The sequence below is a fragment of the Nomascus leucogenys genome, chromosome 3, assembly GCF_006542625.1.
Source record: "Nomascus leucogenys isolate Asia chromosome 3, Asia_NLE_v1, whole genome shotgun sequence".
Lineage (NCBI taxonomy): Eukaryota > Metazoa > Chordata > Mammalia > Primates > Hylobatidae > Nomascus > Nomascus leucogenys.
The window spans coordinates 21,212,556-21,356,734 of NC_044383.1; the positions used below are offsets into that span (position 1 = coordinate 21,212,556).

At 43.8% G+C, this 144,179-nt stretch overlaps 2 protein-coding genes across 2 annotated transcripts; one reads left to right on the forward strand and one right to left on the reverse strand.

The window, feature by feature from the left end:
• Positions 1 to 2,681: 2,681 nt before the first annotated feature.
• LOC100605363 (guanylate cyclase 2G-like) lies at positions 2,682 to 49,475 on the forward strand. Its single transcript, XM_004087604.2, is given in 23 exon segments — positions 2,682 to 3,065; positions 5,085 to 5,417; positions 9,122 to 9,307; positions 11,309 to 11,402; positions 11,405 to 11,452; positions 14,220 to 14,355; positions 15,749 to 15,870; positions 16,593 to 16,741; positions 18,312 to 18,449; positions 20,922 to 21,032; positions 21,743 to 21,851; positions 22,368 to 22,435; positions 30,119 to 30,287; positions 32,933 to 33,088; positions 39,532 to 39,709; positions 42,132 to 42,272; positions 43,143 to 43,314; positions 43,316 to 43,336; positions 45,172 to 45,346; positions 46,415 to 46,513; positions 48,354 to 48,400; positions 48,402 to 48,446; positions 49,371 to 49,475. Coding segments are annotated over 23 exon segments (3,186 nt in total).
• Positions 49,476 to 53,446: 3,971 nt separating this feature from the next.
• TECTB (tectorin beta) lies at positions 53,447 to 75,262 on the reverse strand. The gene is made up of 11 exons (XM_030802308.1): positions 75,166 to 75,262; positions 74,855 to 75,017; positions 73,944 to 74,134; positions 72,165 to 72,307; positions 71,987 to 72,059; positions 64,565 to 64,668; positions 64,345 to 64,428; positions 60,186 to 60,348; positions 58,860 to 58,932; positions 56,350 to 56,382; positions 53,447 to 55,213 (listed from the first exon to the last, which is right to left on the reverse strand). Exons 2-11 carry the CDS (start codon positions 74,928 to 74,930, stop codon positions 55,164 to 55,166), a joined length of 990 nt encoding a protein of 329 aa, XP_030658168.1. The 5' UTR covers positions 74,931 to 75,017; positions 75,166 to 75,262; the 3' UTR covers positions 53,447 to 55,163.
• Between the last annotated feature and the right edge of the window lie 68,917 nt (positions 75,263 to 144,179).

The window sequence follows — 144,179 nt, forward strand, 5'->3', positions numbered from 1 at the left end:
TATAGATATATATCTATATAAATTTATATATAGATATCTATATATAAATTTATATATACTATATTTATCTATATATAAATTTATATATAGATACATATTTATATATGTTTGCAGTTCACACCCTGACAGGTCACAGCCACGTTTACTTGCTCTTATTTCTGGAATAGTGAGTACACAGTGTGCTCTGCCTTCAGGAATGTTCCCATTAGGAACCTGTAAGCCCGAACTGAAGAGAAATTTGCTGTCATCACCCAGCAGGGCCCCCAGGAATATATATATATATATAAATATACATATAATAATATAAATATATAATTATATATAGAAATATATGTTATATAAATATAAATATATATATTTATATATATAATATTATTTTTAGTGATTGCATGCCACTCAGTCATATGAATTCACTACATGTTATTTATCCTGGTCTGTCTGTTGGACAATGAAGCTTGTGTCTGAATTTTGACTGTTAGAAATAACACTCTGTTTAAATCTGATCATATGATTTTATTTGTAATAAATCCCCCAAATATAGAATTTTGAGTCCAATATGCACACACTCTAAGGTTTGGTGCATATTGAAGAACTGCTATTAATGAACATTCCTACCAGCCAGTGTATGTCTGTTTCTTAAACTCACAACAACACTGAACATCATCGGTATTTTCTTCTGGTTTTGACCATGCTCACTTGTAAGCATTTATGAATACAAAATACTTATACTTGTTATGATTAACATTAATTTGCATGTCTAGAGGCCTAATACTGTGCTGGATGTTAGGATCCAAAAAGGACACACACAGTCACCTGGCTCAAAGATTCTCAGGACAAAGGCAATCTGTAAACACAAAGAATCAGAAATTACCCAGTGTGGGAATACAAATCAAAGAGAGTATACATATGGAAGGTGGGGGAGGGAACAAAAAGTACATAGATAACATATTGTTTCCAGTGTCCTAGTTTTGAGATCACGACATGTGCAATGACACAGCTGTTAACAGAATTCCATTATTGATTCCTAATAAATGTTAGGCGCCATTCTAAGTAATCATGCAATCTCACAGTATCTTTATAACATCCTTCCAGGAGGAGTGTTACTCTGCTCATTTTGACATTCAGGAAACTGAGGCACAGATTTAACTGACTTGTCCAACATCATGTACGCTAGTAAGCATCTGAGCCAAAAAAGATTCATGGCACTTTGCTTATGGTTCCACGAGTTTTTGGACTCAGATGATTTTGCAAATTGACTCCAAGCTATCCTAGCAGAGGACAGAGAGAAACTGCAGGTCAGTGAAGAAACAGTTATGATGAATTTGGTTTGGAGAAAAGCAACTCCCCTAATCCATGGGTTTAGAAATGGCCCTCTGAGATAGGCCAAAGCTAAGGCTCCTTAATTCCATCCTGGGGGCTTGCTACTCAAGGAAGATAAGTAGAGAATAGCTATTGGCTATTCTTTCCCTTTTCTCACTTCAGACTGCCAGGGGTTCTCATACTTTAGTGTACTTACGGATATATGAGGATCTGTTAAACATGGATTCCCAGAGCAACCTCAAAACATTCTGGTTCAGAGGGTCTGGAGTGAAGCCCTGGAATCTTCATTTCTAACCATCAGGAAAGACTGATGTAGGTGGTCCTTAGATCAAGCCTTGAGACTCATAGCAAGTCAACTGTGCTCACATAATCCTGAGATGAACGTAAGATGCCAGCCCCTTCCCTGCCAGAGTAATCAGAAAGCAAGCCCACAGTAGGTGGGAATTCAACCCTTTATATTCATGTGGATTTTCCTGGCTAATAGCTAGGCCATCTTACTTGGGAGTAGCAATGGCTTCCCAAGGGTCCTGTCATCCCTGTGATATTTCAGACAATTGAGAGCTGCCCCCAGCTCCTTGCCCTGACTGTGTAGAGGGAGGGTTAGTATTTCATGCATCAATAACCAATCTCAAGCGCCCTGAAGGCCTGGGTGAGGGATACAGACTGTGCCAACCTTTCAGTAAACCTTATAGCCATAAGCTTAGTTATTTCATAAAAATTTCCTAGAAGATGGAATCAGCAAATGATAATTATTATCACTATTACTGCAATCATCATCATCATCAACACCATTGTCAAATCTAACACTGATGGACTGGCTCTCTTTGCCCAGGTATTTTGCCAAGGGCTAGTCTTGTATGATCTGTTTTAATCTTTACCATATCACTTTGGGGAAGACCTCATTACAGTTTTATCCCTGTTTTACAGAGCAGGAGATTAAGGCATAGAAAGGGGAAGTAATATGTTCTAGGTCACTCAACTAACATGTGATGGAGTCAGAATTCCAGCCTGGGCCATCTGACTCCATTTGAGTCATATCAGTGGTTCTTATTTTACTGTGGAGAGGGACAGAGGGGTCATGTGACTTGCCCAGGAATGTGAAGTTTGTCAGAGATGTCACTGGATCAATCACCATGGCCCTGCTGACTAGCCGCCTTGGCCTCCTTCTGCAAGACTGCTGCTTCTAGATGGTATTAAGACAGACTCTGAGAAGGGAGAGTTTTGGTTAATTAATGGCACTGAATAGAAAGCAAGCTGTGATCCTCAGAGAACTCTACACTGTCATATAAGTTCCAGGCATGAGTAATCAGGAGGCTGAGCCTCTCACAGTTCTGCAGTGACACAGGTGTTACATGCCATCCATGGCTCTCAAACCATGTCTTGAGGCCCCAGTTGAGTCTGGGCTCTGTTCAGGAATTGAATGCCATGCTGACTGCCCAACACTAGTTCTGATGCTCTTTGCCAGTGTGCTGGTGACTTGCCTTGGGGCTGCTAAACTCACTGTAGGCTTCCAGGCCCCCTGGAACATCTCCCATCCATTCAGCATGCAAAGACTGGGTGCAGGCCTCCAGATTGCCATGGACAAGGTCAACTCAGAGGTAGTGGACCTTGGAAATTTCAGCTGGGAGTTCACTTAAACCAACTCAGCCTGCAGCACCAAGGAGTCTCTTGCTATTTTCAACAACCAGGTCCAGAGAGAACAGATTTCTGCCCTGTTTGGACCAGCATGCCCAGAAGCAGCTGAGGTAGAGTATATATAGCCTCTGGAAACTTTAAGTTTTCATTGGAAGGGGTGGCCTTCAAGATGATGGTACAGATTTGAGTAATCTCCTGACAAGGATCACGTTATTATAACAATAACTGTGTAGATCTTGAATATCATTTTTGAGATGCAATTAGACAATGTAATTAGAAGAGTTAACATTCTCTTTAAAGAAAGCCTTTCTTTCTTTCTTTTTTTGAGATGGAGTATTGCTCTGTTGTCCAGGCTGGAGTGCAGTGGCATGATCTTGGCTCACTGCAGCCTCTGCCTCCCAAGTTTAAGCGATTCTCCCACCTCAGCCTCCCGAGTAGCTGGGATTACAGGAGTGTCCCACCATGCTTTTAGTAGAGACAGGATTTCACTATGTTGTCCAGGCTGGTCTCGAACTCCTGACCTCAGGTGATCCACCAGTCTCGGCCTCCTCAAGTGCTGGGATTACAGGCGTTAGCCACCACATCTGGCCAGAAAGCCTTTCAAATCAATAATTGTTTATTCACCTAACCTCTTCCTCCTCTTGTTGATTGTCTGAACTTGATGCTATTGTGTATAGACTCTTATAGTTCACTCTCATGTTCCTAAGCTACAAGGCTTAGGAAAATTAAGAAGAAACAAATGCAGCCGGGCACAGTGGCTCACGCCCGTAATCCCAGCACTTTGGGAGGCCGAGGCAGACAGATCACGAGATGAGGAGATCGAGACCATCGTGGCTAACACGGTGAAACTCCGTCTCTACTAAAAAAAAAAAAAAAAATACAAAAAATTAGCCAGGTGTGGTGGCGGGCGCCTGTAGTCCTAGCTACTCGGGAGGCTGAGGCAAAAGAATGGCGTGAACCCGGAGGCAGAGCATGCAGTGAGCCGAGATTGCACCACTGCACTCCAGCCTGGGTGACAGAGCAAGACTTCGTCTCAAAAAAAAAAAAAAAAAAAAAAGAAGAAGAAGAAGAAGAAGAAACAAATGCTTGGTTTTAAATAGAAAACTATCAGTTGTTTGAGTAGGCTTTTCTTTGGTGTGTATAATAAATTAATCAGTGATAATGCAAGTAAATGAGAAAGAATCAAGTATGGCAGCCTACCTTACCTACAGCAAGAAAATGAGAGGGAAATGAATGACTTGTATTTATTTGGTTGTTGGGATGAACTTTGTTGGTGTCCTTGGGTATCATGTCACCTGAAAAGTGTTGATGCAAAAGGTGAACAGGAAGGAGCAGCACAGGTCTTACTCTCAACAATATTGCAGAACTATCATTAGTTAGAGCTGCAGAATTAAGTTTACATTTAAATTTGACCTATTCTCTCCTGGAATTCCCCATCTGACACATTTCTATCTGTTCAAGGGCTACCTAAGAGTTAATATCAAATGTCATGGAGCCTTTATCCTTTCACCTCTGCCCTCCATATCCCTAATTCCCCAATCAAAAGTAATTGTTTACTTCTCTAAATGCCTATATATTATCTATACATCTTAAAGAATATATTTAACTTTAAAGCAATTTTTTATATACCTTGTTTCCTGTAATAAACCATGAGCTCCTTCAAGAGCAAGGTCTCCAAAGTTTTTTGTATGTGATAGGCCCCTAATTAAAATGAATGAAAAATGAATAAAGGAGAAATTAAGAAAGAGAGAATGAGTAGCTGTGAGTGTGGGCCGTGGAACCATATTACCTGATTTCCAACCATGCTCCACTATTTGCTAGCTATGTAACTTACATCTCTAGCTTCCTGTTTTATCTTAAAAAGGGGGTAATGATACCTAGAAATGTTGTGAAAGTTGAAATGACACATGTAAGCTCTTAGAGTGCTCGGCACATAGTAAGTGCTCAATTAATGCTCGCTTTCGTTATCTTTGTTCTCTGAGGCCGACGTTGTCATCAACATTACAAAAGCGAGAGCCCAGTATGACCCATAGACTCACAGAATCTGAGGTTTATGCAGATGTCTTACACTGGGGTTTGCGTGTACATAAACTCAATTATACAAAGACATCCTTTGGGTTATTTTCAAGGTTATCAGTTTGCTGGCCTCTGAGTGGAACATCCCCATGTTTGACTTTGTTGGACAAACCACAAAACTGTGTGACACCTGTGTGAAACTTGTGCCACCCAAGCAGGACACTGGTGATGTGCTCCAGAAAAGTCTCCAGTACCTGGGCTGGAAACACTTTGGGATGTTTGGAGGCTACTATGGGGCTTCCTCCTGGGATGGAGTGGATGAATTGTGGAGGGTTGTAGAGAATGAACTCAAATCCCATTTTATCATCACTGCCAGCAGGAGATACACCAACAATAGTCTAGTCCTTCTTCAAGTGCATCTTTGCAGGATATCATCAATTGCCAGGGTTAAATAGAAAAGTCTTCTGTTGCTTTTATTTGGAGAGAAAAATGGGACAAGCAGATTTGAAAAAAAAAAAAAAACCCAAAACACTCTTCACTTTTCTATGAGTGTAAAAGCAGATGGAAACAAGGTACAAAATTAATAATATATAAAAGCAATTTCCTTTATTGCTTGACATCACTAACAAAATATTGTTTTTTTTTTTTTGGTGTAAAGTAAAACCCCACATGCTACAGTGTTATGATACACAGAGCAAGTTCTAGAAGCATCTTCCAGGTGGGCTGGGTCCTGGACTTCACTATTTGTTTACAGCATGGGCTCTGCAGACTGACAGACCTAGGTTTGAATCCAGTCTCTGACATTTTAGCTGTGTCCTCCTTGGGTAAGTACCTTAACCTCTCTGTGTCTCAAGTATCTTTTTTATAAAATGGAGACAACCATCCCACCTATGTCACAGAAAGGGGAGGATTAAATAAGGTTATGCTTGTAAAGTGCTTAGCACCATGTCTGGACAAGTAGTTGGTCAATACATGACAGCAATTACTTTTGTGGTGATGCCTATAAGGCTCAACTTTGTAGCATGAATTAGCAACTGACTCCTTTCTATTCCTCAAATAAACTGAACTCTCTCCAGCCTTGAGACTTTAGGGTTTTCCACTCCCTTGGCCTAAGGTGTCACCTGCACCCACTCCACCCTGTGATGCTAATACGGGACTCTAAGGCACAAGTGGTTCTCACTTGTTTTTTCTTCCACAGCTACCTCCCGGTGTCCCTGTTGAATCTCTAACAAAGAGCTTGAAAGACCAACATACCGGTCCATTTTACAGAGAGCTAATTGGTCCATTTTGACAGGGTGCTGATTGGTGCGTTTACAAACCTTGAGCTGGGATTACAGGCATGCACCCCACCCTTCCCACTCCTATAAAAGACAAAAAAAATTGACCAGAGTGGTTCAGCTCAGAGTGTTAATTAATTGATTTAGAGATGGAGTCTCCCTCTGTTGCCCCCACGATCTCAGCTCACTGTAACCTCCACCTCCCAGGTTCAAGCAATTCTCCCACCTCAGGCTCTCAAGTAGCTGGGATTCACATGCTCAGACGTGTCTGGAGTTTCTTCCTTCTGGTGGGTTTGTGGTCTCACTGACTTCAGGAGTGAAGCTGCAGACCCTCACAATGAGTGTTACAGTTCTTAAAGGTAGTGTGTCTGGAATTCTTTGTTCTTTCAGACAGGTTTTAGGTCTCGCTGGCTTCTGGAGTGAAGTTACAGACCTTCGCAGTGAGTGTTACAGCTCTTACAGGTGGCGCAACTAGAACTGTTCATCACTCCCAGTGAGTCCGTGGTCTCGGCAACTTCAGAATGAAACTGCAAACCCTCGCGGTGAGTGTTACACCTCATAAAAACGACACGGACCCAGCAAGCAACAGCAAAATGTAGCGCAAACAGCAAAACAACAAAGCCTCAACCGCACATAAAGGAAACCAAGTGGTTACCGCTGTTAGCTCGGGCAGCCTGCTTTTATTCCCTTATCTGACCCTACCCACATCCTGCTGATTGGTCCATTTTACAGAGAGCGGATTGGTGCATTTTACAGAGAGAGAATTGGTCCATTTTGACAGGGTGCTGATTGGTGCGTTTACAAACTTTGAGCTAGACACAGAGTGCTGATTGGTGCATTTACAATCCTTTAGCTAGACATAAAATTTCTCCAAGTCCCCACTATATTAGCTAGACACAGAGCACTGATTGGTGCATTTGCAAACCTTGAGCTAGACACAGAGTACTGATTGGTGCATTTACAATCCTTTAGCTAGACATAAAACTTCTCCAAGTGCCCACCCAACTCAGGAGCCCAGCTGACTTCGCCTAGTGGATCACGCCTGCAGAGCTGCCCGCCAGTCCCGAGCCACGTACCCGCTCTCCTCTGCCCTTGGGTGGTCGATGGGTGGCACCCTTGGGGGAGGGGGGAGCTGGGGCTGGGGCGGCACGGGAGCCCACCTGTTGGGGGTGGGGGGATTCAGGCATGGCGGCTGCAGGTCCCGAGCTGTTCCCCGTGGGGAGGCAGCTGAGGCACTGTGAGAATTCGAGCGGGGCACGGACGGGCCAGCAGTGCTGGGGGACCTGGTGAACCCTCCATAGCTGCTGGCCCGGGTGCTAAGCCTCTCACTGCCCGAGGCTGGCGGCGCCGGCAGGAGCTCCGAGTGCGGGGCCCACCCCCACCCAGAACTCGCGCTGGCCGAGGAGCACGGCTAGCAGTCCCGGTTCTCGCCTGCGACTCTCCCTCCACACCTGCCCCCCAGCAGAGGGAGCTGGCTCCGGCCCCGGCCAGCACAGAGACGGGCTCCCACAGTGCAGCGGCGGGCTGAAGGGCTCCTCAAGTGCCGCCAGAGTGGACGCTGAGGCGGAGAAGGCGCCAAGAGCCAGTGAGGGCTGCTAGCACGTTGTCACCTCTCACTTTTATCATCCTTATTTTAAAGAAGAGGAAACAGGTTCAGAGAGGTGCCAAAACTTGCCCAAGGCCATCCAACTGGTATGAGGGAGAGCCAGCATTCAAACCCAGGTGGTCTGGGCTCCTTTTCTACCTCTCATCAAGTGCACTGACGCATGGAAATAATGCACGTAGTATCTGCCTCACAGGGCTATTGTGTCTGTGCTTGTAAGCATCTTACACAACAGGCATCTACAAAAGCCACTTGCCTTTTCCTATGGACACGGTGCATTATTTTTCTAGCAGTTTTATCTTTCTAAAATAAGCTTTTAAAAAATATCACAAGAAGCTGAAATAGGACAGAAGAAAATAAAGGGAGATATATAGTAATGTCCCAGATTTTTCCTTCTTTATCATGAAGTCTTTCAGATCCACAAAAGCATCTCAGATTTTTTTGGGTGGTGAGCTGGAATCCTAAAGGCATGCCAGACTTTCTAGAACACTCTCTTACCTTAGATTTCCACTGTGACCACCTCCCTTTCTCTTCCCTGTTCCCCTCATCTCTGCCTTCAGGCAGATGAGAGGAGAGGATGGACCACATTCAGTTTTGGCAGGGAAACTTTTCAGCTCCCCTGTTGGCTTTCTCCAACACCTTGATCATCCAGTTCCAACTGGTGTGTAGTGGCAGAAAGAAGGTAGAACTAAGAATACACCAATGTCTATACAATTGAATTCATGCTGCTTCATGAAAGACTAACATAAATCTATTTTATGAAAGTATTCCCAGTATAGGTTTAGGTGGAAAAAAATCAAGCTGCAGAACATTATGGTATGATATCATATATATATGTGTGTGAGTGTGTGATGTCATATATATGTATACATACATACACATATATATAATGAGTGGGTATATACTATTCATAATAGTAATATAGATTATAATGGCATTAAAACATTTAATGCCACAAACAAAAAAATAAAAATAAAGCAAGAATCTGTAGTCTCAAGCTTTTTAAGTTTTTGCAATCATTGTTAGTAGGTAACCTTTCTGCATCTTAGCAGCTGTATGCACCAGATACATTTTTACTTTTTATTTGTGGCTTTCCTTCCACTGCTTATATGCCAGCTAGAGAACGTGGACCTTGTATTGCAGGCCTTCTGGAATCACTGTGTTTCCAGGAATTAGAATGTAGTGGTTCAAATTAAATACTGCGTTACACGCAGTGCCCTTGCCAAGGCATTTCCTACCGAATGACAGCATTTATTTCATTACTTTTTAGGACCGTTTTTGGAAGGAAGTACTGACAAGTCAGAAAATGATGCACCTCCCAAAGGTGTATGGGTCAGTGCTTCTCATCGCCCTCAGCTACTACAGAAAAGGCCGTGGAGACAAAGGCTTTTGGAAACAAGTCTACCAAACACTGAGGAGGCCGCCCTTCCGCAGCACCATGTCTTGGGAGGAGCAGGTCTGATGCCGGGTCTTCCAGCTCAGGCTCCCTCGTCCCCTTCTTTGATCATGTTTGTGTTTGGCTTTTGCATTTCTCCCTCTTATTTCTCCTCATCTCTCCCTACCCGCCTTACACACATGCAGGTGCACACACACATGCACTTCCCCATCTTCCATGCCCAAAATAAACAGCAGTTTGATGCTCTCTTGTGAATTTATACCTCAGAGGTTACTCGGTGAAAGGCGTTTGGAGCAGAGTCCTATGCCCCCATCCTACTGCTGCTATTTGCTAACTGTAGGACCTTGTAGTGAATTGCTTAACCTCCCTACACCTCGGTCTCTTCGTCTGTGAAGTGGGACTGATAATGGCATCTATCTCCTAGGCTGTGGTGTTGTGTATTTAGTAACATTGTCCCCTATGGAAGAAGCAAAGCATATATCTTCTTCTTTTGAGGGAAGGTCTCGCTGTGTCACCCAGGCTAGAGTGCAGTGGTGCAATCATGCTCACTACATCCTCGACTTCCTGGGCTCAAGCCATCCTCCCACTTAAGCCTCCTAAGTAGCTGGCAATACAGACACATGCCATCATGTCTTGATAATTAAAAAAAAATTTTTTTGTAGAGATGTGATTTCCCTGTGTTGCCGAGGCAGCTCTTGAACTCTTGGGCTCAAGCAATCCTTCTGACTTGGCCTCCCAAAGTGCTAGAATGACAAGTGTGAGCCACTGTGCCTGGCCCAGAACAGATATTAATGGGTACCCAGACCATGTCAATTTCCTTCCCCAGGAGCATGCCAGGACCTAGACCTAGGATGGAGTGGTCAGAGATGTGGAGCTAGGACAGGTCAGGGCCAGCAGACGGGCTGGAAAAGGGAGGAGATGGTCAGGAGAGAGAGGGTCCGCCTGTGGTAATCCCAGTATATGTGTGATGAGGCAGTGTCTGGCTTTCACAGAGAATTTTTTGAAGAGAGACCTTTGTCCAGAGCTGGAGCTACTTCCAGTGTGGGGCCAAGCTGAAGCCCTAAGTTGACCACGGGCCACTGACAACAAGGAGTTTGATTAGAAATGAGGGGGCCGATATAAGACAAGATAACCAATTAAAGAATATTTGAGTAACAATCTACTAAGTGTCAGCTTTGTACCTAGTACTGTTGGGAGAACAGTGCCTGGCACTTAGTAGGCACTTGTATTTTCCTTGACTGCCTAATAGAAAACATCACGTCCTGAAGACCTAGTAAGGGTCAGGGACTGCAGTGGGTAGTTTACCTATTATGCCTCATTTAACTATTGTCACATTCAACCCAACAGCGGTTTTATCCCCATTTTTTTTTTTTTTTTTTTGAGATGGAGTCTTGCTCTGTCGCCTAGGCTGGAGTGCAGTGGTGCAATCTCAGCTCACAGCAACCTCCACCTCCCAGGTTCAAGTGATTTTCCTGCCTCAGCCTCCTGAGTAGCTGAGATTACAGGCACCTGCCACCACGCCCGGCTAATTTTTGTATTTTTAGTAAAGATGGGGGTTCACTATGTTGGCCAGGCTGGTCTCGAACTCCTGACCTCGTGATCCGCCCGCCTTGGCCTCCCAAAGTGCTGGGATTACAGGCGTGAGCCAACGCGCCCGACCTATCCTCATTTTATAAATGAGTGAGCTGAGATTCAGAGAGGCTATGGAACTTACCCCGGGACTCACAGCCAGAAGGGAGCTGAGCTGGTCTAGTTCCAACATGTACTCCCTTTCCCTGGAACCATGCTCCCTCCCACCTGTGGCCTGAAGAGCGTCCCTGAAGGATCAGAAGATCTAATTGGGAAACGCAGCATTCAGAAAGAAAATGAAGACTGCGACGTCTGGGTTTTACAGCGCAGGCGCAGGCATGTGCTGGGCCCTCTGCTCTGTGGGATGGGGGAAGAAAGTGCTGTGTGCCACTGTCAGGCGAATGGAACAGAGATTCCTCCTAACTTAGTGCTGGATGGTGACTCAAGAGGCCATGAACCTCTTGAGACCCTGCTTTGCTTGTCTTATTGAAGGTGAGTCCTTACTCTGCCTACCTTCACGACGCCGTCCTGTTCTATGCTGAGACCGTGAAGCAGGTGGTAAAGGCTGGAGGCGACTTCCAGGACGGTGGCAGCTGGTCAGCGCTCTGAAGGGTTCCAGTCGGACCACAGTGCAGGGTAGGTGGCTTACTGCTGGGGGGTGTTCTACACTCAGACCTGCGTCTCCAGTCGGTGGGGGCTTTGAGATCTTGGGCATGTAATTAAAGGCCTCTTTCAGGGCCTGCCTCACTCTGAACTCCAGAATTCATCTTTCTTGTGGGGATTCCAGTCTTCCTTCTGTAAGCGTAGTTGAGGTTAACACCTCCCAGCTCCCACAGTTCACTCATCCTTCTGGCCAGAGCCTGCCCAGACCAGGAGAGGAGGCTGCTGGGCACCTTATCCCCTTTCCCCCAGGGAATTCTCCCCCGCAGTTCCATTCAAACTGAGTCCATCATGAATAAAATTCAGAACTGTGAGACCTGTCTCCAGGGGTCACTTCCCATCTGCAGCCTCTGTGATGGGGGCCCTGGCACCACAGACTTCTAAAGATGGGTTGTAGTCTCATTCTTGCTTTCCTGGTGGGGATGAGTATAGGCTGGGGAGTGAACTGCTTTCAAATCACACTCAGCTGACCAACTGCTTTGATCTTTCTTGTTCTAGTTTTCTCACTTGTAAGATAGGGATAACACCTGCTACCACATGCAGAAATAATAATAACTGGCATTTAGGGAGGGTTTACTTTACACTAGGCCAAGTGCTAAGAGCTTCTATTACCTAATTGAATCCTCACACAGCCCATAAGGCAGGTACTATTTCTATCTATATTATTCAGGTGAGTAAACCGAGGTTACAGAGGTTATGTACCTTGTCTAAGGTCACAAAGTTATTAGATGGTGGAGCCAGGATTCAAAATCAAGCCTGCCTTCTCCAGGGCTCATGTTCTTTGCTATCCTGTAACACAGGAGTAATGAGAATATGACATGCACCTGGCACGTAGTATGTGCTCATTAAATAGTAGGTTCTTTTTTTTTTTCTTTTGAGACAGGGTCTTGCTCTGTCACCCAGGTTGGTCTTAAACTCCTGGGCTCAAGGGATCCTCCCACCTCGGTGTCTCAAAGTGCCGGGATCATAGGTGTGAGCCACTGTGCCTAGCCAAATGGTCACTATTTTTATCCTTGCTTTGGCTTATCACTCAGTAAATTATTACCTAAAATTTGTCTGAAAATTTCAAGACAGCAGCCAAAGCCTGCTCTTTGGAGTTTTCATAGAAGCAGGTCACATTTACCCTATTAATGCCTTTTGCAAGTGGAAATATTCACCAACTTCTCTCTCTTCTTTCCTTTCAGACTCTAAAGCATTTGCTTAAAAAAGAGAGAGGTCACAAGGGGGGATCCTTCTTTCTGCTCTCAGTTTAATCCCATCTGCGAGATCAATTAATTCCTCTCTCCTGTGGTTTTAGAAATTCTTCATGCTGGAATGAGGGGAGGTTGTGAAGAGCAGTGAGACCCTTTAAGAGCCTGAGTCATCCCACTTTGGTTCTGGGGCCTGTGGGCCCCATTCAGGGACTCATGACCAAAGGGCCCTCCTCACCCCTTCCAAACTGGCTTCTGTTCCCTTATGGGCTACAGGACTAGCCTTGGCAGAACTGGAGTATTTGTCTCTGGTTCATGTGTTCATTTCTGCCACATGGTGGCAACCACTCCATTGGCCAGTGCCAAAGGGCTTTTGCACCATTCCAGAAGGAAGGCCTCTTCTAGGAGGTTGAGTTAGGGAGCAGAATCCCCCAACCCCACTGGCTTTGGCTCAGTGAAAGTAATGCACACTGAAAGCAGTGGCCTTGGTTGTCGCAGGAGCTCTGGCCTTTCCCGTGCAAACCTCGGGCTCAATACCCACATTCAGGATGCCCACGGATATGTATGCAGAAAGGCAGTGTGGCATGCTGGAAAGAACATGGCACTTGGGGCCTGATAGGCCTGGGTTTGTGTACCAGCTGTGCCTCTTCCTGGCCCTGGCAGGAAGACTTGAGGAGTTCATGCCTCCAAGTTTTGCTTGTTGGGAGCAGATGATGGTGCCCCTTCTGAAGGGTTAATTAGGATTAGACATGGGAAGTCAACACCACCTGCAGTGCCCAGCACTTATTAGGTGCTTTATCAGTGGTAATTTTGTGTCCTGTCCCCTGTGGGACAAAATCAGCAATAAGTCCTTTGTCAGAGCCTATGTACTACTTTGGGGTGTGAAGGAGATGTGCTTCAAGTGAAGCTGTGCTTCCAAGATGCGTTCCTTCAGGAGTGGAGTTAAGCACATCCTAAGAAATAACAACAGAGCAGCAGGCCCTGTAAAGCCTCTGCACCAAGCCTCTGCAAAGGGCCTGCAAGGCCTCTGCACCCAGACCAGGAGGGAAGGGGCCGCCATGAGAACAGAGATTGCAAACTTGTGCCCCAGGGCCTGGCAGCATGGAGGCGTGGGGTGGGTGGGGTCAGGGGAGGAAGATGGGAGGAACTGGAGGAAGCAGCTGTCCCTCGGCCCCAGACAACTGCTGACATGTTGTCACATCTGATTGTTCAAAGGAAGCATAAATCTGAGGTTTTAAGTGAAATTAACTGGAAACAAACTTTTTTTTTTTAAGTGCTGGATGAGCTTCCCCAGTGTGGGCCTGAGAAAATACAACTGCCTGCCCTATGTGGCCCTTTAGCCCTAACAGGATGCCATCTCTGAACTATCTTCTTCCCTTTGCTGGTCCCCATTGACCCTGTCTCAGATTCACTGAAATGGCAGAAACCCTGTGTCTGGTTTTTAATGGCTGTTGGGGAAGGGGATTCTGTTGATTTGAGTTGGGGCAGGCTGGCATTTTGAGCCACGTGTTGCTCTCCCTCTCCTGACCTTGTGCAATCTCTTCTGTTTCTAGGAATCACCGGCCCTGTGTTTGTGGATGCCCAGGGAGAAAGGCACATGGATTACTCTGTCTGTGCCCTACAGAAGTCTGAAAATGGGCCGCTTTTTCTTCCTTTTCTTCATTATGACAGTTATCAGAAAGTAATCAGGTACTGGCAGGAAATTTCTGCAAGTGTAGATTGTGCTATGGAAAGAGACATAGGAAGAGGAGGGCCCCGGGAAGGCCAGTTTGGGATCCAGTCCCTAGAATCCCCCAAGTAGCCTGGTGCTCTTAGAATTCATGAAGATAGACTTTGGGCCTTTAAGGTGATTTTATTCCCTTGACTGAGGATATGGCTTGACCATTTCAGATTTCAGTGTAGAACAGAGTACCCACTAACTGCACCTCCACCAGGGCCCTGTTCTCCTCTGCTGCTCCAACCAGTGGTCCCATGGTCTAGGGGAGAGGCCCTGGGCCCAGAGAGGGTGGTAGAGCACAGCGTCCCTGAAGGGATGTGTTTGCGGTCCCCGAAATGGCTCACCTAGACAGCCTGACTCCCAGACACATTTGGACACCAGCAACCAGAACACCATCCTGGGTTCCCAGAACCCAGGAATCCCTGGGGAGAAAAAAAAAAACACACACACACACACACACTTTGTTTTTGTTCTTTCAGCTACAAATCAATGAGAAAACTAAAAGGAAACCTAAAATGTAATTCAGTTTCCACTCACCCCCACTGCCACTACTTCCAATCCAGATTCAACTTGAGGCTTTTTAAATTTTTAGACAGTCTTGCTCTGTTGCCCAGGCTGGAGTAGAGTGGCACAATCTGGGCTCACTCCAACCACTGCCTCCCAAGTTCAAGTGATTCTCGTGCCTCAGCCTCCTGAGTAGCTGGTATTACAGGTGCGTGCTGCTGCGCTCAGCTAATTTTTGTATTTTTAGTAGAGACAGGGTTTCACCATGTTGGCCAGGCTGGTCTTGAACTCCTCACCTCAGGTGATCCACCCACCTCAGCCTCCCAAAGTGCTGGGATTACAGGCGTGAGCTACCACACCCAGCCAACTTGAGGCTTTTTTCTCCCCTTCTCTTACGGAATTTTAATGGATCAAAATGGGCCAGAAAACAAAGTAACCATGGCAAACCAGGTCTTTAGTATTGTCAGAACAGGCACACTCCACGTAGGAGGAGATGTTGTGTTCTGTGAAATGTCAAGCTGCTATATAACAAGATTTGTCTACGTCAAACACAGGTGAAAGTCCCAGCAACATTGACTTGGCATGTCATCTTTTAAACCAAAAGAGACATGGTTTAAGTCAAAAGATTGAGGAAGCTATTTCAACAGCAAAAAGATACTGCCTTCCTTGAATGAGATTACCTGAAGGCTGGATTTGAAGAGCGTAGGAGAGTTGGGCAAACTGGACAGAAGTTTGAATTGAGAGACCAAGGCCCGAGTTTTGCAAATAACATGCATTTTTCCATTGTCTCTGCTGTACATGAGGTAGAGAGTCAAATAGAATAAATTGAGCTGACACTGACCTTTACTTTTTTTTTTAAAGACCCACAGGGAATTTCTCCAATATGACCTGGCCCCATGGCTCCCTTCCTGAAGACAGACCTGGCTGTGGATTTTATAATGAGCTCTGTGAAACTGAGCCTGCTTTTAGGGGTAAGTATGGCTGTTTGGTGAAGGTAGCAGGGAAAGACTTTCTATAGTAGGGTCTCTGTATGGCAGGCAGCACTATTGACATTTTGGGCCAGATAATTTTTGTGTATGGTGAGGCTGGCATTTCAAGTCATGCATCCCTGTATATTGTAAGATGTTTAGCAGCATCCCTGGCCTCTACCCACAGATGCCTGTAGCAGCCTTCTAGTTGGAGCAATGAGAAATGTCTCCAGACATGGCCAAATATCCCCTAGGAGGCAACATCACCTTCTTCCCCTGTGGAGAATCACTGCTCTAAGGGAAACTGGCTCCTGAGATTTAAGTCTCAGAAAGTTCACCTCTAGGGAGGTTACAAGAGTCTGGGCAGGGGAGTGTGCCCCAGTGGTTAGAAGCCCAGCCTTGGAATTAGATGGATCATGCCTAGAGAACCACCCTAAGGAGAACACACAGTAAATGTTTTGTAAACACTGCTGGTGGAGTTAGAAGTCATCATTATCATGTCTCTGCAGTGGAACTTTCTATACAAAGGGGGCGGTGAATGCAGTTCCAATGGAAACTAGAGTGGTAGTCAGGGAAGAATTCCTGGAAGAGACAAGTCAGAGTAGACTTTGTGGGTTCTACCCCAGACCTTCCAGAGGACAGCCTTTGAGGAGCCTGCTTGGCCGGGCCCAGCTGGGCAGGGATGTACTTGCTACTGCTCTTGGGCAAGGCCTGGGTAATATGCCTCTACCCTCCAGGCGTGACTGCTGTGCTTCTCACAATGATGATCCTCATTCCTGTCTTGGGAGCTGCCATCATAGGTCTGATTTTAAGGATGCAGAGGCAAAACAAAGACATCTGGTGGCAAATCAATTTTGATGATATCACCATTCTTCCCCAGAACAAGGTGAGGCCATATGTGACCCAGACGTCCCCTTTCCTGGTCACTGCTGGAGATGTGTGGAAGGGACCTCATCTAGGAGCTTATAAGAGCAAGAGGCTAATTTATTAAGTGAGCAGGTCATGAAGAGTCTGCAGGCCTGAGTTCTGGTTCTAGGCCTCCCACTTGCTTGCTGAATCGGAGAATGTCATTTTACCTCCCCAAGACTCAGTTTCTAAATACTTACAAATGATTGACAGTCTCTAAAGTTCCCTTTGCTCTGTTACTCTGTGGGTGAGAACTGTAGATGCTGTTCAGATATTAAAGCTGTCTCCTGGGGAGGATTTCGTTATTTTATTTTTTGTTTTGTAATTTTTTTGAGATGGAGTTTCACTCTTGTTGCCCAGGCTGGAGTGCAATGGCATGATCTCAGCTCACTCCAATCTCTGCCTCCCGAGTTCAAGCGATTCTCCTGCCTCAGCCTCCCGAGTAGCTGGTATTACAGGTGCCTGCCACCATGCCCAGCTAAGTTTTTGTATTTTTTTTTAGTAGAGATGGGGTTTCACCATATTGCTCAGGCTGGTCTCGAACTCCTGACCTCAGGTGATCCACCCGCCTCAGCCTCCCAAAGTGCTGGGATTACAGGCATGAGCCATCGCGCCCGGCTGGATTTAGTTATTTTCAAAACCACATTCACTCCTTTAATCAATTGATGACTAATACAATAATGTTTATTTGTTTGACAAGGACTTGACCATTAACTACAGGCCAAGCATCATACAAGGTATGGGGATATCCCACAAATGAGATGCCTCCAGAGGGAGGCAAGTGTCAGAGAGGTGTTTCCACGGTGAGATGGAAGCCTTGCAGATGGAGGGACTGAAGGTCTCAGCATCTGGAAGGCTTTGGAGAGGAGGTGACATTTAAAAAGAGTGAGTTTGCAAGTGGTGAAAAAGAGTGAAGTCATACAGGATATAACGAGATGTGGCATGGTCAGGGCTGGGAAGCTTGGCTGGTACCAAGTCAGGGAGGCTTCAACATGCTAAGAGCAGGTGACTGCGATTCATTAGTAACTCATCTCCAAACATCCCCGGGGATTCAGAGACTTACTCTTCCCTCTTCCACCAAAGCAGCTCTGCTTCGATCTACCTCATTTCTACATTAGGGTTCCAGATAAGATTCTCCTTGAAAACAAGATTCCTATGCTTTGAAGGTGTTTTCTAGGTGTTGGGAGGCACTGAGGGTGTTAAACAGAGACAACCTGGTTAGATGTTCTTTAAGAAAATGGCTCTAACCCCAGGCCACACATCTAATTAAGTGCCACAGCCAGAACTTGAGTCTGGGCAGTCTGACCTCAGAGCCTTCCCTCTTAACCTACACCTCCATGGTGGTACAGATGCCATAGAGGGCATGGATGATGGGATGACGCTGTCCTAGAGTGATGCATGTAGCAGGTCAGAAAGATCAGAGTTCAAATCCTGACTCTCTTATTATTAACTGTCTGACCTTGGCACTCAGCTTCCTCATCTATAAAATGCATTCCTTTTTGTACTTGGCCTTGCTACTGAGAGTGACCAAATCACTTCCTGTTTTACAGCCATCCCACAGAGGCACACCTGTGTCAAGAAGCATCAACAGTAACTCATCTAGTGTGATGATTTCTGTGGACCTCAGCTCTTTTGTCAAGAGCCAGCAGGGGGAAGAGCTCTTCTATGCCCCAGTAGGGCTTTATCAGGTATTTCTGAGGCCAGGTGGCTGCCTGTAGATCTTAGTGTATCTCTGTTTTGTTCTCTGCATCGTTGCTGCCAGGCGGGGCATTCTGAATAGAAGAACATTCTCCAAGCTAAAGCCAAGGTGGTCTTGTGACTCCAGACTAGTGCTTCCCAAACCTTAATGTGCAGACCGATCACCTGGGACTCTTATTAAAATGCAGATTCTGGGTCAGTAGGTCTGATGTGGCACCTGAGATTCTGCATTTTAAAGACTCTCCCGGCTGGGCGTGGTGGCTCACGCCTGTAATCCCAGAACTTTGGGAGGCCGAGGCGGGCGGATCACAAGGTCAGGAGATCGAGACCATCCTGGCTAACACGGTGAAACCCCATCTGTACTAAAAATACAAAAAATTAGCCAGGCTTGGTGGCAGGCGCCTGTAGTCCCAGCTACTCGGGAGGCTGAGGCAGGAGAATGGTGTGAACCCAGGAGGCGGAGCTTGCAGTGAGCCAAGATTGCGCCACTACACTCCAGCCTGGGCGAAAGAGCAAGACTCTGTATGAAAAAAAAAAAAAAAACTTCTAGGTGATTCCCAAGCTGGCTTCTAGATTAGACTTAGCTTCGTCCAAAATAACCTTCTGTGATGATGGAAATGTCGCAGATCTGCACTGTCCAATATGGTGGCCACTAGCCTCCTGTGACTACTGAACATTAGTGTGCCTGGGCAGCTGAATTTTAAATTTTATTTAATTTTAATTAATTTAAATTTAAATAGCCTTATGTGACTGGTGGCTCCCTTAAAGGACAGTGCAGTCCTAGAGTGTGGATTATTCCATCCTTGCTACTTTGGCGTGGATGAATCAGTCGTGGGGCCTGGTGCTTCTGCGGTGTAGACAGTGACTGCTGCTGCAGCTTAGAACATAATTTCCACTTGTCCTTTCTCACCTTCCCTCCCACAGCCAGACCATGATCGCTGTCTGCACTTAGCAATCCTTCCAAAATTCAAGTCCCCTTGGGGTAAGAGTATGTACGAAATTGTATTTATTGTTTAAAATGGGGGTCCCAGAGAGTAAGGACAGAAAGCTCCGAGCAAGGGAAGAATTGTTCATTGCTCTAAATTGGGGTTAGAAAAGACTAGAGCCAAATTATCCCCTATGCAATGAAACTTGATTTTTTAAATGTTTGCTTACTTGAGTTCTCAAACTATAAAAACCTCCTGGGATATTACCAAATACCTTAGGGACCACCATCCATACAAAACTCTACGTGGTGGTCACCCGGCCAACGCATAGCATATCGCTGTTTGATTGATCTTCCAAAAATATGTCTCCTCTCCTCTCTGTGAAGCACCATCACTGGATTCCCCACCTCTGTTGCCTGCATGATAGTATCAAACCTCTTTAATAAAGGACTTAAGCCTCTTGACTCCCTAGTCCCTATCTATTTTTCTAATCTTTTTTTTCCCCTGGCTTAAATTCTGTGCTCATCCAATTGGTCTTGCCTATTTTGCCACGTACGTTTCACCTTCTGACAATGCCACTCCCCTTCCACCCAACCCATGTGGAATCTTCTTATCCTTCAAGGTTCAGCTTAAGCATCACCCCTTCTAAGAATCCTTTTCTTCATTCCACAGGCATTCCTTCCTCCGTGGCCCTCCCATCACAGGCCTGAGTCCTTTGCCATTGCCCCCATACGAAACGTGAAAGATCTTGGGTTGATATTTACCTTCTCTTGTGGCTCACCTTCTCTTGGGTCCAGATTCTATGCCTTCTTCTATCCAGCTCTTACCACATTATGATATGTTTTTGTGGTGACTGATTAAGTGACTCTCTAAAAGCAGACTCCGTAGGCAATACAAATAAAATATGCCATTTACTGAAAATTTGATATATGCCAGGCCTTGAGTTACCAGTGGTATTTTAACTGATTTCATGCTCAGAAAACCTTATGAGATTGGTGTTTTTTTTAAAAAAACTTATTTTAGGTTTGGTGTTATTTTTAATCCCATTTTACAGATGAGAAAATAAAGGCTTGGAGAAGTTAAGAACAACTCAAAGTTGTTAAGGCAGTAAGTGGTAGCACTGGGCTTAGAATCAGGCAACTGACTCCAAACCTGCGCTGATCACCGTAACTCACTGTGTCCTCTGAATGATAATGGGACATTATTATATAATAGAAAGTGTATAGTCTTGGAGTCAGACTTTCAAGTTCTCGCTGTACTACCTACAAATATGCAACTTGGGCAAGTTATGTAACCTCAACAATCCCATCTGGAAATGGGCCAATCATACCTACCTTACAGGGCTGTGATGCCAGTTAAAGGAGATCTTACGTGTTAAGCAGCTAGCTCAGTGCCTGGCCATGCCCAGGGCCACCGAAGGGGTTGATTTGGGCAGTGAGGATCTTAATGATTGGCTCCTAGGTGCATTTCTTTCCAGTCTTCTTGCTCCCCTCCCTAGCCCTAAGTGGAGCTTTTTCTGGTTCATTCTGAGTTAAGAACATTCCACTTTTTCTTTGATTCTGGGGAAACCATGTGGCCATCTGCTACGTTGGTGACCAAGCAGAAGCCTGGGTTAGGAAGCTGACTGTGCTACAGGACATACGGCTGGTGAGGCCCCCTGCCCAGGGTCAGTGGAGAGACAAAGCAGTGGTGCTCTCTACCACTCCTCTGCCAGCTCCCTGGTCCCAAAGGAGCAGAGATGAGAGGCTGCTTCCCTTAACGTGACCCATCTCTCCCTCCCCTTGACAGCCCAGGCTTTGAATCTCAGACCCCTAGCCTCTCCCAGGCACCTGAAGCCTGGGATCACTCCTACCTCTGTTTTTTCCCCATCATTCTTCCTGGCCTTGATTCTGGCCCTTCATCCTCTGTGTCTGTGATGGCTGCTTGCCTACCTACCAGCCTTGAACCTGGTACTTGGAGGGAGTCAGTTTCATGGGCCTGACTTCCTGCTCCTTCTCTGTGATCTGTTGTGGGCCCCACACTGGCATTGACAGCCATAAGCATGGAAGCAGGGCTGAGTCCATTTACTGTAACGTGGTTGAGTTAATCCCCATGGCTGAGGTTAGACTTTGATCATTCCTCTGATTTATTTGCTGGAGACAGACTTCCTGGGTTTACCTCCCAGCTCTGCCATTTATAGGCGTTACTTTACCTTATCTTTCAGTGGCAGTTCCCTCATTTGTAAAATGGGATCTGTAACAGTTCTTATCTAACAAGGTCTTATAAGAATTGACTGAAAATACGCAAAGCACATAGCATGCTCCTGGACATAGAGACACACTCTATACATGAGTTACTGTAACCACAGTTATTTCCAGATGGGTGAATTAAGGCACGAAAACATTGTTCCCTTCTTTGGTATTTGCACCGAACCACCTAACACCTGCATTGTCACCCAGTATTGCAAAAAAGGAAGTCTTAAGGTAAGCAAAACAGTAAAATGCTCCTTAGGTTTGATTAGTGATAGATAATAAAGAAGTTTCTCAGTGCCTTCTGCTGTTCATCCAAGGCCAGTTCCTGTCTGTTCTAATTGCAAGACCTGAATTATCTTGTCAGGCTACCTTCTGGGAACCAAATTAGCCAAATGTCTGCTTCTTTTGTTCTGGGCGAAAACTGAGCTTGGTTTCTTCTCTTAAGATGTTATGGCTACTCTTGAACTGTGTTTCTGGACCCATCCTATTACGGTATGTGACGACAGCTTTCTGTCAGGAGCAAGGAAGTGTTTGCAAAACTCGAGACTACATGCATTCTCAATATTGAGTCAGGTTATGGTATTTCCTGGGAAGAGTTCCAGTTGTTAGGTTTAATGTTTTCTGCCCCACATTGCGTTAGTTCTGGCCCAAAAATAAGCTATATTAGAGTCAAATCTGCTTAATCGTTAAAGCTCACTGTGCTTCAGGTTGAGTCACTAGGAATCTTTTGAATAACTGTGTTTTTCAGGAGTTTTGAGAAACTCGGATCATGAAATGGATTGGATATTCAAACTCTCATTTGCATATGACGTAGTCAATGTAAGTATAACACAAACTTACCAAAGAATGAATATGATAGTGTTTTTGAGTTGCTCTGTCTTGAATTAAACTGTAATTTTTCTTGAAAATGTTGGACCTCTTCAGATCTCCTCTTCAGAGTGATTCCAGCTCTAAAATCTATCACTTCTATCTGATTTTTTCTTTTCTTCTACTCTGATTGCAGATAAATATATAGAGAGGAAAGTATTTTATGCTAAAGTTGGAATGGATGCTAAGTTTACCCAATCAGAAAAGAGCAGAGTATTTACATTGTAGGGTAGAACTTTCTATCTCAAAGAGTATCTCATCACTAGATTGTAAATTGGACTGGAGGAGGTGATTCCTGATATTCTTCCCTGCTCTTCAGCCCCTGATTTCTTTCCCTAGGAAATGGGGATGCCACATTAACCACAAAGCTGCTGACCTAAGAGGTGGACCAGAGATGCTGATCTGAGGAGGTAGAATCTTTGCTTTGGCACAGGGGACTATGGTGGCTGCAAAGAAGGGAATAATAGTAACACTAAAATATATAGAGTGCCTACTTTGGGCCAGGCACTTTCCAGTACTTTGTATATATTAATTTATTGAATTTTCACAAAAATATAAGGTAGATCTATTGTTACTTTTATTTTACAGATTAAAAAAACACAAAGCACAGAAAGTTCCTATGACCTTCCTGAAGTCTCATAGCTATGAAATAGTGGAGTTAGGATTCAAACCCAGGCATTTTCAAGTCCTATACCCTTAACCACTGTACTATACTGCCTCTCAGTAGGAAGCACTAGAGCTTGCTTTTGTGTTTTACCACAGGGAGAAGTCAGTCTCACAACTAGAAGCCAATTAGGGGCTGGGGAGGGGTAATTCAGAGGGAGTTGGAGAGAGACCAATTCCTGCCTGTTGCCAGGAATGCAATGGAAATGCTGAGAAATGGCAGCTGGATCCAAAGCCCAAGGTGACACTGTCTTGAAGGGCCATGCCTTAGGTATGCAGCTGGTGATGAGGGATGGAGAGGGCAGGAGAGGGAGGAGATTCGCTGTGGGGCGAGCCATGTCAGTATGGACCAGCCTCCTGTGGCTGCTCTCTCCCACCTGCGCTAAATCCAGCTGTTCTTTCTTAAGCTTGCTGCCTATACTTTTACCACCAGAAGGGACAAAGCCAGTGACCTGGGAGTCAGTACGGTGAGGAAACCTCTCAGTCATGGGCAGCACGATGAAGGATGGTGGTCAATTGCTAGTCAATAGTCCAACCATCAATCAACCAACAGACTCCTGTGGGGAAGACTCACCTGGGTGTTGAGAGGGCAAAAAGGATGAAACACAAGCTGTGCCCTCCTGGATTAATGGGCCACTGACTTATTGAGTGATTTTGCCAGGCCACTTCCCCTCTCTAGACCTTGACCTCCACGTAGGTAGAATGAATGAGACTGGCCCAATTGAAGTCTAAGGGCTTTCCTTCAACAAGGATTTTATTGCTTTTTGTTTCTAGGGAGCTGAGTCCTATATATCTGTGAGACTTTGATTTCCTAGGCTTTAGCAGGAAGCCAGCAGATTGTTATAAAGCAAGGTCGATAAACAGAAGCGTCACTGTGATTGGGTCTTCATGGGCAGCCCTGGACCGCCACTGTTATTATTTCATCAAAATTTTATTGAGCATCTGTTAAGAGTCTATCCTACTCTGGTCACTTTTGTAGGAAGAAAGGACTTGTTTCCAGCTTTGAATGGCTTAAAATCTAGGGGAAAAAAATAGTCTGGAGATGTACATATAAAATTCTTTAAGTGGCAGTGGTTGTAAACTGGGAGGATGTGACGTGGCATCTTTTCTTACCCTGGGATCTTCTCTCCTTCCCTTCACCCACGTATCCCTTCTCTTCCCACCGAGCACAGAGAAGTATTCTGGACTCCAATTGTCTGCCTCCTGCCCCCATCAAAACAGCCAACATCATTTATATTGGAAGCGAAGAGTAAGCTAGTAAGTAAGTTCTCACCAAGCCGTCAATGACTAACAGATTTGACCTTTTTAGTGTAGGCATCAGATTTCAAGAAGCATTAACCCAAAGGTTTCTCTGGAAAAACGCTATGTCGGGTGGGCATGGCACTTTGAAGGGGAAGAGCTCCCTGGTGGTCATCACCTACTCTAGCTCACTGAGTCTACCCTCTACTCTGTGCCAGGAAAACAGAGGACAGCTTGGCATTTTGCTTTGGAAGGATCATTACCTTCTGAAATGGAGTGTGCACATTCTGGGATCATGTAGGGCCACTACTGATGACAAAATAGGCTAGATCAAGGCACAGGTAGGCCCTTTGAGGTTAATTACTCTGCCAATGTTCTTTGAAAGGGGACTGCGAGTAACAGAAAATGTACTGTACTCTTAGAACCTTGCCATGGGTCTGGGCATTGGGCCAAGCTCCGTGGGGGCGATTTTACTTTGGAAACAAGTCTCTCTATGTCTGTTTGATCAGCACCTCCTCTATATCAGGTATCAAAGAGACTCTGAGATGCCATAGACATTTCAAGGCAACAAACATACATTGATCAAGCACCTAATTTGGATCAGACCCGATTCTGGGCGTAGGAGGCACAGATGAATGAGCCTCATTGTCCTGTCCCCAAAAAGTTCAACCCAGTTGGGCAAGCCTGGGAAAGAGTTTGGAGAGTATAATATTCTTCTTGAGTTACAAATAGGCCCTCATGTCTAAGTAAGAGAAGTCTTGATGGATTAAGAGGATGAAGGACAGTTCAGCATAGAAGTTGTCATTGAAGTTTGAACCCTGACTGCCACTTATTCGCCAGGTGACCTTAACAACCCTGGGCCTCAGTTTTCCTGTGTGTAAAGATAACATCAGTACCTGACTCATAGGGTTGTGTGAGGACTAATGTATGCAAAATGCTTAGTGCCCTGCCTTCCCTGTAACAGGCGTCCAGTAAATGTTGATTGTTAGTAGTAGCAGTAGTATTATCACGATCATAGATAATTCTATTACTGGTACTAAAAGAAGTACATGTTCTTGTTTTAATTTCCCCAACACTCCTATGGGGCAAGTCTGCACTGTCCAAATATGATAGCCACCAGCCACATGTGGATAATGAGCACTGCGATTGTAGCTAGTTCAATTTGAGATGTGCTATAAAGCTTATACTGGATTTTGTAGACTTAGCAAAAAAAAAATATAAAATATCTTGCTAATATATTTATGTTGATTACTTGCTGAAATAAGATTTTTCAATACATTGGGTTAAATAAAACATTAAAAAATACATTTCACCTGTTTGGTTTATAACATGGCTGCTAAAAATGTAAAAATACACATGTGGCTTGTATTATGTTTCTGTTGAACAGTGATCTCAATAATTAACAATTAACTCCATTATTAATTCATTTTTAACTCCAATAGTAGTAATATTGGAGTTACATGTTCTCCATTTCCAAGAGGGAAAAAGTGAGGCTTAGTGAGGTGAAGTCACCTGCCCAGCTGGTAAGACGCAGATTGGGATTTGTAGCCAGTCTGTCTCCAAAGGCTGTGTTTGCTCTTCCATGCGATGCTTCCTCCCTGTTAAGTACCAGAGAGTACAGATATGGGGCCCAGAGGTAGGAGCGCTGTCTGCCACCCAGGAATTTCCAGTAGGGCAAGAAATGTAGCTAACAGACAGATGATTGAACTGATACTGGTGGGCTAGGGGAGGTCCCCAAATGCTGGTGGGACCTCGACCCCAGCCAGTGTGCAAGCTCTTAACACCATTGTGAGAAGGAATTCAAGGATAAATCAGAAAATAGTGAAAGTATGGAGATTTACTGCAAAGTGAAAAGTACACACTCAGGAAAGGGGAGTGCGGGCAGACTCGAGAGAGAGAGTCACGCAATGGAATTTGGGGCTTCTACCTTCATGAGTTTCTTCAACCAAGGCGTAGAACATTCATGAGGATTCCTGGAAAAAGGTGGAGATTTCTGGGAACTGTGGTGCTACCCATTTTTACATCAAATATGGCTATTCCTGGAACTGCTGTGGCACTGGTGGGTGTGTGACCTAGTACGTTAATGAGCTTATAATAAGGTCCCAGGTGAAACTTAGGTCAAATCCAGCACCATGTTGGATCCAGTTGGTCTTAGCCGGCTTGGCCCACACCCTGTTCTTTTCAGGGTCTTATCAGCCCTGAAAATAATGGCTTATGCAGCTATTTCAATTCCTTTTTGCTAGTCGTGTGTAACTGCCTGGAATTTTCTGTTCTCCTGCAGCCACCCTGTGTTATTCCTATCTCAGAGCTGCCCAAAGTGCATAAAATCTGGCATGTAAATAATAAATCCTTTCGCAGCTCTATTTGCTCTCTGATAATATGCATAAAAATCATACATTTCTATCAAGATAGAAAATAAAGACATGCATGCCATCTCTTGGAGAGGAATGCACACCCAGGATTCCAAGCGCCCCTCAGCATGTCATTTTCACCCTAATGGAAAGAGCTCTGCTAAAATCCTAGAATGTAAAATCATTGACTTTAAAATATCTCATACTTGGGGTAGGCCTGGCACTAGCAAAGGCAGGAGGAAAGCGGAAAAAAACCTTGTGTGTATCAGGGACAGTCCTGTTGAATGGAGAGGTCTCCTGCTGGAATCAGAGAACTCTGGATCAGACACAGGTCTCACCTGATTTCAAGCTTGGACCTTAGCCTATTGGAGCCTCCCTGGGGAAGTCCCAGAGGCAGCCCCAGCCAGGCCCCTCCAGGTCCAGTTGAGTGGGCGGCAATTTCAAAGTGTGATTCAACGTTACCATCTAAAAACAAATAAGGCACTTTGATAAAGGAACATGGGGTAAGGGGTGGAGAGTGACTGGGGCAGGGGTGAGGGCATATATCCATTCTCCTGGATCTTTTCTGTATTATCTCATATTTCTTTTTTGTTGTTGTTATTTATTTTTTGAGATGGAGCCTCACTTTATTGCCCAGGCTGGAGTGCAGTGGCGGGATCTAGGCTCACTGCAACCTCTGCCTTCCGAGTTCAAGCGATTCTCGTGCCTCAGCCTCCAGAGTAGCTGGAATTACAGGCACCCACCACCACGTCCAGCTAATTTTTATATTTTTAGTAGAGACAGGGTTTCACCATGTTGGCCAGGCTGGTCTTGAACTCCTGACCTTGAGTGATCCACCTGCCTCGGCCTCCCAGAATGCTGGGATTATAGGCATGAGCCACTGCGCCCAGCCCCTATCCCAATTTTTTTTTTTTTTTTTTTTTGAGACAAAGTTTCACTCTGTAGCCCAGACTTGAGTGCAATGGCACGATCTCAGCTCGCTGTAACCTCCACCTCCTGGGTTCAAGCAATTCTCCTGCCTCAGCCTCCTGAGTAGCCGGGATTACAGGTGTGCGCCACCATGCCAGGCTAATTTTTGTATTTTTAGTAGAGACAGGGTTTCACCATGTTGGTCAGGCTGGTCTTGAACTCCTGACCTCTTGATCCGCCCACCTCAGCCTCCCAGAGTGCTGGGATTACAGGCATGAGCCACCGTGCCTGGCCCTTATCCCATATTTCTAATGCAATATTGGCCTCAGGGCTCTGGCTCAGGTGGGATAGTGACTTGGCCTGTCAGCACTGCTGGAGGAAGAGGTGCACCCCTGTGCTGGTGAAGCTGGTTGTTGTCTAGGGTAAATACCCGAGGTTCGTGGTATCACGCCAAGGAAATCAAGTACTCGGACACCCAAGAAGTGGGTTTAGGAGCACAGTTTTAATAGGCAAAAGAAAGAGAAAGGAGAATAGCTCCCTCTCCTATGAGAGAGAGGGGGCCCACAGCGAAGGGCACCAGATTTTTATAGACTGGCTTGAGGAGGCAGTGTCTGGTTAACATAGGGCCCAAAGATTGGTTGGACCAGGTGTGACGTTTACATAGCCAGCGATGAAGCTGGCTTCCCCACCTTTATCTTCTATTATGCAAATGGAGTCTTTGCCCGCCTGGCGCCATGTTGCCTGCTCCTTACTGTACGCGTGGTTTACAAAGAAAAGGGACGATGGAGCCCCTATCTGAACATGCCTAGTCCCTAGGTAGCCCCTTTCCTATTAGCACAACTGCAGGTATTCACCCATGCAAGCTTCTAGCCTGCCTTTCTATGTCTGCAGCTTGATTTTACAGGCTGCTCTTTGTTAGAAAAGAAAATGATTTGGGGGCTGTCACGCGTGTCCGTATAGAAGACCACCTAAACAGGCTTTGTGTGAGCAACAAGGCTGTTTATTCACTTGGATGCAAGTGGGCTGAGTCCAAAAAGAGAGTCAGTGAAGGGAGACAGGAGAGGGGCAGCTTTATAGGACTGGGGTAGGCAGTGGAAAGTTACAGTTAGAGGTGGTTATCTGTTGTTTGTTAGCGGGGGAGGGAGTCACAAGGTGTATGGTGGGGAGATCATAAGACTCATTGTCCAGAAGAAGAATGTCACAGGGTCGATTGATCAGTTGGGGCAGGGTAGGAACAAGTCATAATGGTAGAATGTCGTAAGGTGGGTTAATTAGTTAAGGCAGGAACTGGCTGTTTCACTTCTTTGTGGTGTTCCAGCTACTGCAGACTTCTTGGCTCCTGCAGGCCATCTGGACATACATGTGCAGGTCACAGGGGTTACAATGGCTGAGCTTTGGCTCAGAGGCCTGACAGGGGCTGCTTTTCATTTAAAGGAAAACCTTACCGAGGACTCCCATACACTCACTAAGTGTCTAAATAATTTCTTTATTAACTCTTTTTTTTTTTTTTTTTTTTTTTTGAGATGGAGTCTCGCTTTGTCACCCAGGCTGGAGTGCAGTGGCACAATCTTGGCTCACTGCAAACTCTGCCTCCCGAGTTCAAGTGATTCTCCTGCCTCGGCCTCTCGAGTAGCTAGGATTACAGGCGCGGACACCATGCCTGGCTAATTTTTGTATTTTTAGTAGAGATGGGGTTTCCATATTGGTCAGGCTGGTCTTGAACTCCTGACCTTGTGATCCACCCGCCTCGGCCTCCCAAACTGCTGAGATTCCAGGCATGAGTCATCGTGCCCAGCCTCTTTCTCTAACTCTTATATCACTGGTGCCCAAGCGGCCCAAGACCCTGTCCCTGGGTTCACTCCTCTGTTCAGGATGTTCCCCCCACCCCATTCCTCTCTGGGACCTCCTCATAGCCCCTCCCACACATGACTTCACTGCCCCTTCTCTGTTAGGTTGTGTCATTGTGTAATTACACATTGGGGTTGTGTCATTGTGCAGGGGGAGTATGTGCTTTGACCCTCCTTCCTCCCTCTTTCCTCCTCCCCCTTTTTATCTCCCATCACCCAGGGCACAGGAAACAGGAAAATCTAGTGGTTTAGAAGAAGCTGGGCTTCTAACCCAACTGGGTTTATATCCCAGCTCTGGTCCTGACTTCTTGAGAGCGATTTAACACTCCAAATTTACTCATCCTAGCTTGATCACTAGGATATATTTATTTTAAGCTGGCCTGGCCTTGGCTTCACACTAAGGAGCTGGAAATAGTTTTCTCCATTTTGGGTGTCCCAGCCCCAGTTGACTCCAGAGACAAGGGGCTATGCTGGTGGCTCCTGAACAAATGAACACAGAGATGGCCGCATCCCCTGCCCCAGGCCTGTCTGTCTGTGTTTCTGTCCATCTGTCTCTCTGCCTCAGTTCCTTCCAGCAGTGTTATCAGCACCTGGTCTGCCTCATTTCCTCATTTTCACCCTTGCAGGGCATGCTGTTCCTCCACAGGAGCCCCCTGGGCTCCCACGGCAACCTGAAACCTTCCAACTGCCTGGTGGATGGTCAGCTGCAGGTGAAGCTGTCGCAGTTCGGGCTGTGGGAACTCAAGCATGGCCGAAAATACAGAACATATGATGAGACAGTGACCGACCACTCGGGTAACCTTTGGTAGATCTTGCACCCATTAGCTATTGGCAGCATTGTCAGAGGTTCCTGGCTCCATCTTTGCTTCCTGATGCTCATCTGTACAGGTATTCACAGGTGAGCCTTCCTCTGGAGCTGATGATATGTGGCTGTTCTGTTCAACTGAGGAGAACGAGGAAAAAAAAAAAAAAGTCTCTGCAGGTGGCATGAGTTTGTGGGGTGATGTCTGGGTTTGGAGACTGGTTCTCATCCTAGCTCAGTTGGGCCACCTGGAGCAACCATTGCCCCTCTCTTTAGTTCCCTTTGTTCCTTCCCACATTCATCCTATGTTCTCAGCTTAGACCATAAGATCTGCCAGATATTTTAGAGATAATCGAGTTCCATAGTTCTCTCTCTTCTAGGTGCCTGGTCCCTCTACCCCCAACCAACTATCAACTGAATCAGAATATCTGAAGATGGGGTCTTTGCATCTGAATTGTTTTTTAAATGCTCCCAAGTAATTCTGCTGTGCATCTGAAGACAAAACCACTGCTTCAAGTCCACTTTTCCCTTCCGTATGTGCCAAGTGGGGTTTGATGACTCTTCCTACCTGTGCAGTTAATTGAATGCCTTGGATTCTTACCTCTGCATGTATCCTGGGCTCTCCTGAGACTGATGTTCTCAGCCCTGATCCCCTTTTTGCTGGAGCAGCATGTCACCAGCAGCTTTTTTTGTGTCAATTTGGGAGGTTTCTATAACATATGATAGGATGATGTCTTACAGAAAGACGGGGGGGGTGGGAATGGTGGCTTATGCCTGAAATCCCAGCACTTTGGAGGCTAAGGTACGAGGATTGCTTCAGTCCAGGAGTTTGAGACCAGCCTGGGCAACATAGTGAGATGCCCCCCGCAACACCATCTACACTTAAGAAAAATTAGCTGGTGTGGTGACATGTGAGGCTGAGGTAGGAGGATCACTTGAGCCTGGGAGGACAAGGCTGCAGTGAGCTGTGATTGCGCCACTGCACTCCAGCCTTTAGAGACCCTGTCAAAAAAAAAAAAAAAGGGAGAGAGATTTTGTTTTTATTATTAATTAATTAATTAATGTTGAGACAGAGTCTCACTCTGTTGCCCAGGCTGGAGTGCAGTGGCGTACTCTTGGCTCATTGCAACCTCCACCTCCTGGGTTCAAGCGATTCTCATGCCTCAGCCTCCCCGATGTAGCTGGGGATTACAGGCACGCACCACCACGCCTGACTAATTTCTGTAATTTTAATAGAGACGGGGTTTCGTCGTGTTGGCCAGGCCAGTCTTGAATTCCCGACTTCAAGTGATTTGCTCTCCTCGGCCTCCCAAAGTGCTGGGATTACAGGCGTGAGCCACCGTGCCCGGCCAAGACCTGCTAGCAGCTGTCCTTGTTCCCCTTCCGCATCCTCTAATGTATATCTTTTCTTTTAATGACTATGACCTATAATGACATAAGCCTATAGACTTCACTGCAAAAAAAGGAGGTGTGTAAAATATCTAGAATAGACCGATAAATCTATAGAGACAGAATGCAGGTTGGTGGTGATTACCAGGGGTTGGGGGTCGGGATAACAGGGAGAAACTGCTTCATGAGTAAGGAGTTTACTTTGGAGTGATGGGAATGTTTCAGAGCTAGACAGAGGTGGTGGCTGCACAACATGGTGAATGTGCTAAATGCCACTGAATTGTTCATTTAACATGGTTAATTTTTTTTTTTTTTTTTGAGATGGAATCTGGATCTGTTACCCAGGGTGGAGGGCAGTAGTACAACCTCGACTCACTGCAACCTCTGCCTGCTGGGTTCTAGTGATTCTCCTGCCTCAGCCCCCCGAGTAGCTGGGATTACAGATGTGTTCCACCATGCCCGGCTAATTTTTGTATTTTTATTTATTTTTATTATTTATTTATTTGAGACAGAGTTTCGCTCTTGTTGCCCAGGCTAGAGTTCAATGGTGTGATCTTGGCTCACCACAACCTCTGCCTCCTGGGTTCAAGCGATTCTCCTGCCTCAACCTCCCCAGGTGCTGGGATTACTGGCATGCACCACCACGCCTGGCTAATTTTGTATTTTTAGGAGAGATGGAGTTTCTCCATGTTGGTCAGGCTGGGCTTGAACTCCTGACCTCAGGCGATCCACCTGCCTTGGCCACCCAAAGTACTGGGATAATAGATGTGAGCCACCATGCCCAGCAATTTTTGTATTTTTAATAGAGGAGTTTCACCATGTTGGCCAGGCTGGTCTGGAACTCCTGACCTCAATTTATCCTCCCACCTCGGCTTCCCAAAGTGCTGGGATTACAGGCGTGAACTGCGCCTGGCCTAAAATGGTTAATTTTATGTTCTATGAATCATACCACAGTTGTTTTTAAAAATAAAGGCAATACAGAGAAGGAACATGAACATGAAAACCAGCTGTAATTTTAGTCTTAAGTAAACCACCGTTAACATGTTAGCGCACATCCTTCCTGCTAATTTTCTCTATATTCACACACACGGACCCCTATTTGCTCTTCAAATAAGACACCATTGGGGCTGATGGCTCAGGGCTGGCTGGATGCCTTCTTTTCTCCTGTGCCCCCAAGGATGAAGAGGTGGCTTTTCCTGTTTTGCCTGGCAGCACCCTCACTCCATGCAGACATCCCATTGCTTTGCAGAGCTCTACTGGACTGCCCCAGAGCTGCTGCGGCTCCCGGAGGTGCCCTGGTCGGGTACCCCGCAAGGAGATGTTTACAGCTTCGCCATTCTGATGAGGGAGCTGATCTACCATTGGGATCACGGGCCCTTTGATGACCTCCATGAGGCACCGGATGGTAAAGCAGGACAGCCTGCTTGGGAGGTTTTGGTCGTGTGGGCTAGCTTTGAAATGCTGGTTTTTTAAATTAATTGTTTTATTAACATACAATTTATTCCATTATTTTTATTGAAAAATTCATGCTCTTTCCCAGCAAGCAGACTCAGAAAAAAATTAATGAAAAATAAAAATTCATATTCTTTTTTTAAATTAGAAAATGAATTGCATTTTGGTTACCAAAAAAATCAAGGGACCCCAAATTATATAACTTATTTTGTTACAGCAGCCAGAGGGATCCTATTAGAAAATGAGGCAGATTATGTCATTTCTCTATCAGAAGCCTCCCCTGGCTTCCCATCTGGGGAGTGAAAACTGAGTCCTCCTCATGGCCTGTAGACCACCGAGGGCCTCGAAACCGTGTAACCTCTGCGGCCTTCTGGATTAGTTTCCTGGGGGGCCATAACAGTGACCACAAGCTTGGTGGCTTGAAACACCGATGTTTATTCTCTGGCAGTTCTAGAGGCCAGATGTCTAAAGTCAAGGTGTTGTCAAGCCTCTGTTCCCTCCAGAAGCTCTAGGGGAAGGTTCCATTCTCTGCCTCTTCCAGCTGCTGGTGGCTGCCCCAGCATTCCTGGGTTTGTGGCCACATGGCCTCAACCTCTGGCTCCGTCTTCACATTGCCTCCTCCTCTGTGTACTTATCCTGGCTGTGCCACTTATGAGGACATTTGTCATTGGATTTGGGGCCCACCCCTATAATCCAAGATGACCTCCTCAACCTGAGATCCTTAACTTAATTCTATTTGCATATTTGGTTTATATCCCCTTTCCCAAATAAGGAAACATTTGTAGATTCTGGGGATTAGGATTTGGACATTTCCCTTTAGGAACCATGATTCAGCCCACTGCACCTTGCTACTGTCATCTCTTTTTTTGTTTGTTTGTTTGTTTTTTGTTGTTTTTTTTTTTGAGACGGAGTCTCGCTCTGTCGCCCAGGCTGGAGTGCAGTGGCGCAATCTCGGCTCACTGCAAGCTCCGCCTCCGGAGTTCACGCCATTCTCCTGCCTCAGCCTCTCCCAGTAGCTGGGACTACAGGTGCCCGCCACTACGCCCGGCTAATTTTTTGTATTTTCAGTAGAGACGGGGTTTCACCATGGTCTCGATCTCCTGACCTCGTGATCCGCCCGCCTCGGCCTCCTTTCAGTCACACTGGCCACCTTCTTGCGTCTCCAATATAGACAAATCCATAGAGACAGAATGCAGGTTGGTGGTGGTTACCAGGGGCTGGGGGTCGGGAGAATAGGGAGAAACTGCTTCATGAGCAAGGGGTTTACTTTGGGGTTGTAGAAATGTTTCTACCACTCTAGACACATTTCTACCCCAGACCCTTTGTGTGTACTGTTCCCTCTGCCCGGATACCTCTCACCTCATATTCCTATGTACAAATTTGCCCCATTCTTTCTTAAGGGCTACAGAATTTTTCTCTGTGAGAATATGCCATAAATGGTACCTTGATAGACATTTTGGAAATTGCTACAATGAGCAGCTCTGTATCTTTGCACACATGGCGAATGTTTCTTCAGGCTAGATTTCTAGCCATGAAATTGAGGAAATAAATATATTTTAACTATATTCAAAATCCATGATAAATGCTGTTCAATTGTCCACTTACAAAGGATATTTTCGGGCTTTTTTTTTTTTTTGCTGGGTTGTCTCTTAATGGCTGATGTAATATGTAGCAGCTCAGGCTGCTTGGAGAGAGGATACCAGTGTGTGTGTGTATGCACCTAAGTGTGAGTTTCTAAGTAAACTCAGCCCACTTTCTCTCTTGATTTTTTTTTTCTTGCTTTGCCTACCATTGCTAGCCTATCCTCAGTGTCCTATCTCAAGCCTCAGCTTTAGATCATTATCTATTACCGGGAGACTTTCTGAGTCAGGAGCCCATTGTGAGGATATGCAATTGCTTTTAGACCAGATTCCAGTTTCTAATTTCTGGCTAAATAAAGCAGAGGTGAGATTAATCCAAAAAGGGCAACTCAAAATCCAAGTGCATCTGACTTTGGCATCAAGCACACACACAAATATTCCCAGACAGCGCAGGTGGGAGCCCACCCACAGTCCCTCAGCCCCATTACCGCCTAAGTTTTGCCAGTTGAGATCTGTAAGGGAAGATACTGTGGACAATCAGTGTATTTCCCCTTCATTGTTGAGCTCACAAAATTAACTGAGGGCTGGCTACATGGGACTATGTATCCACAGGACTGCAACCAGGAAGAGTACAGTGTATACCTAATTTATGGGCAAACAATTCTTCAATTAACTTCTGACACTTTCCTACAAACAAAGCTTGTACTGGGAACTGAGTAGCTATTGATTCTCTGGGCATGCAAGACCCATGGTTCTCAAACTTTGGTGGGCATCAGAATCACCGGGAGGCAGTTAAAACACAACATTGTTGGGTTCCACTCTTGGGGTTTCTGACTCAGTAGGTCTGGGGTGAGGCCTGAGAATGTGCATTTCCATTACCCTCCCGGGTGATGCTGATAAAGCCACAGCTTGGAAGCACTGGCCTTGGTCCTTGTGGTCCTTGGACCAGCAGCATCAGCATCAGCTGGAAACGTGTCAGAAATGCACATTTTCAGGCCCCACTCCTGACCTGCTTCATTGGAAACTGTGGAGGAATTGGTCCAGAAATCTGTGTTTCAGCAAGCTCCCCAGCGATTCTGATGCATGTTGCCAAAGCAAATGAGCAACAGTGCTAACATGTCTAGTAGACGGTTAAAGATTATGGGATGGAAACAGCTGGTTAGAAGTTACTAGGTAATTCACACATGTTCTCTGAAGTGCAGACCCATGGGTCCGAATTTGCTCTCGAAGTCCTATATCATTTTTCTGATTCTTTCATGCATTTCTTAGAGCTAAACACAGAAAGCAGAAGATGCCATAGTAATTCAGTCACTGCTTTTGAAGCCATTGCTGTCTCATGCCTCAAATTGTACTTCGTTTGGGAAATGAAACACAATTTTCCAGAGTACTTTTTTTTGAAATGGAATCTCTCTGTCACCCAGGCTGGAGTGTGATGGCGTGATCTCGGCTCACTGCAGCCTCTACCTCCTGGGTTCAAGCAATTCTGCCTTGGCCTCCTGAGTAGCTAGGACTACAGGCATCCACCACCATGCCTGGCTAATTTGTGTATTTTTAGTAGAGACAGGGTTTCGCCATGTTGGCCAGGCTGGTCTCGAACTCTTGACCTCAAGTGATCCGCCCACCTTGGGCTCCTAAAGTACTGGGATTACAGGCGTGAGCCACCGTGCCCAGCTCCTAGAGTGCTTTTTAATGCACATACTTTCAGAATACTTTTAGGCATTAAACACGTACACTTAAACAAGATGACATTTTATGCACAGTTTTGTAACCTGTATTTTTTTATTACATTAAACTAACAGCTATATATTATTCAGATTTCCTAGTTCTTACCTAATGTCCTTTTTCTGTCTCTGAACCCCATCCAGGGTACCGCATTATATTTGGTTGTCATGTCTCCTTAAGCTACTCTGGGAAAATTTCTCAGACTTTATTTTCAATGACCTTGACACTTTTGAGGAGTACTGGTCAGATCCTTTGTAGAAGTTCTTTCATGTGGAATTTGTCTGAGTTGTTTTTCTTTTCTCATGGTTTTGCGTATATGTGTTTTGAAGGATGACTGCACAAGTAAGTTGTCCTTTTCATTGATTATTGCTGTTGATGTTGACCTTGATCACTTGGCTGGGGAGGTGTTTGTCAATTTCTCCACCATAAAGTTACTCTGATTTCTCCCTTCCATACTTAGTCTAGGGAGAGAAATCTCTATGTGAAACCCACACTTATGAGTGAGGAGTTAGGCTGGGCGCGGTGGCTCATGCCTGTAATCCCCACATTGTGGGAGGCCAAGGAGGGCGGATCACTTGAGCCCAGGAGTTTGAGACCAACCTGGGAACACAGGGAGATCCAGTCTTTACAAAAATACAAAAATTACCTAGACGTGGTAGCGTCCCAGCTACTCTGGAAGCTGAGGTGCGAGGATTGCTTGAGCGTGGGAGGTGGAGTAAAGATCCTGCCACTGCACTCCAGCCTGGGCAACAGAGACCCTGTCTCAAAAAAAAAAAAAAAAAAAAAAAGAAAAAAAAAGGGTGGGGAGTTAGGTTCCACCTCTTTGAGGAGGGAATACTTGGAATTCTTCTCCGTGGGAGATTTGTATACTCTGCCCGTTCATTTATTTCTTCAAGTACTTATGTCAGTATGGACTCATGGATATTTATTTTATACTTTCAGTTATAACTGAATATCACTTTATTTATTTTGTGGCTTAAATTGTTCCAGTTTTGGCCATTCAGTTTCAGGTGGCTTCTGTGTCTCTTTGACGTGTAGCCATCGCTGTGGTGTTTTGTCTTGTTTCTGCGTATTTCCTTACTTTCTGGTAAGACAAGAAAGTCTCATTTTGCATATCCCTGCGCCACTGCTAGAAGCAACCAATTCTCTCCAATAAGCCCTGGCTGCTTTTGTTGGAGAAAGGTATTAGAAAGTTAGAGCTGACACTAGATACGCTCATTGCTGCCGGAGTGTTGTTGCTTATGGGCCCTCTCAGTGGACAGAGTAAGGAAATGCGTGTGTGTACTAACCCGTATGTATACATATCTCTATAACTACACATGCACCCATACACATATGTCTGCATCTACATTAAGCTAAACATGAGTTCCCATTGACGTCTCCAAATCTAACTCATCACCATCATGGTTTATTGCAGTCTTCCCCATTACTTTTCTGTAAATTCCAGCATTGAGATCCTGGCTCCCACCATCCGCCATCCATGTAGTTTGTTCAATCCCTGTGTGTGTGTTCAGTGATTTTAGACTTGTTAATCTGCATCCCCATGAGAAACAGTTTTACCAACTAGAGTACGATGATTATGAATAGTTCCTTTTGTCTTTAGTCTTAAAGTTTCTAGTCATTTCACAAACGATGTAGGTCAGCATTCTTTCTCACTCATCCCATTCAGTAAGGTTATGCCATATATTTGTAACACTGTTAGATTCTTTTATCACTGTTTGCATTCTATCTTGGGGTTGCCTAATTTCCCAATTGGTATTTTTTAAAGTTTGCTTTCCTTATGGCTTACTTTTGTGCTATAAAGCTCTATGGGTTTTGACAAATACATAGTGTCATCTATCCACCACTATAGTATCCTACAGAAAAGTTTCCTCATCCTAAATTTATCCCCTGCACTTTACCTAGTCAACGCTCTCTGCTCCCCAAACTCTTGGAAAACACTGATCTGTTTTCTGTCTCTAAAATTTTATCTTTTCTAGATAATGTATATTTCCTTAATTTCTGGGAAAACAAGAAAGTCTCATTTTGCGTTATCTCCTGCGCCAGTGCTAGATGCAGTCAATTCTCCAAGAAGCCATGACTTCTTTTGTTGGAGAAAGGTATTAGAAAGTAAGCAGATAACGAGGTCAAGAGATTGAGACCATCCTGACCAACATGGTAAAACCCCGTCTCTATTAAATGTACAAAAATTAGCTGGGCGTGGTGGCGCATGCCTGTAGTCCCAGCTACTGGGGAACCTTAGGCAGGAGAATCGCTTGAACCCGGGAGGTGGAGGTTGCAGTGAGCGGAGAACACGCCACTGCACTCCAGCCTGGGCAATAGGGCCAGTGTCTATCTCAAAAAAAAAAAAAAAAAAAAGGAAGGGAGGGAGGGAAAAGAAAGAAAGAAATGACGCTAGATATGGCCACTGCTGGCGTGTTGTTGCTTCTGGGGTGCCATGTAAATAGAATCATACAGTACACAGCCTTTTCTGACTGGTTTCTCTTAGTAATAATGCGTGTAAGACTTATCCATGTTGTTGCACGCACAATATTTTTATTCCAAAACATGTATACATTGTTCTCAAAATATTATTTTCTTGACAACATCTGGTTAAGCAGAATGTTTAATAAATGTCAGTAGGAGCCAATGAAGAAGTGGGAAAAATTAGGTTTACAAAATCGGACAGAGAGGCAGGACATGATGGTAACATTATGTGTTAAAATAGCATTTTTGCAACATATTACAGAAAATTTAACAAAATTGCGTGAAGCGCGCTTTGGAGGTTTCCAACACGAAATGCCTGTACATTCCTGAAATCATGTAGAGATATGCTTCTCCTCAAGCAAAGTTCTATTTTAAAAAATCTTGATTTGAAAACAAATTAATTAGGAGGGTGTTTGTTTATATGTTTTTCATTAGAATTGTTCATTTTCCAGGCAGATTCTCAGAGTATTCCTATTAAAATATCCAGATTACTTTGGAATTCTAATCTGTTCTATTTATTTAAAAACTCAGTTTACAAATATAAGAGCACAATTACTATTGAAAATGAAGTGTAGTAAGTGGCACAAAGCTCTGATGTTTGGCTATCTAAACCCAACATGAATTTCAGAAATCATCAACCGAATCAAAGACCCCGCAGCAGCTGTCCCACTGCGACCCTCTGTGCCTGAGGAGAAGGGCGATGAGAAGATCGTGGCCATGGTGAGGGCGTGTTGGGATGAATCTCTGGAGAAAAGATGCAGTTTCTCTTCCATCAAGAAAACTTTACGAGAGGCCAGTCCCAGAGGGTGAGTTAGATGTGCAACAGATATTTGCTCTTACTCAGTTAACCATTAGGATTGTAGAGCTGCCGGGCATGGTGGCTCATGCATGTAATCCCACTGCTTTAGGAGGCTAAGGCAGGAGGATCCCTTGAGGCCAGGAGCTCAAGACCAGCCTGGGCAACATGGTGAGATTCTGTATCTATAAAAATTAAAGTAAAAAATTAGCCAGGTGTGGTGGTGTGAGCCTATAGTTTGAGTTTCTTAGGGGGCTGAGAATTGCTTGAGCCCTGGAGGTCAAGGCTGCAGTGAGATATGATTGTGCCACTGCACTCCAGCCTGGGTGACAGAATAAGACCCTGTTTCTAAAAAACAACAACAAAAAATTAAATCTATATGGCTGTGATTGGTTCTATGTGACTCATTCCCTTCCTCCCTCCCTCCCTTCCTTCCTCCCTTCCTTCCTTCCTTTCTTCCTTTTTTCCTTTCTTCCTTCCTCATACGCTCACTCAGTGCTTACCATACACAAAGCACTGTACTACATGCTGGTTACAGTGGAGTGAGAAATTCTCCCTTTATTTCATAAATCCCACAAAAATGGATCAGATATTAATAATTCTACTGCCTTCTTTGTCTATCTCAGATGTCACTAATCAATTAACGCCATTATTTCCAGGGAGTTTTGACATGGTTTCAGAGTCTTTTTCAAATCAGCATTTCAAGGGTTAGGCTAATCAATTTGGACTGGACTGTGGAATAAAAATTACTCACCACCTGTAGAGTAGGTTATGACTTCAATTATGCATGCCTCTCCAACAACTTTCTCAACAGTAGCTTCCTTTACACTAGATAATTGTACCATCTTTTAGTACATGAATTTAGGAAGACATGCCCATGTTAGAGGTAGCTTGAGTTGGTAGAAAGAGCCCCAGGCTAGGAGTCAGGTGTCTACTCTTAATTTGAACCTTCAGCTATGCATTCTTAAAAATAAAACATTTTTTGGGGTCAGGGTCTCTCTCTGTTGCACAGGCTGGAGTGCAGTGGCATGATCTCGGCTCACTGCAATCTCTGCCTCCCGGCTTCAAGTGATTCTCATGCCTCAGCCTCCTGAGTAGCTAGGACTGCAGGTATGTGCCACCATGCCTGGCTAATTTTTGTATTTTTAGTAGAGACAGGCTTTCGCTATGTTGGCCAGGCTGGTCTCAGACTCCTGACCTCAGGTGATCTGCCTGCCCTGGGCTCCCAAAGTGCTGGGATCACAGGCATGAGCCACTGCATCTGGTCTCAGCTATGCATTCTTAACACAATAGCCCCGTGTTCTGCATTTCCAAGCTCATAATAGTTTTTACATTTTAAAAATTATTTTTAAATTATTTTAAAAATTAACAGATGAGGCTGGGTGTGGTGGCTCAAGCCTATAATCCCAGCACTTTGGGAGGCCGTGGCGGGTGGGTCACCTGAGGTCAGGAGATTGAGACCAGGCTGACCAACATGGTGAAACCCCGTCTCTACTAAAAATACAAAAATTAGCTGGGCGTGATGGCACACACCTATAACTCCAGCTACTCAGGAGGCTGAGACAGGAGAATCGCTTGAACCTGGGAGGTGGAGGTTGCTGTGAGCTGAGATCACAGCACTGTACTTTCAGCCTGGGTGACAGAGCAAGACTCTGTCTCAAAAATATAAAATAAAATAAAATAAAAATTAACAAATGAAACATCATTTATATTTATGGTATACCATGTGATGTTTCGGGATACGTATACTGTGTGGAATGATTAAATCAAGGTAATTAACCTAAAGGTACATCTTAAGTAAGCTTAAGATACATCCCCATATTTTTTACTTAGAAAATATGGACCTCAATGTTATGACAAACCTATTTTCCTATATGAGTCTAGGTCTCCTCATCTGAAGATGAGGAATTTAAATGAGATCTCTGAAGACCCTTCGAAAACAAAGGACTAATAGAATCTAGAAATGTCCCTTACATTAGATCGTCTGAAAAGAAAGGAATGACCCATCCTGAAATCTGCATTCTCAATGTCTGTTGGGAGGTGGGGAACGGGCCATTGAAGGCCACTATTTGTTGAGTGCCTGTGGCCCTAGACGTGGCCCTAGACACTTTATGCATGTTACCTCCCTACATTCTCAGAACAACAACATGATCGTATGTACATGAGGTACACGTGATTATCTTCATTTTCCAAATGAGTAAAGCGAGGCTTGGAGAAATGAAGGAGGCAGCTTAGACGGCTGATGAAAGGCAGGCTCTGTCCTGTCACACGGCTGCAATGCCATTGTCACTTCCCCGATGTCCATTGGCAACCCTTAACTAGGACACCTGAAAGGTGAGAAATATTTTCCTGGAATGCGTAGTTGGAAGCTCTGTTCCACTGAGGCCCTAAGGGTCTTGGGAGAAAACATCAATGTCTGGTTTCTTTTAAAGCCATGTGCGCATACTGGCCAGTATGATGAGCAAGCTAGAAGTGTATGCCAATCACCTGGAGGAAGTGGTGCAAGAGAGGACCAGCCAGCTGACTGCAGAGAAGAGGAAGGTGGAGAAGCTTCTGTCCACCATAGTGCCCAGGTATTTGGAAACACTGGGGCCTTGACGAAGCTGCGGCATAGCCATCTAGCAGCCGCACATAGGGGGGATTATTTCCATGATTATTTTTCTAAGAGAATGTCAGGTTCTTCTAAAAGGGGTCAGGCATTTTTTTTTTTTTTTTTTTTTTTTTTTTTTTTTTGTGCGGTTTGGTACACCTGTAAATGGAGATAGAGGCAAACTCTCCTGAATCCATAGAAATAGAGGCTGTAGTCGGTCTTTTACGTGGAGGGTGGTGGATGCAGCAACAGGAGAGTAGCCACTAGATGGCGCCCTCGTTTCACGAGTCTCACTAATTGCTACTGCACCTGTATTTGCAGGTCCAAAACCTCCACACAGTTTAATATGTACCTGTGGCTTCACATTCAAATATTGCTCCATTTTTGGTTCTGTTTCTATGTGTTCACTCTCTCAACACTTGGCAGAAGTATTTGCCATTAAAATTCTTGTGTCTAGACCAAAGAAGCGGGGGCAGGGATTTTTAATGAGATTGGTTGACTGAAATGAAATTGATTTGTGGATTGGTGAATGATTATATTTCCTTCCACAACTGCAGAGTCTTTACACCCTAACTCTATAACCAATATACATAAAGAAAATCCTTTTTGTAAAGGCATCATGTGACCCTCTCTCCTACTCTCCCACAATTTATACACGTCAATTGAAAAAGCTCTTTAGAGAGAATGCAACTGGAGAAGTGGATGTTAAAAGAATTCCTCTAGAAAATGAATTTTGTTAACCAAAAGCTTGGCCATTGAAGCAAAAGGACCAATGAGGACAACTTTGCAAGAGTCTGTAGGAGACGAGATGAATAAGATCCCATTCAAAAATAATCTGTTTCTCTGGTTTCAGCTTCATTGGAGAACAACTCCTAGCCGGAAGGTCCATGGAACCAGAACATTTTGAGTCTGTGACAATCTTTTTCTCTGACATTGTTGGATTCACAAAGCTGTGTTCTCTCAGCTCCCCTTTGCGAGTCGTCAAGCTCCTCAATGACCTGTACAGTTTATTCGATCATATCATCACAACTTAATGATGTTTATAAGGTGAGATGCCTCATCCTGGCTGTGCCATCACGCGTGCTCCTTGCGGGCTGTCTCTGGGACATGATGGAGAATGGAACTTGTTCCAGACATCAGCCAGGAAGAAGCTCCATTTCAGTCTATGTCACTTCACGGCAGAAACTCAATATTTTATTTGTTTGTTTTCTTGGAAGAGGTCTTGATTAGTCACAGAGGTATGTGCATGTCAAAAATCACCAGTTTCCTCTGTTTCCTTCCATTATTTTATCTCACAGCAAACACTTTTTAAAAAGAGGCATTGACCTTCCACTGGCTAATTCCTTCCCGTCTTTCCTAAATACGTTTCCTTCAGAGGCAGAGAGGCTCCTGTTTACTGTCCTTCAAAGGTTGTCCTTGGATCTTCTGTGGGTCTCACCTCTGTTGTCCTGATCCTTAGCAATTAAGAGTGAAGAAAGACTCCCAATTTTAGACTATCAGACTTGTGGCTAAAAGGGGGGCAGCAACAATTCCCTGCCGGGTGCTACTCTGGGAGACAGAAGGACACGGTCACCTAGAGTGAAAACCATTTTTGATGTGGAAAACAGAAATGTTTTAGCTCTTCATGACTGCCGGGTGGTGGTGGTGATGAGGGCTGCTTTCTGTGTGTTCTGACTCTTTAGAAGGGGTCAGATCATGACTCCAGGGACAGTACCGTGTGCCATACATGCCTGGTGGGCAGCCACAAGTGCACCAGCTCCGACCACAATCCCAGGGCCCTGTCTCTGCCTGTGGACCTGGGGACAGCGAGATTTGGGGGACAGTGTGGTCATATGGTCACATACCTCAGTGACACAGTGACATGTCTTCAATGTTTATCTCCCAGTGTTCCCCACAAATGATGCCTCTGTTCAAGGGTGAAAGAAAGGATGGTATAGATAACCTTTAAGAGCAGATCACACACACCCAACAAAACCAGAACCTACCCTGCTTAGGAGGACATCTGGGATTTTCCTCTTAGTATTACCTTCTCAGTTGTGTTTTGCTTGAGCTCATATTAAAACTTAGTTTGTATTTCTAAAGGACATTATCACGGTGGGGAGAGGAAACCCAGAAGCAGGTGAGGCTTGTCGACTAGTTGACTTTGCATAATTGCAGGGTCACCAGGACAGAGGTGTTCTTACCTAAATCTGGCTAATGCCTGAAATTCAGCCTTTACCACATCATCTTTGGGTTCTGCTAACATGCAAATGTATCTGGAAAGGGCTGTAACTTTAAGCTTCTACTTGTCATTTATTTCTCTATTGTGAAAGACAGATCTGAAAGCTGATTTTATTAGGAGGATGGAGGGGGAAGAGGGCAGACAGGCAGATACATACATTATATATTATATATATATATATATATATATATGAATGAATACATTTTGTGTAATGTGTGATGTATACCCATGTATACATGTATCTAAGAGCCCTTGTGTGGGGCGTGGACATTTCAGGTTGGGTGAGATGGTCTCTGCTTGACAGATCCACCTCACCCTTCAAGGTTGACTCTAGGAGCATACTGCTCTCTGTCTCACTGGTTCTGAATTTGGGCTGGGGAAATACAGTCACCGCTACTATCGGATTTCAGAGGAGGAAACAGTGACTGTGGGGAGGGAGGCTCGGGGAAGGAGGGTGAGGGGGGCCTTGTGGAAGAGCCATGACAAAGGCAGGAACTGAAGAAATGCTGGAACTTGCATGGGATGGAGGTCAGGGAGTGTGACGCATCCAAACATGGGGCCTCAAGGTTGGGGACAAATGAGGGGCCTTAATCTCTGACCCCACCCCCACCCTTGGCCTCCCTCATGGAAAACAAAGGTCACTCTGTCGCTTTGTTTTCAGGTTGAGACCACTGGAGACGCATACTTGGTGGCTTGCAGACTCCCTATCCGCAATGGAAGCCAGCATGTGGCTGAGATTGCCACCATGTCCCTGCACTTCCTCAGTGCCACCATCTGCTTCCAAATTGGGCACATGCCCCAGGAGAAGCTCCAGCTTCGGATTGGCCTCCACACAGGTAGATAAAATTGATGGCCTGATGGTCCAGGGATGGCAGCAGGTAGTTCTGGGTTTCACTCCTAGGTCCAAGGCTTTTAGGAACCTGGACATTGAACAGTAACATCTTTAGGGGAAATAAAAGATTGAACTGTCTCTGCATGTGTGTTTCTATTTAGCTAGGTTGCTTGGTAACAACAAGGACACACAATGGCTTCAATGTATTCAACCAAAAATAAGGACTGGGCGCAGTGGCTCACGCCTGTAATCCTAGCAATTTGGGAGGCCGAGATGGGTGGATTGCCTGAGCTCAGGAGTTTGAGACCAACCTGGGCAACATGGTGAAACCCTGTCTGTACTAAAATACAGAAAACCAGCTGGGTGTGGTGGCGCGCACCTGTAATCTCAGCTACTCAGGAGGCTGAGGCGTGAGAATTGCTTGAACCTGGGAGGCAGAGGTTGCAGTGAGCTGACATCGTGCCACTGCACTCCAGCCTGGGCAACAAAGCGAAACTCTGTCAAAAAAAAAAAAAAAAAAAAAAAAAGGAAGAGACACCAAAACCCAGGACGGGTTATATAGAGCTACGTTTCCTCCATGCCTTAGCATCAAATGCCCTTTGATATGCTCTGTGTCTGCTAACTCATGGGCATGTGATCTGTGCAGAAGTGGTCCATGCTTGGTTTCACACTCTTCTGTCACTGTCTGGAAATTCTTAATCATTTTTGCACAAAGTGCCCTGTGTTTTCACTCTGCACCTGTTCCAGCAAATTTTGTAGCCAGTTGTGCTACGTATCTTCCAAAGCTCAACAAAGATAAAACCCGATCCTCAGTCAGAATGAATTGCTCCCATGTTTGTGCCACTATTGGCATCGTTCAGAGCTCTAGTTCATGAGTGACACGGTCATTTAATGATGATGTCGCTTTCCAGCAGGAGTTCGTGGGTTCTGTCAATTTCCTTTCCTTTCTGTAAATCTTAAAACCTACTGCCAAACTTTGCCCCAAGAGGGTGCATCACTACATTTGTTCATTTGATGCGCATCGTAGAGTCCAGCCTCGGGCAATGCAGAGCGTTGGTTCTTCACTCTTTAGGTCCTGTGGTGGCTGGTGTGCTGGGGATTACCATGTCCAGATACTGTCTGTTTGGAGACACTGTGAACATGGCATCCAAAATGGAAAGCAGCAGTTCACGTGGGTATCACTGACAACACTTTGTAAATACAATATTGTTATCTCCCTCCAGGCCCCTAGCTTTAACCAGGGGATACTTTTAGAAGATGCATTTGCTTTTTGCCTACTGTTTTCCATCTGGAGGATAAGATCATTATCCACTTCAGGCAATACTGATCACATGCTTTATAGACAGGGTTTTGTACTGTGCTCTTGTTAGAACCATGCAAATACACATAGCCTCCTTTTTTCTATGACTTTCATTTTAAGCAATCACACGCACATATAATCACTTAAATGAAGAGCAGGAGTTGGAAAAGTTTTTCTGTTTTTTTTTTTTGAAATGGAGTCTCACTGCGTCACCCAGGCTGGAGTGCAGTGGTGTGATCTTATTCATTGTGACCTCTGCCTCCTGGGTTCAAGCGATTCTCCTGCCTCAGCCTTCTGAGTAGCGGGGATTACAGGCATGCGCCACCACACCCGGCTAATTTGTGTGTGTGTGTGTGTGTGTGAGTGTGTGTGTGTTTAGTAGAGACTGGGTTGCACCATGTTCGTCAGGCTGGTCTTGAACTCCTGACCTCAAGCAATCCACCCACTTCAGCCTCCCAAAGTGCTGGGATTAGCTGGCATGAGCCACTGTGCCTGGCCTGGAAGTCTTTTCTATACAGGGCCAGACAGTAAATATTTCAGGCTTCAGGGGCCATAGAGTCTTTGTTGCAACTACTTAACTGCTGTTGTAGCTCAAAAGCAGCAATAGACAATATGTCAATCAACAGGCATGGCCATGTTCCAATAAAACTTTATTTGCAAACACAAGTAGTGGACTGGATTTGGCCCATAGGTGATAATCTGCCCTTCTCCGAGGTAGAGTATATTCTTGGTGGTACAGAAGATATCTATAGCCACGACCTCCAGGGAATATTACATTCTTTTGCTTTATAGTAATTTTATTGCATTACCATTGCCAGGCACTCATATGCTGTTTGTCATGTAAAAAAGAATTACTCAGTGATGTAAATTTCAAAAAGGCTTAGATGATTAACATTGTTTTATACTGCAAATTTTCCACAATATATAAAAACACATTTGTTGTTAAGTGAACCCGAGTCTCAAACAAGAATTTTTTTTTTTTTTTTTGAGATGGAGTTTTGCTCTTGTTGCCCAGGCTGGAGCACAATGACATGCTCTCGGCTCACTGCAACCTCCGCCTCCCGGGTTCAGCCTCCCAAGTAGCTGGGGTTAACAGGCATCCACCACCAATCCTGGATAATTTTTGTATTTTTAGTAGAGACGGGGTTTCACCATGTTGGCCAGGCTAGTCCCGAACTCCTGACATCAGATGATCCATCCACCTTGGCCTCCCAAAGTGCTCGGATTATAGGTGTGAGCTTCCACGCCCAGCCTTCAAACAAGAATTTTAAACCCCTCTCTTATCATGTAAGCAAAGGTTTTTAGGATGAACTTTGAAGCTAGAGCTGCTTATAAAGGATCTAGACCTGATTCTAATTGCATTTCTGGTTGCAAACAACATTTTCGGTAAAATGTCCCAGCTGAGGAGCCCAGTGAACCGCCCTCCGTGGGGATTACCTTGTATGCTGAATCAGTTCTGCCTTCTGTTTCCAAACTGAATGCACTAAGGTTTTGAGCAGGACTCAGCAATGACTGAGCAATGTCAGAATGGTTGAGAATCCCAACCTGAGAGTCCCAGACTTCAGAGAAGTCGTCTGTGATTTGCTTAATGAAAAGTCCTGGTGATCAAAGAATTCAAGCAGTATAGGTAGGTTCCCTCTCCAAAGCAGCCCTTACCCCACTGACACTCCACTGACAAGTTGATAACTAAGCAGTGACTGGTTTATGGCAGCTCTCCGGATTCATGTCTCTCAGAGCACTGCAGGCGCCCTGGTGCCATTGTGGGGGGTATGATGTGCAAAAGAGAGGCACCAGTCCAGTCAAGGTAAGACCAGGCCAACCGTGCCCCGCCTACCCCGTTTGGGTATCTGGTAGAGACATCGAGGAACTTAGTGGGATGGATGCATCTCCATGAAGTGATGCATGGAGACATCCAAGGTTCCCCTGGAGGCACTCATGACTGCCAGATCTTCTTCCTTCGGAGGAGAAGAAGTTCCCTCAAATGATCAAAAGTGGAATCTTCAACAGAGAATACCTTAACTCCCAGCTAAATCAACCCCTTAGGGGATGTTTTTCTTTTCTTTTTTTTTTTTTTTTTTTTTTTTTTTGCTACAAATGGTCCCCTAGCTTCCTCTTGAACACCCCAGTCCAGAAAAAGAAGTAGAAGGGAAGGCAGTGGCATCATCTCCCTAATTTTGCTTAGCCTGGCCTTGGCATTCTGTATTCAATCAACTGACTTCAGTAAGAGGAAGACCTTTTTAGAAGGCGGCATTTAGACATAGCTTGGAGCCCATTCCTGCTACTGACCAGCTGTCTGAGTTTGAGGGCTTGTTTTTGTCATCTGCAAAATGGGGGTGGTGATAATACCATCCTTGAAGGGTGGATGTGAGGAGTAAATGTGGACATGGATGTGAGGTGCCTCACTGGGTGCCCCACTTATACTAATAGTGCAATAGATTTTATTATTATTTTTAAAAGATTTTCTTTGCAACAAGCTTTAGTCTCCATGGACTGTCACCCCCTAGGACATTGCTGCCTGGCCATGCAGGCTTATCAGCAAAGCCCAAGAAAATCAGTAAGATTGTATCTGTAAGGAGGCCTTTTGCTTGTGGAGGGAGGGAGCTCCCGCTGTCCCAGCAAGCAAGACAGATCTCAGACATCTGCCCAGAGGCCGTGCATTACAGGCGGCCCGCCAGCCCCACCCCAACTCTGCCAGTGATTCCCCAAGGCCTTCCTTTGCTTCCCACAGGGCAAAGGAGAGCAAACAACTTACTGGTTGAAAGGTAAAGAAGGCTTCACTCTTCCACTCCCCAAATTTACTGGGGAAAAAGCCAAAGTCCCAGAGATATTGTGAGGTATTTTCTTTTTTTTTCTTTTTTTCTTTTTTTTAATATTATTATACTTTAAGTTTTAGGGTACATGTGCACAATGTGCAGATTTGTTACATATGTATACATGTGCCATGTTGGTGTGCTGCACCCATTAGCTCATCATTTAGCATTAGGTATATCTCCTAATGCTGTCCCTCCCCCCTCCCCCCGCCCCACAACAGTCCCCGGAGTGTGATGTTCCCCTTCCTGTGTCCATGTGTTCTCATTGTTCAATTCCCACCTATGAGTGAGAACATGTGGTGTTTGGTTTTTTGTCCTTGCAATAGTTTGCTGAGAATGATGGTTTCTGGTTTCATCCATGTCCCTACAAAGGACATGAACTCATCCTTTTTTATGGCTGCATAGTATTCCATAGTGTATATGTGCCACATTTTCTTAATCCAGTCTATCGTTTTTGGACATTTGGATTGATTCCAAGTCTTTGCTATTGTGAATAGTGCCGCAATAAACATACGTTTATTGCATGTGTCTTTATAGCAGCATGATTTATAATCCTTTGGGTATATACCGAGTAATGGGATGGCTGGGTCAAATGGTATTTCTAGTTCTAGATCCCTGAGGAATCGCCACACTGACTTCCACAATGGTTGAACTAGTTTACAGTCCCACCAACAGTGTAACAGTGTTCCTATTTCTCCACATCCTCTCCAGCACCTGTTGCTTCCCTGACTTTTTAATGATCGCCATTCTAACTGGTGTGAGATGGTATCTCATTGTGGTTTTGATTTGCATTTCTCTGATGGCCAGCGATGATGAGCATTTTTTCATGTGTCTTTTGGCTGCATAAATGTCTTCTTTTGAGAAGTGTCTGTTCATATCCTTCGCCTTTCTTTCAAGATGTTTGTGGAGTCACATGAAAGTCTTTGGGAACCCTTCTTTGAGACGCAGTCAACATCCCATTTAAGAGGTGTGGTTCCAGGGCATTGATCCAGTCTCCCACTAGGGGGAGCCGTCTAGCTTGCCCTCTCTTCCACCCCACGGTGTTTGCTCCCAGCCTGTGCCTCCAGCAAATGCAGACTTGGAGGAGCTGAAGATGGTGAACTCATTTCCTGGGGTGCCAGGGCTGGCCTGTGGCTCTCAGCCCTGTGCAACTGCCCTGGCTGCCAGATATTTACAGCCCATTAACTTGAGAATTTGCAGTGAACCCAGTTTCATTCTGCAGAAGGGGAAAGTGGAGAGGATGAAGCCTGTCTTTCTTATACAAGATGCCTGCTCTCTAACCTTTGGTGCTGATTTTCCTTATCAGCTAATCAGCTTGCAAGGAGATAGGAGCCCATATCTGACAGCATCTTGAGAATGTGTTCAGGAAAAAAAGCTCTAAGGCATGAGCAGCCCCTGAAATCCAACAACGAAGAGGCTATTTCAAGCAGCCAGGCCCTCTGCAGTTACTGGAAAGCCTGGTTCTGAGCCCTGAGTTACTGTGAGCGGAGCAGCTCCCAAATGCATAATGCCCTCTTCCCAATGTATTGCCTAATTTCTCTCCTATTCACTGAGCAAAAACTCCTGCAGTAAAGGCTTGAATTTTAAGTAGAATTTCTCAGTCATTTATGAAGAGTTTAATTTAAAAAAAGTTCCAGTAGACAAAGACGAACCCACCAATTCCTGCTACGATGGTTTTCCCTTCTACATAATGAATAGGATTCCATGTTGTTTTATTGAGTGGATCTTTTAATAGATTTACTGAACCACTAATGCATTTATAGTACTTCTTTCTTCATCTCTTGCAACTGCTGACATCCAGATATCTTTCATGTGGTTGCTCCTGAATCTGGCAGAGCAATTTAAATGAAATATAGTGTTTGAGACCTTTTCCTGTTGAACTTCCCAAGACAGAAGGAGTGAAAATCAATAAGACCAGAAATAGTTTATTTCTTGCTGGGTCTTGGAGCTGCCTTTGCTGAGATACTTTTGAGACCTGTATGGGAAATAAACTACTTTTTGGTTTATTGAAGTCTTTTGACACCAGATTATATAAAAGATTTGGTGGAATTCTTGCCTTTCTTTAGGAAGAGGGACACAAAAGCACTTTCACTTCCCAAATAATCCAGTCTTCTTGAGCTCCTAAGCATTTCCATTAGCAGTATTTTGCTTCTGCCCAGAGAGGGAAGACTGAATTCTACATCCATCACACGCTCCATTTTCTATATGAAAATTCTGTTTTCATTGTGGTAGGCTTCGCTTCTCCCCAGAGGCCTTCAGCATTGGGGACTGAAGGCTTTAGACTGATACATAAAAGGAGAGAAGGCAGAAGGCATTTATGTGAAGAGGAGAGGAAGGCTTTCTCCTGCTACTTTAGCATGGAGACAGTAAGCCAAATTTATCTTCTCATTCTGCATAACTCCTTTTCTTGAGATAATGGCTCTGGATCCCAAACACCTTGCTCAACCATGAAAGGAAACAAGGCCACCTCTGCTATGAGGCCTCCTAGAGAGCTAGGATAGTCCCCATCCATCCATCCACCCATTCATCCATCTACTTATCCATCCATCCATCCATCCATCCATCCATCCATCCATCCATCCATCTACCCATCCACCTATTCATGTGAACATTTCTTTAATCCAAGGAGCATTCATTAAGCACTTACTCTGTGCCATTCTGGGGTACACAAGAGAATATAAACTTTCCCTTGATCTTTAGCTTGCAGTCTAGTTAGGGAGAAGAAAGCATAATTTCATTGTGTAAAGCAATATTAAGGACTAATAGAGCTATATACAAAAGCGTAGCAGTAACTAAGCAATCCATCACTGTGACATTAAAAGAACATTAGAAAATAATACAGATGAAGGAATGGGGCCAGGTAAAGCAGTTGCCTATTATTATCCTGTCTTTGTATTGTGTGTGTGTGTCTGTTTTTCTTCCAGCCCTAGCCCATGTACTTATGTAAGTTATGTTCATGTAATATAGATTTAGTTCTGCCTTTCTTATTGAACATCATAACATAAACATTTGGCATCTAGACACACATACACCAAAAAAACACGTGTGCATACGCAGACATCCACGTGCACACACATGCACATATATATGCACACCCTCATATATATACACACACACATGCATACATACACATATGCACATGGAGAAAGAGAGCAAGAGTGTCTTAATGGATCACAACTAAGAATTTTGATAAGAACACTTTTCTAAATCTATATTCAGTATTTTTTCTATGTCAGCTAAGGATACCTAGGGGAGATTACTTTTCTTCTTTTTCTTAATGTTTCTATTGTGTTTAGAACTAATGAGAATTTACAAGAGATTGTTTTGAGAGTACTTTGCCTTATTTTCTCAAAGGAGAAGTTATGAGAGAAGGGTAATCAAACATCATGAGGTTGTTAGTTAATGTCAAGTCAAAACGCATCCAGTCACTGGTGAGAGTCATTTGGGCTTTATAGGCAGGGATGACCCAAAAGACCTTTTCCCCAAAATGTTAATCATACAGATTGGCTTTATTCCTTGCGTCAGAAACACAATACTGGGAATTTTTTTAATGTAAAGGTAGGTTAGAATAATTAGAAGTCTGTGGCAGACCAAGCGCAGTGGCTCACACCTATAAACCCAGCACTTTGGGAGGCCGAGGCAGGCAGATCATGAGGTCAGGAGATCGACATCATCCTGGCTAACATGGTGAAACCCCGTCTCTACTAAAAATACAAAAAATTAGTTGGGCATGGTGGCGGGCGCCTATAGTCCCAGTTAGGAGGCTGAGGCAGGAGAATGGTGTGAACCCGGGAGGCAGAGCTTGCAGTGAGCCAAGATCACGCCACTGCACTCCAGCCTGGGTGACAGAGCTAGACTCCATCTCAAAAAAAAAAAAAAAAAAAAAATGTGGCATCTATGTGAGTCTAAGAAGCTCTAGTTGTAGAAACCTCTGGGAGAATTGGGGAATTAGCAGTCAACATGATATATTAATACTGTATACTGTAGTCATAGGTTATTTATTTTAAGGCATTTTATTTATTCTATAGCACCAGGTAGAGATACAAGATCATAAAACACAATGATGAAATACAGCAAAACTAATACAACATTGGCTTATTCTGACAGCGAAGGATTTGAACATGGCTATGAGTATGCTATTTGTTTTCTACTAGAACCAATAAAATATGTCTTCTGTTTTTCCTGACTACAAAAACTCTGAATTTGCAGAAAGAAGAGATCCTAAACTCGTTGGAACTCCAGCTTAGAGACCAAGTCTAGACTAAATTGAGTCATTTTACTCTAGCCTATTACTAAACAAACATACACTTCATGTATCCAGAGATTTCATAACTAGTTTAATTTCTGAGTTCACTAACACAAGTTGTAAAAGAATCATCAAACTGCAGATTGCAAAACTTCTCAAATACCTTAAATACAGAGAGACAAACCCATGTGTTGTTTTCAAATTATAAGCCTACTAATTAAGTCTTTACATAACTAAGAACTTAGAACTCTGCCTTTTCCTATCACAATCCAGCCAATTCACTACCAGAATTGGCTCATTCAGTTTTGTTGGCAATGTAAATCATTTATATGGGCATATTCTGGACCACTGGGGTGGCCAGTTACCAAGATGTGCTACTGCATACTTTCATTGGCTGCATTTGCATTTGTGTTTCTGATTTCGTGTTAGCTTCATTCTAATGATCGTAAGTGAATGAGACAAAAACAGATGTAAGCTTCGATGTTTAAGTAAAAGCTAAATGAGATCAGACCATTTCTTATAAATGAAAACTTTTTAGTAGAGCAAATAGAGAAAAAATAGCATTGATTGTCACAAGGCGTTTATTTCTAGGGTTGGGTCACCAAACTCATAGCACTTGTGTCATTGGAGTCACTATTATAGTCATGTTTCCAGCAGCAGTTTCACTGGGGCAATGCCACGTTATTAGGTTAAATTAATGGGAGTTGTATTCTTCTTGTGGTTATTCTTTTTGCAAATATTCCTATTTAATTTGTAATTTTCGTTTGACTTTAGAAGTATACATCTGCTATAAAAACAAGGAGTTTATACCTATATCATGTTTATATATTTAACAAACGGTATAATACAAACAAATTAGGTTAGTGCTAGGGGCTTTCAAGAATCCATTTCGTTTATATCATTAGGTTTGAGCAAAACTATCGTATTCCACTCTGATTCCCACATCATCTCCCATGTCATCAGTTGAAAGATTGGAACCCCCTGCCTGGGGGCTTAGCTCTGGTCCTTAGGTAGAATGCTACTGCCTCAATGACAAAGCCCCTTTTTGGCAAAGTCAGCTATTAATGTGCATTCTGCATTTAGCATTGACTTTGTAGTTGCACCCTACATTCTCTTCAAAATGCTCAGCGGTACTTGGTTGGTTCTGCTAACCTTTTAAAGTTAAAATAGCTTTCAAAGGAATTCACTGCAGCCCTGACTTGAGTATGGAGAAAGGAGGCTCCTCCCCCAGCTTTAGAAGGACTGTGAGATCTAAGGGCCATGGGAAGTAGCCTAAGTTTTTCTTAGAAAGAAAAAAGCGTCACCAAATTCACAGAAATTATTGGAGTGCATATTTGGCAAAGTGCTATTCTCTGCTCCCCAACAATGTGGTCTTCTGTTTGTTCATTTTGGCAGCACAATAAACGTGTTTGTCATTCGCTGAGGACCATTGTGGGTGGAGGAGCGGCAGCTGACTGGCTAACTCCTATAACACGGCACAAACCCCCATCATCATGATGAGGTGGTGGAGAACATCTGTGGACCAGAACGGGAGGGAGATGGCACTCAGAGACAGTTCTACAAGGGTAAAGCCAACTCAACAAAAGAGTTAACAAGAGTCAACTCAGGGGTCTTCATAAAATTCCACACATTTTAGACAAAGACAATTTTGTTCATCCCTTGGGGATTCTGTAGCTCACATTTATCAGTACAAAGAACCTGACAGATAAACCTAGGTTGTGGACCTCTGACAAATAGAAATCAGTGATGGTGCTTTGTACTCTAGGGCTTTCACCGTAGAACTTAAAAACGATGAGAATCTAGGATTGGAATTTTAAAAGTTGATTTACATGATTTTCCTGTAATGATGAGAGCAAAATCTGTCTGTGAGATTATTAATAAGTGAACCGTCTTACCCCATCTCCTCATGTAGTTGCTTCCTTCTTATCATTCAGGTGAGATCTTGGGTCTTAGCTGAAATGTTTCTTCCTCTAAGGGGCTTTCCTGGCCACTCTCTAAATAATGTCCCCCATCGCACCCTAAATACTTTACACATATTAGCAAGGGAAGGGGCCTTGTCTGTCTTGTTCAGGGCAGTAGCCACAAGATCAGTTCCCGGTACAGTCATCATAATCATGTCTCACCCTGACTGGGTGTTTGCTGTTTGCTGGGCATCGTTCAGTGCCCTTAGCTGTAATTAAATATCTATACCACAGCCATGTAGATAGGGGCAATTATTAGCCCAATTCCACAGAGGAAACAGGGGTATGGAGGGGTGAGGTCATTGCCCAAGGTCACTCTGTTAATGAAAGACAGAGCCATAACAAGAATTCAAATATTTGTTGAATGAACAGATCACTGAAAATCTTGTTCTCCAAATGTTGGAACCCAAGGGAAGCCATCTGGGGATGGCTTTACTAAGACTTGGGGAAGTGAGGTCCAGTTCTGTTTCATCCAATTTACTTTCGGTTCCTCCCTCTCTTCAGAGTTCAGGGGCTGGTCAAAGGGAGACCTCTTGATCTCGCCCCCTCTGCCCCACTCAGGTGTGCTTTAAAGTATAATTTTCAATCCTTAAAAGTTTTGCTGGGGCCAAAGTTAAGCTTCTCTTAAAACACTGTCTGCCTTTTAACAGCATAGCCCCAGGAAATCCCAGAAGTGTCTCTTTTCCTTACCTGAGAAGCTATAGAGACCGGAAAATCCCCTGCCTGTAGTGAGTAAAGAGAGAGAATGCAGAAAGTTTAAGAAAAGATCATGGAAAGGAGAAGTCTCAGAGTGATGTTTCTAAAACACAAAACCTGGCTGGGGGCTGCGGCTCACACTTGTAGTCCCAGCACTTTGGGAGGCCGAGGTGGGCGGATCACTTGAGGTCGAGACCAGCCTGGGCAACATGATGAAACCCTGTCTCTACCAAAAATACAAAAATGCACCGGGCGTGGTGGCACGTGCCTATAATCCCAGCTACTCAGGAGGCTGAGTCGGGAATTGCTTGAAGCTGAGATCACACCATTGCACTCCAACCTGGGCGACACGGTCTCAAAAAATAAATAAATAAATAAATAAATAAATAAATAAATAAATAACACAAAACCTGACCACAGTCCTCCCCTGATTAAAACATCAGGTGCTCCATTGCCCTTCAGACAGTTTATACTGGGGGTTTACAAAGTTTCATTTCACAACACTTTCTCTCCAAGGCAGGAGTTGGTAAGCTTTCTGAAAAGAAAATAGTAAATAGTAAATTTTATCAGCTTTTCAGGCCGTCCCATCTCTGCTGCCACAATTCCACCCTGTAGTTGCAGTGTACAGCTGTAGACAATATCTACATGAACGAGTGTTGCTGTATTCTAATAAAACTTTCTTTAAAGGCACTGAAATCTGAATTTCATATAATTTTTTTTTTTTGAGACAGAGTTTCACTCTTGTTACCCAGGCTGGAGTGTAGTAGCGCAATTTCTGCTCACTGCAACCTCTGCCTCCCAGGTTCAAGTGATTCTCTGGCCTCAGCCTCCCAAGTACTGGGACTACAGGTGTGCACCACCACTCCCAGCTACTTTTTGTACTCTAGTAGGGACAGGGCTGGTCTCGAACTCCTGACCTCAGGTGATCTGCCTGCCTTGGCCTCCCAAAGTGCTGGGATTAGAGGCATGAGCCATCATGCCTGGCCCTGAATTTCATATAATTTTTACATGTCACGAAATATTGTTGTTTTGATTCTTTTTTTGAACCACATAAAAATGTGAAAACTGTTCTTAATTTGCAGGCCAGAAAACCAGGTGGCACCTGGGCCTTGGCCCTTGGCCATAGCTTGGTGACTGTCCTCTAAGATAGAGCCGCTATAGCTTCCGGCCTTCCCACAGGTTTTGCCCCACCCTTCATGTCACACTGTCCTTCAGGTCTCACTTGGAGATTGTCAGCAGAGCTCTTCCGCAAGCCCTGCACTAGGTTGAATCCCTTTGCTCCATTCAGGATGAATAGCCCTTATCCAAAATACTTGGGACCAGAAGTGTTTCAGATTTCAGATTTTTTTTTTGGATTTTGGAATCTTTGCATTATACTAGTTGAGCATCCCTAACTGGAAAATCTGGAATCTGAAATCTAAAATGCTACAATGAGCATTTCCTGTGAGCATGACCTTTGAGCATCATGCGGATGCTCAAAAAGTTTCAGATTTGGGAGCATTCAGATTTTGGATTTTCACATTAGCGATGATCTACTGTGCAACCATGGCACCAGCCCACCGTCACCACCCTTAACAGTAATTTCTCTTTCCCTTAGTGTCTAACATCTCTCTCCTTGCTAGACAGTAAATCCCTTGAGGACAGGGCCTGCTTGGGTCACATTTATTTCTGAAATCCTAGTGCCCTGCCCAGGCCAGACAGTGCTGGATACTCAGTAAAGGTTTTTTGACTTGCACATGACATTCTCATGACATCTCATTTTTCCTTCCTTCCTTCCTTCCTTCCTTCCTTCCTTCCTTCCTTCTTTCTCTCTTTCTCCTTTCTTTCTCTTTCTTTCTTTCTTTCTTTCTTTCTTTCTTTCTTTCTTTCTTTCTTTCTTCTTTCTTTTTGTCTTCTCTCTCTCTCTCTCTTTTTTTTTGAGACGGAGTGTGACTCTTGTTGCCCAGGCTGGAGTGCAAATGGCGCAATCTCAGCTCACTGCAACCTCCGCCTCCCAGATTCAAGCGATTCTCCTGCCGCAGCCTCCCGAGTAGTTGGGATTACAGGCATTCCCCACCAAGCCCGGGTAATTTTGTATTTTTAGTAGAGACGAGGTTTCACCACGTCGGTCAGGCTGGTCTCAAACTCCTGACCTCAAGTGATCTGCCCACCTCGGCCTCCCAAAGTGCTGGGATTACAGGCGTGAGCCACTGAGCCCGGCCCCATGACATCTCATTTTCTATTATTGTTCACTGCATGCTCTGTTTGGAAGCTCAGCACTTCCTCATTCCTTGGGGGTATTTGAATTTAGGGTACAGATAGAACTTTCAGAGCACATAACAAACCTCAACTCCTTCGTTTGGCTTGAGCTATTCCCCACCCCTGGCTAGAAGACTCCAGGAGCAGGTGAAGGTTGTGCCCACAGGCACAACTGGTTTGGCAATTCAGTAAAAATGCTCAAACCGGCTGTGCCTGTGGACGCAGCCCAGAGTGAACTCAACCATTTGGAAAACAGAGACGCTTACTCCGCAGGGAGAGCTCCACGACCAGGACTCCCCCGCTCTGGTCCCGCAGGAGGCGCTTCCGTTTATCGCAGGTCTGAAGACCCAGAGAGGCAGAAGGGAGAGAAGTGGGGAAGATGGGATGACGCGTGAGCAAAGGGGAGAAAAGAGAAAGAAAAGACATTTTAAAAAGGTCACAAATGGGGTGGAGTCACAATTCCCCAGTCAACAGAGATGAGTTACCTCTTTAAAAAATAACCCAGAGACACAGTGTTCATCCCTTCTCCAACTTGAATACAAAGAAAGCTTTATTTTGTTAACTCTTCAAGCCATAGGGAATCCTGCTGGAAGAGGCCATTGAGTGTGGAAGGGATTGATACCGTTTCCTTTGATAAGGCTTTTACTTATCACTCTCACGACAATAATTAGAGAAATGGACACTTGCAATTGTATTCTGGTTCATTTTCTTTCTTTTTAAAAATATGGCATCGATACTTATCCTTTGAGCAACTGTACAATGCCTCTGCCCTCCTCTCCCTGGCTCTGCACTTTCTGGTTTCTTTCCCTTTTGCTGTTTGTGCTCATAAAGAACCATTTTCTGGCCAAATGAATCAGTAGCAATAGAGATTATGACCTTATTTTTGTTGTTTACTATAGGCTATGTGGATAGCATCCTCTTTGGAAACACCGAGGTCTCCAGTTGAAAGAGACCAGAAAGGAGAACAGTTTGAGATTTGGCACGTCTAAGTGTCTAAGTGGTGGTTCTCAGGCTTGAGTGAGCACCGGAATGACTGCTGGCTTGTGAAAGCACAGCCTGCCAGGCCTTCCTCTCATGTGGTCAAATCAGCCATGATCCAGTGTCGGGAATTTCTGCAGCATCTCTCTGAGGTCACAGAGGTGAACCCTTGAGCTGTTCAGTCAAGACTAAAAACACCCACCTTTTGAGTTATGTCCTCGGCCTGTCCCTGCCACCTAGACCTTGAATTTGCCTTGCCCTTTTCACTTCTTCAAAGTATTTCCATGTCTGTTATCACTTTCATTTACCTACACTGCCCTCTGATGAGGGAAGGGCCATCATTACTTAACACACTTTGCTTAAGGATGAGAAAGCAGGTCCCAGCAGGTTAGGCGACACATGCCAGAGACCATGTGGGTTGTTGGAGGCAAGGCAGACAGGGCCCTGAACATCTGCCCCCACGAGCATCTGCCCTTATACTCAGTGCCATTTCCTCCAGATGCCCTCAGCACACAGCTGCCCTGGCCTAGTTATGATTTCCCCACTCAGACTCCAGCTCCTCCAGTACTGGCACCCTTTGGGTAGCATTGTCCTTCTGGAGAGAGGCAGCTCACCACTGGGCAGGAGAGTTTCTCACTGTCGCAGATGAACGTCTCACAGTGTAACCACACCTTGGAGAGTTTGGGGATGTTCTGGAACCGGAAAGCATTGAATTGGAAGGTTGCCCTGTGATCTCTCCCATTCTCATGCACGAGGACGGTTTCATCCGTGGGGCAGCTGAGGCAGATGGGGAAAGAAGAATGAACTGTCACCTCCTTGAACTCCAGCAAGAGCTGCTAAGCAATTTACACACAAGGCTCCCAAGGTAGTTATATGGCCTCTAACCTTCCCAGGCATTTTGATTAGCAGCACCTCACTTGATCCTCACAACTGTGAGGTCAAGTTGATGAGCTAGGAGATGGGTATTACTGTCCTCATTCTATAGACAAGGTATGATGAGAGGGGAGTGACTTATAAGAGCCACACTTTTAGTAAGTTACACCTGTGTCCCAAAGAAAGAAAATCCCTAGGAGATAAGGCCCTCTGAGGAATGGAATATGTCCAGCCCTTGAGGGACATACAAAGTAAGGACAATGGCACCAGGAGCAGCATTGCCCCTGTTGCCACAGCTGCCCGAGCTCGTCATACCCAACACATTTCTGTGTGTGAATTGTGAGGTTTTGCATTGAAAATTTGTATTTATGGTGTATTATTTAAATTATATACGTCCACATAGTTACCTTTGTAAAAATGTGGTCACATTTTTTATATAAACACAGAAATAATGACCGAAGGATATCGTCTAAATGTTAACACAGGCTGATACAAAGGGATAAAATTATGGGCATTTTTGGTTTTCTTCTTTGTATTTTTATGTATTTTTCCAAATTCTCTATAATGAGAATATAATATTTGTATAATATTCCAACGTCTCAAAGGTAATGATTCAGTTAAAAAAATGACACAGGCATTTATTTAAGCTAGTGGTTCTCACTTGAGGATCTACTTTGTGCCCCAGGGGACATTTGGCACCGTGATTGTCCAGAATGGGGGAAGTGCTGCTGGCATCTAGTGAGAGGGCAGAGACCAGGGCTGCTACTGAACATCCTACAGTGCACAGCGCAGCCCCCGCAATGGAGAATGGTCCCACCCCAAATGTCAAGGTGCCAACATTGAGAAACTCTGGTTTCAGCAAACATACTTTTTCATTTAACAAAGACTGATGACCTAAGTGCCATTCCTTTAACTAGGTGTTGGAAACAGACACAGCCATTCTTGCGACTATACAGAGAAGCCCACGCTATCGTGGGGGTTTGTTATCTGCAGATAAGAAGGGGCACCAAGGTCTGTCCTTCTGCAGGAAAAGGTCTATGTATCGAAAGCGTCAGACCACTGAACAGCACCACAGCAGGCCCCAAATTAATGCAACTCTGAAGCATCTTACTTTCTGTATTGTAAACTTGGCACACACGCCAGAGAGTGGTCCAGTTACCCCAGGGAACCTTCATGATGTTCTCTACCCCACCCCCATTCCCTCAGAAACAGACAACGGCGGGCCAAGCTAAAGGCAGGTGCTAAGGAAGTCAAGTGTGAGAGTGAGGGAGTGAAGTGAGGGAATGCTGTACCTTTGTACCCGGACCAGGGGTCAGAGCCAGGTCTGTGTGTGGTGGGCTCTGAATAGTGATGAAACTGGCATTTTCCAAGTTGTGCAACAAGACTTCTGGAGGATCATTTTGTCAATAAACCCGAGATCCTTGTATGAACTCAAGATGGGAGTTCTTCAAATAGCTCTTTGCAGCCAGAGTGCCCCAGGCATGGTCAGCCAGTGGAAAATAATGTAAGCAGAGCTTTGTCAGGGGGTGGGGAGTAGGCAAAAAATAGGCAGGTCTAGATGCCTTGGCACTGCTGCTCCTTGGCACCAGCTGCAGCACCCACACTTCAGTGGCAGCTGCCTCTAGGTGGTGGAAGCCCACAGGAGGCTTTTATGCCCTCTCTGCATGAGCCTCCTTTCCCGTGTCAGATTGCTCTTTGAGAAAAGTATGCTGCTTTTGGGGCATCCATGTGTACAGGGAAATTCCTGATGATATATCTCCTGCCATCTCTCCAGGAACTTTTATAAACTGGATTTTTTTCCAAAGGGGCCCAGTGTGAGCAAAAATCATCTGGAGATGGTGGGAGTGGACTTTTCCATTCTCCCCTTTGGCACTGAACTTCGTGCATGTATCTCCAACTTCGAGGTGCCATGTCAACTAGGAAGAATGTAGAAATGGATCGGGATGTCTTACATCTGGCTGTGTTGAAATGCAGATTCCGTGGGTTTCCCCAGAGTCCTTCTGATCTGGTAGGTTTACAGTGCACTTGCATATGTAATAGGCACCCTACGCAGTTTATGTGTACACTAGAGCTTGAGGACAATTGTGCAGACCACCCAAAGCCACAGGCATCCCTTTTTCAGCCGTGTTGCACATCTGCCAGATGGGAACAACGGCACTAGAACTCCCTGCAGAGAGATGATTCCAGGGGTGGCAGAAGCCTTTGCCTAGTGTGACCATTGCCTGAGAGAGATTCCCAGTGCCTGATAGCAATTTCAAGTCCCTGCAGGTCAATACGTTATTTCAGAATTCCTGGAGTCATTTGATTGCACCATTGCTAACAGAGGCTAAATGAATTGAATCATTCAATGGCAGATGTGAGGTAAACACCCAAATTAAGCTGCCATCTCTACAGGAGGCTTTGCTGGGTTGCGTAGGTGTGCCTCGGTCAGCCTGTCCTATTCAGGCCACTCAGGAGGTAACACTGACTGAGTCTGAATCCCAGGCCTTCTCCTTACTAGCTCCATATCTTGGGCACGTGTCTGGACCTGTGCCTCAGTTTTCTCCTCTATAAAATAATGATTATTATACTATCTACTTTAGAGAGGGTTTAATGACACTTAGATAAATTAATATTTGTAAAACACCTATCTAGAACAATGTTTGGTATATTGTAAGAGCTGTATAAGTGTTTGCTAAATAAAAATAGAGGTCCAAAATAGCTCCACTTTTGTTATTCAATTATCTTTATCCTTGACATTAATTTTTCCTTGGCCTGATGGGTTCTGAGAATAACACAGGCACATCGGTCTGTTATGTGCTTTGTTTAGAGAATGATCTCTTCTTTGTTTACTGCTAATTATGTGTATGATGTCCACATCTCTTGTTTAGCCCCGTCTCTCCTCTGATTTCCAATGGTACAATTCTAAGTACTTCTGGACAATCATCATTTGAAGCTTAACATGTCTGTTAGTGAACTCAGCGAGAATCCATATCTCCTTATCCAAAAACCTCCTTCTCCAACAGCCAAATCCAAACACTCTTCCTCAGCTTTGTAGTCTACAGATTTAAGAACACAAAGCCATCTTTTTCCATTACTCCCCAGATTTCTTGCACTGTCCTTTCCTCCACCTCCTATCTGATTAGTTCCTACATTTTCTCATTCCTGTAAAAGTGTCTCCCTACTTTTTATGACCTTGTTCCATTCACTTGGCTACAATAGCAGTTCATGTCTTATCACCCTTGCACAATAGCTGCCAGGGCCTCTAATCTGGTCTTTCTCCCTTCCGTGCATGTTTCTAAACCATCCTGTGTATGACTTCCAGTGTTGCCTTTCTAGGGTGCACTTCTAGTACTACTTTAGTGCTTTACTCCAGATTGTAAAAGCTCCCGGTTATCTACTTAATTAGTAATAAAAACAATGATCTTATTTAAAATGGTTGGACTATCTAGCAGGTACCATCTGCTAAGCTTTTGATATGGATTATTTAATTTAGTCATCATCACCGTGGTTCTGTTATTAGACTAACTGGATTTGCATTCAGCCTGCTCACTTCCTCTTGCACACATACACACATGCACACATATGCACACGCACACAAACATTTACTATGAGACCTTACCCTCTCTTGTGCCTCAGTATCCTCATCTGTAAAATGGGGATGATAGGAAAACTACCTTTCTTGTTGTACGGCTTAAAGGAGTTAATATAAGGTAAAGCTCTCAGAACAGTATCTGGTCCCTAGAATGCACTATGTCCTGTTTCTTAGTATTTGTCCTTTGCCTGGAACCACAGAGGATGTCACTGCTGTAACTCCAGCAGGCTTCACCTCTTCCTCCCAAGCTTTCCCAAGCCAGAACAAAGTAGCCCGATAAATGCCTGGTTCCACTGCTCAGCCCTGTCTCTAGGTAGTGTACCTACCCCTTGTTGATCAGCTGCCACTGCAAGGGATACATGAAGTCAGCCGAGGGGGTGGCCCAACAGCTGTTCAAGACCACTTTAAACCTGGAAATAAAACAAAATGGCATCACTTTGAAGCAGAGAATCTTATGCCTACAAACATCTGATGATTAAAAAGTATGTCAGCTAGTCTTTTTTTTCTTTGCATTTAAACATATAAACTTGGAGGAAATGTACTTACCTAATGCTTAACCCTTTGGCCTCCACTCCTGCAAACAGATCTGAACCGATTTCAGATGCCTCCAGGACAAAGGGAGCTTCTTTCTTGGTGGAGAACTTGGCATTCTTTGGAAGGAAATTGACACTGGGCATTATGAACTCTCAGATTGAGCAGCTGGGTCTACCAGGAGCAGATGAATTGGGATGGGGAGGGGATGAGAATCAACCCAAAGACATAAGCACGTGAGACCACAGAGAGGTCCTCCAGGACCAGAGAAACTCTATCTCTTAGGACGCTATGCCATCTTAGAAGGGATGAGGACATCATATAATCACGTATTCTAGAACTGCTCATCATAGTGAGACACACACTGTATGTCTCATTCACGCCAATGAGATTTTACTAATGGAAGACAAGTGAAATTCAGGGATATTAAGGCACTGTGTTATACTGAATCGCCCAAGGACACAGGGACTGAGCACATTCAGCACCCGCCTCTGCCCTCACTCATTGCTACTTTTTGCCTGAGCAGATTTCAGCGTGGGTTGGGAAGTGTAGGATCTGATTCCCAGTACAATCATCAACAACAGCAACAATCACAACCACGACGTAGTGATCAACTACTGTGTGTTGGCCACTGACGATGGACTCTTGTCAGGATTTTATTAGCGAACAAAGCAAAGATATCTGCCTTCAATGGTCTGGCATATTCTAGCAGGGAGACAAACAATAAGTAAGTAAATGATATAATATGTAACTACAGGCCATAGGACATTATCTAGAAAAGCTATAAAACATGCAGAGCGGGATAAGGAAGATCAGGAGTGTGAGGAAGGGCAGGTGGCAGTTTTAAATACAGTGGTTGGAGAGGCCTCACTGAGGATGTGACATTTGAGCAAGATTTGGAGGAAGTGAGGAGGGGGGCCGTATAGCCATCCAGGGAAGAATGCTTGCGTCAGGACAAAGGCCCTGGGGCAGGACTGTGGCTGGCAGCACGGCAAGGAGGCCAGTGTGGCTGGAGCAAGTAAGTGAGGCAGGAGGGTGGAGAGTGGGGAGCGGGGTGGGGGTGAGGTTAGAGAAGTTATGGGGGCTGATCAAGAAGACTGGGGCTGGCTGGGCACTGTGGCTCACACTTATAGTCTCAGCACTTTGGGAGGCCAAGGCAGGCAGATCACTTGAGGCCACAAGTTCGAGACTAGCCTGGCCAACATGACGAAACCCCGTCCCTATTAGAAATACAAAAATTAGCTGGGTGTGGTGGCAGGCGTCTGTAGTCCCTGTAGTCCCAGCTACTCTGGAGGCTGAGGCAGGAAGATCTCTTGAACCTGGGAGGTAGAGGTTGCCATGAGCCAAGATTGCACCATTGCACTCCAGCCTGGGTGACAGAGTGAGACTGTCAAAAACAAAAAACAAAAAACCTCAAACACTAAACACTGGGTCTTACACTCTGAGTGCAGTGGGGCAATAAGGAGTCAACACCACGATCTGAGCACAGGAACAGCAGGTTCTGATCACTGGCCTGGCATGTGTGATATTTGCCTGCCATTCTTATCAGGACATGCTGGGTGAGCTGTTAGTAACAGCAGTGTTTCTGTTTGACTTACTCAAAGGAGGCTGATTTCTCCATTCTCTGAGTCTTGAATTGATTCAACTCTAGTAACAATCTTGAACTGCTCTGTGGATTAGCTTTCTTTTTTGTTTTTTTTGGTTTTTTTAGATGGAGTCTCGCTCTGTCGCCCAGGCTGGAGTGCAGTGGTGCGATCTCGCCTCACTGTGAACTCCGCCTCCTGGGTTCACGCCATTCTTCTGCCTCACCCTCCCGAGTAGCTGGGACTACAGGCACCTGCCACCACGCCGGCTAGTTTTTTGTATTTTTAGTAGAGACGGGGTTTCACCGTGTTAGCCAGGATGGTCTCCATCTCCTGACCTTGTGATCCACCCGCCTTGGCCTCCCGAAGTGCTGGGATTACAGGCGTGAGCTACCGCGCCCAGCCTGTGGATTAGCTTTCAGAGACAAAAGCATTACCATGGAAGGGCAAGGATCCTGTGCTAACCCGAGCTTCCACCGCTAACTTGGGACACACTATAGGCAAGTCAGCCTTTCAGGCCTCAGCTTCTTCCTATGCTAAATGGACATAACCTTTGTGACTTTATGTAATAGGAGAATAAAGCTTAGACCAGGTTACTGTTTGAAAGATTGAGTTTCATAGACCTGGAGATTTGCAGAACTGCAATAGGTAGACAGCGGCAGGAGGAACGGATTTCAGCAAGGATGTCTAGCTAAAATGGACTTTATAGTATTCCATGGTATATACATACCACATTTTCTTTATCCAGTCTGTCACTGATGGGCATTTGGGTTGATTCCATGGCTTTGCTATTGTGAATAGTGTTGCAATGAACATACACATGCATGTATCTTTGTAATAGAATGATTTATATTCCTTTGGGTTGCATTTATCTTTGTAATAGAATGATATACATTCCTTTGGGTATATACCCAGTAATGGGATTGCTGGGTCAAATGGTCTTTCTGGTCGTTTGCAAAGACATGGATGGAGTTGGAAGCCATTATCCTCAGCAAACTAACAGAGGAACAGTGCATGGTCTCACTTATAAGTGGGAGCCAAACAATGAGAACACATGGACACAGGGAGGGGAACAACACACACTGGGGCCTGTTGGTGGGTGGGATGGGGGAGGGCGAACATTCAGAAAAATAGCTAGTGCATGCTGGGCTCAATACCTAGGTGATGGGTTGCTAGGTGCAACAAACCACCATGACACATGTTTACCAATGTAACAAACCTGCACATCCTGCACATGTACCCCAGAACTTAAAAATAACAAATAAAGATAAAATAAAATAAAGTAGACTTTACCCCTCACATGTCAAACACACAGGGACTTTGCTGAGAGGACTCAGAATCTCTTTCGTTTCCTAGTGCCTCTGCCATTATTTTACTGACAGGAAGTCCAGCAAGGGCTCCCTGATTCAGTCACCTAGAAGTCAGTTGCTTCCTCCCATTTGTCAGCCCCTGCACCATTTAAATGGCTGCAATAATTGGATAATAATATTCTTAATCATAAGGGATCTACTGGCTTAATATGCAGGTTGAAGTGGCAGATTTACAGTGGTTTTTAATGTTCCTTGTTATGTTCTGGGATTTGTCATATTTTGAGAGGCCATTTTCAAATATGGGAACTTACCTGGGGACCCCGATGTAGTCTCCAGACCTGTCAGAGGTATCGCTCCCAACTCTTTCTGCCAGGGACCAGCCAGCAGAATGTTAGAATATTGGAATAATACCTCTCCTCATGGAAGAACCTGCCTGATTCTGTTACAAAGTGAAGAACAGAGCTGACACCATTAATTCAATTTCTGAAATAGAACACTAATGATTGAGTTCTCTATATTCTCACCCAACAGCTCAGGCAAGGCTTGGGATAATTTTCCCCCTACTTTCTCTATAATGTGAAAATTAGAAACCTATTCCAGATCCAGTAACCTTCCTTTATCCACAGGAGATATGTTTCAAGACCCCCAGTGGATGCCTGAAACTGCAGATAGTACCAAACCCTATATGTATTACTTTTTTTTGATCTGATAACATAGATGGCTGCTGAGTGACTGACAGATAGGTAGTGTCTACAGTGTGGATATTCTGGACAAGGGGATGATTTACATCCTAGGAAGTACAGAGCGAGCGGTGCAAGATTTCATCATGCTACTCAGAACGGGTGTGCAATTTAAAACTTAAGAATTGTTTATTTCTAGAATTTTCCATTTAATATTTTTGGACCACAGTTTACCATGGGTAACTGAAACCATGGAAAGCAAAACTGTGGGTAAGAGGGGACTACTTTACTGAACAATTGAGTCACAACTAGCCGGTGTCACAAGTTAAGGATGAGTACACCTGGCTTAACAATAGTTCATGTGGAAAAATCTCAGAGTTGCTCCATGTGAAATAGTGGTGAAAAAAACTGCCCTAAAGTTATTTTCCTAGGACACATTCCTAGAGTCTTCCAGAACCTAGAAGGTCACCTCTGACCCACGATGGCCTGCACAGGTCTGATAAAGTCTAGAATATAACACTTCAACTCTGGGCTTCATTTTTTCATAGGGATAGTGAGCAACTGGATCATATTCAGAGAAGAGTGACTAAGATGGTGAACCACCAACAGAGACAAGGTGTTTATCTTGGAGAAGGTGGACATATTTGAAGGACTGTCAGCCACATAATTATATGATATTATTTCAGAAGACAGAACCGGGACACATGCGCGAGAGTTCAGGGTGTCAGATATCAGAGCTGATCTAAAATGGGAAGGCCCAAATATCATTGTTTTTGGAAGAGGTGGGGAGGCCACCCCACAGCAATCTTGCAGAAGGGTTTTAGGCTTTAGGTGGAAAGTCAAGGTTCACCACCTCGGAGGCTTGTTTTGACTCTTGGAGTCTATGATTTTGGCTTCCATTGCTTGCATTTTTTCCATTTTAAGCTTTTTCATTTCTCTCTCTCTAAGAGGAATGATTAGTACTGGTTTGATTGAATAAAAGTCAGTATAATCCCACACTGACATCAATGTTCAGCCTTATAAAGGTAACAATGCTAGAAGCCCTCAGAGTTTCCACTTTAAATAGAGTCAAAGTCTACAATGATGAGAATGGCTACTTTCTTGGGTACTTAACTACTTAACTTGTGCCAGGCACTGTGCTAAGTCCTTCCTAAAGATTATTTCATATAATTCTATAACAAACCTATGGGGTAAGTGCTATTATTATCCCTGTTTAACAGATGCAGAGATAGAAGCCCAGAGAGGTTAACTAACTTGCCCAAAGTCACACAACTAGTAAATAATGGAACAAGGCTTCAAACTAGTGGTCTGTTGAGAAGGCCCATTTTCTTAACCACAGCACTAGGGTATTTCCATAAGCCAACTACCTTCTTTTATTTTGTATTGAGAGTCAAAATAACTTTTCACTAGGAATACCAACCATGGGATATTGTCAAGAGAGAGTGGGAGGGGGATGGAGAGAAAAGAAAGAGGAAGCCTGCTGAGTAGAACTGGTGCTTTTAGAGCCCAGCATTTGAAGCTCTCAGGATCCTAAGCAATTAGCAGTGCGTTGATTCCATTGTGTTATCTAGGGCAGAGCTCTCTTTCTGGTAATTTGATGGAAATATATGCAGGGAGCAGTTGTTGCTTCAGAAACACATAAGAATGCTCTGAAAGCGGAAAAAGGGAGGAGAAAAAAATACCAATCACATGGGTCAGGCATAGGGAACTGAGCCCATGGCGGGAATGTTAATTAGTACGAAAGTGTCAGGAGACAGAGTCCCTTCTTTGCTGAGGCCCATTTGTCCTGGAAAGGTCTTGGTGGGCCTCAGGGGACGCTTGACCCTTAATTCTATACTTGTTGAAGGGAGTGTCCCGTTATCTGTCTGTCCAGCCCAGAGGATGGCCTGGGGGATGCTGAGGACATGTCTTTTATTATTATTATTATTTTAAGAAAATAAGCTCATTCCAGTTCTAAGACTTGATGTTTTGTTTATGCCTGAAGCTCAACTCTACACAGCTGATGGTGGGTAATGATTTTTGACAATCCTGGTGTTTCCGTGTTGCCAACTATTGTAAAACCTTCATGGAATCATATCTATAATTTTATCTGGTTAAAATAACAATTATTCACTTCCAGACAGGGACTCAATAGCAAAGGCAGCCTGTCATCAGGGAGTCCCCTGAGACTGTTGTCAGTACGCGGAAGCCAATTTTCCTCTCCGGACAGCTTTCATCAGTGACTGTAGTGGTTTCACCACCTTATCATCACCCTGGTGGCCCATGCTGTATTTAGCCCCCGATTATAGGTCAAGGGCTGTATGGATTCCTTTTCTCAGTACTTAACCACTAGTGGTGTGTGGCTAGGGGCAGATCTAGATTTTGTAGGATCTTGAAACTTTTACAATGTGGAGAGCCCTCTTTAATGAAAAGAATCACATTTTTGAATACAGAATTAGACACAAGGCCTTGAAAGGGCCTTGAAATGAGTTTCATTCCCTTCACAGTAAGTAAAGTGACCATATCTAGGAGATCTGTGTTCCAGACTGGCCACCACTCTGAACTACCTGTGGGCTCTCAGGCTAATCCTTCTTCCCTCTGGGCTTCTGGTCCTCATCTGTACAACAGACCAGGTTATTCTAGGATCCCTTACAGCTCTCCCCTTCTGAGTTCAGCAGGGCTAATAGCTTCCAGGCAGCAGGTTAAGCAAGTTTAAAGAGTTCCAAGTTAATGGAGTTACAGGTAGTACGATGTTTCTCCTTTGAGAAGTGAGTGAGTTGGACATGATGCCTTTCCAAGGAGGTCCTCTGGCTCTAATGTTCTATGCAAAGGTTTGTATTTCTGCCCACATCTTCCTTTAGCCTGCTGGGACAGTCTCTGTGTGCATGTGTCCTCAATGCAAGCTGCAGGTTTGAAGAAACAAAGCAGCCATTCTAAAGAGGAGAGCAGCTGGGCAAATGGCCATTGCATATTTAGTTTCTCTGGAGCACTTTATTTTGAGAGAGACCAAAGTGTGCCTTTAACTTCTATGTCAACAGGGGCAGCCTGCCCAAATTAAGCAAGGAGGAAATGCTACTTGAAAGGCTTCAGAGACCAAAGAATTAGGCAGTGGAGGCCGACCCCAATCCTTCTCTTTAGCCCTGTCCCAGTCAGGAACCTCAATACCTTGTGCCAAATATTTTAAGATCTAGATCTTAAATATAAATCTCTGGAGTGGGTTGTAGTGGAAACTAATCTTGACTAAGAGTCAGACATTGGCTGTCTTATTGTCTGTTGACCTTGCCTCAGTTTTCTCATCTGTAAAATGGGAAGGTTGGTCTTATATCTTTGCGGAAGGTTGGTTTTTTTGTTTTTGTTTTGAGATGGAGTTTCACTGTTGTTTCTCAGGCTGGAGTGCAGTGGTGCGATCTCGGCTCACTGCAACCTCCGCCTCCCGGATTCAAGCAATTCTTCTGCCGCAGCCTCCCAAGTAGCTGGGACTACAGGCACGTGCCACCACACCTGGCTAATTTTTGTATTTTTTTAGTAGAGACGAGATTTCACCATGTTAGCTAGGCTGGTCTTGAACTCCTGACCTCAGATGATCCACCTGCCTCGGCCTCCCAAAGTGCTGGGATTACAGGCATGAGCTACCATGCCTGGCCGGAAGGTTGGTCTTATAGCTTATATCTTATACCTTTCAGCTCTTCTATCCAGCCTATGAATCTGACTTTCTGTGACACTTAGTTTTTAAAGAGGTTTAAAGCTAAACCAAAGTTCATGTTTCAACTTGAATTTAAGAATGGGGCTCTGCGCAGAGCTTGGGGAAGACTGAATCCCGAGGAAGCATCCCACCATCTCCCAGAAAGGCCACAGGGAAGTAATGGGAACCTGGAGACCACTTACAGTGTAGAAGTTGAGAGACAGTTGGCTTTCAAATGTGCCCATGCTCCCGTTCTTCACGTGAACAGTGGCCACTCTGAAAAGGGGAGAGAATTTTGCATAAGGACTGAAACACACTGATTGATAGGACCTGCAGCACACACACGAGGCAGCCAGTCCTTCACGCCGCACAGCAACTTACCTCTGGTCAAAGGCAGCCTGGTTCACCAAGTAGGTGGAGTGGTAGGTGCAGGAGAAGGAGTAGTTGACAGGCTGGTTTTTTACAATCACTGTGCTGTCATTGGAAACGATGTGACTGTAGAAGTGATAGATAGGTGGCTTGTACTGGACAAAGAAAGGAGACAGTCAGGATGAATCTGTGTCCCTGCGATGGGAATGAGGGTTCTGGGAAAAGTGCAAGAAGATGGCTCAGAAACAAGTCCAGTGGGGAGACAGGAATATCTGCCACTGACAGTGGCATCCACTCTTCTCGTCTGCGGGTGAGCTGATAATTTTGTAAAGGGTTCCTTAGTTTATTCAACTAAGAGTGTTTAAAAATAATCTAGGTTGATGTCGTATGCTTAAAAATCTCCATGTACCCATTGGGCTTCTGACCAAAAAGAACTGGCTCAAGAATCTCTGTTTCCCAAAGTCAACTCTTCATCCATCTCTCCTGTCCAAGTATTCTAAATGAATGCTTCACCCATCTCCAAATTCTAGAATGTTCCCTTCTGGTTCTTTGCTCTTTCCTTCTTCTGACTATAAGCACGATTTCTGAGACTCTTTCCTCTGACTTGTTGGGCTCTAAAATCACAGAATATTAGAGCTGGAGGGGATCTTGAACATCCACTTGAAAAGTGACTGACCTGAGACCACACAGATGATTTCTAGTTCACCAGGATATACTCAAAGACATGACATCTTGTTAATCATGCTCATGACTCTTCCCATTAAATCACTGAATCCTTGTGAGGCCTTTAGAAAGAGGAGCTGGCCCTGGAAGCTCTTTGCTCTCATGCTCTGAGATGGATAGATGCACAGCCTTCTGGCAGGTAGGGCAGTAGGAATGCTAGACCTTGGTGGGGAGGTTGGGAGACCTAGCCTCCCTTCATGATTCCATCCCTACAGGCCCTGAATGAGTGACTTTATTGGGAAGTCTCAGATTTCTCGTCTGTCATGTGATACTTGGTAAGAGGGCGTCTGTTTCCTAATAATTATCTTATGATATCCCATCCTGGGCACTTCACAAGACCGAGTTAGAAGTTGTATTATACATTGGTCACTCCCTAAACTGCCCTTCCAAATGCTCTTTGTCACCACTTTGAAGTCTCAGGCAGAGAATGGCTCATCCATCCACCCATCCAATCCAGGAAGGATGGCGGCTTGTGAGCACAGGCTCAGAACTTGAAGGTGGGAAATGTACTTTGTTCTACTAGAAGGTAGCTTCACTGGCTTTGGCAACAAATTAGGAGGATAAGAGTCAAGCCAAAAGAGTTATCTAAACTAGGCAGAAGAGAAGATTTTTTTTTTTTTTTTTTTTTTGAGACAGAGTCTAGCTCTGTCACCCAAGCTGGAGTGCAGTGGCGCAATCTCGGCTGACTGCAAGCTCCGCCTCCTGGGTTCACGCCATTCTCCTGCCTCAGCCTCTCCGAGTAGCTGGGACTACAGGCGCCCGCCACCACGCCTGGCTAATTTTTTGTATTTTTAGTAGAGGCGGGGTTTCACTATGGTCTCGATCTCCTGACCTCGTGATCCACCCGCCTTGGCCTCCCAAAGTGCTGGGATTACAAGCGTGAGCCACCGCGCCCGGCCAAGAAGATTTTAAATAACACCAACATTCCAGGATATTTGGGAATCAGGACTGACCTTTAAAAGGAAATGGGTAAATTCTGAATCCTTTCAAGGACGGATGGCGGACATCTCATTCTCGGGTCCAGTTGCCTTACCTTAAACAACTCTGCACTGTGTGGCCTGGTCTTACCTCAGACTGGGTTCCACAGTAGGACTTGTTTTTAGGTGATAAATCTGGGATCACAAATTGGTAGTAACCTCCTTCGTGGACCCCGTTGTAACACAGCCCTCCGAGGGCCAGCTGATGAACTTCCCATCCATAGGGACACTCAGGGATTTTGGTGATGATGGTTTTGGGATAACAAAACACAAGAATGACATCTGGAAAGAGCACACATATAGTTTAAAATCAGTTATGGTAATCATGCTAACCTACATAAAGAACAGTGGATTCCAGCTACACCTGAGCATGCAAAAGCAATTGGTTAAAAACACCTTCCCTGCTATTCTTCACCAGCTGTGACAAAAGTTTTCCCCAAACTTCAGTCATTGAACAGTCACTCTTACAGTTTTTGCTGCATTTCTTTAATAACTGCACCACATTTAACATGGAATTAAAATTAGTCCATTTGGAACTTTAAGAAATGTATCTGTGAAACCACAGGTAGGATGTATTAGACATATATAAATATATATTAAAATCTCCATAACAATGAGCACATAACTTAAACATTTTAAATGTCAGTTTTATGCATAATATTGTGAAATACTGATTTAGGGCACAAAATAGAAATTCAGTAGTTGAATGGAAAAAAAAGTGGAGGTGTTTTATATATATATATAATGGGATGTGGGGAGAGAGTGTGTAAGTGAGAGAGTGAAATAGAGTAAGCATTCTCTAATTAAAAAAAAAGTCCGAGTTTATCTAATACATTTTTGCTCCATTTGGGAAAAGTCTGATTGGTATTTGGGGGGGGTTGCTTAAGTACTTTTCTACTTGGCTACATCATTGCATTTTTATAACAAGTTAAGCACAGAAGTGCTGAGCATTGTAAAAGGAAACTTTTCTTCCCAGGAAAATGGACCGCGGTGAGGACATACCTGCTTTATTTGGAGGGCACGATTTTGCAGAGGCGTCTGCAAAGATGGCCAACAGGACAAAGGCCTTCATCACCATTGCTTCTCAGAACCTGGTCTCTGCCAGGTATCCAAACCAAGCTGGCCAAATGTTTACGGTCCTTCCAGGGCCTGAGCCTCGATCATTCTAAGTCAGAAACATGAATGAAAAGTTAAAATCAAGGGAAGAACAAAGCCGCACATACAGTCTTGGAATTTTCAAGGGAGATCAACGATGTTGTATCGTTTCTAATTGTATCCTGTTAGCGCTGAGAGGCAAAAAGTGGGGCTCATACCGTTGGAAGCGTCAGTGACACATGGAGTTGTTCATGTTCCCGACTGTTTCACCCTCTCCGGACTGTAGAGGCTGCCTGCTGGATGCTCCCGAAATCTGCTGCCCCAGTCCTAGTTTGACTTTATATAGCCCGAGGATGTAAAAGAAACCAGCTCCAGGTAAGTCACAATGAGCATGCATTATCCACTGTGTGGGGAATAAAAGGGGGAGCTAGCACAGTAATCCGATGGGAAGCTCAGTTACTTGAGTCTAATTTCTTTTGCTTTACAGAGTTGGAAAAACTTGTTTTTTAACTGCTTCAACCAAGATTGGGAGGAAAAGTTTATTTTTTCCCCGTTTGTACACAAAATAACTCTGAATGGAGGCAAACTATTTCTGTGCAATTCCAGGTGATAATTTTAATTCTTTTGTCTTACTTTCTTTGCTTTATTTCCTGCTTTCTTATTTTTGTGTGTAGATGAACTAAACTTTGATAAGAAAACTCAGGTTTAACATTGTTGCACCTGATAACTATAGATATATGTGTATGTGTGTGTGAACGTAAACATTTTAAAGGATTTTCCCTCTAATTTAAAAAAAATAAACTCTAGTGTCTTGAACTTCATCCTGAAGAACAACTTTTAACTGTACACCCTTCAGATTTCTAAAGCTTTATTAGTCTCCCAGAGCAATGACACTGGAAGAAGAAACTTAGAAAGTCTGTCTTATAAGTCAATTCTTAGTCACCTGACAAGATCCCACTGAAAACAACAGATAACATGCTACTCCCACGAAGATTCCAGATATATTATTGCTAATGCACATCGTTTAATGTTTCAAAACATTGGGAAGTGTCTTATAAGCAATATGCATATGTAATACGGTACAATTTCCTTATTTCCTCTAAACCTATTGTTAAATTGATGGGATGTTTTATAATGATGGTATCAAAGAATGAAGGAAATAGCCATGTGGCAAGCCATTAAAAATTTCTGTAACTCAGTTTCCTTCTGTGTAAAATGGTGGCTGTGGTTCTGGGCTGAACTTACAGAGTAGGAGAGCAATGATGTGAAGGCTCTTGTAAACTGTAAGTAGTAGATAAATAAGTAGATTACATGAAAAGACAACCAACAATTTCCAGTAGCATGTATGTGTCCCATGAGTTGCTTTTCCTTTCCTTAGGTGCAACACAAAGTGACTCATTGTAGATTTATGATTCATGTAACAGGAGGCATATCTGTATTGTATGACATGTATGCAAAATATTTTATGGATGATGAACAAATGAGCTGAGAGGGAGAAGAGAAAGAATATATTAAAAATTTTTTCAAACAGTAGGATCAAGTTTGTTGTGGCCTGGAAACATTGCCGTATTTCTTTTTTATTATTATTATACTTTAAGTTGTGGGGTACATGTGCAGAACATGCAGGTTTGTTACATAGGTATATACATGCTATGGTGGTTTGCTGCACCCATCAACCCATCATCTACATTAGGTATTTCTCCTAATGCTATCCCTCCCCTAGCCCCCGACCCCCCAACAGGCCCCGGTGTGTGATGTTCCCCTCCTGTGTCCATGTGTTCTCATTGTTCAACTCCCACTTATGAGTGAAAACATGCAGTGTTTGGTTTTCTGTTCTTGTGTTAGTTTGCTGAGAATGATGGTTTCCAGCTTCATCCATGTCCCTGCAAAGGACATGAACTCATCCTTTTTTATGGCTGCATAGTATTCCATGGTGTATATGTGTCACCTTTTCTTTATCTGGTCTATCATTGATGGGCATTTGGGTTGGTTTCAAGTCTTTGCTATTGTGAACAGTGACATTGGCATATTTCTACCATTCTCCATAGTTCATTCCTGAGCAGAAAAAAGACACTTGAGTCTCGAAAACATGTGAATTCTCTGAGTTCCTCTTTCCTGGGGCTTAGCACTAACTCTCTGTGTTTCTTTTCCCCTCTTTTTTAGTAAGCATTTATTGAACCCCTGTGATATACTGGACCAGGCCCTGGGAAGATGCATGCACTTCATGTGGCTTCTTTCCCTGAGGAACTAGGGGAGAAGAGGGCACAGAAATAGGACTGTGGGATGGAGAGGAGGAAAAAGGGACGATCAGAATGCTTGGCAGGTAAGTGCAGCCACAGAAGAGTACAACAGCCCAACTGCATAAGGAAAGGCTTCTGATGTGACATAAACGATTATTCATCACTGGCAATTCAGTATTTTTTTTTGTTTTTGTTTTTAGTTTTTTTTTTCTTTTTTTTAAATTTTATTATTATTATACTTTAAGTTTAAGGGTACATGTACACAATGTGCAGGTTTGTTACATATGTATCCATGTGCCATGTTGGTGTGCTGCACCCATTAACTCATCATTTAGCATTAGGTATATCTCCTAATGCTGTCCCTCCCCCCTCCCCCCACCCCACAACAGTCCCCGGAGTGTGATGTTCCCCTTCCTGTGTCCATGTGTTCTCATTGTTCAATTCCCACCTATGAGTACATGCGGTGTTTGGTTTTTTGTCCTTGCAATAGTTTGCTGAGAATGATGGTTTCCAGTTTCATCCATGTCCCTACAAAGGACATGAACTCATCATTTTTTATGGCTGCATAGTATTCCATGGTGTATATGTGCCACATTTTCTTAATCCAGTCTATCATTGATGCACATTTGGGTTGGTTCCAAGTCTTTGCTATTGTGAATAGTGCCGCAATAAACATACGTGTACCTGTGTCTTTATAGCAGCATGATTTATAATCCTTTGGGTATATACTGAGTAATGGGATGGCTGGGTCAAATGCTATTTCTAGTTCTAGATCCCTGAGGAATCGCCACACTGACTTCCACAATGGTTGAACTAGTTTACAGTCCCACCAACAGTGTAAAAGTGTTCCTATTTCTCCACATCCTCTCCAGCACCTGTTGTTTCCTGACTTTTTAATGATGGCCATTCTAACTGGTGTGAGATGGTATCTCATTGTGGTTTTGATTTGCATTTCTCTGATGGCTAGTGATGATGAGCATTTTTTCATGTGTTTTTTGGCTGCATAAATGTCTTCTTTTGAGAAGTGTCTGTTCATATCCTTCGCCTACTTTTTGATGGGGTTGTTTGCTTTTTTCTTGTAAATTTGTTTGAGTTCATTGTAGATTCTGGATATTAGCCCTTTGTCAGATAAGTAGGTTGCAAAAATTTTCTCCCATTCTGTAGGTTGCCTGTTCACCCTGATGGTAGTTTCTTTTGCTGTGCAGAAGCTCTTTAGTTTAATGAGATCCCATTTGTCAATTTTGGCTTTTGTTGCCGTTGCTTTTGGTGTTTTAGACATGAAGTCCTTGCCCATGCCTATGTCCTGAATGGTATTGCCTAGGTTTTCTTCTAGGGTTTTTATGGTTTTAGGTCTAACATGTAAGTCTTTACTAAGTCTTTATAAATCTTTTGCCTGTTTTTAGTTTTTAATTGAGACTGAGTCTCAGTGTCGCCCAGGCTGGAGTGCAGTGGTGCGATCTCTGTTCACAGCAACCTCTGCTTCCTGGGTTCAAGCGATTCTCCTGGCTCAGTCTCCCGAGTAGCTGGGATTACAGGTACACACCACCACACCTGGCTAATTTTTGTGTTTTTAGTAGAGATGAGGTTTCACCATGTTGGCCAGGCTGGGCTCGAACTCCTGAGCTCAAGGGATCCAACTGCCTCAGCCTCCCAAAGTGCTGGGATTATAGGTGTGAGCCACCATATCCGGCCTCAGTATTGCTTTTTTACATGGGTTGGAGTACTTGTTCGCATTTCAAGGGGATTCTACAGATATGTATCTCTTTTCAACCAACTTTGGCCCAGGCAGGTCAACAGTGTCATCTTACCTCTGACTTAGCACGGCAGGGGTCACTCATTGACAGGGCTGCAGTGGATATAGACACCTTTCCTCTCTCCCAGCAGAAATGTCTGATGGGTGCTTGCAAGATGCTGTGAGATGTGATAGGAGAAGCATGGGCAGTTGGACTCTGCTGTTTGCCTGGAATCCAAAGTCCACCTCGGTCATTACTAACTGTGTGTTCTTGGGCAGATTACTTAGCTTCTGGGAGTTTTAATTTCCTCCTCTCCTGAAAGGATATGCTAATATCTATGACACGGTGTTACTCAGACTATTAAATGAGATATACGTCTGCTAGCATAGACATGGCTTATTTTCCCCTATCAGGGCAAGGGACCAGAAAAGCCTTTTGTGTCTATGCTCAGCTCTACTTGGGAAATCCAAAGAGGGAAGCCTAGTAGGAGTGGGTCACCCCTAGATAACATACGCATTATTGTCATCAGCCCTGGATTACATCATATGTAACCAAGATCACATGTTCTGAAATTAGAGGTCATGGCGCTGTCACATTTCCAATGGTGTTATTTCGGGTTCATAACCTGACCTTTCTAAGCTTACAGTTTTCAAATCTGTAAAATGGGGCTTCTCATTGCCTATGGCTTTTGCAATGATAGAATGAAATAAGGCATATAAATTGCTTAGCGCAGTGCCTGGACACAGTAAGTACTCTATGAAGACTCGCTGCCCTGAAGTGTGTTCATCTGAGGTTGGTATCCTCAGGCTGGAAGGACATGTCAGTGGCGTTCTCGTGTGAACTCTGGGTGTTTTCTTATGGTAATATTTCTCTCTTTAGAAGCCCACCTTAACAAAAGAGCAGGTGCTTTTGATTTCTAGAGAAGTCTGATAGCGATAAGATCCTGGGACAGAGAAAGAGATGTCGCCTACAATTTCTTAGGGCGGGAATCCAGCTAACCGTCAGGTACATGATACCCCTTTCAAGGACTAGCTGAATGAAATTGGGAAGTAGATTTAACTTTTGTGGCAGGCTGGTCTCTAGATGTTTAATTTGCATAAGAAACAGAATGGGACAAAATGTACTTGGGCCAAACAGTATTTGATACTTGCTCTGATAAAACGCAGGAGGCTTCTATTTTTCCTGGTAAGTACCCCTGCCCCCATACCGATGCCCCAGCCCATCCTCTCTCTGCTTTCCAACACTCTGTCTCCCTCAGATGAAGATGGAGGGGGAGGGGGTGCCACTGGGAGATGGAATGCAAAAGCAAAGTCTCTCACTGAGAAGCACACTGAATTTTGCTATTTCTTCAAAAACCACACAAACTGAATAGGAGATCTTAACATTCACAGGATCTTGAGTGAGCCCAAGAAAGGGCATTTTATGGCAGACTTACCTAAAAGATGAGCTTGTCTGTCCTGTACCTTTCTTTTGTGAATTGCCTAGCAATAGAAGGTACCTATTCTATTTGAAGGCCCTGAATGATTTAGGAAAGCTGTGGCCAGAAACAAAAGCGTTTCCATTTGCAAAATTCCAATCAATATTTTCATTCACAGCCTTGAAATCATACAGGCAATGAATCATTTGATAAACAACACCAGTAAACCCATACTGAGGTAACGGATAATACTTCAGACATAATGCCAGCAAGTGTGCATTAAAGATTAAAAAAACTGCTTTATTGACTTATTTTTTAGAGTACTCTATTTTGAGTTCATTAAATGCTAAATGAACTCCATTGTTTCCTTAAAGCTCTGAATCAAGCCTTCTTCTACTTTATGGGAGGCTCTGTTTGCCAGTTCGCAAATGAGTGGGTGTTTCCATGCAGGCTTCAGTGGCTCAAACCTCACACTACTCCCCAGGAATTAACAATTCCCCAGAGAAAGTGGTAGAAAAGGAGAACTGAGAAGTGAGAAAAGATCCACTGGTAATAGTGCATCAGGAATTAAGAGTAAGACACCCTGCCTCCCCCATCTGTCACCTGACCCTGAAGCTGTCAGCTTCAGATACCCACATGGCTCCAGGCAGATAAACTGGCCCCTCCAGGAGGTCTTGGAATCTTTTCTGGCTAATTTCTAAGCAATGCCTTGACCTTTCCCTCAGAAGAGGGGGACCCACAGTCACATCTCTTATGGCCCCATCAGCCCCTCCCTTACCTGTCTCCCCCTCTCCCTCCTCGCCCCCACTGGCAATCATCAGGCTGAAGAACTAAAAATTGAGCCTCCTCAGATCAAGTTTAGGGATCTCATTACTGGTCTAAAACATCCAAGGCAAATAACTTATTCTGTTCTTGAAACCTCCCAGAGAATCGTTTGTGTATTCTTTTATTTATTTACCCAGTCATTCATCTACCAAATATGTAATGAGTGTGTGTTATTGCCGGGCAGTAATCAACTATCCATCTGTATCTGTGTCTGCATCTTCTGCTTGGGGTAAATGTAAGGATATGGAGGAAGGGCAGAAGTGGGCTTCAGAGATAAAGAATAATGGGGCAGAGAGGAGTCATTGACTTTAGATGGCCTGGTCAAGAAAATCTCTTTGAAGAGAGACTTAAGATGAGGCCTGAGGCCAGGCGCAGTGGCTTAGGCCTGTAATCCCAGCACTTTGGGAGGCTGAGGAGAGCAGATCACGAGGTCAGGAGTTTGAGTCCAGCCTGACTAACATGATCAAACCCTGTTTCTACTAAAAATACAAAAATTAGCTGGGTGTGGTGGTGCAGGCCTGTAATCTCAGCTACCCAGGAGGCTGAGGCAGGAGAACCGCTTGAACCCGGGAGGCAGAGGTTATAGTGAGCCAAGATCATGCTATTGCACTCCAGCCTGGGAGAACAAAAAAAAAAAAGATGAGGGCTGAAGGCCAGAATGGGTGACTGGGATTTGTGCAGATGTGTATGCATGTGTATGTGTGTGTGTGCATGTGTGCACATATGTGTAGGGGCAGTGTATTCTAGACGGGGTATGATGCTTAAGGAGGCTCTAATGCAGGATGGAGACTCTCATTTATCAACCGTCACATGTATGTGTGTGTGTGTGTGTGTGTATGTATGTGTGTGTGTGTGTGTGTGTATATATATATATATATAATGTCTGTTTAGAGTATGGTGGTGAGAATGCTTCTGCGGTCATAACAGACAATATATATATATAAACCCCCTGGCTTCTTCCTCAGGCCCAGTCAGAGGCTAACCAAATCAGTATCATCATAATTATGCTAGACCTGGGATGAGTTCCATTTCCCTTCATGTCTGTGACAGTTTGTTGTAGAGGTTATGCCTAGTCCTCAGACAGTAAGAAGATGTAGAGGGAAGAAGCAGCAGAAGAAAAGACCTATAGAAACATCTTGTGTGCTACCACTAGGTGACTATGCAGTTGGAACCACACTTCTCCTCACTTTGTTCCCAGTTGCCTACATGCTTTAGATGGGTACCAGACATGTCAAATACATGGTACACATCTTGCTGCTTCCCCCTTCTGCGTCCATGCCAGACATTATTAATCAAGACAGTCTTCCCCTCTAGCCTCTAACATGACCTCAGAAGCCTTCTCACCACTGTACTCCAAGCAGACATTATTAATCAATTGGAATTAGCATATGAGTAGAAACCCATTTGTGATCTCTAGTGTAAGCAACTGTACTGCTTCTAAGGCTGAGAGATATACCCTTATGGCACCATGCACTTCTCCTTTATAATAATTATCATCGCGATGATAGTTGTGACTATTTTGCATGAAGTTCCTTTACTAGACTGAAAGCTTCATTAAGGCAAGCCTTCCATCTGGGTTTTTGTTCAGCATTAAATCGTTAGCTTCCAACATAATACCTAGCACATAGCTGATCTGGCAAATGATTTACTGAATGGGTGAATGACACAAAGATGTTCTTTGGAAGAAGTCAAAGTACTTTTCAAGTTACAACACAATGGCCCCAAACACTACTAGGATACTACTCGCCTCTGTTGAAGGCATTATTCTGTATTTCTTTGTGAAGTCAATTAGATTTTGGCCAGTTAGCATATGTAGACTCAGACAGACTCCTTCAAAGGCCCTCTCTGAGTTTTCTTCAGCCAACTCCTTGCAGTCAATACTAGTTCTCAATACTAGTTTTAATTCCTACAGTTACTGTAGGCACTAGTGCTTAAGTGTTTCTGAGGAGCAGGCCATTTCCACATTGCACTAAAGGGGTTTCTGGGCCGGGTGTGGTGGCTCATGCCTGTAATTCCAGCACTTTGGGAGACCAAGGCAGGTGGATCACCAGAGGTCAGGAGTTCGAGACCAGCTGGCCAACATGGTGAAACCCTGTCTCTACTGAAAATACAAAAATGAGCTGGGTGTGGTGGTGGGCGCCTGTAGTCCCAGCTACTTGGGAGGCTGAGGCAGGAGAATCGCTTGAACCTGGGAGGCAGAGGTTGCAGTGAGCTGAGATTGTGCCATTGCACTCTAGCCTGGGCAACAAGAGCAAAACTCCATCTCCAGAAAAAAAAAGGTGGGGGGAGGATTTCTTTATAACTGTAATGCACATACTTGCCAATGTTTTCTTTGCTCTAAGAACCAAATTTTGCATCTTGGGATCAGGGGTGAAAGTACTTTCAAAATCCTACAGCTCCATCAGACTTTCTCTACAAAATGCAAGCTTGACACTGTGATTAAATGAGTTTTGAATGATTTCTTATACCAAATTCTGAGTAGTTGCATTTTTCTGTTCTTCTTGACCCTAAGTATGTGGTCTCATTTGTTTAATAAGCAGGGATAATTATGCTAATCAAAGCTGTTGAGCATTTCTGATCTTGGAGAATTGCAATGCCTATGTTAAGCATTCTGGGGAAAGTTGAAAACGGGCAGTTACACAGATAGTTTCTATTATGGCACTCCAACTGCTTTTAAAGACTAAAGAGCAATAGTTTTGATTATGGAAAGCAAAAGTGAGTTATAAATAATAGCATATTTTGTATCATATCATATCATCTCTAATTTGTTATTTGAGAGAGGAAAATATGAGCAGTGAGTTTATGTTGCAAACTTTCTTCACATGGTAATAATTAAAATACAATGGATTGATCAGCCTTCTAATTTCCGAAATGCAATTCTTTGCTCGTACAGCCTCAAGCTTTAACTAGAGGGAAATGGTAATTAAAATGGATTAATTGATCAATAGCTACAAGAATGGCAAAATGCTAGAGTAATATAAATATACAGTTATGGTTTCATTTTCCAGCCATTTCCTTAAAGCCACAGACCCAAAGCTGTGATGGACCCATGGGAGAGGATATGAAAGATTCTGAGGCTGGAGGTCCTTCCTTTCTTGTCAGAGCCTTTGGAAATGGGGAGTAGAAATGTTAAGTGATTTCAGAAGTTGCAGATGATTGAAGGCCATTGCATGGAAACTAGGAACCAGATCACTCTGGAAATCAGAAGACATGAGCAATGGAGAAATACTAAGAGCCAAAGTGTTCTACAGACTATGGGGGTGGATACTGGATGATGGAGGATTTCGTATTGATGTTTTTAAGTGTTGATGAATGAGTAGTGTCTCCATATCCAGATAATTCATATCCATTCTTCAATGACAAGCTCAAGGCTACCTGCTATGTGACGCCATCTCAGATCCCCCTACTTCTGGGGACTTTGAACTTTTTAAACTTAAAACTTATGTTGACTACATCATGTATATGGCTGCTATGTATGTGTCTCGTCTTCTTAAGTTGAGACCTTGTATATCTTTGTATTTCCCATAATGCTAAAATATGTTTTAATGATTATTTATTTAGGGATTATTAAGTCAGGTTCTGTGCAAGAATGAATGGATGGATGGATAGATAGATAGATGGATAAGTAGATGTAAAGCCTCAAATCTTAGTGGCTTTATATGATGGAAATTCATTTCTTACACATGTGAAGTTTCAAACAGATATTCCCAACTGGTCGGTGGTCTTCCCATGGTCACCCAAGGACGTGAGCTTCATGCATCTCATGGATCTGTCCTCTTCTGGGTCCTTGGAGTTCTGTATATCAAGCCAGCAAATAGGAAAAGGTTATGGAGGATCGTCAATGGAAAATATGAAAAGACCAGGCCTGGAAGTGGCACATGTCAATTCCACTCAGTTTATTGGCTGGAACTCTGTCATGTGGTGACATCTAACTTCAACTGTCTGCCCATTGAGAAGGGGAAATGGGTTTTGGTGAACACATAGTAATCCAATACATATAGTTATTTTCTGCAAGATTGTATGTCTATCTGTCTGTTTATCCATGTATATATCTATCTATGAGTGGGTTTTATTATTCCTATTTTACAGATAAGAAAGTTGAAACTTGGAAGATTAAGTCACTTGCTGGGGTAAGTGCTGGTGCTTGAATTTGACTCATGGTTGTCAGTTCTAAAGCCATCCCCTCTCCTTGCTTAATAATTTGGGTTCTTACACCATCCCATTGTTTGCTCTTTCCCGTCACCATTCTTATTCAGGCTTTCCGATGACCTAACTGACCTGCTGTAATAACCCCAAACCACTCCCCTTGATGTCAGCTGACCAGGCAAGTTATTGACAGATCAATCTTCTTAAAAGACAGCTCTGAACTTATCAATTCATAGCCTGAAATTGAACTTGCCTTCAGTAAACACTCAGCAAATATTTGTTAACTGACTCCCTAATGAATAAAAAGTAAAGGCCTTGGCATGAGTTTAAAAGGCCCCCATAGAGAATTATCCAGAAAGAATCTGGACAATTCTGAGCAAATACACTGGGTCCCAGAATGTCCTAACGCTCTATAGTAAGCCCTGGAGAAGGCTGTGTTCACAAACAGCAACCCATTGATTCTGGGTTATCAGAAGAATAACTTCTTTCCTGATTTTATTCCAGAAATGGTTAGGTATCTTACTCCCTGTAAACCTTTAGGTTTGATCACACAAACCTCTCAGTCTTTGGCAGGAAGAGAACAAATAGCCTTTGGACCTGCCACCCAGCTCGTGAATTCACTAATCTGTGCACACTGGCTGTGGGTGAGGAAAACGTCACAGAGGATTCCCAAGCCTGTGTAGGGGCTCTGTTTAATTAATCCAGTGATTTAGCTGGAAAAACTAGTTTATGTACGAGGGTGGCAGCAGATTTTCTTTAAGGAAGGGCTTTAAGGCAGCAATCTAGTTAGAAAATGGAATATTTGAGTGATTAAGGTCACCTTACATAAGGTCGAAAATGATCTTAATTGTTTGAATCAAAGATTGAAATGACCAATGTGAATTATGAAAAGCCGAGTTTTCTCCAACCATCCCCATCTTTTTTGCTGTACTGCCTAGGATGTACTTTTTGCAGTACTGAGGTTCTCTGCCTCTTTTTCTTCGTCACCTAGTTCTCCTACCTCAGCTTCCTTTAGAAACATTGCAAGGCTATGCCTGCCAATCCCAGCTGCTTTAGAAGTGTCCACCAGCAGCTACCTCCTGGGCCCTGGCCCAACAGAAGATCTGCAGACAAGTGTGGAGATTGCTTTGATGGCAGCTAACTGTGTGGGGCCCCTCTTCCCTTTCCTGTCCTCCAGTGATGAACTCTAAAGAGCAGGCCCTGTAGAGATCATGGCAGCAGGGTTTAGTGTAAAGACTTTACACGTTGCAGTGTGGCTGGGTCTTCTGACCCAAGACAGCCAAGCCTCAGGCTTCAGCATGCTGAGCTTCAGACTCGGGGGAAAAGCAGAGAAGAATTTGGGATTTTAGGCTGGATGTGTCAGTGGTTGTCAAAGCTGACAGGGACTTTTGAGATTATCTATCCAGAAATTGTAAATCTTGGCCTAAAGCTGTTGCATCTTCTCCTCCTGCCCTGGGCAGACATTGTGCCCACTGAAGTGCCTGCTGAGTCCATCTGTAGATTCCTGGTCTCACCCCAAGAAAGGATCTCCTTGGTCAGCTAGTACCCTATTGGCAGAGCTCTTTTGCCAAGACAGCTATCTCAATGGTTGCTGACTGGCCTATAGGTGGTTCTATCCCTGGTCCAATCAGCTGAGATCAGAAAGCCATGTTCAAATTGGATAAAGTATGCTGATCAGGTATAAGATAATTTTGTTTTTTCTTTCCTTTAGAGAGGGTCATAAGTGTGCAAGGCCCTTAGTGTGGTATGTCCAGGACATTCCGATACACCCATCTTCTTCTTCTACAAAATAAAAATGCCACTATATGATATTTTTCAAATTTGAACTGCAATGAGAGCAAGCTATTTTATAATATCACAACTCAAGCTGTTAGTTATGCAACCTTTATTATGTCAGTACTATCATAAACACTTCTCATGCATTGACAAATTCACTCTTTGCAACAGTCGTATGAGGTTGGGTATGTATGGTTATCCTCAATGTGCAGCTGAGGAAAAGCTCAGGATCTTGCCTAAGGAAGCCTAACTATGACCCTAAGCTGTGTGGCTCCAGGTTTGCATTGATTCAAGTGGTTATTAATTCAATTCAATTTGTAACATGGAAAGCAAAAAGCTCTGCTAGTCTTATTAGCAGAAATACTAGCTAATAATTATATTAGCACAGCCTGGAAGCTAATACATATTTGTTAAATGAGTAAAATAAGAAAAATGAACAAAACATATAGAAGCCTTGGAATGACAATACCTAAGTGTTCAGGCAATTATCCATCTTGTTAATAATCTTATTATTTACTATAAAGATCTAAATTAGTGGCACTTCTTAAACTTTTTGGTCTCAGGATTCTTTTATGCTTTTAAAGATTGTTGAGGGCTTTAGTTTATGTGGACTATGTCCACTGATACTTAACTATATTAGAAATTAAAGCTGATAATTTAAAAAATGTATGTATTAACTTATTTGAACATAACAATACTTAACCCATAAATGCTAACACAAATAATGTATTTTTAATAAAAAATAAATTTCTTTTCCAAAACACCAAAAAATTCATGAATGCCACTGTTTTTAAATTGTTATGAGAGTCTTTACAATTTAGTTTAATAGAAGACAGATGAATTCTAGTATCTGCTTTTGCATTCAATCTTTTGTGATATGTTGTTTTGGTTGAAGTATACAAAGAGCATGTGACTTCACACAGATTTATAGTTAGAAAAACTATAAATTTAGATGTTTTTTAGATGATTGTAGATACTCTTTTTTGATAACTACACCCAAACTCAACATATAGTAGTTTCTTACAGATCAGTAGCAATGTGGAATCTGAAACCATATAAGTAAACTTTCTGTACTCTTTAACACTAAAATCCATTGTTTTTTGTTGCACTCTAATGGAATTTTTGCTCATGCAGAATTTATAATACCATGCATTGATCTTTTAGAAAATATTGGTTCACTAAATTATTAGAGCTTCCAGAGGTTAACACATTTCATTATAGATATTTTTAAAAATCACATTCCTTAAAGCCAGAATTAGAAAATTCAATGAGTATTGAGATCATGATGGTGGAACTAGACTTTGGAAATTCCAGTTTTCTAGTAGAGGTTTGACTTTTATTGTTGGCAACAGACATCGTCAGTTGTTTCTTGTAGTGAAAAGCTCACTTTGTTCATTTTAGAGAAAATGTCTGCCAAAGATCCAAGTCTGAACAATGATAGCTAGTCTGTAGATTGTTTATTCAAGAAAATATGTTGTTTCATAAAAAAGTGGCTAGCTCACCCCTTAATTTACATGATCTTAGTGCTTTTCTTCAAGATAATTATTATACTTTGATAGGGAGCAGAAATGCTTCATGCATGCTTTCCATTTTGTCATATGCAATATTAATATTAAAAAGTTATCTACTTGAGAGTCAGGATTTATTTTGATTAATAATTTTTGCTGCTTCATCAAGAAAATTCTTATGTGAAAACAGCTTTTTTTAAAACCACAAGTATGTTGCATTGACAATTATGACTGCTGTTTTGGTTTAGCGCCACTACCTTGATTCCTGCTGAGGCGCCAGCAGTTTACCCACCATTGTTTTTGTACGATTAGTGCAAATGTCAGCCTAGTGGAAAAGGCAAATCCCATCTTAGTATTGTAATGAAAGCAGTTTTTACCTCACTGACTCTCTGAAACAATCTTAGAGACGCAAAGAGACTGGGAGACCACATTTTGAGAACTGCTGGTCCAAGTTAATTACAAAAAAAAACCTCTTGCATTATCATTTTCTAAGCACCTTTGAGGCTATCAACTTTGTGTTAATGGTCATGTTATTATTTTTTGTTGAATTCTTATCTTTCCCACTATACTGGAAGTGCTGCAGGGCGGGGAACTGTCTCCAGCTTGTCCACAGCTGAATTCCCATCACCCAGCCTTGTGCCTGGCATTTAAGTAATTGTTAAATGATGACATAAAATGCAGTGATTGCATTTTATATTTATACCAGGAGAAAGTATCATTGCCTTAGCCCATGAATACGATGCAATTGTTTCAGTAATGATGGGAGGGGCTACGTGGATGGTTAGGAGCCAGGGCATGAATGTGAGACAGACTGCCTGTGTATCTGTGGATAAGTTACTCCATCTTTAAATGACTTTTAAACCATTTAGATGACGTCTTTCATCTGAGTCCTTCAGGCTTCTTCTGGTGAGGCTCTTAGGGACTCCGTATGGGGAGCTGATGGCCTACCTTTTCATGATGCCAGCGCAGTTGCCTTCAAGATTTTGGGTGCTTCGAGTCCCAAAGTGCTTCACACCCTGCAGTGAGTCTTTCTGATACTAACTTTGCTTTTAAATCACATCCTATAGAACTATTCATCCATCAGTTCTGTCTTACCAGCCTGTGTCTTCTCATGTATTGGGAAATCAGTTCAAAGCAGAAGAACATGCCGGATCTGAGCTTGTAGGAGAAATTTAGGCCGACCCCTTACCACCTTCCACCTGTAGTATTGGGACATGGGGCTGGAGGTGTCTTTCTGCTTGTATTCCCATTTGCTTTCATGTTAATTGGCTCTGTCTTTACAGACCCAATTTATTTGGTGATTTTCTGGTTACTGACTATTTCCCCACTTCATTAACAATTTGCAATTAAAGGGCTTTATCTATCTGTGACTTAGTGAGCCAATAGGCTGGTCCAAATAACGGTATTGATATTTTGGGATCACTCAGCATTGTGTTCATATATGCATAGCTGCAAGTTTTTTTTATGGGAGAATATAGTGCAATTATTTTTTTCCTCTTTTGAAAGAAAAAACAAAACAGAGTAATCCAGTAACCTGAATTTGAGGAATTTGGGAGCTGCATAGTCAGGCCTGCCATTGGCTCCAAGTATTGTTGATGCCGGAGAGTTCCACGGTTTCACGCCCTGGCCTTTGGGCTCCATCACTTTACCCGTGACCTCAGACCATTCACATTACTGTAGCTTCTGGTTTGAAACCAACTCTCTGTTCTCTTACAGTTGGATTAAAAAAGCTATGAAAATCGATCCTCCCCAGAGGATTTAAAAGATGGTTAAAATTGACAGGAAATCCATTTATGGCTGTGTGGACACCTCCAAGGTAACTACAGCAAAGTGTGGTCTACCCTTGGAAAGGCAGAAGGACTTGGACTTAGGAAGCACTTAGATTCTCCCCCTGTTTTGGTTCTTCCCTTAACTCTCTATCTGATCTTGGGCCAATGGTTCCATTTCTTTGGTCATTCATTTCCACCTCACTTTTTTTTTTTTTTTTTTTTTTGAGACGGAGTCTCACACTGTCACCCAGGCTGCAGTGCAGTGGCACAACCTTGGCTCACTACAACCTCCACCTCCCAGGTTCATGCCATTCTCCTGCCTCAGCCTCCTGAGTAGCTGGGACTACAGGCGCCTACCACCACGCCCAGCTAATTTTTTGTATTTTTTAGTAGAGACGGGGTTTCACCGTGTTAACCAGGATGGTCTCGATCTCCTGACCTCATGATCCGCCCGCCATGGCCTCCCAAAGTTCTGGGATTACAGGCGTGAGCCACCGTGCCCAGCCTCCACCTCACTTCCTATAAGATTGTGGTGAAGGTCAAAGGAGGGGTATTCACAAGATGTTTTGAAAAATTATAAGTTGTATATCAAAGCACTAATTACTCATAAGGAATTATGCCAAATCTCCCTCTCTCTCTACCTATAAATTAATGACATCTCTTGCTACCCACACCAGGTAGAGATACAGACTGGTAGGTGGAAGTTGTGAAAGCATTTTCAAAACTACAAGGTCACACGTGCATGCAAGGCACTATTAGAGATTGCGATTTCTAACAGTGAAGCTGGCCCTGTGGCTAGTGGTGACTTTATCTTGAGAAAAGGCTGCTGGTTGACCATAGTGAAATTTATTGGAGGGGTAAGTGGAGGGGGGCCTTGAACAGTGACTCTGAGCAGGTTTGCATGGCTGGGGTTAGGCTGAGACTTTTTTTAGCCTTTTAGCTTCCTCAGTTTCTTCCTTTTGTGTTTCTTGCCCTCTTCCTCTTTCCCCTTTGTGTTTTTATTTATTCATACCACAGAAGTAATACTGATTACTGCTGAAATATTTAGAAAATGTACAAAATATTAAAGAAGCAGAGAAAAACACAGAATTACATCCTCTTGAGTCAAACTCTGTTAAGACTTTTACCTATTTCCTTTCTTATGCCGTTGTTATTATTTTTTAACTATGCATTTTAACTATGCGTTTTTCTACTAACACTAGGTAGAGAGACAGACTGGGAGGTGGATCTCAACTATTCAATGAGAGCCCTTTGCTTATGAAGTTTTGATATCCTGCTAAAACCTCATTTTTGATTACAGCATAGTAGAACCTTGACGATCACTGGGGATGGATCTCAAGACCTTCTTGAATTTCCATATTTGCTAACACTTGCATAGAATATAATTTCCCCAATCAAACTTCCCTTCTTTGAAATACCTTCCTTTCTTTCCCTCAGCAGTTGAGTCTGTTCAGGGTCTCTTCCCATTACTTTCCACAAATTAGGACAGTGATAACAATTGCCCATTGACTGGGGTCCATCATTAACTATGGAACTGGATCTCATCACCCCATTCACCATGCTTGAAACTCAAATTCACATGACCAAAAATAACAAATGACTCATGTCTTGAACTTTCAGGATTATGTGTGAATACAGAATAAACCTCAAATATTCAACTGTGACAGCCAAGGGTGTCCTGAGCTCCACACCAGTGAGTAAGAGGGGAAGTTCAAGATTCTGTCTCACCTGTACTCAATCCTCTCCCAGGTGGAGTTTGGAGAATTGAAGCCTCAGAGAATCACCTCACTCAGCCTCATTGCCATTGAGGGAGGGGTGACTTACAGCAAAATCTTTATTTTCTAGCTGGTAAAAGGGAGTCAGGTGGGGTTAACTGCAACGTGACCCATAAGCTGCCCACCAGAATCTCATCAGGGCCCAGTAGAGGCCCCCTATCAAATGGCTGCTGGAAAATGCAAATGTTGACCTCTCTCTCCCCTCTGCACTTAAGCTTATACTGAGTGGAATCAGAATTCTCTCCTCCATATCACTCTAACGCATGACTTCACACCAGGGCCTCCTTTTCTATACACTGGAACCATTATCCTACCGGGCAATCCCATTTTTCTACGTTTGGGATTTCAAGGGAGCTGATAGCATCCTCCATGGAGTAGGACTCATTGTCCCAGGACTTTTGGAACTTGTATTAAATAACTTCAAGGTGGCTCATTAGAGGCAGCTTACACATTGCAAGTGAGAGAACGACAAGACAGTGGTTTTGGGAAAAGAGAACAAAGTCAAGTCAGTGAATCAGTGGAGCTGATTTGGGCTCGAGTTTCAGCTGACCTAATGCCGCAAAAAGTGCTGCAGCCCTCCAGAGCTCTTCCTTTGATTGCATGTGCATTCATTTCATTAAAGAGAGAGAGATTTTCACATTTTGGTAAAAGAGGCCTGATTTTGTGTAACCCTTCTGCAGCCAAGTGTCAGTCACTCCCATGCTCAAACATCTTCAGTGGCTCCCTATTATTACCAAGATAAAATAAAATCTCCAGATACCAATATTTGGGTCTCCCAATGATCTCCCTTAACTTATTCCAGTTTTATTTCCTTTCTCCCCATCCTTTTTACTGGATTAATCAATCTCTTTGTTGTTTTCTGTTGATGAACACCTCCTGACTTTTGCTTAAATGTTTCCACGCTGCTAGTAATGACCCCTTCCTCTTTCCTTCCTTCCTTTTCAGGGTCATTTCCCACTACTTTCCTGATTAGTGAGTATTTCTGGAAGAGCATTCCCTAACTCAGAGGTTATGGACTGGCAGGTTATGGGTTGATTCAATCCATTTTAGGGTTTTATGAATTTGAGCCAACATTTAAAAATTGGCAGATTTTTCATATAATCACTTAACTTTTAAGTTGACCTGAAAAGTGACAAGGTCTGGCAATGCTGTGTCCACATTTCTGCCCAGTGTTCATAGCAGTGGTTGCAGAGCAGCCCCTGCCCCTGTAGGTAGATCAGCAACTAGTGTGTTGTCTCCTGGGAAAAGTCCCTTTGATGGTGAGAGTGAAGCCTCATTTCTTACATGTGACGCCATCTTGAGACACCATCTACATAAATGCCTGGCTGTGTAGGGGGCTGGTGTTCCCTCTGGGATGATGAATTCCAGGAGTTTGAAAATATCCAAGGAGAAGAGTATCTTTCTCTTACTGGTTAGAAATAAAACCAGCCTTTTTTTTTTTTCTTTTTTTATAAGCAGACTATGGCTGGATATTTCCAGAGACCTTTGAGAAAGCATAGATCATGATTGGTGCCTGCTTGTCTTCACACCCCTGGCCCAGAAGCAGATGATGCTAGAGTCTGGTTTCCTTGCCCCTCTGGGACCCTCTGCAAGGACTTCTCCCTGGATATGGCCTGGAGGGGCCAGGTCTCCCTGTGGGTCTGTGACTGGCCAGTCTGGGCTCATGGAGGCCAGAGGACTCTCCCCACCAGTACCTGGTCTTGAGGGAGGGGCCTGATTGTCAAATCTGGCCTGAAGCAAGTAAGGTTCCTGGTGTGACTTGGATATTGTTTGGCTTCATTTCTACCTTCTAGAAGAACCAAACTCTCTATCCTTTGTCAAGGGCCTCATTGATTGCCACTGCATTATTAGAAGAAAGTTTGGGCCTAAATTGGCAACAACGCTTTCACTAAAAGTCACTTCTAAGTGTTACTAGTTATGGGGATTGTTTGAGACATTTATCAAGAATCATCTCATTTATTTCTCAAAGCAACCCAGTAAGGACTTCTATCATTCCCATTTTTAAGAAGAGAACACTAAAGTTTAAGAGTTAAGGCTGGTAAGTAGTATAACTAGGATTATAAGCTCAGACAAGACTGGCTTTAAAGCCTCCACTTTTACCACTGTTGTATCTCTCTTAGTGATGAAATGGATTAACTGGAATAGGTAGTTGGAAGGGACCTTTTAGACCAGTGTGCTAAAAGGTTTTTTTTGTTTTTGTTGGTGCCGTTGTTTTTTTAACTAATGAAGAAACTGAAATTCAGATTTCATAGTGATGAAAAGAATGCCTGGGTTCATGTCCTGGCTATATCCCCTACTAGCTCTATGACTTTGGGCAAATTTCTTCATTTCCCTCTGCCTCTATTTCTTCATCTGTAAAATGGAGATGATAACAATACCCAATTTGTGGCATTCTTGTGAAATAATGAAATAAGATAATCCTTATAAAGTGCTTAACACAATAAATATTAGCTATTGTTACTGTCATTGTTTATAATGGTGAAAATTTAGATATAAATTTCCAAAAGTACTGGTTAAGTTAACTAAGTATACATACACATACATGAATATTGAAATGTGTATATAACTGCATAATTGAAATAGCTCTATATAATTTACTTTATATTTATTATATATTATAATATAAAAATGCATTGTAATGAAATTATTAGAAACCATTATTTTGGGTCGGCTGTGGTGGCTCACATCTGTAATCCCAGCACTTTGGGAGGCCAAGGCAGGTGGATCACCTGAGGTTGGGAGTTCAAGATCAGCCTGGCCAACATGGTGAAACCCAGTATCTACTAAAAATACAAACATTAATTGGGTGTGAAGGTGGGTGTCTGTAATCCCCGCTACTTGCTTGAACCCTGGAGGTAGAGGTTGCAGTGACCTGAGATCGAGCCACTGCACTCCAGCCTGGGTGATAGAGTGAGAATCTGTCTAAAACAAACAAACAAACAACAACAACAAAAAACTATAATTTTTCGGAATAAGTACATGGAAAACTGCCCATAATTTAATGTCTAATGAAAAAATAGGTAACAAATCATTGTGTATAGTATAATTCCAAATTTAAATTATACACACACACACACACGCACACACACATCTATCTGTTTATCTAAGCTACAACAAAATGTTAACACTTCTTCAGTGATTTTTCTCTGGGCAAAGAGATTATGGGTAATTTTTACTTGTAGTTTATGCTTTTCTGCACTTCTCCAGTTTTATGCAATAAAATGAATTGCTTTCAACATTAGGCAGTATCCAGAAATGATTAGAATTTCATCATTCTTGATGTTTAGTTGATTTGTGACCTGTCTGTCCACTGGAGTTCTTATAGCTCTTGTTTTCCTTTTACACACCGTAAGAATGATTGGCCTATTCCTTATCTGCCTGCAACATCACAAGGGCGCCTGCCTCAGTCCATGTGATGTCCATGAAGGCCTTTTGTCCTGGGCGCAAAGTGGAAATGCTCCCCCAGGACCATGCAACCCTGCAGCCTGGGCCAGGGAGCACTTAGTTTGTTTAGCTGCTCCTGGCTTGCTTGCTGTTTGAGCTAATTCTTTTCAAGGTGAACTCCAAATTTCTGCCCCAGTTTTATATTTTAATTTAGTTATTTGTTTTTGATAAGCTCTGATAGTCTTGTCTGGAGAGGCAGTCCTGGAGCTGGCACAGACATACAACCACACATGATGTTAGGGACCATCTTGGCCTGTGTATCTTACACTTTTCTACCTCATAAGAGTATATGAATGGGTTAGGCCCCCTCCCCACCCTGGTCTTAAAAATCTATAAAAACAGTTTTATCATAATATATCTGTGTTTTTAAAAATAAAAGCAAAATATAAAGTTTTATATTGCCATTTTAAAAAACTGCAAAAAATAAAAATAATTTTAAAAATTGCAATACAGTGTCTCAGTAAGATAAGCTGGCTTTCTCATGCCTCGGGTGTTCCTAGCTCCTGCTGCATTCCTGCAAGGATACCTGTCTCTTAGTTTGAGAAGCAAAGATTTGTAACTGCTTAATTCTCTCTGTGGGGCCTAGAAGGCCGGGACAGGCCACTCCTTCCAGTTTTTCCTTTGTGATTGCTACAGAGGTGAAGGATGACCTTTCCTGTCCTTCAGAGAGAAGCATCTGCTAAGAAGTTTCCCTCAATAATATTGGCTAACTCAGTAGCAAATCTTTGATATATTGGTTTCTGTCTCTTCTTTTCTTTTCTTTTTTTTTTTTTTTTGAGACAGAGTCTTGCTCTGTTGCCCAGGCTGGAGTGCAGTGGCGCGATCTCAATCCAACCTCTGCCTCCTCGGTTCAAGCAATTCTCATGCCTCAGTCTCCCGAGTAGCTGGGACTACAGGTGCACACTACCAAGCCTGGCTAATTATTTTTGTATATATTCAGTAGAGACAGGTTTTCACCATGTTGTCCAGGCTGGTCTCAAACTCCTGGCCTTGGTGATCCATCCTCCTTGGCCTCTCAAAGTGCTGGGATTATAGATGTGAGCAACCCCGCCCAGCCTCTTTCTCTGTTTTCTTTCCATCTTACTAAAGCCTCACCCCCAAGGTAGCTGGGATCCATTCTAGAATCAGGAGGTGAGGGAAACCAATATAGGTCCTGCCAACGTAGATCTAATTCAACCTTTTCATCTTGATGACCAGAAACCTGAGGTCTAGAGAGAGAAATTAGGAGAAGAACACTGAAATTCATTATCTATGGGCTGGGCACAGTGCTAATTGGCCCTTTCCACCCTATACCTTGTTTAACCCTCACAACCCTGTGAGATAACGGGTGCCATCTCCATTTTTCAGATAACGAAACAGAGGCACAGAGAAGTCATCTAACTTCCCAAAGTCACACAGCCAATAAGCAGAGCTGAGATTTGCTATGAAATTGCTCTGACTCTAAATCCAGGGATCTCTCCACCTTCTTGAGCTCCAAATGCTCACGACGTCATGGGAGGAATGTTCCCGTAGTCTATAGCACACTACCATCAAAGTGCTCATGTCTGCAGACAATTCACTTTTAAATTAAATTAGGAGGAATCACTATTCCTCACCTGCTCATATGCTTTCTTGGGTGGAAATGAAAGGGGAGGCATGGGTGAGTAAGGGATATAGGGGAATAGAGGGATGGAGGGTATGGTATTAGAAAGAATCTTCCAGAACATGTTGTCAATATAACATTTATTAATTATAGTTATATTTTACTTTTCCATACATTTAAAAAATAATAAATTTGTTCTCCTATGGAAAAGCCATCTGTCATTGGGTTGTGGCAGACTTTAAGTGTCACAAACCACCTGCTTTCAGGGACTTGCCTAAGGCCACTCTGACTAATCAGTAACAACTCTGGAATCAGAATTCAGGTGTCCCGGTTTCTAGCCTGAAACTTGTGTAATATTGCTGCTTTTAAAATTTGGCCTTTAAAATGACTTAAGGGGGACTCTAATTGGGAAGAAGGACTTGACCCCCTAACAGTATCTCAAAAGCTTTAACTAAAACCAGTGAAATAAATGAATCTGACTTTAAAAGTCTGCACCTTGCACACTTCTTTTCCCTCCTTCATCAATCCATAGAGCAAATGGTTCTGAGGAAGTGCTCATTCACATATGTTGGATATATGAGTGTGCATCTACTATGTACTTGGAGAGTGAGTCTTAACACGCTTTGAGAATCAAATGAAAGCTCTGGGTTTTTGCGGCAGACAAGTGTAGAAATGAACATCCTCAAAAACATTTACATATATGTTTAGGGGGTTATTGGACTTGCTGAAGTCTGTTTGTTCATTGAGGTCCTAAGCGCTAGGGGAAGGGCTTTTGGCTTAAGCATTAGACCTTGAATCAGACATTGTTCCTGTTCTCGAGTTGCTCACAACCTAGTTTCTTCCTGCTCAACCCTTAAATTTCATAGCCTCTTCCATGCAAGGATGGAGAAACACGTTAATGAAGCACAGCATGCTTCATCACAATTCCCAAAGCACTGAGCATAAGTGTATTTATTCTCAGGGTTTTATAAGAAAGGCTTTATACCAGGTGCCATGAGCAAACAGAAACATTCCCCACATAAGCTCTGCCCTCAAGGTATCCCTTGTCCATAAGGAAGTGTTGAAAGTGATGCAAAATATGGCAATTTCAAGGCCTAGTGAGCAGGGCAGCTCATGAGGATCTTATGCGTTTGAAGCAGGGACGGCAACTGGTGGGCTCAGGTGATGCTCAGGTGATGGGAGGTGAAGCTGAGGCCAACTTCGTGCTGTTGGTTCCTGTGCCAGAGACTCAGATGGGGTAAGCAGGATTCTGTGCAGGGTAGGTACTCAGATGGTATGGTGGTAAAATCTCACCCCTAGGGCCCAACAATTGACATTACTAGAGAGAATTGCAGAGTGGGGAGAGGGAACCACGGTGCCAGAGGAACCTGGGTAGGGCCTACAGCTCTACCAGCTACTGCCTGGGTATCCTCAGGCTGGTTCCTTAATCTCTTTGAGCTCAGCTCGCTTTCAGAGTTGTTGGAAAAATTAGAAATCAGATGTAATACTATGTGCACGCGGATGCTTAACAAGTTAAGGTTTGTTCATTATTACCCCTTAAGGGAAAAATAAGTCAGGGACCACCAATGTTAACTCCTCCAACTTGGCGCATGTCGACCCAGCATTTTCAGATAGTGACTCATTCCTTCACACCCATTTCACTCTGCAGCTTTGGGAAGGAGGAAGGAGCTGTGCATTGGAAAACCTAATTTTGGGTGCCCAACTCGTCACTTACCAGCTTGTGATAACCCTCAGCAACATGTGTTCCTCAATTTCCTCATCTGTAGCATGGAATATGATAGCTATTTATTAGGGCTGTTGTGAAAATTAAATGAGAGAATATATGTTGCAAAAAACAAAGCCACTGGGAATGATCCACAAAATGCCTGTTGACATCATGATGATCTGACCAGGCCCTGGTGGAATTGTATGGATCAAGGCAAGGCGGCTGCCCTGTCATTTCTGAAGATGAAGATGGCAAGTGTGATCAGATGGAGGCTGGGCTAATGGTTTCATGCATTCTCTCTTTTCCTAGGCTCATCAGAATAGAACCCTGAAAAGGACATGAAAGGGACAAAATGAATATTTACCAGGAGCCTGTTATATGCCGGCACTGAGGCAGACGGTTTATACACATTAGCGCATTTCATACTCACAGAGCCCCAGCAGATCTTTATGCCTGTTCCAGTTTAGGGATGGAATAAGCTCAGGAGATCCTCTTAAGAACCTCATAATTAGAATTTCCCTGGGATATGACAGAAGGTAGTTTTATGCGGGGGAAAGAAATGAAGAAAAAGGACAGGGTTCACATGGAGGAATTGAGGAAATGCAACCCTGGATGGCTCTAGAATCCTCTTTGCAGAGACTTACCATTTCATGGAACACTAACATTTCAGAGCAAGAAAAGTGGGTATATGGAGATGACCTAGATTGAATTCTTTTTTTAAAAAATGAGAAAATTGAGGCTCAGATAGTAAGGGACTCACCCATACTCATAGATATGAAGTGAAGAAGGCCAGATTAGAAGTTAGCTCCCTGACTTCTTAGCCCAGCGCTGTTCTGTTGCACCATTATTTCATGCTTCTGTGTGTGCCTGTTGGTCTGATTAGGGAAAGGAAATTTGAAGAGGAAAATCACTTTTGGGTTTATTGCTCAAGTAAGAGGCCAGGGGTCATTAAAAACATTAGACTTTCAGCATCGCTGGAATGATTGTCGGTAACACTTGATGGATTCCTTTGATGTCCAGGACTCCCCTTTCTGGGTCTTAGGGAAACAAGGTCACAAGGCTTTGGAAACCTTGATGTTCACGTGAGCAATTAATGCTTTGCTGCAACTGAACTTTGCCACTTGAACATTATTAGTTTTGAAAGAAGCTGCCTGGCCTCAGAGTTCAAGTTAAACTTGGAACTGGAGCTATGTCCTAAGAGTCAAGCAAGAGGAGTAAAGCACAGTGGCTGTGGCATGAGACATGAATGATTCAGCACATATTTATCAAGTGCCTGCTCTTTCTCTGTGCAGGGCTCTGTTGAAGACCTTCCTAACTGAGGGAGGTGGACCACAACAAATAAGTGAAATATATAGTGGTGAAAAGAACTATGAGGAAAAGCAAAGCAAGAGAAGGAGAAAGGAAGTTCTAGGGTCAGAGAGTGGGGTTCAGGGTAAGGCCTCGCTGAGAAGGGGAGACATATATATGTATATATATAAAACTGTGGTAAGAACAGGTAACATGAGATCTATCCCATCAACAAAAATTTAAGTTAACTATACGCACAATGTTGTGCAGCTGACCTCCAGAGCTTCCTCATTTTGTATAACCGAAACTTTATGCCTGTTGAATAGTACCTCCCCATTGCCCCTCCCCCAGCCCCTGGCATCTACCATTCTACTCTCCGTTTCTATGAGTTTGACACGTTTAGATACATTATATAAGTGAAATCATGTAGTGTTTGTCCTGTATCTGGCTTATTTCACTTAGCATAATGTCTTCCATTTCGTCCATGTTTTGGCATATGGCAGAATTTCCTTCTTTTTTATGGCTTCATAATATTCCATTATGTGTGTATATACCACACTTGCTTTATTCATTCATCCATTGATAGACATTTAGGTTGTTTCCTTATTTTGGCTATGGTGAATAATGCTACAATAAACACAGAAGTGGAGATTTATTTTTGACATACTGATTTCATTTCCTTTGATATATACCCAGTAGTGGGATTGCTGGATCATATGATAGTTCTATTTTTAATTTTTCAAGGAACCGCCATACTGTTTTCCATAGCCGCTACACCATTTTACATTCCCACCAACAGTGTACAAGGGTTCCCATTTCTCCACATCCTCACCACAACTTATCTTTTGTTTTTAAAGAATAGCCAAATAGGTGTAAGGTGATATCTCATTGTCATTTTGATTTACGTTTCCCTGATGCTTAGCAATGTTGAACATCTTTTTATATACCTGTTGACCATTTGTGTGTTGTCTTTGGAGAAATGTCTATTCAAGTCCTTTGGCCATTTTTAAGTTGGGTTATTTGAAGTTTTGCCTTTGTGTTTTAGGAGGTAAAGGAGACATTTGAGCAAAGACTTGAAGGAGGATTAGAGAGTACAAAGCCATACCAATGACTGGGGAGGAGTTCTTTCAGGCAGTGATAACAAGAAGTACAAAGTATTAGAGACAGGAGCCTGTATGGGGAGATGGAAGAGTAGCAAGGAGGCCAGTATGGCTGGACTGTGAGTTAGGGAAAAGTCATAAGACATGAGGTCAGCATGGTACCAGGGACCACAGCCGAGGTGGAGAAGTAGTCTGATATGGGGTATATTTTGAATGTGATATCACAACAAATCATTCAATACATCTTTAGTTAACAAATATGCAATGTGTGCTTTCTACATTCAAGGCAAATACAGCACAACCCTGAAGCACTCACCATAAAGGTGGGGTGATAAGAAAAGTAAATAAATAACTGCAATACAAGGCATGTCATAAGCAACACAGAGAGGAGCAAATCAGTAGGGGATGTTCCTCTTGTTCCCAATCAGGGATAATTAAAGGCTTTGCTGGTTTGGCCTTTGACATGGTTTTCAAGAATGGATAGAATTTTTGAAGTCTAAAGTCTTTTTACTCTTCTGGTAATAAATATTAATATATGTTCATCACAAAAATGTTGTAAAGTGCAAAATATAAAATAACCACCAATAATCCTATACCCAGAAATAATCACTATTAATATTTTGATGTATTTTCTTTTTCTTTCCCCTATAGAATCAATTTCCCCTGTACAATCAATTATATAATCAATCAATTTATACAATCACACACAGTATAAAACTTAGATCAAACTGTTCATAAATTTATAGTATCATTTTTCATTGAACAAATTATGAGCATTTTCTAAGACTATATAATCTTTGAAATGTTAATTTTATTTATTGCTTGGTAGTCAATTATATTGCACCAGGAGTGGTTCAATAATCTTCCATTGTTGGAAATTTATTGTTTTCTTTACTATTATATAGATAGTTCCACTTTACCATTCAAAATGCTCACCTCATTAAACATCATTATTCATAAATCTTTGTGCATATTTCTAATTATTTTCTTACGATACATTATTGAACTGGAATTACTGGATTAAAGAATATGTACATAAAGTTCTCAAACATATTATACCTATTAATCAACTTCCCTTAAAAAGGTTGTAACAATTTATAAGCCCAAAAGAAATCTAAGAGAAGGTCTGTTTTCCTATGCCCAAATTAATAATGGTCATTGATATCAAAAAAGAAATTTCCAATTTTAAAGCTTTAAAAAGAATCTCGCTTTTATTCCTGATTCAGTTAGTTTTGTTGTATAACAACAGAACATTCCCAAAATAGTGGCTTATGAAGAAAACCATTCATTTAGCTAATGATCTGTGAATCTGAAATTTGGGCTAAATTCAGTTGGAGTCACTCATGCAGCTACTATCAGATAAGGGCTCTACTTTTAAAAGATTTGCTGCTTATTGGTAACAAGGGCAGGGAGGTTTGTGACTGGATAATGTACCTCTCATCATCCATCAAGGGCTTCCTTATGTGGCTGGCAAGGAGTTCTGAGATACAAATTCTTTTCAAGTCTCTGCTTGGATAGCACCTGCTAACATGGCATTGGCTAAACCAAGTGACATGGTATCAGCATGGCAGCAGGTTCCTTGCTGTTCACATGGCAAGGAGGTTGGAACAGAATGAGGGAAAGAACTCATGGCAGTCTACCAAGGTTATTACAAACAAAATAGGACAAGACCAAATATTTGTTTAGCAATTAATTGTGTGCCAAACACTTTCCATGCATTATCTCATTGAATCCTCACAACTGTCCTGTGAGTAGGTGCTATTATCTCAATTTTTTTTTTTTTTTTTTTTTTTTGAGAAGGAGTCTTGCTCTGTCGCCCAGGCTGGAGTGCAGTGGCGCAATCTCGGCTCACTGTAAGCTCCGCCTCCCGGGTTCACGCCATTCTCCTGCCTCAGCCTCTCCGAGTAGCTGGGACTACAGGCGCCCGCCACCACGCCCGGCTAATTTTCTGTATTTTTAGTAGAGACGGGGTTTCACCACGGTCTCGATCTCCTGACCTCGTGATCCGCCCGCCTCGGCCTCCCAAAGTGCTGGGATTACAAGCGTGAGCCACCGCGCCCGGCCTATTATCTCAATTTTAGAGCTTAAGGACTGTATCAATTGAAAGCAGAACAAGTATGAGATATATATTAAGAGATTTATTGCAAGAAATTTGCTGTATGCAATTGTGGGTGCTGGCTGGGCAAGTCTGAAATCTTTAGGGCAGGCCCTGGAAGGGCAGGCTGGAAATTTTAGGCACAGGCTGAAGATGTAGTTCAGAGATGGAATTTCTTCTTCATCAGGGAAGCCTCAGTTCAGCTCTTAAGGCCTTTTGACTGATTAAATTATGCCTATGCAGATTATCTGGGATAATTTATCTTACTTAAAGTCAACTGATTATGAGTTATAATCACATCTTCAAAACATCTTACAGCAACACCTGGATTGGGGTGATGGAACAACTAGAGACTGTAGTCTAGGCAAGTTGACACATCAAAAGACCATCATAAGAACCCAAGAGAGGTTCAATAACTTACCCCAAATCGCATAGCTGTTAAAGTGGCAGAGGTGGAACTAAAATGCAGCTCTGATTGTGAAGACCTCAGTATTATTAACCACTACACTCCCTTTTGATATTGTAATATTTTTATACATATATTGGGTGTTTAAGTATTTTTCCCTTTGTAAGTTTTTCTTCTCCATTGTGGAGTGGGGTAGCATTTTAACAAGTGGTGATGTGAGGGGCCCCTGGGAAGGGGCGGAGCTCATTTGTAAATGTAGAGGTAGAAATGCAGGGGTGTATGCAAGGGTGTTTTAGTTTCCTGTTGTGCTGTAACAAGTTACCACAAATTCAGTTGTCTAAAATAACGCGAGTTTATTATTTTACAATTCTGAAGGTCAGAAGTCCAAAATTAGTCTCAGTGGGGTAAAATTGAGGTGCCTACAGGACTGTGTTCTTTCTGGAGACTCTTGACTTGTCTCTTCCTTGTCTTTTTCAGATTCTAGAGGCTGCCTGACTTCCTTGGCTCATAGCCCTGCATCACTCTGACCTCTGTTCCCATTGACACATGTCCTTCCTGGACTCTCCTATTTCCCTCTCATAAAGACCCTTTTGATTACCTTTGGCCAATGTGGATAATTCATGGTAATCTGCCTATCTTAAGATGCAAAACTTGTTCATACTTGCAAAGTCTTTTTTGGCATATAAAGTAACATTTTTACATGTTCTGAGGATCAGGACATGGACATCTTTGGGGACCATCATTCTTGCTACCACAACAAGTTATGGTGTGAAGGATTCAAACCGCCCCTATAAACTTTATAAAATCAGTGAAGAAGGGAGGGGGAGATATGTAAATAAACCAAGCTTGCAGCAAACTCAGCATTAATCATTAGGTCAGCTTGCTTTCTGACTTGCTTCCTCATAGCTGTTTGGAGCCTATTGCATGAGCACACCCTGTTATAAGATTATAGTTCCCCTCAACTGTTCTATAGATAACAACTTTAACATTATGAGATGTTAAGTTTTCCCTTTGAGATATTCCTTTCAAGTCCTGCATACCAGTGAAACTACTGACATCATCTGGTCTGAAGAACCTCACAGGAACTAACTCACCAAAAAATAGTTTCCTGATGATTTCATCCCTCTTACCCCAATCAGTCAATGATCCCAACTCTCCAGCCCCTTCCACTCCACAATCCCCTTAAAAACACCAGTCAAGAACTCCTTGGGGAGATGAATTTTAGGATCGCTTTCCATCTCCTTGCTTGGTGCTCTGTAATCATTAAACTCTTTCTCTGTTGCAAACCCTGCTGTCTCTGTGTAATTGGTCTTTTACTACACAGTGGGCATATAAACATATTGGTCCTATAACAGGATCTATTTTATTAGGCCTATTCGTGCTTGTTGGGAGATGGTGCCACATAAATCAAAAGAGATGGTGTATTGGTCTGTTCTCATGTTGCTAATAAAGACATACCCGGGACTGGGAAATTTATAAAGGAAAGAGGTTTAATTGACTCACAGTTCAGCATGGCTGAGGAGACCTCAGGAGACTTACAATCATGGTGGAAGGGGAAGGAAACACTTCCTTCTTCTCATGGTGGCAGCAAGGAGAAGTACTGAGTAAAAGGGGAAAAAGCCCCTTATTAAACCATCAGAGCTTGTGAGAACTCACTCAGTATCATTAGAACAGCATAAGGGTAACCACCCCCATGATTAAATTACCTCCCACCAGGTCCCTCCCATGACATGTGGGGATTATGGGAACTACAATTCAAGATGATATTTGGGTGGGGACAGAGTCAAACCATACCAGGTGTGTTGGGACAGATACAGAAAGTCTTGAGAATCTTCTGCAGTAAAAAGAGCACTGAACTTGGTATCAGAAGACTGGGGCTCAACTCCCTGCTCCGCTTCTGGTTGTGTGGCCTTGGAAAACCTATCTAACCATTTTATGGCTTCAAGTTGACGCTCAATGAAATTTTCACCTTGACCATAATCAGCAGTTTCTGTGGGCTATGGACCCTGGGGCCTGTGGGGTTCTTGGGGTAAGTTAATGAATTTATGTATACACAAATGGCACAACAGCTCTCAATATGTGCTATTTTTCAAGTATATGGAGATTCTGCAGTGATGACTAAGAAACACCATTGATTTAAAAGTGTTACTGAACTCATAGTACCTATCTGTCAGTCCACATACTCTGCAAATGGAAAACTACTAACATATGCAGAGTCAGTGAACTTATTTTTAAAATAGGGCTTGGAACTATTTGGGTGGATGGATTCTCCTAGAAATAAGATTTCTTTTGAGTTGAAAAAGAAGGGGGACATCAGTGTTTTTCAGAAGGGGAGAGGCCTGGGTGGAGCTGTCTTCTGAGAAGGCCACTCTAGCAGTAGTGTGAACCATGGACTGAGCAGTGCTTCTCAGCCTTGCAGGCTCATTGGAATCCCCTGGATCATATTGGTACCTCTGTCTATGGCCACACATTCTGATGTAATTGGTCTGTGGCGGGCATGGGGAAATCAAATCTCCCTAAATGATTTTAATGTCCAGCAAAGTTAGAGAACCACTGGTGTAAGGTGTCATTATGCTTTTCAAGAAGCTGAGCAGGACCACATGAGAAGTGCTGAGGCTCCAATCTCACTCAGGCAAGAGGCAATGAAAGGGATAGAAACGGAGAGAAGGGGACAGTGGAGGCTCTGCAGAAATGAAATCAATAGTACCTAGAAAATGATTGCATTGGGCCGAGTATGGTGGCTCACACCTATAATCCCAGCACTTTGGGAGGCTGAGGCAGGCTGATTGCTTGAGGTCAGGAGTTCAAGACAAGCCTGGCCAACATGGTGAAACCCCGTCTCTACCAAAAATACAAAAATTAGCTGGGCGTAGTGGCAGGCTCCTGTAATCCCAGCTACTAGGGAGGCTGAGGCAGGAGAGTCACTTGACCCTGGGAGGCAGAGGTTGCAGTGAGCCGAGATTGCACCACTGTACTCCAGCCTGGGCAACAAAGCAAGACTCCATCTCAAAAACAAACAAACAAACACAAAAACAAAAAACAAAGAAAAAAATGATTGCATTTGGGAACTGAAGAAGTCAAAGTTAACCTGAGGCTTCAATACTCATGTTAATAATAATTACAATAATAATATAGGAAGAGAAGACAAACCTTTAAAAAATGTTTATGTGTGCCTTGTGCTGTGTTAGCACATCCACCCATCAAGTCCATTTCTCCTCACAGCAATGCTATGAAGCAGGAGCTCTTTTTGTTCACCTTTTACAGATGAGGACACATGAGGCAGCTGATAAGTGGCTGAGCCGGGAGCCAACTTCGGGTCTGAGTTACACTCTGGATTCTCCATCACCAGTCCACAATGCCACATTGTCAGGCTTGGGGGACCTGGGCAATGTCTCTTTTACATGGAAGGAGGGGCCCAAGCTAGTAATCAGTCAGGCCATCCCTGTGGATCCTACTTCTAAGAAGACTCCTTACCCCTTCTGGGTAAGATCTCACTGCAGATCAAACACACACCCAAATGGGGGTCAACTCTAGACCCTAAAAGGCATGATTGTTACTGTCTGGGAAATGTGAGATCTGATGACAAGGGGCAATACTTCCTTAACCTTAGTCACCTTCAGGTCTTTGCTAAATCCTCTCACAACTCCTCTTTAGGGCCTGCATCTCCCTGGTCAAGAGATTTTTTAATGTCACAGGTGATAAGATTAGAAGGACAATTTAGTAGGCCTGGTGATTGGAAGAAATTATTTAGAATGTGTGTTGGTAAGAATAGAACATTTACATGTTATTAACATGCCCTTAAATTGGGACACTGCAATAATTGCTAGCCACTGGATTTTGCTACCTGAGGGAAGGGTTTAAATGACTAAAATTTTGAATTGTTGTATTGTTAGAGTGTGCATTTGAAATATATAAAAGGTATAGCCCAGAAACCAGTCCCAGGCCCTAAAGGATGAATGCCAATTAATTCACTTGGGTTTGAAAGATGCTACTTTGCCCTCATCTGTAGAATGATGATAATAATGACTAATCGTCATTGAGGTTATTATTTTTAGCAACAGAAATCGATCGTCTCACAGTTCTGGAAGCGAGAAGCCTGAGATCTAGGTGTCAGCTGGGCCATATCCCCTCTGAAAACTGCAGGAGAATCTGACAGTGCCTCTTCTTACCTTCTGGTAGTTTGTCTGGAGTCCTTGGCATTTCTTGGCTTATGGCTGCATCACTGAGATCTTGCCTTTGTCATCACATGGTGTTCTCACTGTGTTTCTCTGTCTTTACATGGCCATCTTCTTATAAGGACATCAGCCATATGAGGTTAATGGCCCACTCTATTCCAGTATGACTTCATCTTAATTATTTTTGCAATGTCCCAATTTCCTAATAAGCTCACTTGATATCCTGAAGGTTAGGACTTCAATATATCTTTTTTCTCTTTTTTTTTGGCAAGGGAGACACCATTCAATTCATAACATCTGCCTCACTTGACTATAATTCATTTCAGGGCTTTTTACAGTAAACTTCCTTTATTCCCACCCCCACTTTATTTTTGCACAATGAGATCTTATCAATTAATTCTCACAATAATTCCATAAGATAAGTCATTATTATTTTTTTTGTGTGTGAATGAGAAACCTGCTGGAGATCATGCACCTTATAGGATTCGGAGGCAGGATTTGAAATCAAGCAGTTGACCCCCCTCCCTGTGTCCACTCATGGAGTTGTGAAGAAGAAAGGAGATAAGAATACATCTGAGGGCAGGCTGGGTGTGGTGGCTCATGCCTGTAATCCCAGCACTTCGGGAGGCCGACTCAGGCAGATCATGGGGTCAGGAGTTCAAGATCAGCCTGGCCAACATAGTGAAACCCCATCTCTACTAAAAATACAAAAAATTAGCTGCTAAAAATACAAAAAATTAGCCAGGTGTGGTGGCAGGTGCCCGTAATCCCAGCTACTTGGGAGGCTGAGGCAGGAGAATCGCTTGAACCTGGGAGGTGGAGGTTGCAGTGAGCCGAGATTGCGCCACTGCACTCCAGCCCAGGTGACAGTGCGAGACTCCATCTCCAAAAAAAAAAAAAAAAATACATCTGAGAGTAGTGACCTCAAAACCAATCACTTTTATTAAAATGAATTCATTATACCAACACTGAGCACCTGCTGTATACTATGCATGCTGCTGGCGCTAGGGAGACAGGTGAGTCAAAGTAGACTTGACCATGAGTAAACCTTACAGTTCGTGGAAGACAGGCAGAAATCAATAACCGCACAAATGGGATATGTAAGTACACTTTAAGATTAGCACTCTAAAGAAAACTGACCCAGTTTTAAGAGCATTTAATTGGGAACTGGCCAAGACTGAAGGAGAGGGCTAACTACAAATAATATGACAATTATTATTAATGGGGGAATGGCTTGGATGGGCACTATATGTGTCTCACAAGTAATTGAATAAATAAGTAATCGAATAAGTTTAATGGTTGCAAATGGCATTTAAAAACAGAATAGAACTAAACATCAGAGTGTATTGCCCATGAGAAGGGAGGTTTTTATGAAACTTTTAGTTATATATGTGTGTGTGTAATCCGAGCCCCTACATAAAACGTATTTTATAATGTGTCATCATCAAAATACAGAAATATTAGTTGAGCTTTGTGATTAGGTTGGTCTCCAAATTTGAATCCCTACCTTGTCATATTCTTCCAGAGCAACTTCAGGCAGCTTGTGTAATTTATTCAAGCTTTCTCCTCTGCTAAAACAGAAGAGAGTGTTTTTAGGACCGATTGCAAGCAGAGAAGGAAGCAATGCACAGGCAACGTCTGAAACATGCTGTCTTCCTTCCCCAGTTCACCGGGTATTTCTCTGGTAAGGTCAGCCCTTCCCCCACCCGCCTTCCTGACATGTGTCTCTTTTCTAGACAGTGAGCATCCAGGACCTCACACCCCATGAAGCAGACTCTTTCTGTGCCCCACGTCACAACCTCTTGGTCACCTCTAATTGCAGGTCAGCAGTGGTGGACACTTCTTTGCCTACTTCCAGTGTCCCATCTCAAGTGCCAGGTTCGATCTCAGAGCTTTCTCAGAAACTGAGGAAACCCACTTAGCCCACCTGTAGGTGTTGCCCAGAGCTGGGGGCAGTTAATGTTCTTGGAGAGGGATAAATGCCTGTTCTAGGTCCTTCAGAAGACACTTCTGGCCTGGTGCAGTGGCTCACACCCGTAACCCTAGCATTTGGAAGGCCAAGGTGGGAGAATTTCTCCAGCCCAGGAGTTTGAGACCAGACAGGGCAATATGGGAAGACCTCATCTCTACAGAAAATTTCAAAATTAGGTAGGTATAGTGGTGTGTGCCCGTGGTCCCAGCTACTTTGGAGACTGAGGTAGGAGGATCACTTGAGCCTAGGAGGTCAAGGCTACAGTGAGCCCTATTCGCGTCACTGCCCTCCAGCCTGGATGATGGTACGAGACCCTGTCTCAAAATAAATAAATAAATAAATAAATAAATAAATAAATAATAGAAATAAATAAAAGACACTTCTGAGTTACATTCTATGTGGTGCCTCAGACAGTCCCCAGAAGGTCTGGGCTCCATTTCCCAAGATGGGAATCAGCTTGATAATGTCCTCTTAACTGGTGCTGCCCCGTCCAGGTCTCATTCTCTGTGGTCTCTCACTCCTGCTTCCTGGATCTTTTCCCAAAAGGTTACCTGCTTCCAAGGGTCTGCTTTAGGCTCTGTCTCTGGAGAACCAAAAGAAACCATGCCTGCAGCACTCAAGGAGGCTTAGGAAGACTTTTCTCTACAGCTCCAGTTCAGGAAATTTCATCCAATCTGCTGACTCTCACTTCTCTAGACTAATGGAAACTGAAAAGGGTGGGGACAATAAAAGCCCCAGAAAATCCACACTATTTTTTTTTTTTTTGGCAGTCTTCTCAATTTGAGCTTGAGCTTCTCAGCTCAGCCTGGGTCAGTTGATGCCTCACTTACTTTTGCCTTCTGGATGATTCACTAGCAGAAGTATTCATTATATTAAAACAAATATACTGATTGGGCATGGTGGCTCATGCTTGGAATCCCAGCACTTTGGCAGGCTAAGGCAGGAGGACTGCTTGAGGCCAGGAATTCTAGACCAGCCTGAGCAAGATAGTGAGACCCCATCTCTGCAGAAAAAAAAAGTTTAAAAAAATCTAAATACACGGAAGTAATCCCGGTAGTCACATAGTGAGCTACTATTGTATCTACTAATTTTTAAATGTCTGCATCTATTGATTTAATCTTAAAAATTTTAAATGTAATATTCTTTTTTAACAGCTTTATTGAGATACAATTCACATATCATTCAATTCACCCATTTGAAGTGTATAAGTAAGTGGATTTAGTAAATTCACAGAGTTGTGCGACCGTCAGCCCAATTATTTTTAGAACATTTCATCATCCTCAAAATAAACCCTGAACCTATCAGAAGTCACTCTTCACTTGCACTCAGCTTACGCCATCCTCTGGCAACTACCAATCTATTTTCTGTCTCCATTGATTTGCCTTTTCATAGAGATGGAATCATACAATATATAGTCTTTTGTTTCTGCTTCTTTCACTCAGCATAATGTTTTCAGGTTCAGTCATGTTGTAGCATGTATTAGTACTTCATTTGTTTTTATTGCTAAATATTTCATTGCATGGATGTACCATGTATCTATTACTTCCGGATTGTTTTTCTGGTTCACTGTAGTGTCCCTAACTCCTACAACAGCACCTGCCATAAATGCTGTTGAATAAATGCATATGTGAGTGAATGAGCGATCAGTGATAGCTATCATAACAGGAATGAATCTTTGTTCACAAACTAAGCTGTAAAAGAGGTGCAGGAGGGAGGTGGAGCAAGATGGCTGAATAGAAATCTTCAGCAATCGTCCACCCACACAGGAACACCAAATTGAACAACTATCCACACAAAAAAACACCTTCATAAGAACCAAACATCAGGTGATTTTTCACAGTACCTGGTTTTAATATCACATTAAGGAAGGAGGCACTATAGAGGGTAGGAAAGACAGCCTTGAATTGCCTGCACCACCTCTGCACAATCTTCCAGTAGCCCCCATGTGGTGCGGAGAGAGAATCTGTGTGCTTGTTGGAGGGAGAATGCAGTGATTGTGGAAATTTGCATTGAAACTCATTGCTGCCTTGTCACAGCAGAAAGAAACACCAGGGAGAACCCAACCAACACCCATGGAGAGAGCATTTTGACTAGTCCTAGCCACAGGCAAATCATCCATTGCAGTGGTCAGAAGCTGAGTTCCGGCAAGCTCTGCCATCATGGGCTAAAGTGCTTTGGGCTTCTAAATAAAATTGAAAGGCAGTCTAGGCCACACGGACTGTAATTCTTGGGCAAGCCCTAGTGCTGTGCTTGGCATGGAGCCAGTGGACTTGGGGTGACTGGGACCTAGTGGGATATAAGCCGGGAGGCCAAGGGAGTGCTTGCATAACCCCTCTCCCAACCCCAGGCAGCACAGCTTGCAGCTCTTGGAGGTACTTCTTCCTTCTGTTTGAGGAGAAGAGAGGGGAGAGTAAAGAGGACTTTGTCTTGCAACTTGGATACCAGTTTAGCCACAGCTCCTGGACAATATTTCTAAACATACCCTGGATCAAAAAGGACTCCACTGCCTTGAAGGGAAAGGCCTAGTACTGACAGAATTCATCACTTGCTGACTAAAGAGCCCTTGGGCCCTGAATAATCAGCAGTAGTAGACAGGAAGTATTTGCCATGGCCCTTGGGTGAGAATCAGAGTTGTGCTGGCTTCAGGTGTGACCCAGCACATCCCTAGCTATGGTGGCTCTACGGAGGAAGACCCCTTCTGCGTGAGGAAAGGAGAGGGAAGATTAAAGGGGACTTTGTTTTGCAACTTGGTTACCAGCTTTGCTATAGAGAAGTAGAGCACCAAGTGGGATCCTAGGATCCCCAGTTCCAGGCTTTGGCTCCTGGATGGAATTTCTTGACCTGCCTTGGGCCAGAGGGGAGCCCACAGCCCTGAAGGGAGAGACTCAGGCCTGGCAGAATTCACCAGAAGCTGACTGAAGAGCCCCTGGGCCTTGAGTGAACCACAGTAGTAGCCAGGCAGTCCTCACCATGGGCCTGGGGTGGTGCAGGCCATGGCGGAGAGACTCCTTTGCTTGTGGAAGTGGGAGGAAAGAGCAAGAAGGACTATGTCCTGTGGCATGGTTGTCAGCTCAGCTGTAGTATAATAGAGAGCCAGGTAGAGTCCTAAGATTCTTGACTCTATGCCCTAGCTCTCAGATGGCAACCCTGGACCCATCCAGTGCCAGGGGGATTTCATTGCCCTGAAGGGAAGGACACAAGGCTGGCTGGATTTGCTACCTGCTAATTGTAGAGCTCTAGGGCCTTGAGTGAACATAGGCAGTTGTCAGGCAATGGTGACTGCAAGCCTTGAGTGAGACTCAGTCCTTGGCTTGGCTTTGGGTCTGGCCCAGCACAGTCTGAGTGGTGGTGGCCACAGGGGTTCTTCTCTAACCCCTTCCCCAGCTCCAGGCAGCTCAGCACAGAGAGAGAGAGGGAGACTTTGTTTGTTGGGGGAGGTAGGGAAGAGAATAAGAGTCTCTGCCTGTTAATCTAGGAAATTCTTCCAGATCTTACCCAAGACCACCAAGTCAGTATCTCTATGAGTCTGCAAGAGTCACAGCATTACTGGGCTTGGAGCACCCCCTAAAGCAGATATGGCTGCAGTGACCAAAGACTTAGATCACAACACGCAAATCCCTTCAAATACCTGGAAAGCCTTCCCAAGAAGGATGGGTACAAACAATCCCAGACTGTGAAGAACATAATAAATACTTACATATTCAGTGCCCACACACCAGTGAACATCAACAAGCATCAAGACCATCCAGGAAAATATGACCTCACCACAGGAACTATTAATAAACAAGGCACCAGTGACCAACTCTGGAGAGACAGAGATATGTGGCCTTTTAGGTAGAGAGTTCAAAATGGCTGTTTTGAGGAAGCTCAGCGAAATCCAATTTAACACAGAGAAGGAGTTCAGAATCCCATCAGATAAATCTAACAAATAAGTTGAAATAGTTAAAGCATAAAGCAGAAATCTGGAGCTGAAAATACAATTTACATACTGAAGAATGCATCGGCGTTTCTTAATAGAAGAATTAGTCAAGCAGAAGAAAGAATGAGTGAGCTTGAAGACAGGCTATTTGAAAATACACAGTTAGAAGAGACCAAAAAAAAAATAATAAAATAAAGCATGCCTACAAGATCTAGAAAATAGCCTCAAAAGGGCAAATCTAAGAGTTATTGATTTTAAAGAGAAGGTAGGGAGACAGAAAAAGGTAGGAAGTTTATTCAAAGGAATAATAATGATGGCAGCAGTGGCCAGTCTGGAGCAGCTGTTATGAAGACACCACCTGCAGCGGGGGAGGTGCAGTGGGGTTGTGCATTCTGTGGTGCTGGTGGGAGCTGGGAACAGGTGAGAGCCTTGCCCCCTACTGAATTGGTGGAGCAGGAGCTCATGCTCCTGGGCACAGCTGCTGCCGTCCAGCCCCAGCTCCCGACCTGAGCATCCCTGCGCTCTTGTGAGCTCTTTCCCCACAGGCTCGGAAGTGTCTGCTCCTGCTCCCTGGCCTCTCTCCACTCCCGGCTCCCACTCCAGTGTGGAGCAAAGCTGTGGCTGAGCCCAGGTACTGTCATGACTCAGCCAGGTGTGCGTGCACTTGGGGTGGCACCGACATGCCAAACCCTGCCGCCTCAGCCCCCACTGGACTCTGGGTGCCACTGAACATGGGAAGGAGGCTGGTGGGGGGGTGCTGCAGGCAGCTTGGCATGGGCCTGCAGGCAACCCTTGGCACAAACAGCCTGGGCCCTGTGGATGGAATGTTGATGGCGGTAGGAGGCAGACAAGCTCCTGGGCAGGAAGGGGCAGGTCCCTGGCGAAACTCCACCTTCAAGTCAGGGACCACCTGAAGCCTGGGGTCTGGGTTGCCAGCTCCAGGTGGAGTCCATGGCCCAGAGTGAGAACTTACAATGCTTTTTCCAGGCCTATTCATGGCTGCCCATGGACCAATCAGCATGCACTTTCTCCCCTCTGAGCCCATAAAAACCCCAGACTCAGCCAGACTCACACAGATGGCTGACTACCCGCTGTGGAAAGGAGCTACCCATGTTGGATCTCCTCAGCTTGTAGGGACAGCCTGCCTGCGGAAATGTGCTACCCACTCCTGGTCTCCTCTCTGCTGAGAGCTAGACACTCATTGGGATGACCTGCCTGTGGGTAGGAGCTACACACTCTGGATCTCCTCTCTGCTGAAAGCTGGACACTCCTCTGGATGACCTGGCTGTGGAAAGGTGCTACCTACTTTGGGTCTCCTGAGGCTGTTCTGTGTCACTCAATGAAGCTCCTCTCCACCTTGCTCACCCTCCAGTTGTCTATGTACTCTATTCTCCCTGGATGCAGGATAAGAACTTGGGACCTACTGGATGGCAGGACTGAAAGAGCTGTAACACAAACACGTCAAATACATGCCCCCTGCTTGCCATGTTGTCGTCAACAAGGAGGAGAGAAGAGAGGACAGAAGAGGTGTAGCCCTTTGGGGAGCCTAGACTTAGGAGCTCCCCAAGCCAGGGCTGTGACACCCTCTTTGGGGCTCTGCAGTTCTTGGCATTTCCAAGCTTCTGGGTGCCACCACATTTCCCGGTGCCCACATTGGAGGCTGCTTGTGGTATGCGTGGTCCGGCCACAGCCTTGGAGGGAGCCAGTGTCTATGCTGGCTCCTGGAGCTACCTACCCTGCCACAGCTGGCATGCCTGGCTGTGCACAGTGGCCAAACTCCACACTCACTCACACACTCCTCACCGCTCCATGCTTGGCTTCCCCTTGGCAGGTGTGGGATCTGGGCTGATAGTGCGATCCAAGCACAGCCTGCAGGGCTGAGTGGGTAGAATGAGCCCAGTGGGCCTGAGCAAAACTCAGGCAAAAGCACCACCAGCCACAGAGGTTTTGAGCTGGAAAAGTGACACCCTAAGGATCCTGTGACAATAACAGAGAACATCCCAAACCTAGGGGAAAATATCAATATTCAAGTACAAGAAAATTATAGAATACCAAGGAGATTTAACCCAAATAAGACTACCTCAAGACACTTAATAATTAAACTCCCAAAGGTCAAGGATAAAAAGGGACCCTAAAAGCAGCAAGAGAAAAGATACAAATAACATATAATGGAGCTCCAATATATCTGGCAGCAGACTTATCAGTGAAAACCTCATGGGCCAGGAGAGAGTGGCATGATGTATTTAAAGTGCTGAAGGAGAAAAACTTGTATTCTAGAAAACTTTTATCTTTAGGATAAACTTTTACTTTGTTCCAACAAAAGAATCCTTCAGACACAAAGGAGAAATAGACTTTCCAAGATGAACAAAAGCTGAGGGATTTCAACACCAGACCTGTCCTACAAGAAATGCTAAAGAGAGTTCTTCAATCTGAAAGAAGAAAGATATTAATGAGCAATAAGAAATCATCTGAAGTAAAAAACTCACTGGTAATAGTACCTACACAGAAAAGCACAATATTATCACACTGTAATTGTGGTGTGTAAACTACTTATATCTTGAGGATGTTTATGGATTGGAAGAATCAATATTGTTAAAATGTCTATACTACCCAAAGCAGTCTACAGATTCAAAGCAATCCCTATCAAAATACTAATGGAATTCTTTACAGAAATAGAAAAACAACCCTGAAATTTATGTGGAACCACAAAAGACCCAGAATAACTAAAGCTATCCTGATCAAAAGGAACAAAACTGGAGGAATCACATTATCTGACTTCAAATTATACTACAGAGCTATAGTAACCAAAACAGCATGGTACTGGCATAAAAACAGACACATAGACCAATGGAATAGAACAGAGAATCCAGAAATAAATCCATGCATCTACAGTAAACTCATTTTCAACTAAGATGCCAAAAACATACATTGGAAAAAGGATAGTCTCATCAATAAATGTTACTAGAAAAACTGGATATCCATATGCAGAAGGATGAAACTAGACCCCTGTCTTTGACCATATACAAAAATCAAAGAAAATGGATTAAAGACTTAAATTGAATGCATCAAGCAATGAAACTACTAAAAGAAAACACTAGAGACACTTTCCAGGACATTGGACTGGGCAAAGATTTCTTGAGTAATGTCCCTCAAGCATAGACAAGCAAAGCAAAAATGGACAAATGGGATCACATCAAGTTAAAAAGCTTTTGCACAGCAAATGAAACAGTCAACAACGTAAAGAGACAATCCACAAAATGGGAGAAGACATTTGCAAGTTATCAATCTGACAAGAGATTAATAACCAGAATATATAAGGAGCTCAAACAACACAACAGGAAAAAAAATCTAATAATCTGATTAAAAATAGGCAAAAGATCTGAATAGGCATTTCTCAAAAAAAGACATATCAACAATAAACAGATTCATGAAAAGATGCTCAGCATCATTGATCATCACAGAAATGCAAGCCAAAACTATAATGAAATGTCATCTTACCCCAGTTATAGTGGCTTTTCCAAAAGACAGGCAGTAAGAAATTCTGGTGAGGATGCGGAGGAAAGAGAATCCTCGTACACTGTTGGTGTGAATGTAAACTAGGACAACTACTATGGAGAAGAGTTTGGAAGTTCCTTGAAAAAAAACTAAAATTGGAACTACCACATGATCCAGCAATCCCACTGCTAGGTATAAACCCAAAAAAAGGAAATTAGTATGTTGAAGAGATACCTGCACTCCCATGTTTATTGTAGCACTATTCACAAAAGTCAAGATTTGGAAGTAACCTAAGTGTCCATCAACATATGAATGGATAAAGAAAATGTGGTACATATACACAGTGGAGTACTATTCAGCCATAAAAAAGAATGAGATCCTGTCATTTGCAACAACATGGATGGAACTAGTGATTATTATATTAAGTGAAATAAGCCAGGTGCAGAAAGATAAACATTGCCTGTTCTCACTTGTTTGTGGAAGCTAACAAAAATTAAAACAACTGGACTCATGACGATAAAGAGTAGAATGATGGTTACCAGAGGCAGAAAAGGGTGTGTGTGTGTTGGGGGGAAGTAGGGATGTTAATGGGTATGAAAATGTAGTTAGATAGAATAAATAAGATCTAGTGTTTGATAACACAACAGGGCGACCATAGTCAACAATAATTTATTGTACATTTAAAAAATAACTAAAAGAGTATAATTGGATTATTTGTAACAAAAAGAAAGGATAAATGTTTGGGGTGATGTGATTTACCCTGATGAGATTATTACCTATTGTATATGCCTATATCAAAATATTTGATGAATTCCATAAATATATACACCTAATATGTACCCACAAAAATTAAAAAGAATAAAAGAATAAAAAGAGGTATAAATAAGTTAACTTCCTATTTTGAACCCTACCATGCTCAATTCAGTACTTCCCAGCCTTTTTTGCTTAAGAGTGTATGTGTCTCCAGGGTCATCATGTATGCACACTGATAGCCTCTGAGATAACCCCACTCCCAGCGGTTGCAGGTTTGGGAGACCATCAGGCAGGATGCAGCTGGGTTGTCCCATTTCACAGCCACTGGCTCAAGAATTCTCCTTGAAGCTTCCATGCCCTCTGGGTACACAGGGCTCTCTCCCTGAGGGACACTTGTACAGCTGCCCAAGATCTTCTTTGCTTTGGTGTGTATGACACAGCCTGTGGCTCCTTCTCCTCTGGGACCTTGCCACCTTCCCAGATGTTGTCAACTGAACCAAGACAATTGGATTGTTCACAGTTCTTTAATTCTTCAGTAGATACGGGCAGGATCTACAGGTAAGATCACAGAGAAAACAAGTCTCAGTTGGAATTCCACCACATGTGCCTTTGCTTATTAGCAAAAAGACATGCAAACATGTAATTATGTAAGCTTGGTGAAGACTCAGCTCTCTATCCTTTGAGGTCTTCCCTCAGCATCTTGCATAAAAGCTTCTCTTTATGCTTTTATGCAAGAATGTAACAATATTTTAGCAGTAGGAATCAGATAACCTATCCAGAATCAGACAATAGAACCTTCCTATGAACGAGTCTTAAGCCCAGGGTGGCTTTCCAGAGAGTACAGGCTATTGCATGGGACAGGCCCAGTGAGCTCCTGTTGTCTTGCAGAACTAGGCTATGTTCTCACATTCTGTTCATGTAAGAGTAGGAGTGCCTGAACATGTCTAGCAATCTGCATGTGTTCATCGTTTCATTCCACCAAGGAAAAATTCTTTCTAACATTCATCATAACTGTTTATAAAGTCTCTGACCGAAGGGCTGGTTATAGCCTCCATTTTTTGTTAGATCATTTCAAATGCTAACCAGTGCCTGAAGTGTATATTCCTGATGAGTGTACTTCAGATGTTAACTAATCACATCTAGGTGAGTTACTACTCCTTGTTTTACCCTAGGGCATAGGTTAAAACAAACACATACACATCCTACGATCTAAGCTGAAATATCTTAAAGTATATCACAGACCATGTAACACAGGGCCTCTATCTATAAACTGAGGCCCAGTAGGGTGAGTATATAACTTATCATCCAAACCAGGGTTGTGTTACAGGATGAAAGAGGGTCTTAAAATAATTCTGCAAGACAATAGGAGCACTCTGGGCCTGTCCCATGCAAAGAGGGATATGTGATCAATTTAAGTATTAGTCCTTTCCACTCTCAGATCCTACGATTATGCAGGGGTTGGGCTATTCCTTGGGCTTTGGCCCTAGAGAGATAGATGAGTGTGCAGGGATCCACATTTACAAACATCCCCAATCCTCCCGACACTACTTCTTCTCCTGTCCTTGAGCAGCTTTGAATAACTCAAACAAGGTGGAATCTGGCATGTTCAGATTCTGAAAACACAACATGTGAACAGCACCTCCCTCCTGGGAGTGAGTGTGGGGTGAGGTAGCAGCTGGATCTCATCTTTCATCTTGGTTCCCCTCCGCAGGCACCCGAGTACCTACTGTGTGCCAGGCACAGCATCAGCACTGCACATCTGTTATCTAGACACACTTCTGTGTCTGTCTTTCTCCTTCCCAACTGCCCACCTTTTAGCTGACTGTAGTGGGATGAGCAGAGGCTTAATCTATCAGTTGCAGGATCGACTCCAGCTTCTACCACTCTAATCTTGTGATCTTGGACAATTCCTCTTCCCCTCCTGAGCCCTGCTTGCCTTATTTGTAGTGTTATGAGGGAGACCAGATATAATGTACATGTCCCCTCGAAGTCCACTGGCCCCTTTGTCCCTATGGATTGACCCTGTTCCAACCTCAACACACAAAAAATCAAATGCTTATCAGTTTTGTTTTTTGGCTGGCCACCACTCTGACCTCAGCCCCTCCTGCTCTCACCGCCCACTCTGCTCCTGACCGGTGGATTTGATGTTTCTCTCTCTAATACTCTAAGCACGCTCCCATCCCAGGAACTGTGCATTTTCTGTTTCCCTGCCTGGAAGGCTCTTCCCCCAGGCATCTGCAGTACTAGCTCCCTCATTTCCCTCAGTGCTTAATAAAAACTCACCTTCTCCCGAGGCAGACAGATTACTTGAGGCCAGGCACATTTGAGACCAGCCTGGCCAACATGGAGAAACCCCGTCTCTACTAAAAATGCAACAAAAAATTAGCTGGGTGTGGCGGCGCACACCTGTAGTAGTCCCAACTACAAGGGAGGCTGAGGCACGAGAATCATTGTTTGAACCCGGGAGGGGGAGGTTGCAGTGAGCTGAGATGGCACCACTGCACTCCAGCCTGGGTGATGGAGTGAGACTGTCTCAAAAAACAAAGAAACAACCCCCCAGCCAAACGCACACACAAAAACAACTCACCTTCTCCCTGACACCTTCCCTGGCCTCCCCTGACAGCACTCTTATTCCCCTCTCACATACCACCCACTCTGTGGGCCACCTTTCCTGACTCAGGCTGTCACTCCATCCTGTCTCACAACCTAACATTTCATATCCTTGTTAACATCTGTCTCCGCCACTACAATATTAACTACAGGAGAACAGATTTTGGTCTGTTGAGTTTACTGTTATAGTCCCAGTACCCAGAACACTTCAGAAGGTGTTTAATTACTGTTTGTTGAATAAATGTTGAATCAATGAATGCAGATGTGGGGGAGGAGGAGGAGGGCCTATATTGTCCATCTCATCATATTCACTGTCCATCTTTTGGGCCCACCCACAGTGGGGATTTCCCATCTGGGGCCTTCCCAGCCTCTGAGGCTTCAGCTTCCCCATCCCAGTCCCCACTTTCCCACCCCCCAGGTGTCTAGATATCTCATCACTCACTTTCTTTCTTTTCTTTTTTTTTTTTTTTTTTTTTTTTTTGAGACGGAGTCTCGCTGTGTCGCCCAGGCTGGAGTTCAGTGGCATGATCTTAGCTCACTGCAATCTCTGCCTCCTGGTTCAAGCAATTCTCCTGCCTCAGCCTCCTGAGTATCTGGGATTACAGGTGCCTGCCACCATGCCAGGCTAATTTTTTTATTTTTAATAGAGACGGGGTTTCATCATATTGGCCAGGCTGGTTTCGAACTCCTGACCTCAGGTGATCCATCTGCCTCGGCCTCCCAAAGTGCTGGGATTACAGGCATGAGCCACCACACCCAGCTGTCATCTCTCACTTTCTCACAGCAATTCAGTGCCCCTGGATTTGCAGACCGCACATGAGATCAACTCTAGCAGGGTTGAGTTCAGGAGAAGGCAAGCATTAAAAATCCTTTTTCTTCCTCTTTCGGATAAAGTGCTTATTGGAGGCCTGAGCAAAATTGCGTTTAGATAACAGATGTGCATTGCTGATGCGTGCCTGGCACACAGGAGGGGCTCAGGTGCCTGCTGAGGGGAACCAGGATGAAAGATGAGATTCAGGCGCTACCTCATTTTATGGCTCACTCCCAGGAGAGAGGTGCTGTTCAAATGTCGTGTTTCAGAATCAGAACACGCCCCACTCCACCTTCTTTGAGTTATTCAAAGCTAGTCAAGAATAGACATACAGTCTGGGAGGAACTGGGATGTATAGAGATGTGGATTTCTGCCCACCCATCCATTGCTCCAGAGACAAACCCAGAGGTTCTTTTATTAAAAGGAAGGGATTGACTATACAGGAGCTGACACAACACTGAGAATGGGGGCTACCGCATTTTCTCCTACTCTTGGCACCATTGCTCACATAGGCTAAGGAGGGCAGTGACATAGCTTAAGGTGCTTGATTTATTCAGAACCTGGGCAGCAAGTAGTGTAACAAATTGGGAATATTTGATTCTAAGTCTCTACTCACCTCCAACTTGCTATGTGACCTTGAATAACGCCCTCAGCCACTCTGAACCTTTGGATTATCCTCTGCCAAGGTGGGGCACTGGCAAATTAAAATGTCAAGTGGCTTTCAAAGGTTGAGTCATTGCTCTTTGCCGTGAAAAACGAGATGCCCTGGACTTAAAGGGTTTTGCATAGTTTGCCTGAGACCTAAAGCAGAAGTGAGAAACGGCTGGATGCCTGGCATGTCAAGCTCCTGGCAGAGCGGGAACGTCATCGTCTTGTGAAGCTGTAGGCACTGCTGGCTTCCTGCAGGTGTGTTAGATCTGAAAGCACAGACCAGTGGGGCTTGTCAGTTCTCATTTTTCCCTTGTCATTGCAGGTATCTGTGGACTCACTTGAGGGGCTGGACTTCGTTCTTTACTCTCTTCTCTACCCTGAGAGCTAATCACCAATTTTGAGCCATTTCATCTCCTAAATAGCTTAAGGCCACCTACTTATCTCCATTCCCCCTGACACCCTCGAGTCCAGGCCCTGGGTTCCTGCACCAGCCTCCTAATTTGTGTGCTCCCTGGTTGGCTGGGAAGCTAGAGTGATGTTGAGAATGAAACTAGGGTCACTCCTCTCTCCTGCTTAAGCCCTTCAAAGCTTCTCTATCGCCGTAACATGAAGTTCAAACTCTTTGCATTGCTTCCACTGCCCTCTGTGATCATCTGTTTCTCCAGCCCCTTCTGCCCCTGCCCTTGTAACCCCAGCCACATTGAATTACTTGCCCCAGGCCTTCCTACCTCCAGCCCTTCACACAAGCTATTCTGTGAGGAACCACTGTCTGCCATTACAGTTAGATAACTCCCGCTTGATCTTTAGGCCTCTCAATTTGGGAGGCACTTTCTCTCCCCAATTTCCCTGACTCACTATGTCTGGCTCAGGCTGCGTTTTTTCTTCCTTTGCTAACTCTGATTAACTGCCGGGGCGGGGAGGGGGTGGGCATCTGCCTGGAATGCTAGTTTGAGAAGGTTTTCGGGGCCCAGGTTAGTGGGAAAGAGAGCTGTGAATGGTTAAAGGTATTTGCCATGGAAGGAGGAGTGGGTGCGTGCAGCCTAACCTTTGCCATCCTTGATGTAATACTTCCTATCCTCTAGGTCAAGCCCACTCTCTCCCCATGCAATCCTCTGACTGCTTCTGGTCTCACTGATTTCACCTTCTCCAAATGTGTTTATATAAATTAGAGTCACATGACTTAGCCCCGAATCGTTCCATAATTGCATTAGGCATTATTTTTGTCTCCTGGTCTAGACTAGAAGCTCTGAGAAAGCAGAAACTTTTTACTCTCGTCCTTAATCTTCTCTGACACAACTGGAAAACAGGTGCTGGTGCGTGAATGCATAACTGCTTGCAACCTTTGGCTTTTGATCCCCACTACGCTGTAGATAGCCACTTGTTCTTAAATCTACACTCCTTCCTGCAGCCTCGAAGCCCCTGTGCTTTCGTGCTGCCTTTCTGGGCTCACCTCCTGTCGCTTGCCCCATCTGGAACTCTGCTGTTGCCTGCCTGTGCCCTGCCTGAACTTCTCATGGCTCCCTCCTTCACATTGTTCAAGTTTCAATTCAAATGTCACCTTCTCAAAGACTCTTTCCTGACCACCCGCCTACTCCTTTGTGGCTCTTTAGAACCTTACCCTGCTTTATGTACTTTAAATCACACTCCCACTTCCTGAAATTATTTATTGATGTGCTTCCTTTTTTCTTATTCTCTGTCTTTCCCTATCACCCTGCATCCCCAAATCAGCTTCCCGAAGGCCATGTTTACTCTGCCTTGTTCTCACTGTATCCTCAGGCCAGGCACTGTTGCTGAGTGGATGGATGGATGAATGAGTGAATGAGTGAATGAATGCCTAACGAATGGACTGTCTGCTTTTGAAATTGATCCAGTAGGAGAACCCTTTACCTAGACGTTCATTTTCCAGGGCTTTGAGATGATGGCCTTTGGCTCTGCAAATTCAGGAGAATTGTAGATGGACTCTTGCTTTTTGGGAGAAAGCTGTTTATTGGAAAGGGAAAAAAATAAGAGAAAGGAAATGACTGCTGAATTTCTGTGTGGAATGGTCTGTCTGAAAGGCAAAGGAGGCATCTTCTTGCTCCCCAGCCTCTCAGCCTCCTGGAAAGAGAAGAGGCCATGAGAGGACCGCTTCCGGTGGCCATATTTGTTGAAACAATGGGCCATGTTTCACAGCTGACTCACCAGAAAGGAACAAACACCCTCTTTCTATCCGGCTCTGAGCCTTGGATTTGAGAATCCCCTGAAGAATGTTAAGGGGGTTTAATGTTTCTCAGCAGAAACTGCTTTTAGAGAAAGGAAACGAGGAGGAGGGAAGCATTTTATTGTTTTCCTTTTGGTGTTAACAAACAAGGCCTGTTCAGTAGAATTTCTTTTCTTTCTTTCTTTCTTTCTTTCTTTCTTTCTTTCTTTCTTTCGTTCGTTCATTTGTTCTTTCTTTCTCTTCTTTCTTTTTTCTTCCTTCCTTCCTCCTTCCTTCCTTCCTTCCTTCTTTCCCTCCCTTCCTCTTTCTTTTCTTTTTTCTTTCTTTCTTTTCTCCCTCTTTTCTTTTTCTTCCTTTCTTCCTTCCTTCCTTTTCCTCCCTCCCTCCATCCTTCCCTCCCTCCCTCCCTCTCTCTTTCTTTCTTTCCTCTTTTTCTTTATCTCTTTCTTTCTTCTCTCTCTCTCTCTTTCTTTCTTCTCTGTCTCTTTTTTTGGCGTGATTTTTATTCCCCAAATTCTTTTTTCAGTTTATGCTCGGAAGACTTCATTTCCTCCAAGTCCAGGTGGAAAGCTGCATAGGCCACGATTGTTATTTGTTTTTAATATTTTTTGCTGTGATCAATTTGGAAAATACCAAAAAGCAGAGAAAGAAAATGAAAGCAATCTATTAATATATCCCCAGCATTCAGAGGCAATGCTCTAGGCTTTTGCTACTCTCTGAAAATTGGGAACACATCGTATACACTGCTTTTGCATTTGACAATATACCATAATGAGTCATGAACCTTCTTGTGAAATTTTTTTTTGCTTTCTTATATAAAACAATGCACTTTTGTTATGGCAAATTAAAAAAAAAACAAAACAACAAAACTAGATAGCACAGAGAAATAAATTTTAAAAAGTATAATTCTACCACTGAGAGATAATCACTACAAAATTTGTACCCAACTATTCCTTAAAAATATATTCTTAAAAACATAATTATATCTAAAAACCTAATTTAAAAAAGGCAAGTAGAGCCAAGTTGTACATTCAGTGGGGCAGAAAAATAGCTTTTTAGAATGTAAAATCAAGTAAATTTCAAACACTACATGATTATTATGTGATAAATACATGGCAAATTCTATTGGTCTAGTGAAACCTATTTAAATCTCCTTCTCCCTTGCCTTCCTTTACTATGGATCCTGCAAAGTAAAAAATACCCAGTTCCTTTGCAGTTGGGGGTGGCCATGTGATTTGTTCTGGTCAAAGAGATGAAAGTAGATTTCTGAGAAAGGCTTCTTTTTTCAAATAAAAAGGCAGTCATTTATAAAAGAGAAGACTTTTGTCCTTTGTATTTCTCTCATTTTTCCTGTTGCATTGTGGACATGACACCTGGAATGCTGCAGCCATTTTGAAAACATGAGGACAAAATCTACAAGCAGAGGACAATATAGAAAGAAAATAGTAGAAATTATTGATTATTTTCATGACAACTTCTCCAGCTATGAGCAGTCTAACTCTGGAATTCTTAATGATTGAGAAAAACGTCTCATACTTGGTTACGCCATTATTTGTGTGTTTTCTGTTACTTGTGGCTGAATACTCTCCAAACTATTTTGTGATGGCATGACATTTTATCAAATCTAGCATCATTCATGTCTGTCCTGTATCTCTCCATGCTGCATGTCAAATTGTCAACTGTCAAATTAGAACTTGGAAGGGTCCTGTTCACAATAATATGCCTAATCCAGCAAGTTACATATTTCAGATATTTATTTCAGTGGAAGTTCATATCTGGCTGAGTTTCCATTCCCTTATTTTTTATTTTATTTTATTTATTCATTTTTGAGAAAGAGTCTCATTCTGTCACTCTGGCTGGAGTGCAGAGGCACAATCTCAGCTCACTGCATCCTTTGCCTCCCGGTTCAAGCAATTCTTGTGCCTCAGCCTCCCGAGTAGCTGGGACTACAGATGCTCACCACCACGGACAGCTACTTTTTTGTATTTTTTGGTAGAGATGAGGTTTCAACATGTTGGCCAGGCTGGTCTTGAACTCCTGGCCTCAAGTGATTTGCCTGCCTCAGCCTCCCAAAGTGCTGGGATTACAGATATGAGCCACTACGCCCAGCTCACTCCTTTATTTTTATGTTGGTTGCAAAACTTTTCTGTCCTCAAACCCCAATGAGTGACCAACTCACCATCTCCAAGTCAAGGATTGAGCTTTATACATCTGTGTATCAACCCACAGCCCAGTGCCTTGTGAATGGTGGATACTCAATAAACATTAGTAATTGAATTGTTTGATTTTAACTTTCTGATGTCTTGGTTACAGAATATGTAGGTCTTTTTGAGATTATTGATTTGGACATCTTTATAGAATCCACAAACACAAAATGTTGTTTGTTTATCAAAATGCTAAGCAGAGCTATTAAAATGATACTATCATATTCTTTTGTTTAAAGAATAATTTTTAGCTTCCTGTCATCCATCAGTTAATTATTGTCACTAGCAACATATCTCAGGCTGGTGGTGAGATAACACATTTGAAAGAAAGATTGTGTTTAGAAAGACCTTGAAATGATTAGTGAGGAAACTATGATTCTATTCATGTTGTCTTGTCGTGATTGCAAGTGGGATGTGGTCAATTAGTCGAGCTATGCTTTATGCATCCAGACCCTTATAATTGAGGAGCTGGCATTCTTGCCTGTCTGGGCAGGCAATTGCTCAGCAGGGAGCCTCATGGCCAGACAAGCAAGAGGGAAGAAGGCAATGTGGTTGCTCAATGAGCCTTTAGAACAAATTGATCCGGACTGTTTGTGGTTCCAAAAGCCACCCAGTACTTGCTATGTGGTTTTCCTTGTGGACAATTGGGCAATGAGAGGGGGTGGGGACAGGAAACCTTAACCTCTGCCTAGCCACTCACAGCAAGATGAGAGGCAACTGCTCAGTGCGTGTCTTCAGCTCATTCCCTCTTTTGCCTGTCTTGACCCATCTTCTTCAGGGATGGGAACCAGCATGATGAGGGAGAAGTTACTCAAGGGGCCAGTCTTCTTGGCTTCAGCCCTGTGGGAGGCCTAGTGGGCTTTGGACCTCACAGCCAATCAGGTGAGTCACTTGAGCAACTGAAGAACCAAGACAGCTTATGGCTGGGCTCCAGGATGGGAAGGTCCCAGGGGAGGGCAGAGCAGGAGAGGAGGCTCTAAGGTTAATTGGAAAGAACAGAACAGTGAGAACCACTGAGCTCTTTCATGCTCCTTTATCCCCCAAACTGTTTTGCCTAAATCAAAGTTCAGGTGTAATGGACTCTCCTTTGTGGAAAGATCACATTAACTGTCCTAAGTCATTTTCTAAACTGAGGTATCAGGACAGGGTCCACAGGAAGTAAAGGAGGAAGATGCTGTGTTGATTAGAAAAGATCATAGATGTCTTTATGTAGTGAGCCTTAGAGGTTGCTGGGGCCAACAATTGCCCTTTACTGAAATGGAAATGGCTAAGAGAGCGAGAGTGGCATGCCTAAGGGGTCAGGGTGTTGGGAGAAAAGCCGAGTGTTGGGAGAGAAGCTGAGGCAGGGCTTGCAGGTCTGACATAATGTAAAAGAGTCTTGGAACATGTCCGGGGTCCAGGGTCTAAAACCCCTCGTGGCCTTTGGAACGAACACCAAGCTCTGTGCTAAAGGGTGGAAGTCTGCCCTGCCACACTATAATCTAAGCCCAGGGCATAAAACCCCTCATGGCTTGGATGGAATCCAGGGCTCAGGATATAAAACTCCTCGTGGCCTCTGGAATATGTCTAGACTTGCTGACTCCTTGCTTCTAGCATTCCTCTTATCTCAAGTAGCAGAACACGTTCCGTATGCTTCAAAGAAAATGCTAAACCATCACAGCTGCAGCTCAGTCGCTTGATGCATCACTTTCTCGCAACCCTCACAACCTTACCACCTGTTTCTTTGTTTGATCACCAATAAATAGCATGGGCTCCCAGAGCTCGGGGTCTTTGCAGCTTCCATACTAGTGTTGGCCCCCCCGGTCCCACTTTCTTAACTTGTCTTTTCTCATTTCTTTGACTCTGCTGGACTTCATAGCCCCCATGGCCTGGTGTTGGGTCTGATCACCCCAACACAGGGTGCAACTGGGCTTCTTTACACCAGGCCTGGTGATCCTTCCCCATGTCTCATCTGAGCCTCCTTTTCTATCTCCAGTGGGAAATGACTCGCACTTCCCTGCAGCCTCTGTGTTCTGATTGTTGTGCTCTGCAAGTCCTACTTCTTCCCTTCCTACACTCTCCCCAGTGATGACCTTCTTTTCAGGGGCAAAACCCACCTGGTTCCAGAAAAGCACATATCACATGCTGAGAACATAGTGGGTGCTCAGGCAATGTCAGTCTACTCCCTCCTTTAGCATCTCCTTGATCTCTGGAAGATCAGGAAACAATTGGACACCCAAACTAGATGTCTTTTGTGTGCTAAACTACATTGCCAGCAATTTGGGCAAGGGCTTTGCTTGGTCTCTCCTGTAAACTCAGGGCCTAGCTTGGGATCTGGCACACAGTGGGTGCTCAATACAAGCTTGTTGACAAAATAAATGAGCACCATGGGAAAAATGGTGTGATCCTCAGAGCAGTCAGGGGAGGCTCCCAGGGGAGGTGGGGCTGAGCTGGGCTCTAGAAACAAGGCTACTTGTGATTCCTTTGTTTATTCATTATATCGATTTAATAAATATTTATTGTGCCAGGCATTCTTCTAGATGAAGGGAACACCACAGCAGGCAAAACAAAACATCCTTGCCATTAAGAAGCTGACACCCTAGTGGAGGGGGATAGTTGATAGACAATGAGCTCTGTAATGTTTTATGATGATTCATGTAATGGAGGAAAATGAAGGAAAGTAGCAGGGACAGAGATGCTGGGTGGTCGTGGGGAGTCGAGGGGAAGCTGACATTTTATATGGAGAGGTCAGAGAGGGCTTTACTTATGGAAAGGGGACTGTGAACTGCTGTGTAGCAGATCACAGTGCCAGGGGATCCCACTCAGACTCCCACAAACCCATGAGTCCCCAGAATATTCTTTTCCCTTTGCTTCCCCATGTAAACATCCTGGTAGTGGAATCAGGCTGGCTGGCTGGCTGGCATAGGTAGGAGGGTGGCACTGTGGGATGGAAAGGTGGTGGTGGTCACACCCAGACATGGTGGTCACACCCAGACTAGGTGCTTAGTACCTGGAAGTTTTGAACCCCAGTCCCTGGCTTTCCGGGACTTGACTCAGTGGTCCCCACCCTCAGGACTCTTCCCTCCAGGAGCCAGCAGCTCCTAGGCAAGGCCATTAGAGGGGCTTATCCAGTGCTAGGCTCTCCTCTGGGATTTTGGAATTGTGGGGAAATTTGTGCTTTTATGTATGGTGGGGGAATCTGGATAGTGTCACATTGTGAAAAGGCAGCACATCCTGCATTCTAGACCGGAAGCTGAGATCCAGGCTGGGGTGCCATCCACCCCATTCTGGCGGAGACCCCTGGGGCCACTTTCTTGCTGGGGAGCGAGGCTGGCATGTGGGATCACCAGGCCGGCCCTGACCAGGCAAAGTCATCCTAAGGCGTGTGCTTCAAACTAGAATGTTGAGTGTTCTGCTTAATGAGAAGGCTATATGCATTCTGTGGAAATGACTGTGATACTAACTGGTCTGGGATTATTGTTGTTTGGATATAAACAAAGAGGTGATCCTGGAGGCTGGAGAACTTTCGGTGACTATGGCACATGCGTCTTTCCTGCCGAGAGCTCCATGGCTATCATCTGATTCCAAAAGGGGTGGTTGACTTCCAAATGGCAAAGATTCATCTATTTAATATTCACAAGGGTCTTTGAATTCTTAGGGGCAGAAAAGGATGTTTTTAGTTCTTAGTACTTGCATATTTTACAGAAGGCTTTTTGATCTTTCTGATCAACAAGTTTGAATAGAGAGAAGAAATGTCAAGGCTGCCTTCCCAAAACACAAAGACAAACAGCTTCAAGGAGAAGAGAGGCCAGGGGAACACCGTGTTTCCCATTTCTATGGGCTTTGCTTTGAATACAGACACTTGCTTGGAGGGAATCTAAGATGGCTTGCAACCCTCTCTCAGCACCTGTGTCTTGCAGAGGAGGAAATTTAAACCTTGCCTCCTGAACTGCAACCTAAGGCCAGAAAGCTCAGCTCATTTTCTGCCAGTGGAGAAACAAGGCAGACATTTATCTGTACATACTAAAAGAATGAATCCCTACTTTCCAGGAGATGGGAAAACGGCACTTTGGGCCTACTTGTTCTTGCTGCAAAAAATAATCAGGATCATTGTGTATGAAATAATTTAACTTATTATTACTTAAATTGTATTTTAAATGGCTGGGATTTTTTTCGCTTCAGATAAGAATGTTTCACATTGAAGGAATGCTTTATACTTTTCAAAACACTTTTATATTCATTATTACTGAATCATTGGTCTCAGTTTTCTCAGTTGTGGGGTGTGGGATTCGAACAAATCAATGGGAAATGATAGACATCACTACACATGTCATCTTAGCTTGATTGGTCACTCTGTGTTAAGAAGGATGCTGAGGCCGCTTCTGAGCTCTGCAGGAAGGCGCTTCCTGATGGATTAGTCAGGTCTATGATGAATGTCAGAGGAAGGATCTAGTTACCCAAAACCCTATGATGCCTGTTATCTTTTCCAACCATAAGCGTCCATGACTCTAGGGCAAGGGTCAGTAAATTACAGCCCTGGGACCAAGTCCAGCCCACCACAAGTTTTTATTTGAATAGAATTTTGCTGTAGTCTTTGTTTATATTGGCAGCTTTTGTGCTACATGGCACAGTTGATTAGTTGTAATAGAGACTGTATGACCCATAAAGCCTAAAATATTTGCTATTTTGTTCTTTTCATAAAAGTTTGCCAACCCTGTCTTAGGGCAGTTTAGAGTACTTCTAAAAAACATAAATATATCCAACATCTCCATGAAGGAGGAAGGAAGATCCTAGTAGCCTTACTTTAAGAATAAAGAAAGTGAGGGACCATAAGAAGTGATTTCCTTAAGGTCACAAGGCCAGGTATCACCATATAGGTTCCCTAAGGCCCTCAGTTCATTCCACTGCAACATGTGACTTCAAAATAGAATGTCCTAGTTTGATGTAGAAAAGTTGATTTAATTTGTTTTAGGATAAGAGTTACACACCACATATTTAGCTGTAAACTAGGAGATCAATAGAATTTTTTGTCATGTGCAAGACAGGGAGCTTGGAAATCCCTGGTTGTTATTGGATCTCAGGCACTTCACCTATTCAACAGTGTGAGTCCTCCTAGAAGAAGATACTGAAACAGGAGTAGATATGTAAAAGATTTATCGGGGGAGGTGTTTATGAAGGATGAAAGGAAATGGAGCAGAATTAGGCTGGCCTTGGACCATGGTACAGGTCTGAGTCCTGTGAAAGGAGAGAGCAAAGGAAGGATTGGGTCAGAGGAGCCTCAGACCACAGGGCAGCTCTGGGAAAGGCTGCCAGACTGATGAGAGAAGGCTACATGGGGAGAAAGGGAGAGGCCTGGCTCCTATGCCACCATTGTATTCAGCTGCTGACCAGGAGTGGCCTGGGGTACATGTGGCCCTGGCAGGAATGGCATGGTGGAGTCAACAGGGCAGCACCGAGAGGCTGTCAGTCAACCAGGCACCTGCAGCAGGTTCTCTTGAAGGGGAATCTAAACAGTGCTCCTCTGTGGCTGGCATAGCATGGATTATTTACCCACGCCATGGGTAAATGGTGTGGCTGGGCCTGGCTCTGTGCTAGGCCTGGAGACTACAGAGATCTAAGAGAACATTGTTCTCAACCCCAAGGCAGCTCATGATCTAGCTGGGAAGACCAAACATTCACACCTGAACAAGCAAATATGCATAAGGCAATAACAAAAGGGAGTGCATAGTGGAGTAGCCTGAAATTATCTGGAACAATGCGTGCCGTGCTTCAAAGAGGGACCCTGGGAGGAAAGCCTGGGATGTTCCCATTTGGCATGAAGACAGGTATGTGTGCAGGGTGCTCTGAGTCATTTCAGCCTTCCCCACGCTCACAGGTCACCTTCACCCATCTGGCATTCATTGAATACCTACCAAGTGCAAGGCTCTATGCCAGGTATAGCAAGTAGGTGGGTTCTTGGCCATAAACAAACTTACGATATTGAGGGGTGTTATAGGCACTGATGAGTCATTTTACAAAACAAATCTATAGAAATACATTTGGGTTTGTGTGGGACTCTTAATGACTGGAATCCTGCTAATATCCAGGTGAGGCACAAACAGTGGGCAAAATCACTCATTTAGCAATCATATATTTGTAAAGCTCTATAGTGCATGATGCGGTAGTAGGAAGGAAGTATTTCTTTCAATTCATTATAAAAAATAGAAAAAATTTAAATTTAGAAAAATAGAAAAATATAGAATAACAAATTATAAAGCACCTGAATATACTCATCACCCAACTTCAACAATTGTCAACTCATGACAAATTTTGTTTCACCTTTAGCATCACCCACATCCTCTCTCATATTAGTTTGGAACAAATCCTCAGACATCATATCATTTCACTGGTGAATATTTTGGTAGGTATCTCTGAAGGATAAGGATGCTGTTTTTCTTTTGAAATATATCCAGAATACTACTACACATGTCACCTTTGTGAGTTTCATTTTCTTATTTATGAAATGAACATAGTGGTATCTATTTTGCAGGGTTATTATCTGCATTTTGTATGAAGTGCTTGGTTCATATTTAGCCATAGTCATATTCCCTATTATGATTATAGCACGTATGAGAAATTGTGACTCAGAAGGGCATAGAAGTCTGCATTTCAACAGGATATCAAAGTGGTTCTGATGCAACAGTGGCCAAGACCACATGTTGAGACACACTGTTCTGAGGTATACAATGACAAATTGGTGCCATCTTTTTAAAACCTAAGTTGAATTATGTCATTTTCGGACATTTTCCAGAGCTTTCAGGACACACTCAAACACACTCAAATGCCTTAGCCTATACTCAAGGTTCTTCAGGACCTAGAGCCAGTGATTCTCAAATTTGAGTGGGCATCATAATTACTTGGGCATTCTGTTAAAATGCAGATTCCCAGGTTCTGTCCCCAGGGCTTCTGGGGTGGTGCCTAGGAATCTGTATGCTTATTAAGTTCCTGAAGACTAGTGATACAGGGGTCCTCCCACCACACTTTGATGACTCTAGATTATAGAAGTAAGACAGACAAACCCACAGCCACCTGGAGGATTGGGTCTCACAGTCTACTTAGAATATTTGGTCACCATGCAAGAGTAGGTAGGTATGTGTATGCAAGTGCATATTATGTCCACATTAAAGGGCAAAAACCGGCAGCCCACAGACTAAATTTATCTTGAAATCTGTGTGTGCTTTCTGGCTTGTACAGTATTTCATATCTGTGAATGTTTACCAAATTTCAAAAAATGGAGATTTCGTTAACGGAGAAATCCTTATTTCTAGCCTCCTTTGAAGATAAGAAGATCTGACCACACTGAGATTACATTTTCCCATGGCAATATTGGGCTGGAGGTAGTAGATGCCACTGGATGTGATATATATTGTCCACTTGACCCCAGTCCCCACTGCTTCTCATTAATCACATCTAACCCAGTTTTCTCATTTATATTGGCTGCCTGGTGCTAAGATGTTTCTGAATTTGTGATATAATCTCCCCATGTAAGTTGACGTGTGTGTGTGTGTGTGTGTGTGTATTTGTGATCTGTCCTTGGCAGTGCAGATCAAAGCCAAATCAAAGATGGGTTTAGTTTGGTCATGACATGCACATCAATGGTACACATCAATGGGTAACACCATTAATGGAAGTTCCCACAAATCTTCTCTGGGATGAAAGAACCCAGAGAAAAAATACTCAGAAGATAGCTGCAGCAAGGTAATTGCCCTCGTTACAAGAGTCAGTTTCTTTACTCAAGTGATGACATACAATAAGAAGATCACCACAAACCCACTATTCAAGGACAGGCTTTTACCTAGCCTCAAGGAAATTAAAACTAAAGCCACTCACACCCTTCTCTGAAGGCAACAAAACACAGATAGCTAAAAGCAAAGATACATGCATATGAATATATGTGCACACAGAGATGTATTCTCACAGTTATATATGAGTATGGCTCTAGATGCATGTATGAAACCACCCAATGGTTCCATTTTGTCCACTGCCTAGATAGAGCCCATTTATCAAGACAGGAGAATTCCAATAGAGAAAGAGTTTAATTCATGCAGAGCCTACAGAATGGCAGACAGGAATTTTATTACACAAATCAATCACCCCAAACATTCAGAGGCTAGGGTTTTTCTAGGATAGGTTGGTGGGCCAGGGAATGGGTGCTGCTGATTGGTTGGGGATCCAATCATAGGGGTGTGGAAAATGGTCCTCCTGCCTGCTCAGTCTACTTCTGGGTGGGGCCACAGATCCAGCTGGCTGACTGGGTGAAGCCATCAGTGGTCACAAATGCAAAAACCTGAAAAGACATCTAAAAAGGCTTATCTTAGGTTCTACAAGAGCAATGTTATCTGCAGGAGTAACTGGAAAAGTGGCACCTCTTGTGACCTCCAGAATGATGGCTGGTAATTGTTTACCTTAGCAGAATTCAGGCTCCTTTCATTCTCCTAACCTGGTGGTCTTTCATTAGTTTTACAAAGGCGGCTTAGTTTTAGGGAAGGGCTATCATTTAAACTATAAATTAAATGTCTCCCAAAGGTCACTTGGCCAGACCCCAGCAATGATTAAGGGCATTCTGGAGGTTAAAGGCAAATTGGGGTTGGTTAGATCAGATCTCTTTGACTGTCATAATCTCACTGTTATATAATTTTTGCAAAGGGGGTTTCATATATGCTATAAACACACACAAGTGATTTTGGTAGTGCTAGAATAATCACAGGAGGGAAAATATAATAAGTGACAGCTTGCGAAAGACAGAAAGAAAATGAATTTAAGAACTCTCTTAGGAGTGGGAGCATGAAATGATAGAAAAATTATGGATTTTGGAGTCAAACTGACAGTGACTTGCCTGATGTGTACGGAGTTCTGAAAGTGATGAAAATAAAAGGGAAATCAAATGAAGTTGGCAGGGTTTTGGTGTCATGAATCAAGATCCAGGGGCTATGAGGTGCCTGGCTGGTTCCAGACCTCTGGTACTTCCACATCCCTGCTGTTCTTTCCATCATCCCCACTCCCAGGTGAAAGCATTTTGCACTGGAATCTCCATCTCAGACATGACCTGCGGCCAGGCGCTGTCACCTGTGTGCACGTGGCCTGCTTAGCCTCCTCTCTACTCCCCTGGAGAGCTTTACCCTCTTTCTGGGAAGGTCCTTTTCTGGTGCTGCTCTGCCAGGGCTGTGGGCTTTGGTTGGGACTGGACAGGTGCTGAGAATCTGGGAGGATGCTGTCACTCTCAATCACCACATTTGTCATCCCTGAGTCAGAGGCATTCAAACCAGTGACTTCATCTTGAATAGGGGCTGGTAAAATGAGGCTGAGACCTGCTGGGCTGAATTCCCAAGAGGTTAGGCATTCTTAGCCACAGAACGAGATAGGCGGTTGGGGCAAGATACAGGTCACAAAGACCTTGCTGATACAACAGGATGCAGTAAAGACGCTGGCTAACACCCACCAAAACCAAGATGGCTACAAAAGCAGCCTCTGGTCATCCTCACTGCTCATTATATGTTAATTATAATGCATTAGCATGCCAAAAGACACTCCCACCATGTCCCACCTGCACCATGACAGTTTAAAAATGCGAAGGCATTTACCGTGTGTAGTCTAAAAACCCTCATGAGTTGAAACCTCAATTCCGGGAACTCCTCACCCCTTTCCTGGGAAATTTGTGAATAATCCATCCCTTGTTTAGCATATAATCAAGGAGTAACCATCAGTATACTCAGTTGAGCAGTCCATGCTGCTGCTCTGTCTATGGAGTAGCTGTTCATTTGTTTCTTTACTTCTCTTAAAAACTTGCTTTCACTTTACTCTGTAGACTTGCCCCAAATTCTTTCTTGCACCAAGAACCCTCTTTTGGTGTCTGAATCAGGACCCCTTTCTGGTAACACCAGGTTGATTTTTTTTTTCTTATACCATCCTACCCAGCACCTCTCCCTTATTGTTTATCTGGTGATCTCAGGGGTTTGGATAAAACATTCCTGGCAATGGGTCAAGCTGAGAACTTGGCCAGCCTTCGGTGAAGTCCTCTCCATCTCTCCGTAGTCGCTCTGTTTTCTCTCCTTTGTAGCCATCTTCCCCTGCATCTTGAGACTCCCATGATCCTTAATCCCTTTTCGTGTGCCCCTGCTCTGTATGGCATCTTCCTCAGCCAGGCCTACCCCATCTGCAGTGCTTTCACCCAGAGTGCACCTTCCTCTCACTTGAACAAGCCAGGCAGCTGCAGAGGCACTGCCCTCAGTAGGCTGTTAGGAAGGAAGCAAGTTGATCTCACCTGTATCTGGGAATCAGATTTCTATCTTCCTTTGAATCATCAATGGCCAGCTTGCTAGCTCTGTGCCTTTAGGTAAGATACTCAGTCTTTCTGAGCCTTAGGTAAAAATGTTTTAAATGCCGACATAACAGCTATTTGTTGGCCTCATTGCCATTTTCTCCATAAATAATGAAGCCCTTTTAAATTTCTTTCTTTTTTTCTCTTGAACTAAACATCTAGGAAGCCAAGACTGAATATGTAGGAGAAGAATAAAGACCTGTTTTGCATGTGAAGAGCTGGAGTAGGAAGATCGTAGGACTTCATTCTGGCTTCAGTTCCTGCCTGGGTAGATTTTGGCAAGTTACTCTCAAGTTTCTGATTCTCCAGCACCTCATCTTTGAAAGGGCAATAAAAATACCACCTTCCTTTTGCTTAGGGTTGTGGGGAGGGTTACATGAGAGAGAATATATAATTGTGCTTTATGCACTGTGAAAATCTGTGTAAATGTTAGACTCGGCTGCTGCTATCATCGTAACTTCTGACGGGAGAGAAGCCCTTTAATGACTAGCTCTCTTGCTCGCTTTGTTTCTTTCCTGTTTTCCTGCTATGAGGCTGTGAATTCGTGGCTATAAGGGTATGCAAACTTGTACATGAATGTCCATAGCAGCATTATTCATGATATCACACACAAAAAAAAAAAAAAAAAAGTGGAAACCACCCGAATGTCCTCCAGCAGATGAATGGTGGATATTTGTGACTGTAAAAATTGTAGCATATTTATACTATGTAATATTTATTCATCAGTAAAAAGAAATGAAGTAAACCTTGAAAACTTTACGCTAAGAGAAAAAAAAACAGCTGCAAAGGTCACATATCCTATGATTGCATTTATAGGAAATGTCCAGAGTAGGCGTTTCTGATCTATAGAAGACATACAGTAGATCAGTAGTTGCCTAGAGCTGGATGAGGTGTTGGAAGGGTTGGGGGTGATTGTTAATGGGAAGGGGGTTCTTTATGGGGTGATGGAATGTTCTAAAATTCATTCTGCTGATGGCCGCACAGCTGTGTGTCTATATTAGAAATCACTGAACTATATATGCATTTAAATGGGTAAATTGTATGGTATGTACATTATATTTCAACGAGACGTTATGTATCAATTTTTTTAAAGGAGTGGAGATACACACCTTTGCTTTTTCTCCTTCTTTCCCCAGTAGCAGCCCTGCAGGGGGTCCCCTTGGAGAATATTTGACTGTACTTGTCCCTCTGACTCGGATCCGCTTCCTGTCCACCACTGCTGGTTTTGTTGTAGTTCCTTTGGACAGGCACATACCCGTCATGACAAGCCCTCTTCGCCAGTCCCTGCCATTGGTTCCACTGCACTAAGGACTTCTTTCATAAACTGCTACCTCCTGTGCTGACATTGTTTTGGGAGGGCAGGGAACTGTGCCAGGTTTGGCTCACCTCAGTGCCCCCAGTCAGCACATCTCTACCAGAGTAGATGCAAAATAAATAACTGTTGAATGAATGCGTATTTACCTAATAAGAGGGTTCTCCTTAAGTTCCTTTAAATATTGAGCTCTAATATATCAAGACCCTTTGAGGGTTTGTCTACTAGTCTATAGGGCCTGTAAGAGCCTCAGAGGGAGGAGAGGGAGTTTTTATGCATGTAGTCTTTGCAACAACTAAGCAGGAAGCGACTGTGTTTAAAGTCACATGGACAGGGCTGGCAAGGGCCTTTATTCGCCGCTATACCTTCTTAGTCCCCAGAACCTACTCTCTTTACAAGACCTCTTCATAAGCCAAACAGAGCAATAATAGCTTTGAAAGGGGAGGGTGGCAGCAGCTGGAAAGAGGATGAAGAAAGAGAGAAGACCAAAGTCATGACTGATTAAAGACAAATATGAAATGCACATAAAGCATCTCCAGCATCTCTCCATGACCTTTTCAGAGTCACAGTCAGTGAGCTGCACATCTGGTGTCAAATAGGCTCACCCCGTGGGGACCCCAGCCCCGCTCAGCCCCAGTCAAGCCTCCCTTCCCCTCAGCAGTGAGAAATGCAAATTGGAAACAGCCAGGCCAGGAGCCAGAGGCCCCATGTGAACACTCAAGCTGTGGACACCTCCCCTGAGAATGAGGTTACTGAGCTCGGAGCTTTACTCCCCAGTTAGAAAGTCCCCACCAGGCAATGCGAAGAAGACACCATTCATTGCATCATTAAATTGTAACAAGCCCTGAAATGCACTCCAGAAGCCTTGGTCTCTTTGTCCTTGCAGTCGGAAGGAAGCCTGTGATTGGCTGGCCAAGCTCAGCCTAGCAGGCCTTATCTCTGACTGGTTATTATTTGATTAAAGAGGCTTCCTCCTCTTGTGGTGTTTCAAAACTGCATTGGGAGAATTTGCTGCTGCGGGGGGACTCTTTCTGAGGTTACTGTGGAGCACCCAAAGTCTGTCAGCCTCTGGCCGTGCAAACAGGCACCCAGAGGAACCAGACCTTGCTTCTTATTCACCCACATCCTGGGACTGTCTTCTCCAGAGTCTCCATCAGCTTTGCTAATCGACTGATTGGAGATAATTCCTCAAACACCACCAAGTCAAGGATACAGGTATTTAAAAACCTGGGGGGCAGGGAGTAATTTCTTAGGATGTCATGACAGGAGACACGGGGGTAGGACGAGGAAGCCGGGGAAGCGGCGTGGAATGCAGGAGAGGCAGACACAGTAGGAAGAAGAAAGTCAAAGACAAGAACTCAGAATCACGGCATTCTATGCAAAGGCAAAACTGAGGCTCTTGGGCATAGTTATTTGCAGCTGACAAGAGGTGCAAGCACGTTTGTGATGTAACATTCACATCTGTGTGCATTTGCTCCTCATGAAATCCTTCCCGAGTTTTTGCTACTCTTTTGGCCTCCATGAAATCCTCCATCCTGGCTCAGAACCCCTAAATCCTGAGAAGATTTTGGACACTTTATGAAAAATCTAATTGCTTTAGCTTGAAGCGTCATCAAATCTGATTTGCAAATGGCACATGGCTTTCAAAGGCTCTGCTTAGTAGTACAAATCCTGGTACCAATCCTCGTGACGTTGGCTACAGAGGAAAGAGGAGGAGCTGAGAACCTCTTTTATGAAAGTTTGGTTCCCACTTTAAGATCTGTGTTTAACAGGTGATATTCATTCTTATCCTCACTGTATTCCCTACTCAGGGGTGTTGTCTGAGCTTGGGTCGGGCAGATAGCTTTATGTCAAAGGAATTTCTCACTGTAGAGGAAAGCTGGGCTCCATATTGGGCCAGCAGGATTTAACCATCTGGAATGAAGATCAAAAAGACAGCAGAAAAGACAGACTTCATTCTCTCTGTTAGATTTGGCTGGAGGTGGCAGCACAGGGGAAGATAAGATGCAAAACCAAGGAAATCAATACTTTTGTTTTAGTATTGAGTGGAAAAGAATGTTTTTACGGTATGTCAGTATTCTTAACACTGATTTTTCCCTATATGCATTTCAGGTTAAGAAATAACCATGCCAACTGCATTTTCTCTCTCCACTCTTTGTGGCTGTCTTTATTCTGAAGTACTTCCGTCCGTGTTGTCTTAATTCCCAGTGTTCGTATCCAGATCGTCCCTGCTTTGTTAGCCACAGTGGGATAAGTCCGTGGATCCCCCCACAGGATGGTGGAGATGCTTCCTGTGCTGACTGCTGTGGTCCCCAGGGAGCCTTCACTGCAGGGGGCCCGTGGGATTTCCTGAGATTACCCAGAGTATGAGGGCCGAGAAGTTTGTCATAATGACTCGTGCTCCTCTTCATAAATTTATGGAAACTGCCAAGAGGTGGAGGACAAGCCCGGTGCAAGGGGTTATACTTCTTGGATGTGATTCTTCTCCGCTCTTTTGGAACATCTTCCCCCCTTGCCATTGCCAGCATAGTCTGGATCCTGTGTGCCTCTTGGGCCTCTTTTCTCATCCTTCTCTACCTCTGTCTCACCACAGAAACACTCTTTCAGTTTTCTGGACCCACCATGGTCGAACCTTATCACATGTTATCTTGTCTGCTTAAAGCATTCTTCACCCTACCCTGACTCCGGGTCTGACCAAGTCAGGAGATTAGTCAGGTCTCTTTCTGAGTAAATCCACTTCTTCTGCTATGAGGTTAGGGTCCCCTGAACTTCCCCTTATTGGACTAATAACCATATTGTCTTATGATTGCTTGTTTCCTGATCCATTGTCCCCACCAGACTGACAGCTGTGAAGGCAGGGTTCGTGCCTTTATGACTCCCAGCCAGGACCCCATAGCCTAGGAATTTGTGACACCCAGTAGGCTCTTTCTTGTCATAATGGCTAACACTGATGGAGTGTTTTTTATATACCCAACACTCTTCTAAGGGCTTTACCTTATTAACTCAGTCCCCACAACGAGCCACGGAGGTCACTGAGGTGAGTGTCAACCCATTTAACGAATGAGCAAACTATACGTTAAGGAAACTGCCCAAGTTAACACAGTAAATGGCAGACTTCAGAGCCCATGCTTTTTTTTCTTTACATCTATGTCATCATGGCCACTCTAGGGCTGAAGGAGCCAGTGAGAAACGAATGAATGATAGCAGGCTGATGGTAAAAACATTATAACTGTTTCACATGCTCGGTTGGACCCATTCATTCAGCTGGGCCTGCTGAGCACTGACCATGTACCAAGCTGTGAGCAAGGCTTTGAGGATACAGTGATTAGCAAGCACAGACCCTGAGCTGAGATGCTTTCGGTTCTGAGATCTGCTCTGTTCTCCCTGTCGAGATCAGCTTTCCCGTCCCTCTCACCTGCCTTGGTAGCCAGGGTTAAGCACTTACAGGCTCTCGCCTAAACACGAAGAGGAGCTCCAAATCTGGAGTTTGTTCCAGCCTTGAGGCAAGTGCTTAATGAAGCTAGCATTGTCCGGAAGCTGACATATCTCAGGCACTGTGCTGAGTGCTTTGCCCTGGCTGATCTCGTATTTCCTCCTTATGGGGTAGAGGGGTTACCACCACCCTGTGTTTTAGATGAACAAACCAAGGCTAAGACAGCATAAGGAATATGCCCAAGCTGGTAAGTGCTGGAGCTGAGACTCAATGGCAGGGTGGTCTAGCCTCCAAGCCTTTGCCATTAACTAGGGGCTTTCTTGAGACCCTAAGCTTTGGGCTCACCGCATCCTAATGACTGGTTTCTGTTATTAAAAGTAACAGCGAGGCCGGGCACGGTGGCTCATGCCTGTAATCCCAGCACTTTGGGAGGCCGAGGCGGGCGGATCACGAGGTCAGGAGATCGAGACCATTCTGGCTAACATGGTGAAACCCCGTCTCTACTGAAAATACAAAAAAGTTAGCCAGGCGTGGTTGCGGGTGCCTGTAGTCCCAGCTACTTGGGAGGCTGAGGCAGGAGAATGGTGTGAACCCGGGAGGCGGAGCTTGCAGTGAGCCGAGTTCGTGCCACTGCACTCCAGCCTGGGTGACAGAGCAAGACTCCGTCTAAAAAAAAAAAAAAAAAAAAAAAGTAACAGCGAAAACCGGAATTACTTTTGCACCAACCTAATAATATTCCTGTCTGTCTGCCTCCCCAGTTACTGAGTTGGGGTTTTCTCCCAGCTTAGTGGTCCTCAGCCCCCTCTTCCTTGACTGGACCCCTGACCTAACATCTTTTCTGACCAATGATACTTGTGGGCTCCACACTTACACCTGATTAGGCAAGACAGGGCACCTGCCTGGGGACACCTGTTTTGAGCCGCCCTCAGTCTCCAAGTGGCCCCTCCTCTTCTCTTCTCTCAGGGAATGGTCTTGGAGCATCTGGCTCTAGAACATCACGTTTGAAAAAGTCTAAACCAAGGTTCCCAGCTTTAGAAATCCTCATACATCTGTTAATCTTTTGTTAGAAAAGCAGACCGCCTAAGGAAAAAGGTCATTAGAATCCAGAGCTGAATCTTGCTTTTTTCACTTGTTATTTAAATTGTCCAAGCTCTAGTTTCCTCCTTTGTAAAATGGGTGTAATGCTTTCTCATGAGGTTACTTTGACAGTACAGATTCTGTGTTCAGTAAATATGGGCTGTGTGCTTACTGTGTGTGAGGCACACAGTGGGTAGAGTAGAGAATGAGGCTGAGAAAGCTGCCTGCCCTTGTGGAACTTACAGTTGAATGGGGATGACCGACATTTAAAAAATCACACAAACAAATAGCTCAGTCCCATATGTGGTGAGAAAAAGAACAGAGGACCTAGTTTAGATGGGGTGAGAGACTCATTGATGAACCAATAGGATTTGAATCCTTAATAGCCCACCTCGACCAGAATGCAAGAAGTTCTCAGTACTTGCCGCCCTGGCCGTGGACCTGCACCTCTCTGGGGCTCAGAGTCTGTGAGAATAAAATGAGGGAGTTGGACTGGATGATTCCTAAGACCGAGTTGCCCACCTCTGGCATTTTGTGATTTGATGGCTGGTTAGATCCAGGTGAAACGAGGGCCTCTGACTCCCTATCCTGGGCTCTTCTTCCCCAGGTGCTTCTGCTGGTGGAGACAAGCTAGGCCCAAACTCAAGGACGGCAGGAGGAAGAAGTGACCAGTTCTGTCTTCTAGAATCCCCATTATCTCAGCACCTCCCTCCTAATTCCCCCAGCTGGAGCCCAGTATTCACTCCCCTGGGGTCACTCCTATCAGAAGAACTCCCTAAGCCCCTTTCCAGGAACTACATCCTTCCTGTAGACCCAGTTCTCTGTGTCCTTCCTCTCCAAGCACCTGCACATCCAGCCTGGGCAGTTAACCCACCTGGGGTGGGATTCTTTGGATGGTGAAATTCTGAGAACAGGAAGGCTGCGAGGGCAGGGAGCTGAAGATTTGAGAATAGGCCTAGGTCTGTTCCTTGGCTGCCCATGAGTGCTCCCAGTGCTTTCCACTCGACCTCCCCCAGGCTCACGATGTTCCCTCTGCACAGCACACAGTGTCTATTGTGAGCTCTTATTAGTGACGTCTCTTGGAAATGGCTGGTTAGCATTTTTTCCAGACAGAGCAGAAACTCTGGAGGTGGTGGGGAGGCTAAGTTTGCAAAGGGTGATGAAAGGAAATGCTTAGCCTCAGGCCCCTGAAAGAATGGGGATGTCAGCATCTTCAATTCTCTCTCACCTTTCCTAGGTAGGGTTGAGGGGGGCTGTCCCCTCGACCTCCAGAAGCATATGCATTCTTTCACCATCTCTTCTTCCCTACCTGGGATCTTACTCTTGCCTTCAGCTGTCTGTTATCCTATACCTCCCATTGCCTGCTGGTCATGGGGCTTAGTGGGACCTCCAGGGCATTGGTGTTTTAGCCCACAATGCCTGAAGAGAGCAATAATGGTGGGGAAACTGCGGTAGGCATGAGACTTCAGGGCACAC

What these genes read in the sequence shown, in the direction of transcription:
- TECTB (XM_030802308.1), bottom strand. Translation starts at nt 74,930, where the DNA reads ATGGTGATGAAGGCCTTTGTCCTGTTGGCCATCTTTGCAGACGCCTCT. An exon ending in TGGCAGCTGATCAACAAGGG is followed by an intron (nt 60,349 to 64,344) that starts GTAGGTACACTA and finishes CATCTGCCTCAG; the next exon opens with CTGCCCCACGGATGAAACCG. An exon ending in CGTGGAGCTCTCCCTGCGGA is followed by an intron (nt 56,383 to 58,859) that starts GTAAGCGTCTCT and finishes TACTCACTACAG; the next exon opens with GCAGGGGATTTTCCGGTCTC.